We start from the raw sequence: 144,179 nt of genomic DNA on the forward strand, positions 1-144,179 counted from the left end.
AGCCTGGATCTCACAGAGGTTGCCCTTTAATTGATCTGGGGGAGCAGCCCGGGTGTGTAAGTTAAAATTCTCCAGGTGACACTAACAAGCAGCCTGGGCAGAGAATCTATATTATGACTCATGCAATCACATGATAGTCAGAATTGTGCAGTATTTAACCTTATGTCTGGCTGATTTCACTTAGCATAATGTGCTCCAGGTTTGTCCATGTTGTAGCACATGACAGGGTTTCCTTTTTTATTCCTGAATAGTAATCCATTGTATATACATACCACATTTTCTTCAGCTATTCTGTCAATGAACGTTTCGATTGTTTCCGCCTCTTGATTTCACTTACAAGAGGTACCTAGAGTAGTCAAAGGCATAGCAACAGAAAGGACATGGTGGCTACCAGGGGCTGGAGGAGGCATAATGAGGAGTTATTGTTCAATGGGTACAAAGTTTCAGTTATGCAAGATAAAGTTCTAGAGAACTCCTGTACAACATTGTGCCAAGCGTTAACAACACTAACTTTGTTAGGAGGGGAGATTTCATATTATGCATTTTATCTTTTTACCATTCTAATTTTAAAAAATATAACAGGGTCAAATGGGTGGTTTGGGGAAGTAAATGCTGAAGGCTCCAGAGGGGGCAGAGGTCATAAACAGTGGGACTAAATCAGAAGGGGCTTCCTGGAGGAAGTGGTGGTGGCTGAGCTCACCTGAAGATGGGCTTCTGGGAAGAGAAGCACAGGGAGAACAGGAAAGGGTGGGACCAGCTCCTGGAGCAGCTGCCTGAGGTTTCCTGGGGGATAGATGGGAGAGGCAGGCTGCAGGGAGTTCAGGCAGTGGTCTACTCCCTTTAGCATGAGCTGCAGACATGGAAACTCCCAGAGTTGCCTCCACGGGTTAGAAGGCATGGCCTGCCTACTCCAGCCTCCCGGCTTCTGGGTTAGTTGACACAGTAATCAGAGTACCAATTATAGGGAGGATGACTCAGCCTCAAGTTGCAGTCTCAGTCTTGCTCGGCTTGTTTTCTGGCAAAGGAGGGTGAGCGAGCCAGTGGGCAAAATGGGGCAAAATGTATCAACTTGCCAGATTTTGCCTGTAGCTCAGTTGGTCCCAAATCTAGCCTAGATTTTTGTCTCGTTGGTATGTGGGAAAAGTCTTGTAATTTGCTGGTGGGAGAAAAGGAGTTTTCTGAGAAAACAGATTTCTGGACCACATCCCAGACTCATTGAGTGGGACCCTCCAGGGGTGGGGCCCAGGAATCTGCCATTTTCACAAGCTCTCCAGGAACTTGGACTGAAGGATGTAAGTGGATGTAAATTGGGACTATTTCATGGGGTGCTTAACCCTGTAAGCTAGGCCAGGCAGCCTGAGTTTTGAGGTGGTGATGGCCCAACCTACTCGAGCTTTCTTTCCTCTCTGCTGGCTCTCATCTTTGTCTCACTGCATATCATAGACTCAGAGTGGACCTCAGAAGTGTTTTGAAAATACAATGACCTAACTTCAATTAATTCAGCCCCAAATGATACATTTTGATAAATTTCTCCTACACATGGTCCACAGGTTTTCAAAATACCTATTAATCACATTGGTGTGGATGTTGATTGCTTTCTCTGGCAGTCTAATATTCAGTCCCCTTGCTCTGGTAACAAAACCCCAAATTTTGTTTGGCAAGTGTGTGTTTCTCTCCTAGCCTCTCTCCTAAGGCAGTGAGGACAGGTAATGCTTGAGCAGCTGCATCTTATCGAGTCTCCATCAGCCTGTGTCCCTTTGATTGCCTCTTTGTCTTTCTTAGCCTTTTACTAGTCTGTGCCAAAATTCTCGCGGCCACCCTGCGGTTTTAGTTTTGGTCCATTCAACAACTCTAAAGGTTCTTTATGTCTGCATGGTGCTACAATGTTTTGAAAAACTGCATCCTGTGTTTATTTTTCAAAGGGAGAGGGGAAGAGCCGAGGTGGGGGGAGTAAAGTGACTCATTTCTATGCTATTCATTTTGCCACGTTCAACTTAGCCCATCAGAAAAGCTTTACATTTCATCACAGACAACATAGATTAAGTTGCTTCCATAGTCTGAGTTTTCAGTCCTCCCACTTGCGTTGGATTTCCCGCCCAAACTAATTGCCTTTGTCTACATCATTCCATTCCAATGTGATGAAAGGGTGGGTGAATGAGTGAAGTGAGGAGGGCATGATTGCCTAATGATAAAATAAATCCACCTGCAAGGCTTTTGTTTCTAGGTGAAGCCAATGCTCTGGAATTGGGAACAGTCAAGAAAGAGTTTCTGACTCTTAAATTTAGAAAAGCCAACTAACTTCTAAGGCAATTCCAGTTACAACTTGTGAGTGAATCAAGGAGAGAATCAAAATCAGCTGAGAACCAGTGTGGACGTCTGGGAGGAAAGAACCATGTTGTACCTAAATATTAGTAAATGATTGTCTACACAGGCACATTTCAAACATGTGATTTAATGGTACTGTAAAAATCAATCTGCTTCAACACCAAAAAAGGACAAAAAACAGGTTTAATTTCTATTTCAATGTGAAGAAGAGGCATGACTGCCACCTGGTGGCCATTGCCCAAATCATTTGGTTGGGTCTTTAGGAATGAAGCTGTTAACTCTGAGTGTAGAAAGTTAAAATGCACACATTCTAAAGCCATCAGCATTTGGCCATTGACCTAGGCTGTATACATTTCTACATTCAATTAAAATCTTGATTATAAACCAAAATAATTTGGTTTGGTCAGGTAAAACAATTTTTTCTCCTTCTTTAAATCAGATATTCCTAAAGAAGAGAAATGATGCCAGTGATTCCTTTTATGGTCAGTCTACATTTTCTTCTGCCATGTTACTTATCCTGGAGAAGAAGGGTGCATGCATTTATTCTGCTCTCCTTAGTGGCCTTGGGACAGAATAACTGGACCCTAGGGTCTGGGCCTCATATATGCGTTGGAAGTTCCCTGGAAGTTATTTATTTTTCCCTGCCCCTGGATCATCTGCACCACCCAATCCCAGCCCTTGTCATCTTGCTCTAACCATGGCAATAGACTTGTAACTTGTCACCCTGGTACCATTCTGCCCCATTACCCAGACCCCATTCACCAGTCTGTTTTCTACAAAGCAACCAGAGTGATCTCAACCTCCAGTCTGGTTGCGTCTCCCATCTGTATTGAAAGCTTCAATGGCTCTCCATTACTCCCAAGATAATGACCAAACTTCTTTTTTTTTTTTAATATTTTATTGATTATGTTACTACAGTTGTCCCATTCCCCCCCCTTTATTACCTTCCACTTAGCACCCCCCTCTCCCATTAGCATTCCAGCCCCCCCTTAGTTCATGTCCATGGGTTGTACATATAAGTTCTTTGGCTTCTCCATTTTCTACACTATTCCTAACCTCCCCCAGCTATTTTGTACCTACTATTTATGCTTCTTATTCGCTGTATCTTCTCCCCCATTTCTCCCCTCCCCTTCCCCGCTGATAACCCTCCATGTGATCTCTATTTGTGTGATTCTGTTCCTGTTTTAGTTGTTTGCTTAGTTTGTTTTTATTTTTTTTTTTAGGTTTGGTTGTTGATAGTTGTGAGTTTCTTGTCATTTTACTATTCATATTTTTAATCTTCTTTTTCTTAGATAAGTTCCTTTAACATTTCATATAATAAAGGCTTGGTAATGATGAACTCCTTTAACTTGACCTTATTCTGGGGGCACTTTATCTGCCCTTCCACTCTAAATGATAGCTTTGCTGGACAGAGTAAACTTGGATATAGGTCCTTGCTTTTCATCACTTCAAACTTCTTTCCGGCCCCTTCTTGCTTGCAACATTTCTTTTGAGAAATCAGCTGACAGTCTTATCAGAACTCCTTTGTAGGTAACTGTCTCCTTTTGTCTTGCTGCTTTTAAGATTCTCTCTTTATCTTTAATCTTGGCTAATGTACTTTTGATGTGTCTTGGTGTGTTCCTCTTTGGGCCCAATTTATTGGGATTCTCCGAGCTTCCTGGACTTAGATATCTATTTTCTTCACCAGACTGGGGACATTTTCTTTTATTATTTGTTCAAATAAGTTTTCAATTTCTTGTTCTTCCTCTTTTCCTTCTTGTATCCCTGTGATTCTGATACTGGAACATTTAAAGTTGTCCCAGATGTTCCTAAACATTTTTTTTGAATTCTTGTTTCTTCATTCTGTTCTGGTTGAATGTTTATTTCTTCCTTCTGCTGCAAACCATTGAATTGAGTTCTGGTTTCCTTCCCATCACTGTTGGTTCCGTGTATATCTTGCTTTATTTCACTTTTCATAGTCTTCATTTTTTTCTCTGTTTTGTGACCATAATCAACCAGTTCTGTGAGCATCCTGATTACCAGTGTTTTGAACTCTGCATCCAATAGGTTGACCATCTCTTCATCGCTTAGTTGTATTTTTTCTGGAGCTTATATCTGTTCTTTCATTTAGACCATATTTTCTTTTCTTGGCACACCTGTTTCATAGTAAGGGGCGAAGTCTTAGGTATTTGCCACAGTGGGGCAACTCACGTCACTGCATTGTGGTACTACACATGGGGGAGGAGTCCAGGAGGGAACAAGCCTGCTTACTCAGCTCTCCTCTGGCTTTCAGTCACTTCCTCCACTACCCACAAGAAAATTGGGCCCTTCTGGTACTGACTCCCCATGGGGGTGGGCTTGTGTACATTCTAGGACCCTATGGGTCTCTCCAAAGAACTCTCCTGTGAGTCTGGGAGGTTCTCCTGTTGCCTTAATCCCCACAGGTTTTTTTAGTCAGAGGTTTTGAGGCTTTACTTCCTTGCTCTGGAACATTGGGTTGTGTGGTCTGTCTCACTCCCCAGTTGTTCCTCCCAATTTATCTGCATGCAAATGTGGGACTGCCATTCCACCAGCCACTGCCTTGCTACAAGTTCTCTCCACCCCAGCTGCCTCTCTCCACCCCTTCTACCAGTCTGGATGAATGCTTCTTCTTTAACTCCTTGGTTGTCAGGCTTCCAGACAATTCGATTTTCTCTCAGTTCTGGTTGGTTTTTGTTTTTAAATTTGTTGTCCATCTTTTGGTTGTATGAGGAGGCACAGTGTACCTACTTATGCCTCCATCTTGGCTGGAAGTCCAAACTTCTTAACATAAACATCAGTCTAGTAGTGTCCCAGGTGCTGTTGCTGCCTATAAATAAGCCCCAAACTTAGAGGTTTAAATAACTTTTTATCTTTCTCAAGGTTTTCCAAGGCAGGAATCTGGGTAGGGCTTAGCTGAAGTGTTTGCTCCACAGGGTGCCGCTGAGTGTTTAAACCCAGGATAAGCTTTGAAGATGGCTTCCTCTTACTTCACTGGCACTGATAAATAGTTTATCTGCCCCCTAAACCTTCAACCCAGATTTTAAAATAATGGGAAATTGTTCCTTTCAAAGAAACCTGAGAAAACTATCCTAGTGTACGTATAACTGGGAATGAATACACTATACTTATGTAAAGCTATCCATATTAATCTTAGTAAATATTAAACTTAGCTTGTTACTCTAACCTGATTTTTGTCTCAAAAGTACAGTTTATATGTTAAAAGTTTCTTTTCTAAGCATACTTTACTAGAACCAATAGGTTCATTTCCCATGTAAACCTAAGAAACACCCTGACCTTGGAATCCTGCTAAACTGAAAAAAAAACAGACAACCACCTCAAGGACACTGACCATAAAGATCCATATGGGCACCAGCAAGGACACTGCCTGCCTGTCCACAATCCTCCCTGTGATCTCTTTGTTCTGCTTTCCCTCTCCCCCTCCTAATAAAAATCTCTGCCTGCACCAAACGTTAAGTTGTGGTGAAACCATGATTCAGTATCTCCCAGCTAGTAATCAAAGTTATATATTCTGTAATAAATCAAAGTATATAATCAAGTCTGTGCTTTCACCTCTGGCCGAGTTCTTGTTGCATTGTGAGAAATGCTGACACCGGCAATAAACCACAGGTGTGCAGGGAAGGGGCCGAATGCTAATGCCAACAGTACAACTACAGATAACATTGGAAAGAAGGAAATAAACCTGAATGGGAGCTGCCAACTCCCTTTCAATCCCCTCCCCTTCCTCCCCTTCCTCCTTTCAAGAGAAACTGCACATAAGCACTTCCCCTGGGAAGTTTCCCCTTCCTGAATTCCCACCAACTCCCTATAAGAATCATGACTGGACTAGAGATGTTAAGATGGGTTTTTGAGGACAGGAATCCCCCCGCCCATCTTCTCAAGATGTTAGCACTTGAATAAACCACTTTCCTTCTTACCAGCACCTGTCTCATGAGCTCAGCTTTCATTATGGCAGGCAGCTGGACTTGGGTTCATTTCATATGAATTAATATTTCATTGTCTCTATAGAATGGTCTCTCTTGTTGACCAGTGATATAACTGAACCCAAGTTCCTATGCCTGATGTGCAGTAAGACCAATCCCTAAAGCACTGAGCATGCAACAAGGAAAGAGTTTATCTTGATAGGCAGCCAAATTAGGAGACAGGGAGAAAACTCAAATCTGTCTCCTTGATGGGGAAAAGATGAGGGGTTGTAAGTCTCTCTAACCAAGGTGATTTAAACCATCTGTTCTTAGGTGTATTTGGTTAGGGAGAACAGTCTTGTATTAACTGACCGTTAATTGCTCAGCCGATCAACCATTTACTCATTCTACTTGTCAGGGAATTTTCCTAGTTTCTTACTAACTTGCCTCAGTGAGAGTTTGAAATTTAACTAACTTTTGTCCTTTTCACCATCTAAATAGCTAGATCTGTTGAAATCTCCTACCATCTGTTGTAATGCCTATGAGTTTGGATGATTTAATTCCAGCAGTTAGGGCTATTCACCTCCACATAGTTGCACCACTCATAGTTTCCACTGAGGGGGAGGAAAAACTTTTCCCTCTTAGGTTCTGTGAATGAATGGAGCCTGTGAATTTTACAAAGGAAAGATTCACAGGAGAAAAGGAATACAAATTTTACTATTTTTACAAGCACAGGGGTTTAAGAGAAATGAGTGAAGCCCCATGGAAGGGGTGGGACTTGAGGGCTTAAACAAAAGGTTATAGATTATGAAAAAGTGAGAAGAGAAAGGGAAGAGATTTGGGGGCCCTAGAGGTGGTGAAGGGCACTAGGAGATGCATAGTAAATAAAGGCTGTTTAGTAGGGTTTGTTATGCAGATTCATCTCTATGTCACCTCAGGTCCTCCTGGTACAAGAGAGAGATACACTTTTACAAACAGAAATTTAAGTTACCTTTACAAATTTATATCAGTTTTATGCATCGATTTTAGGCAGAGATGGGGAGGGTGGGGAGCTCTTCCTGCTCCTTTTGTTTTTCAGTTGCCCTCAGCGCAACATAATCCTAATGCCAAAGCACATTTTGGGATGGCATGTTCTGATCCCCCATGAACACTGATGAGGAACCAAGTAGCGGCACCTGCCATGCACACACACAACCCCCTGCCCCCGCCACAGCACATAACACTCTCATGAGACTGAAAAATAGAAACTGTGGCTTTGTCTACATTATAGGGCTCCCCCCCGCAAGTTTAATTTTCTCCCTCCTTTGGATTTGTGGCAATGGGAAATTAAAAGTGTTAGTCTATTTTCAAGCTTTTGTCACTTCAGCTGCTATCAGCCAGTTCAAGATAAGGCCTCGATCTGATCTCCTCATGTTTAGCACAACTTCCTGAGGGAAGACCCCTTAGGTGAGTAAGGGGGCCTTCGCATCTTCCTTATTGTTGGTAAAGGGAATCAGTTTTGCTGTCTTGAAACTACCATTTTGGGATATTGATTTTAAACTGTCTGTTAACCAGCAAGACTTAGAAAGAACCTTCAACCCTCCCCCCTTTCCTGCCCAAGAGAGTCAAACAGAGAATCTTCTTCAGAAAAAAAAATCTTAGAACGTTGCCTTGAAACCAGAAAAGTTGGCATTTGTGCTGCCTATCACCTACCAGACCCAGTAAGCAGAGGCAGGGATTGAATCTTTATGGCGCTTTATTCAGATGGCCAGAGATCTGAGAAGATGGGGGGTTATGTTCTCTAAAAGACTGTCTTAAATTCCATTTTAAACTGACCCTTTTTATAAAAAGAAAAAAGTGTAGGTTGGGGGACTGGAATTCATTGAAAAGTCTTAATCAGATAAAAAGCTGCAGCATTCTTTCATCTGTGCCCTGGGTGGTGGTCTTTATCTGTGTCCTGGGAGGTGGACATCTCACCCATCTCATGTACTCACATCTGAGTACAATGGCTCAGATACCATCCCGATGTCTTGCAGGCCTCCCAAGGCACAGAGGTGGAACTGCTTACAGTCTCCTGGAGTCAAGGTGGGTCATACCTTCGGGTCCTGAAACATCTTTTTACATACATTGATGTACTAAGCTTAACAGCCATTACCTGAAACTAAAATTTTCCCAACATTTGAGTTCCCCATCATTCCCCCACTGTTAAACTGTCTTCTTTCTATGAGATCAGTTTCATGTGGAACTGATTTTGTTGAAAAATGTTGAAAACAAAAACAGTGTTTTGTTTCATTTTGTTGTTGAGCCCATATCTTAGCACTGATATGTGCTCAATCCTAGGTAGGGGGTTAGGGATACATTTAATTGCAGATCTGCCTAAGTGGCACAGTGTATGCAACAATAAGCTATGATAAAGCACGAAACATCTTTTTAGCACAATTGACAAAAGTTGCACTCTCTCCAGCTGGGGATACGTTAGTGACTTTTTAAGAAAAGCATTTCCCTTTCCTTTAGAATTACCACAGGCCCCCAAATATAAATATCAGAGTAGGTTATTTTCTCACTGATATGCTTAAATGAAGCATAATTTCAAAGGCTTTCCAGGGGAGTACAAACACCTATAAGACATGTAGTGAAAGTTTGTTCAACATAAGTTCCTCCTGCAAGATAAAATTCAGCGATGTTTAGAACCTTTTTTCTAAATATATCCAAATATTTTTATCTTATCTGAAAGGAACAAGTTCTCTACAACATAGGATTTAAACAAAAGTGAAAACCATATAAGTCATTGTTTTTTAAAGATGATTTTTAGGTCTTCTTGAGGTTCAGCAGTCCATTGTTCCTCTAGTGCCTTCTTTACTTGGGTGTGATGAATCCAAGGTTTTATTTCTGCCAAATTTATCATGGTGAGGAGTATGTCCCAAGGGTCAGTCCACTTTTCTTCTAGTTGGCTTTCTGGAAGTGCTGTTGTCCAAGTCTTGAGTGGCACCTTATCTTCAGGTTCAAAGGAATGTAGTGAACCTCTAGGGGAGAAGTCTCTAATACAAGCAAGGTCATTAATCACAGCTAAGGTCTGACTTAAATGTATACATTTTCTTTACCTTCACTTCTTAATCTATACACATATCTCCCTCTGCAATCATAGCCTGAAATGGTCACCTGTACACAACTTCATAGGACTCAGTTGAATCCTACTTTGATGAGCTACTCTCCTCCTGAGCAGGAAAACAGGCAGAGCTGGATCCCAACGGGGTGATGAGTTTCTTGACACAGCTTGGCTATATTTTTCTTCAAGGTCTGATTCATCTTCTCTACCTTCCCAGAAGCCTGAGGTCTCCATACCATGTGGAGTTTCTACTTGATTCCTAAAAAGGTACTAACCTGCTGTGTAATTTCTCAAGCAAAAGCAGGTCCATTGTCACTCTGGATGCAACTGATTAGGCCAAAGTGAGGAATTATTTCTTTCAGTAAGTCTTTCACTACCTTGAGGATTTCTCCATTATGGTAGGATTAGGCTTCTACCCATCCTGAAAACGTGCCAACAAATACTAGCAAATATTTCCATACTTGGACGCTTGGTATCTGGTTAAAGTCTATTTGCTAGGCTTCAAATGGGCACTATCCTTGGTATTGTTTCCCTTCTTTTTTATGGTGGGGATCTGTCTTGGGGTTGTTCTTCTGGCACACAACACATCTAGCAATTATTCTTCATATGGCTTTGGAAATTCCAGGACCTGTGAGCCACAGTTTAATATGCATGGTTAATGAGTCTCTTTCATAGTGTGTGGCCTCATGCAAATGGCTCATGACAGGCTCTACTAAATGTTCACTTTCTCTAGGTCTGCAGTTGAATATTCAGGGTCAAATTGTGACAAGTCTAGAACAGGTGCCAAAGGCATTATAAACATTCCTTTAGCAGCCTCTTTAGCTGCTGGATCAGCCAGATTTGTTCCTCTGGTCCCTTCAGTGACCTTCTGATGCCCTGGGCAGTGCGTAATTGCCACCTGTAAAGGTGCCTGAACAGCCTCTAATAATTAAAAAATTTCTTTTGCATACTTATTCTCCTTTTTATTGGAGCTTTACAGTTCTTTTTCCTTCTAGATGGAATTATGTACATGCAAAATTAGGAGCGAGTACCCTGAGTTGGTGTACACATCCACTCTTTTTGTGTGACAATTCCAGTGCCCTCGTCAGTATAATCAGTTCAGCTTTCTGAGCAGAGGTTTCCAGCAGCAAGGCCTCGGCTTCCACCACTTTTTCAAGAGTCACAACTGCATACCCAGGCTTTCTGCTTCCTTTGTCCATATAATTGCATGTAGAGTTCATTCGTTTATATAGAGTTCAGTCTGCCTCTTCTAGAGGATGGTCATGTAAATCAATTCTGCTAGAATACACTTCATCAGTTATCTCAGCACAGTCATGATTGGCACATCTGAGTCAGGCTCTGGGAGAAGAGAGGCGGGATTTAACTTACAGTTTTGAGGGAGAAGTTGGGATTGTTGAGAAGGATGGTTTGGTACCTGCCCCTTCTTCCAGCAGTGAGCCACAAATTTCCGTTTCACTCCAGGGGGCTCAACACTTTCTGGGGTGCGTAAATAGTGATAGGCTGTCCCAAGGAAAACTTTTCAGCTTCCTGTAAGAGCTGCTGCAGAAAGAGGCTGGCCACCTCTGGACAGTGTGATCTAGTTTCCTTGACAAGTAAGCGATGGGTTGCAAAATGTCACTAAGCATTTGGGTGAGGAACCTGGGGCAAAGCCCTGCCTTTCATGAACTATAACTGATGAGAGGGCTCTAGCAGGTTTGGAAGCTCCAAGGCTAATGTAGAAGCCACGTGTGCCTTGAGGGACTCAAAAGCTGGGGTGCATTCCATCGTCCATTCTAAAAGGATATGCTCTGGTCTTTTCAGGGTTTTTCCAGTTTAACAGATCTGATGTAGAAAATGGAGTATGTGCCCCATAATATCCAGTGGGCTGGCCCTCTGGCCCTACTCACACTGGAAATTTCCACAAAGGGTATTGCCCTGCCCTAGTAGGGGCCTTTTCTCCACAAAATTTGATCCCCTGCTGGGTTTGAGATAGTGCAACCGGTCCAGGCTCACTTTCCCCAGTTCCCTCAGCCAAGTAAGGAGGAAGATCCCCCAGGGCTGGAGGGGCTGTGGGAACTCTGACCACGCTCACAGCAGTCATAATATCTAGATTTTCCTGGGCCCTCTCCTCTGAGCTTCTGCTCGCTTTCACAGTCAAATTCCCTTTTTTCTGGACCATTAATCTGTTTCCCTTTAATGCCCCATCCTAACTATGTAACCCTATGAAAGTTTCTAGGTAAGACATTTTTGTCTCATTTCCCCCAACTTTGACCAAAACAACTCTAGTTAACAGTATGATACAGTAGTTTAAAGACCCATTCAGCAGGCAGCACTCTCCTGAGTCTAGATTACACAATACGTGAGCCAAACAACATTACAATAAAAGCACTTTCTTTTTAGTCATAGGTTTATAAGCATAGGTTGACCAATGAGCTAAAACTTTCCCCAAAGGGCTCTTTCCTGGAATGGAGACTTTCCCCCATATTCTACCAGACAGAGGTCTGAATGTCACAAAAACCAGAAGGCACTTTAATTAAACAAGAAGACACCTTTTTTTTTTTTTTTTTTTTTTTTAACCAGACAGAGTTCTGTAAACCAGAAGGCACCTTAATTCCTGACAATGTAAGTCATTACCGACCTGGGATTGTAACCTGAACCAGAAAGCATGGTGATTCAGTCAAGTGTGAAGACGACAGGAAGTGCTGAGAGTTGGAAGAGGAGGGTCCCCAACTGAAATCACTTCGCAGCTGCTGGGGGGTCTCCAAATCCACACACCAGGGCCCCTCAGTCCAGGCAGGCAATGGGACTCTTGTCAAATACCCGGACTTACCAGAGAGCCCCAAAGTGTGTCCCAGTGGAGTCAAAAAATATGCAACTGGAAAAGCTGGTGTTCGTGCTGCTTGGTCACCTACCAGGCCCAATAAGCAGAGACATGGATTGAATCTTCAGGGGCGCTTTATTCAGATGGTCAGTGATCTTAGAAGATGCTGGGTTTGTACCCTAACAAACCATCTTAAATTCCATTTAATTTCTTAAAAGATTTAAATTTTTTTTATTTTAAAATAATCTCAAATTTAAGAGAATGTCCACAAAATAATACAAGAATTTTTTATCCAGAACTATTTGAGAGTAAGTTGTTGACATAATGACCCATTATCCTATAATATTTTGGGTCAACAAGGAAAGACATTCTCTTATGTAAGTACAGTATAACCATCATAATTAAAATTTAACAGGGCTAAGGTGTGATGGATCAGTTGCAGAATAATGCCAGGGAATGTTTTCTTTGATACTCCATGTTACAAATACTGCATTCTCTTTATTGTTATTATTACTACCAATTACAGTTTTATAAATGTTTTTGATACATAGTTTTATAACCTTTTAAAATCATATTCTTATAAACATATATTTCAAGTCATTTTTTATTATTGTTCAAGTACAGTTGTCTCCACTTTCCCCCCAACATTCTCCCCACCTGAGCCATCCCCACTCCTGACCCTTGATCCTATCCCTCCTTTAGTTTTGTCCATGTGTCCTTTATACATGTTCCTAAAAACCCTTATCTCCCCATTATCCCCTCCCACCTGCCCTCTGGTTACTGTAAGGTTGTTTTTAATTTCAGTGTCTGGTTATATTTTGCTTGCCTGTTTGTTTTATTGATTAGATTCTACTTATAGGTGAGATCATATGGTATTTGTTTTTCACCACCTGGCTTATTTCACTTAGCATAATGCTCTCCAGATCTATGTAAGCCATTCCAAAGGGTAGGAGCTCTGTCTTTCTTTCTGCTGTGTAGTATTCCATTGTGTAAATGTACCACAGATTTTTGATCCATTCATTTACTGATGGGCAATTAGGTTGCTTCCAGCACTTGGCTATTTTAAGTTGTGCTGCTATGAGCATTAGGGTGCATAGGTTCTTCTGAATTGGTGTTTCAGGGTTCTTAGGGTATAATCCCAGCAGTGAAATTGCTGGGTCAAAAGGCAGTTCCATTTTTAGTTTTCTGAGGAAACTCCATACTATTTTCCACAGTGGCTGTACCAGTCTGCGTTTCTACCAACAACGCACTAGGGTTCCCTTTTCTCTACATCCTCTCCAACACTTGTTGTTTGTTGATTTATGATGGCCATTCTGATTGTGTGAAGTGGTATCTCATTGTAGTTTTAATTTGCATCTCTCTGATGGCTAGTGATGCTGAGCATCCTTTCATATATCTCTGGGCCTTCCATATGCTCCCCCTGGAGAAGTGTCTGTTCAGGCCCTTTTCCCATTTTTTAATAGGATTGTTTGTCTTCCTGGAGTGGAGTCATGTGAGTTCTTATATATTTTGGTGATCATACCCTTGTCTGAGGTACCACTGGCAAATAAGTTTTCCCATGCAGTTGGTCCTCTTTTCATTTTAATGCTGTTTTCTTTAGCTGTGAAGAAGCTTTTTAATTTGATGAGATCCCATTTGTTTATTCTCTCCTTTATGTCCCTTGCTCTGGGGGACATACCAATGAAAATATTGGTGAGTGGAATATCTGAAATTTCCCTGCCTATGTTCTCCTGAAGAATTTTTATGGTGTCACAACTTATATTTAAGTCTGTAATCCACCTTGAATTTATTTTGGTGTATGGCATAAGTTGATGATCAAGTTTCACTTTTTTGCATGTAGCTGTCCAGATTTCCCAACACCATTTGTTGTAGAGGGTATTTTTATGCCATTTTATGCTTCTTCCTCCTTTGTCAAATATTAATTGACCATAGAGACTTGGGGTTATTTCTGGGCTCTCTGTTTTATTCCAATGGTCTATGTGTCTATTCCTATCCCAGTACCAGGCTGTTTTGGTTACAGTGGCCTTGAAATACAGTTTGATATCAGGTATTGTGACCCTTCCTACTTTGTTGTTCTTTCTCAAAATTGCTGCAGCTATTCGGGGTCATTTATGGCTCCATATAAATTTTTGAAGTGTTTGTTCTATATCTGTGAAGTACTCCATTGGTACTTTAATAGGTATTGCATCGAAACTATAAACTGCTTTGGGTAGTATGGACATTTTGATAATATTAATTCATCTAATCCATGAACACAGTGTATGCTTCCATTTGTATCTTCCTTAATTTCTCTCTTTAGTGTCGTGCAGTTTTCTGAGTACAGGTCTTTTACCTCCTTGGTTAGGTTTATTTCTAGGTATTTTATTTTTCTTGTTGCTATATCAAATGGGATTTTTTTTCCTGATTTCTGTTTCTGATATTTTATTGTTGGTATACAAAAATGCCTTTGATTTCTCAATAATGACTTTGTATCCTGCTGTTCTGAAGAAAATTACTTATTAGGTCACGTAGTTTTTTGGTGGAGTCTATAGGATTTTCTATGTACACTATCGTGTCATCTGCAAACAATGACAGTTATGTTTCCTCTTTTCTAACTTGGATGCTTTTTATTTCCTTTTCTTGTGTGATTGCTGTGGCTAGAACTTCCAATACTATGTTGAATAGAAGTGGTGAAAGTGGACAACCTTGTCTTGTTCCTGATCTTAGTAGGAAAGGTTTCAGTTTTTGCCCATTGAGTATGATGTTGGCTGTAGGTCTCTTGTATATGGTCTTTATTATGTTAAGGAAAAGAGGGATAATAATAGAGGAATAATAGAGGAATGCTCCCTCTATTCCTGCTTTGCTGAGCATTTCTATCATAAATGGGTGCTGTACCTTATCAAATGCTTTTTCGACATCTATTGATATGATCATGTGATTTTTGTCTTTCCTTTTGTTTATGTGATGTATTACATTTATTTATTTGTGAATATTGTACCAACCTTTCATCCCTGGGATGAATTCTACTTGATCATGGTGAATGATCTCTTTAACATATTGCTGGATGCAGTTTGCCAATATTTTGTTGAGGATTTCAGTATCCATGTTCATGAGTGATATTGACCTGTAGTTTTCTTTCTCTGTTGTGTCTTTATCTGGTTTTGAGATCAGAATGATGTTAGCTTCATAAAAAGAGTTTGGTAGTCTTCCGTCTTCTTGAATTTTTTTTGGAATAGCTACTCCAAAATGTTTTGGACAAATTAGCTATTCCTTAAATGTTTTCATAAAATTCTCTTGTGAGATCATCCAGTCCAGGGCTTTTGTGTGCCCTGTTTCAATTTTATCATCTGTTATTGGTCTGCTAAGGATTTCTGCTGCTTCTTACATTCAGTTTTGGGAGATTACATTTTTCAAGAAATTTGTCCATTTCACCTGGGCTTTCAAATTTATTGTCATATAGTTCTTTGTAGTAATTTCTTACAATCTTCTTGATTTCTGTGGTATCAGTTGTAATGTCTCTTATTTCATTTCTAATTTTATTTGGGTCCTGTCTCTTTTTTTCTTGATGAGTCTGCTTAAAGGCTTGTCGATTTTGTTTATCTTTTCAAAGGACCAGATCTTGGATTTATTGATCTTTAGAACTGTTCCTTTAGTCTTTATGTTGTTTAATTCTGCTCTGATCTTGGTTATTTCCTTTCTTCTACTTGCTCTGGGCTGTCTTTGTTGTTGTTCCTTCAGTCTTTGTAGATGTAGGGTTAGGTTGTTTATTTGAAATGTTTGTTTCTTTTTTAGGTAGGCCTGTATCACTATGAACTTCCCTCTCAGGACTGCCTTTGCTGTATCTCATAAGTTTTGGACTGTTTTGAGTTCATTTTCATGTGTTTCCAGATACTTTTTGATTTCTTCCTTGACTCTCTTCTTAATCCATTCATTGTCTAATAGCATGCTATTCAATCTCCATGAATTTGAGTGTTTTTGAGTTTTTCCCTTGAGGTTGGTTTCTAGTTTCAGTTCCCTTGAGAAAATGCTTGATATGATTTCATTTTTCTTGAGTTTGTCGAGGCTTGTTTTATGTCCTGTCATGTAGTCCATCTTTGAAAAAGTTCCATGTGTATTTGAAAAGAATGTGTGTTTTGCTTTTTTGGGATGAAAGGTTTTATATATATCAGTTAAGTCTATTTGATCTAGAACCTTGTTGAATGCCACAATATCTTTGTTAATATTTGTTTGGAAGATCTATCTATTTTTTGACAATGGTGTGTTAAAATCCCCTACTATAATTGTTTTGCTGTCGATATGTTTGACAGCCACACAAATGAAATCCTCCAAGATTTTCCTTATGTATTCAGGTGCTCTATGCTGGATGCATATGTTTATAATGTTTTTCTCACCTTGATGGATTCTTCCCTTGAGTATTATGAAGTGTCCTTCTGGGTCTCTTTTTATAACCCTTGTTTTTAAGTCTGTTTTTTCTGATATGAGTATTGCTACCTCAGCTTTTTTTTTTTTTTTTCCCGTCCATTTGCTTGGAATATTTTTTTCCAACCCTTCACTTTTAGTCTGGTAAATCTTTTGTTCTTAGGTGACTCTCTTGTAGGAAGCATATGTGTGGGTCCTGTTTTTTTTTATTCATTCAGCTACTCTGTGTCTTTTGATCAGAGCATTTAATACATGAACATTTAAGGTTATTATTGGTAGGTATTTATTTTCCCCCTTTGTACCTGTGTTCCTGTCTCTCTCACTCTTTTCCTTCCTCTTCTTATAGTAGTCCCACTAGCATATCTTGTAGTGCTTGTTTGGTGGAGATGTATTCCTTCAGCCTTCTTTGTCTGGGAAACTCCTCATTTCACTTTCCATTTTAGTTGAGAGCCTTGCTGGGTACAGTAATCTTGGTTGCAGGCCTTTGTTTTTCATTACCTGGCCATTATCTCCTGGATTGGTGTGTTTCTGTTGAGGAATCAGCTGCTAGCCTTATCAGAGCCCCTTTGTATGGTTACTCTGTCTCTGTTCATTTGATTACTGGCCCAGCTGGAAGAACTTAGAAGGTGGAAGAAAAAGCACTCATTGTTTTTGGCCCCCACAGTAGGTAAAGCCACCTCCCAGCCCATGTGTCAAGGAGCACTCAGGAGGAGCCACCTCCATGTCATAATGGGTAAGGACCCGGTGTCATTGTTTTGAACAAATGGCTGTCTCCAGTGGCTGTATTAGTTTTCCTAGGGCTGTTGTAACAAATTTTCACAAACTCAGTGGCTTAAAACAACAGAAATGTTCTTTCTCACAGTTCCAGAGGCTAGAAGTCATACCGGCAAGACTGTCTGTGTTCCCTCCGAAGGTTCTATGGGAGGATCTTCTCTCACCTCTACCAGCTTCTAGTGGCTACCATGTTCTTTGGCTTGTGGCTGCATCACTCCAGTCTCTGCCTCTATTTTCATACTGGGAATGTGTTCACATGTGATTTTTAAAATAATTTTCTTCTATGTCCATGGCCTCCTCTGAGTGACGTGCCATCTTCTACTAACCCTCTTGCTCCAGTAAATTAGCAGTTGCCCAGGAAACATGGTATTTTTAATTCCCCATCCCTTAGCAAAGTTGTTTATTATTATTATTATTAATTTTCTGTCTCATGCTGCCAAGGGAAATGGCATTCTTTTATGGAGTTCCATGTATGGGAGGATATGGTCTAGTTGTAAAATTTATTGGGGTCGAAATAGAAGGCTGCTCTCAGGTTTCCAATGTCTCATCTCCACTTGTCCCTCTGTGAATAAAGGTCTTGTCCTCATCAGGCTCAGAAATAGGGCCAGTGTCCTGATATTTTGTGCCATTGGTTCAGTCCATGTCTGTCTTTGGCACCATCTGGCTAGCTGTGTTCCCAGCTCTGTGCTGCCTGGCTGTGTACCAAAACCTGCATTGGTCTACCACAGGCCCCAGGTGGCTGCTAGGACCACATGGCTGCTATGGAGAGAAAATGCGCAAGCAGATGGCCAGCATGTGTTACCAAGTGACACACACACACACACACACACACACACACACACACACACACAGAGTGGGTGGGGGAGAGGGAAAAATATAGATATTGAGATTCTTTGTTAAAGTGTGATTATGTTATCTTGGGTTTGGGAGGACCAGGCTCTCCTTCAAACTAAACAATCAACTTCCTGGTCTATGGCCATACCACCCTGAATGTGCCCGATCTCGTCTGATCTTGGAAGCTAAGCATGGTCAGGCCTGGTTAGTACCTGGACGGGAGACCAATCAACTTCCCAAGCTTTTTCAGGCTGGCACTAGATCCTCCCACTCAATAATCCATTTTTTAGATCTTCTGGGTTTCTATGTCCCTTATCCAATCCAATCCTTCTCTCATGCTACTGACAGGCCTTTACAGTCACCGTGTTGGCTCCTACCGTACATGCTTTACAGTAGAAGCATCTCCCCCTGTAGTGTGCCATCTTGACTTCTACAGGCATACACCCAGCAGAGAAATTTTCCCTGCTGTTTTTATTCCTTCTCACCAATGACTGGTGATGATGGTATTCCTGCTCACCTGGGGGATTAGGTCTGGAGGGTGGAGGATGCCCTGAGTGTATGGAGCTGTAGCTTCCTAGCAGATTACGCTTCTTAATGTCTTATTGCCTTTGCTTCCTTCTCTGATTAATATCTATCCACATACACTAACATTATCATTCACTAATAAGGACTTGCTTTGTCCTCAATATGTTATCTTATTAATTCCTTATGATGACCCTATTGGTGGCAAAACAGCATCAGAATGTTACCAGTGATTGGTACTTGACTGAGTTCTGGCTAAGTAAGAATTTAGAACCAAGGCTCAAACTATAAGAGAAAGTTTATCCAGAAAGTCACAGAGGTTGAAGAAATGAGCCATGAAGAAGTAAGCCAGCTGAGTTGTGTGGGCTCATGGAACAAGTTACAGAGGCAAGAGAAAGGCTGTTGGAGCTTATAAGAAAAGAGAGGCAAGAAAAATGCCCCTGGGGGAAGAAGGTGGGAAAAGGTGTAGGCATGCTCCACAGAGTGCTGTGCTGGGTCCCCCATCCTACGAGCTTTTAATGGCAGGGATTTTTACGGGTGGTCCCAGGGAAGAACATCAGCTTTCCAGGTGCGTTCTTTCAGGATTGCTGATTGGTCAGCACCAGGGGGCTCCTTTTAATCCCTTGAAGGGGGTTAATTGCTTTCTTCTTCCAGCAGACGTATTGGGACCTGTCTTGTCATCCCCTGTCCTTGTATGGAAGTCAGATGGGACTGTTCTCCAACTCCCTTGTTTTTCTCTAAGCAGGGGGAATCTACCACATGATTGGGTACATGCCAGGGGAGAAAAGGTCAGGGGGAAGACCTACCCTGTATGACAGCAGATAATCTAGGGGAGGAAAAGGTGCCTCAGGAGTGAGGTCTTAATACTTATTTTTAATACATGCTCTCCTAGTTCTGCCCTTTGCTAGGTATCTGTTGCAAGGTACCTGCCCTATTGTCCTGCTCTGCTCATGCCTGCCTGACTATCCACCATAGTCCTATCTCTATCAGGGTTCTTGGTCTCACACAGTAGAACCACTTAAGAAAGAGAAGGGGAGGGAGGGAGGCTATTAGAAAATGTAGGAGTCAACAAAAAAAGGCACAGAAAGATGAAATAGGTTGCCCAAATTACAGTTAATAAGTGTTAGAAGTGGCTTTCAGACACTGTTTGTGAAGTTCATACTGATTACAGAGGATTGAGTCCCTGTTGGGGACTCCAGCCCAAAGCCAAGAGGGTGCTTGGTTTCATGCAAGAAAGAATTCAAGAACAAGCTGGGGCCCTGGCTGGGTAACTGAGTTGGTTAGAGCGTCATCCCAATATGCCTAGATTGTAGGTTTGATCTCAGTCAGGGCACATACAAGAAGCAACCAAGTGAATGCATAAATATAAACAAGTAGAACAATAAATTGATGCTTCCCTCTCTCCTCCTTCCTCTCTCTGTCTAAACATCATTTCTAAAAAAGTAAACAGTGACAACAGAAAATGAGTCTGGGAGTGAAGTGAGGTAGCACATTTATTGAGCAAAGTGGACAAGTAAGAAAAGCCACTCCAGAGTCGTGGTCTTGCCTGACCAGTAAAGAGAGAGACCCTACCCCAACCATTTGTAGAGAATGAGCTTATATCTGTTTGTAGTTTCTATTTAAAAAATTACTGATATGAAGAAATAGAAAGTGGAAAAATGTTGAGGTCATTTGTTTCATTATTTTTAGAGAGAGAGGGAGAGAAGCATGGATGTAAGAGAGAAACATCTATTGGTTGCCTTCTGTACTTGCCAGAACTGAGAATTGGACCCACAGCCTAGGTATGTGCCCTGACTGGGGATCGAACCCTCAACCTTTTGTTTACGGGACAATGCTCCAACTGAGCCACACCAACCAGGGCAACTTTAAATTTTAAAAGGTATATTTTGTGGTCTATTTTATTTTGTGGTATTAGTAAACATTTATGGTATGAACAAGCTATTGATACTAATCTTTACAAGAACTTTGTAAATTCCTTGTGATTTCATTTCATTAACCAAGTTCCATACCTGGCGGCACGTAACAGGTTCTAACACGGCTTTACTTTGGTCTATTTGTTTAGTTCTCATGCCTCTCCCCTATATTAATACTCTGTGAGAACAATGTATGAAACATGTTACTTTGGTGGGTCAGTTGAACAAGCTAGTGCTCTAGTCAAATCTCCAGAGTGAGGACACCACAAAGTCTCAGTGATGGAGCCACTGAAGCTATAGAACACGGAATTTATTATATGGGTAGACTTGGCCCAATGTGACAGAGCAAATGGCTGTGCAACCTGTTCCGAGTCTAGTACTGAGCCTGGAATCACCAGAGATCAGGTAGGTGGTGGTGGTGAAGAATGGATTAACAGCAAGTACACACAAATTGGAAGTGCTTCTGTGTATCATGACATCCACCCTTGAAGCCATGGGAATCATGGGACTGTAGGAAAAGCACAGAGCAACACACGTATGTGCCCTGTACTTGGACAGGTGGAAGGAGGCTCTTGCTGAAGCTGCAGGATCTGGAGGTCCATGGTGCAGCTGTTCAAGTACTCCCAGCTGTCATATTCTGATGTCCTGTACCACCTTCAGAACATAACACACAACTGTTATTTTGCCTCTGCTTCTGAATTTCATGCAATATCTTGTGGCCAACACTAATCTTTAGCTAGCCAGAGGACATCTTGGGAAAGGTAGTTTCTAGCTTAGTGACGATGGACACAATACAAAGCTACCTACACCTGCCTTGAGTGTCAAGGGCAGCACAGTACACCCCTCACTGATCAAAAATGCTGGATGTTGGCTTTCTTGTTCCCTTTGCAGTTTCCATGTCTGCCTGGGAGAAGCCAATCAGATGTGTGTTGTTTTCATCCTGAGCCACATAGCAGCAATGACAGTGGTGAATTCTTCCTGTTCTACTTGTCCAGTCTCCATGAGGCAGTAAGTGTAGTGTGGTGTATATAGCAGAAACACAGGACCACGGTGCTGGGATTGAATGGGCTGGGTCTGTGACTTTTGTAAGCCATCTAAGCTCATTTAGCCTTCTTCTCCATCTTTAAAATCAACAAATGTCTTAACATATTACTTGGTAGAATATAAAGTGCATAAACTGTCCTAGGTTTGAAACTTCATGGATTTGTTGCAAACTATTTTTTTTTCCCTGTTCTCCAAGCCCAAGTCTCTCCGTTACCTGGTGATTCCATGAACTACCCCATAGCCTTTTTTTCCCATTTAGCTCATCACTCATCAGAGTTTGGTTCTGTTGCTTAAAGGAGGCATAGATTTCCCAATAAAAGTACATAGTGTTTCACAGGGTGGGTTAGTGTTTGCTCTCTGTACTATGTACCAGATCTTACATACTCTCTCTCTTGGTGTCATTAATAGATAAGTGGAGAATCTGGCCCTTCCAAAAGTCAAGAAACATTGCTTTTTGAGCTACCAGCCCTAAGATACTTGCCATCAGCTTTCCTCCATCATCCATAAAAACTCTTTTGCTGAAGGCTGTGTCTATCAACACTGCCTATTTGCTGGTTGGGGATGTAGTTTCACTTTGGTGATGCGCACCAACTTCTTGTATACAGTATTAAGTTTTTTTGCTCAGTGAGTGAATGTTAGTCTACATCAACCCAAGGGTACAATCCTCCCCCAAGTGAAGCCCTTGTCCTGTGCTTCAGGATGCCCTCCACTGCTCTGAGCCCAGAATGGGACCTCACAGAGGGCAGATCATCTCACCAAACTCAGTTCAGAATCTGGCTCTTTCCGTCATATTTTAGAAGGAAAAGGCACAGAGACTGAACAGTAACAGCTTTATTTATCACTGAAGATGTTAAGGCATTTACAAAATGCCAAGGAAAACTATTTCCTTTCCATTTAAAAAAAAGCTCAGCACCTCTGAGGCCTATTCTTTCACCACGTAAGATGAAAGAATACCTCTTTAGAACAGGCTGTCTTTCACACGGTTTTGTTTTTTCACCATCCCACAGATTTGTCCAGTTGGGCCCTGACCTACTATACTTATCAACTGTGTCCACTTGCTGAGTTCACTGGGCTGCTTGTGCTAGCCACAGCTTCGCCTCAGTGCTCCTTCAGGCACGGGTATGCACAGCGCACTTCTATTAGAGTCATTTAGTCTTATGTTCTTTCTTCAACTAATAATGGCAGCCAGAAAATGAGCAAGGGGTAGCATTAGGGAATTAGCAAATTAAAGCCTTAAATCTAAGGCAGATAATTCCATTTTCCTCAACTGAAATAGCAGGCTGGATAATGCTTTTTATAAAGAGACTGTGTGTTTTGTGTACAAAACATACAATGCATAACTAATTTTATTTTATATATAAGAATAGAAATGGATTTAGGGAAAACTTCCATGCTTTTCTCCAAATGATTGATATCATGACAACAAAAAAGGAGGTAGGTACACAAATAGCCCTTAGAATTTGAACAGAACAGGAAGACATTTATTTTCATAAAATCTTGGTGGAGATGCGTCCAAGGGATGATCTGTCCTCAGTGAAGAGCTGATTTTTCCTGTACTTATACTGACAACAAGCAGATCACCAAAAGTTGACTATTAATAGGAAAAAAAGGTGGCTGCTTGTATCCTAAGGCTTCTGATAGCAGCAGCAGCTCCACAGTGATCAAAAGTATTACACACAGTACAGCTTAGCAACATGGATCCTGTGCATATTTTGGAATATATCCATGGGAAGTACTTACTGAGTAAGAAATTCATGACAACAGAGTCCACTACAACATAGGGAAGATGACTGTCCCGATACAAAGGGTTCACAATCTTAATTGGCCCTGTAAGATAGTGAATAGTGTTAGAATAATATTGTAAACAAATATAAAACAAAACAATGTGGTACAATATATAATTATTAAAGTCTGTTCTTTTAGGTAAGAGTTTCAGAAAACCCAGGGATGGATTTTATATCACAAAATGGTCCATATCGTCCAAAAATGTCCTTTGATTGGACAGTAAAATAATATTTGTTGGAAGCTAAAAATTGTGATAAAGTACAGGCCATGGGGAGTGGTAAAGCTTTAATTTCTCCAATTTTCTTCCAAATCAACTTATTAGTAGGGTTCTCATGGCACAGGAAAAGGTGGTAGCTTTCCACTGGAGCACACTTGGGATTGATTTTGGTGATGTTCCAAGTCAGGGCAATGCCCTTGGGTCTCAGCACCCGTTTCACTTTGAGCTCAGGCTTCTGGGGAGGTAGTGTGTCTCGAATTTTTTCTATCAGTTCAGGCAGTAGTGGTGGTGGTGCTGGGAGGGGTGGCAGATGCTCAAAGGACTCAAGAACCTAAAACAGATTTATAAAAAGTTTAGTGAGCTGAACTGGTGGGCTCTAATTATTTTAAAGTAGTCAACTGCAGTTCTACAACATATTGTTTCCTCAATCCATTTATCAAAATCATACTGGGTTGGTCAAAAAGTTCATTTCATTTTTTTCTGTAAGATGGCTTTAGTAGCGCTTAGTTATCTTTAACTTCACAGTTAACTTCATTGAACTATCTTTAACGTTCAAACCATTAACTTCAATGGTTTGAAACAGTTTTGTTAAATTGTATTGTGACAGCTGTTATATAATGTGCATTAAAAGAAAAATTAAAAATGATCAAAATTGGTGAATTTTTGTGTAGCCATTTTAATATTGAAGATGGAAGAAAATGTGCAACATTTTTGGCATTTTATGCTTTATTATTTCAAGAAAGGGAAAAATGCAACTGAAATGCAAAAAAAGATGTGTGTGGTGTATGGAGAAGGTTCTGTGACTGATCCAATGTGTCAAACTTGGTTTGTGAAGTTTCGTGTTGGCGATTTCTCACTGGATGGTGCTGCACAGTTGGGCAGATGACAATGATCAAATCAAGACATTACTTGAAAGCAGTCAATATTACACACCATGCGGGAAATAGCTGATATACTCAGAATATCCACATCAATAAAGTGTTTGGTGAAGATGAAATATATGCTTTTATTTTATGGAAAAAAACTAAAAAAACTTTATAGCCAACCCAATGAGAACAAAGAGATGTTTCAAGAATATGTAAGGCTGAACCCTATCTTTTCAAGCTTAGGCTTCTTTTGCAGTTAAGCAGCGTAATTTCTACATTCTGGAATATCACTAAATTCATAATGGATTAGGGCCCAGACATTCTGGATAATATTTCATCTTCTATCTCATTTCTAAACTGTGTTCCCCAAAACTTGCTAATTTACACAAAAAGTGAATGCCCATTTCCCTCCATTTCATCAAAACGGCTGTTACTTCTCAATTTTTTCCAATTTGCTGAGTAAAAAATTGTATTTTTTTTTCATTTCTGTAGCTTCTGGAAAATTTGATTAAGTTATTTTAATTGTTTAAGTAGACTCACAATAGCAATTTCAAAAACCACATTAAAGTGCTTTTTAAGCTAAAATGTGACCAAAGTATTTCTTCATGAGTAAAATGGGCACTTCCATTTCCACTCAATTTGGAATGACCATCCCTTACAGAGCATTTACTATCAGTACCTGGGCTGCATTTTGTGCAACTGCGGTTGTCTCTTTTGAGATTGAAACAGATTTCATAGGTGAATCCAGCATGGATAGTGAATTTTCTGTGAAGAAACAAGGTTTAAGAAGTGAAATTTATCTGCAGTAATCAATCTCTTAGCCTTTTAGCAAAGAATAGTTTATATTGTGTGTGCTAATTAAATTATAAATTTAGTTCAGTGTGTGAACTAAAATTATAAAGCTGTAAAGATAAACTTTTGATAGAAGTTCAAGATACAGAGTTGGCAAATATAGAGAATTTTCCTTTAATGTGACAAATTCCCTACTTAAGGTAAATATTTAAGTAATTATGTAACTTGGAACCAGGAAAAATTATACATGGGAGAGGGCTCTCTCTCTGCTCAGTGGTCTTAGAGGTGGATTCTGCTCTGGAGGCCAACAAGGACATTTGCAAACACAGAGCTATTTACAATCCTGTTTAAATATGTGACACAGTCCTGGGCATTTAAGCTAAAAATCATGCAGGCTTGGGTTGAAGGACTCTTTCCTGTTGAGGTGTATGTTCGTCTTGAGGGAATCAGATTGATGGGAATTGTGGACAGGGGAAGGAGGAGGACAGAAGGGACAGTGGAAGAAAGAGAGATGGCGAGAGGAAGAAAGAAAAGGGGGAATATGTGTGTGAGAGGAAGAGAAACAGAGTTCAGTAGGTACAAGAATGGTCTGAGCCCTGGTTGGTGTGGCTCTATGGATTGAGTGCGAGCCTGCAAACCAAATGGTTGCCAGTTCAATTCCCAGTCAGGGCGCATGCCTGGACTGCACGCCAGGGCCCCAGTAGGGGGAGTGCGAGAGTCAACCACACATGACTGTTTCCCTCTTTCTCCCTCCTTTCCCCTTTCTCTAAAAGTAAATAAGTAAGTAAATAAAACCTTAAAAAAAAAAAAAGAATGGTTTGAAAACAACTAGGGAGAGTATATATGGGGATGGTAAGTAAAGGGGCTTCATGTTGGAGAGGTGTAGGGCTGGATAGAATGCTGATTTCTAACCATTTCAAAAATTTGAACATTTCTAATAAGCAATAAAAACCATTTGAGATCTATTGTGACAGCAGTGATATAACTGTTTAATATACTTTATGAAGCTCCCCAAATGAAATATTTTATTTGTATTTTTCTTTTGACAGACAAGGATAATTAAGAGTCTGCACTGTGATTCTAATTTAATTTATTAATCACTTTACTGGTGTTAAAAACTCTTTTTGGAAGAGGTAGTGACTAGTTATAAGAGTCTGTACAGCCTTTTTAAACTGATTTAATTAATTAGAACTAGATTTGTGAAATCATAATCTGTAGGTTAAACATTACACAAATAACTTTTAAAATTTCTGACACAGAAAGAGCTGACACAAATAACTTAAAATTACAAGCATACAGTTTCATACAAAAATTCTAAGTCAATTCCCAATCAGGGCACATGCCTGGGTTGCAAGCCAGTTCCTAGCAGGGGACTCACGAGAAGCAACCATACATTGATATTTCTCTCCTTCCCTTCCTCTCTAAAGATAAATAAATAAAATCTTTAAAAAACCTAACAAATATGACTTTCCATAACATTCCTTCTACCAGCAGTTTGTAGAAATAAAGCTAGAAAAGTTTTCAGGGTCTAAGTCATTAAGGATTTGTATATCTTATTATTAAGGAGTTTAGATTTTTATACTGAAGATAAAAACATTAACTAGATTTATATATGAGAAATAATATTTTAGTGGCAGCTTGGAAGATTCATTAAAAACAGTAAGTTAGGGCAAAAATATTAGCTAATAAGTTACGGCAATATAGGAGGCTAAAGGTGCTAAAATTCTGAAATAAGGAGACAGAACCAACAGGCTTGAAAACTGACTAGACAGTGGAATGAGGCAGATCTGAGAGCCAAGAGTGACTCTTACACTTCTGGCTTGAGAAACGGGGTGAGTTGGTGATAATATGCATCAAGACTGGGAATATGGGAAATGGTCCAAGTGTGTCCTGACTCTTAGTCAGAACTGGACACTATAAGATAGACTCACGACTGCATGAGTTAGCATCATGAATTAGCATGATTTATCTTTCCAAACTGAAGTCCCCAAATAAAAGGTATGACTTACTTTGTTAAGCAAATTAATCTGCATTCTTACTTTTTATTTTACTCTATCTCAGATCCTATATCATGTAGCTTGGAAACAATTGAGTACTCATTAAAAAGTAACTGATTCTGGTCAAAATGGTGATATAGGCAGACACGGCTCCCTCTTTGCACCACCACATAAATATTGCAACTAACATAGAATAACCATCAATCAGGAATATCAGAAACTGAATTGAATGAACATCCAACAACTATGGAATTGAAGAAATGACACCCATCCAGATTGGTGGGAGGAGCATGGATGCAGAATGGGCTGGTTTCACACCCACATGAATAAAAATTCAGGAGAGATATCTTGGAAGTAGGAGTCCCAGACTTACACGAGGTCCTCCAGCCCAGGATTCTGGTGTGCCAGGAAAATAAGTACCCACAACTTCTGGCTGAGAAAACCAGTGGGGATTGTCAGTGGAGGAGACTGCGGGAACCCACAAATGGACTCACCTATTCAGCCTTGCTCCCTCTGGGCTCCATTACCAAGGTGGCAGCTTGAAGGGCACCAGTAGTAGACTGAGAAAGGCTAAAGTGTTTGGCATACAGGCCACTGTTCCTTTGCTGAGCCCTCCATCAACCTGGCTAACACTGTGTGACCCACCTTGGAGATCCACAGAGGCTCTACCCTACTCAACTTATGGGTGTACCCAAGTTGCTTTTCCATAGAAATAGCTGGTCTTGGCTCCTAAATCGTATCAAACAAGCAACACTGGTTTCAGTGAACCTTAAAGGCAGCTAGATTAGTGTCACAGCTTGGCTTCACCTGGGAATCTCTAAGACAAGCACAAATAGCAGCCATCCCAGATTACTTTACAGGGTGCCCTGGGGAAAACACAGGTTGGGGCTGACCTTGGGCTGCACCACTTGGGAAACCCCAGAGCCTGCACACCCAGTGGACAGCTACAGACCATGTCAGAGCACCAGCGCCCTGCCCCTGAACAGCTGATCCTCCATGGAGGGCAGAGGGTGGTGGTCAGCGGTTACAGCCAGTCTTTGCAGCTGACTTGCCTGGGTAAATCCCTTCTATTGATCTGCCAACAGCAACTGAGGCTCAAGGACAAGAGGGTATACTCAGCCCACATGAAGGGTACACCTTGAGTACTCAACTTCAGTGATAGGGAGGCTGTGCCACTGGATGGACCTTACCAGGACACCTACTACATTAGGCCACATTACTAAGATATGGAGGCAAAGCAGCTTTAGAAACACAGGGAGGCTGCTAACTGAGGAGACAAAGATCCATAAAAAAGAACAAATCAGAAACAAAGGATATACTAATTGTGCCCTAGCTGGTGTGGCTCAGTGATTTGAGTGCTGGCCTATAAACCAAAGGGTCGCTGGTTTGATTCCCAGTCAGGGCACATGCCTGGGTTGCAAGCCAAGTCCCCAGTAGGGGACATGTGAGAGGCAACCACACATTAATGTTTCTCTCCTTCTCTTTCTCCCTCCCTTTCCCTCTATAAATAAATAAATGAAATCTTTTAAATAAAAGAAATGAAGGATACACTAATTGAAATAATGAGCAATTTACAGGGAAACAACAGTAGCTGAGAATCTAATCAATGATTTGGAACATAGGCAACAAAAACACAACCATGCAGAACAACAACAAGAAAACAGATCCCCCCAAATGAGGATAGTATAAACAATATCTGGAATAACTAAAGAGGTCCAACATTCATCCCAGTGGGGTGACATAAGGGGGAAAAAAAGTAAGAAATTAGAAATCAATCTAAAAAATTATAAAAGAAAACTTCCTTAAATTGGTGAAAGAAATAGACATGCAAGTCTAGGAAGTGCAGGGAATCCAATTATGATGGATGGGAAGATGCCCACTCCAGGATACAACATAATTAAATTGCCAAAGGTTAAAGGTAACAAGAGACTCTCACAAGCAAGAGAAAAGAACTTAGTTACCGGGAGGTTGCCAGATGGGAGTGGAGAGGGGCAGAATGGGTCAAGATATAAGGAGATCAAGTATAGGTAGTTATAGAGTAGCCACGGGGATGTGAAATACAGTGTAGGAAATAGGGTAGCCACAGAACTTATATCCATGACCCATTGACATGAACAATGTGGAGGGGATTTCCTGAGTGGGGGGTACAATGGGGGAAAAACCAGGATGACTGTAAGAGCATAATCAATAAAATATAATTTAAAAAAAGAAAAAAAGAAATGAATTAATTCATAATGAACTCCAGTTTATTTTCCTTTTCAATTATAATTTATCGATTATGCTATTACAGTGTTTCCAATTTTTCCCTCTTTGCCCCCCTCCACCCAGCACTGCCCATACCATTGTTCATCTCTATGGGTCATGTGTTTAAGTTCTTTGGCTACTCCATTTCCTACACTGTACTTTACATCCCCATGGCTATTCTGTAACTACCTATTTGTACTTCTTAATCCCCTCAGCTCTTCACCCATTCTCCCACAACCCACCTCCCATCTGTTCCCCATATCCATGATTGTGTCATTTCCTGTTGTTTGTTTTTTAGATTTAATTGTTGATAGATTTGTATTTTTCCCATGTTATAGTTCATAGTTCTGATCTTCTTTTTCTTAAATAAGTCCCTTTAACATTTCATATAATAATGGTTTGGTGATGATGAACCCTTTAGTTTTTTTCTTGTCTGGTAAGCTCTTTATCTGCCTTTTGATTCTAAATGATATCTTTTTGGGGGTAGAACAATCTTGGCTGTAGGACTCTGCTTTTCATGACTTTGAATATTTCTTGCCAATCCTTTCTAGCCTGCAAAGTTTTCTTTTGAGAAATCAGCTGACAGTCTTATGGAAATTCCACTGTAAGTAACTGTTTTTCTCTTCCTGCTTTTAAGATTCTCTCTTTACCTTTAACTGTTGGTAATTTAATTATGATGTGTTTTGGAGTAGGCCTCTTTGCATCCATCTTATTACCTGCATGTCTACTTCCTTCACCATTTTAGGCAAGTTTTCTTTTACTATTTTTTTCAAATAGATTTCTAATCTCTTGCTCTTTCTCTTCTGCTTCTACAGCCCCTATGATGGGAATGTTGGATCTCTTAAAAGTTGTTCCAGAGATTGTTTATACTATCCTCATTTTAGGGGGTTCTGTTTTCTTGTTGTTTGGCATGGTTGTTCTTTTGTTCCTTATGTTCCAAATCACTGATTTGATTTTTGGCTTCATTCACTCTACTGTGTTTCCCTGTAAATTGCTCATTATTTCAATTAGTGAATCCTTTTTTCCTGATTGGATCTTTTTTATGCCGTTGAGGTCCTCACTAAGTTCCTTGAGCATCCTTATAAACAGTGTTTTGAACTCTGCATCTGATAGATTGCTTATATCCCATTTATTTAGCTCTTTTTTTGGAGTTTTGATCTTTCTTTCATTTGGGCCATGTTTCTTTGTCTCCTCGTTTGGGCAGCCTCCCTGTGTGTTTTTCTACATATTCAGTACAGCTCTTATGACTCTGTGTCTTGGTAGCATGGCTTAGCATAGTAGGTGTCCTGTAGGGTGCAGTGGCACAGCGTCTCCTATCACCCAAGCCGAGCACTTGAGGTGTACCCTTTGTGTGGGCTGAGTACACCCACCTCTTGTAGGTGAGCCTTGACTGCCCTTGGCGGATCAATGGAACGTATTTACCCAAGCTAGTCAGCTCCAAGGACTGGCCGTGACCACTGACCACCAACCTCTACATTCCATGGATGATCACCTGTGCGGGGGCAGAGGAGTGGTGCTCTGATGTGGTCTGTAGCTGTCCACTGGGGGTGCTGGCCCCAGGGTTATCCAGGTGGTGCAGGCAAAGGTCAGCCCCAACCTGTTTTCTGCCTGGAGCCAACCTGCATGAGCTATAAAGTAATCTGGGATGGCTGCTACTTGTGCTGGGCTTGGAGATTCCCAAGTGAAGCCAAGCTGTGAATTCAGGCTGGCTGCTGCTAGTGCCAGACCTATGGTCTGTTAGCAAGTGGTATGGGTGCTGTGGTGTCATTGAGGCTGGCTGTTGCTTGTTTGAGAACATTTAAAAAGACATAAAGCATGAGCCAAAACCAGCCATTCAAACAGAAAAGTCATGGTTAACAGTTTGGGTAGACCTGTAAGTTTTGTGGGATGAAGTCTCAGGGGATCTCCAGGGCGGGGAAAACAGTGTTAGCCAGGTTGACGGAATCTCAGATACAGGACCCGCCTATTGGCTCTGTAGCTTTGCTGGGGGAGGGCTCCGAAAAGGGACAGTGGCTCTGCCCACATTTCTGTCTGGGAGAAAGCTGTCTCCCTGTTCCCCCTTTGAAACCAGACATTTCACTTCCTTCCTGTATGCCAGTGGTGCCTTTCAAGCTGCTACAGAGGTGCTGGAGCTCAAAGGGAGTGAGTTTGAGTAAATTCATTTGTGGATTCTTTAAGGGGAACTGCTTGGAACTCCAGCAGAAGTTTCTTCCACTGACTCAATCCCTGCTGGTTTTTGCAGTGAAAAATTATGGGAACTTATCTTCCTGGCACTGGAACCCTGGGCTGGGGGGCCTGCTGTGGGGCAGGGACTCCTCACTCCTGAGATATCCCTCCTGAATTTTTATCCACCACACGTGGATGTGGGACCAGCCTGTTCTATATCTCCACCCCTTGATGGATACAGTTTAATTCCGTAATTGTCAGACTTCTGTTCAACTTTTATGAAATAATAATAAAAATTTTATTTAATAAAGAATAAATTTTATTTATTAAAAATAACAGTTTATTAAAATAAATAAAATCTGAAAAAAATTCCCCTTTGAAAAATTAAGGTCTTTTTTGAATTTTGTTTATTTATTTTTAGAGAGGGTACGGGGGAGAGAAAGAGGAAGGAAAAGCAATGTGTAGTGCCCCTCATGCACCCCCTACTGGGGACCTGGCCTGCAACCCAGACATGTGCCCTGACTGGGAACTGAAGCAGCAACTTTTGGCTTCACAGTCTGGTGCTCAACCCACTGAGCTACACCAGCCAGGGCTCCACTCAATTTCTGATGGTTTTAAGTGATGGTTGTTTTATATTTTAGTTGTAATTTTAATGTGGTTATGTGAGGTAAGCCATGTTTACCTATGCAGTCATCTTGACAGGAAGATTCTCCAATTCACTTTTTAAATCTTCATTTTTAAATCAGAAATTGAAGGGTTTTAAAATCTAGCATGAGATATGTTGAGATTCTAATGGTTACAACTTTTGTTGGATCCACAGCTGAAAAAGGAAAAGGAACTGGACTATATACTCCCTATATTAACCTCCATTTTGAAAATATTACATAATTTGCTCATGCTAATAAGTAGAACTCAAACACTTCATGAAAAAGTACCATAAACATTCAAGTATAAAGAGATGAAACTGTATAACTGACTACCAGCCCTCCAAGTCTGTGCTTTATTTCTTCTTGTTTAAATCTGAGAAATAGGGCACTGCTGTCACTCTCTCTACACTTCCATGATATGCCTGTGAACCCCAAGAAGGAATTCATCTACTGAGATGGACTCAGTCTCCCTCCATATAGTTAAGTGGTCCTAACTTCAAAATTAAAAATCTAGCTCTTTACTGACACGGGCCTCTAAGACTCACAAGCTGAACTCTTGGTTTCCCCTGTGTGTTTATGCTGCTGCCTGTGGCAACCACTGCAGAGAAGTTCTTTGTTCTGTTATTGCCAAGTTATCATCCAACCAATCAACTATGACCTGTCCCAACCAATCAGAACTGTACAAAAATCTACCCTTATTTAAATGTATACTGCCCCCACAGGGGTGGCTGGGGTGGGAGGAAAAGGCAGATAACTGTATTTGAAAAACAATAAAATACAAAAAATGCAAAAAAAAAGGTATACCAAACAATCCAAATTGTACAATTTGGAAACCTCATTTATATGAAGCAAATTAAAATGGGAACTAAGGATGGGAAGTTTTCCACAAAAGAAATTTGCCTCTTCTTTGTCTCAGGAGAACCCACTTTGTTTATAATTGAGGCCTGTTTTCCAGGTTTGCAAACTGTTATTTAAATAAAGTCTCTCCTATTTTGCTCCAGTGCCTTTTGTTGGATTTGTTTACATGCTCTAGCATCATCTCACAACTACCATTGTTATGATTAAGGAAATAAACTTGTGTGTCACGGGTAAAAAAAAAAGAGAGAGATTCACAATAGCCTTAAACAATCTAGGTATCTTTCAATGAGTGAATGGATAAACTACTATACATAAACAGCTGTACATCCATATCATGGAATACTACTCAGCAATAAAAAGCAATACTACTAATACACCCAACAACTTAGATGACCCTCACAGGGAATTATGCTAAATGAAAGAAGCCAATCTCAGAAGGATACATACTATAGCATCATATTTATATAACATCAGCAATTAACATAATTATAAATGTAAACAGATTCATGGCTGTCCTGGTTAAGAGACTGAGGGCAGAAAGCAGGTGTGCCTATACAACGGTAAGCATGAGGGAATCCTATAGTGAGAGCACAGTTGTGTAATGTGATTGTTCTGACAAATAAATGAATCTATACATGTGATTAAATTGCATACAGCTATAAAAGACACACACAAACAAACTTAATAAAAACAGGCCAAACACATTTTTGAGTTGTTATCCTTCCCTCTTTAAAAGACAAATCCTTTCTTTACCTGTGTTGGAGTTTGATAGGCCTTCTTTTGTCAGATCAATCACAGAATCAAGTTTCTTTTTCTCGACAGCCTGAAAAGTTAGATTAAAAAAATAAGATTTTTGCCTCAATAACAAAAATGGTTTTAAAAAATAAAACTCATCATTTTAAATTACTATACAGAAGCTAGAGACTGAACATTTTTAAAGTTTTTATGGTTTAATTTAACTCTCCTGTGACAAAGAAACTCTTGAAATACTGTATAGTTTCTGAGAATATGACTAGGCAGAATCCAAATAAATTAATTTGGTATGCATGACTGTAAAATATGTTTATCATTAAGCTGTTTGCTTTTTAACATTTAAGCTAGACTGGCACCTGGTTATACCAACTAGTCAGACATTAATATCTCAGAGAAAAAATCTCCCAAAGAATGAATAACAAAGCTTAACCGTCCAACATGCAGCAAACTAAAGTTCCTAGAACTAACATATTCAAATAAACAACATTCAAAGACAATATGTATTACCTACCATAATAACTTTAGTATCAGCATTAGGTGAATTATTAGAATTTCCTGATGTAACTTTTCCAGAACCTGAAAGAAAATTATTAAAATATGAACATTTGACAAGTTTATTAAAATATTAAATATTTATGGACTTCATTATATATAAATACTGAAACACAATAATGGAATGCTAATTATGAATTTATTGTACAATCATAAAAAGTAACTCAATTGACTTTACCTATTCTGAAGACTGACAAGTACAAAAACAAGATCTAACTTTGGTTCAAAAGATGTTATCCTTCTGTAACTTTGCAACTGTATTAGTAACTCTTGAAAAGCTATCTATAAATAGGATTTGAAGAAATAAACTTGGAAATGTACACATTTTCTATTCAATATCTTTAGATTAGGCTATCTGAGATGGCTAAGCATTCTTTATAGAACCACTAAGAAAGCCTCAGATTAATGTTCCTTAAGCTATGTTATTCACAATCTTTAAAAATGATTTTTCTTTTATTGATTCCAGAAAGAGGGGAAGAAATGCAAAAAGAGAGGGAAAGAAACATTGATGTGAGAGAGAAATATCAATTGGTTGCCTCTTCCATGTGCCCCCACCAGGTACTGAACCCACACCTGGGCATGTACCCTAACTGGAAATCGAATCTATAGCATCTCAGTTTGAGGGACAACACTCGACCAACTGAGTCACACTGGTCAGGGCTATATTCATAATCTTAACTGCCCATACCAAAGGACAATTAAGTAGCTATATAAGCACAGGCAAAGATTTCTGAAATTAAGATGCAAATACTCTAATATGTCACAAAAAATGAAAAGGAAATGGAGAACTGTGAATGAGAAATTATGGGCCAACAAAAGAGTTATTTTGATGGGTAGGAGCTCCTTCTTTCTTTCTGCTGTATAGTGTTCCATTGTGTAAATGTACTAGTTTACTAGTTTTTTGACCCACTCATTTACTGATGGACACTTAGCTTGCTTCCAACATTTGGCTATTGCAAACTGTGCTTCTATAAACATTGGGGTGCATAGGTTCTTTTGATTTGATATTTCAGGGTTCTTAGGGTATAATCCCAGCAGTGGAATTGCTGGGTCAAAAGGCAGTTCCATTTTTAGTTTTTTCAGGAAATTCCATGCTGTTTTCCACATTGGTTGCACCAGTCTGCATTCCCACCAAAATGCACTAGGGTTCCCCTTTCTCCACAACCTCTCCAGCACTTGATGTTTGTTGATTTGGATATGATGGCCATTCTGACCGATGTGCAGTCGTATCTCATGGATGGAACTGGAGAGCATTACGCTAAATGAAATAAGCCAGGTGGTGAAAGACAAATACCATATGATCTCACCTATAAGTGGAACCAAATTAACAAAACAAACAAGGTAGCAAAATATAAACAGACATTGAAATAAAGAATAGACTGACAGTAACCAGAGGGGAGTGGGGAAGGGAATAATGAGGGAAAGAAGGGGAAAGGTCATCAAGGAACATGTATAAAGGACCCATGGACAAAGCCAAAGGGGGGTAGGACTAAAGGTGGGGTGTGGGAGATGAGAGTGGGTAGGGTGTGGAGGAGGGGATGGGGAAAATGGAGATAACTGTATTTGAAAAACAATAAAATAAATAAAAAATTAACAAAAAGAAGAGTTATTTTGAGAGGAAACTTACTGGAAATTTAAGGTTAAAGATTTTTTACATAAATGTAACAAGACAGAAACCGTAAAGAGCAACAGTAGTATTATAAAAACACCAAAAGTTAAAAAAGTAATCAAAGATACTGAGGAATAGCCAAACTGTAAACCTTAGGTAGACTATAAGATAACTTAATAGTCAAGGCAAAAAACAAACCACCAACACAGGCCAGAGCAAACAAGTAAAAATAATGTATATGAAAGATAAGTAGTTTTTTTTAATAACTTACAAAGCCGTTAAACAGACAGTACAAAAACAAAAGGCTATAAATTGATAAATACAAGTTTAAAAAGAAACCTCAATTATATTAACAGGTCAGTTATTTACTTAAGTAATATAAATCAAATATAACTTAAATTATTTTTGAGAGAATTTTATTGAAAGATAATATTCAGCTAAACAAATGCTTAATTGAAGCTCTCTAATTTGCTAGACTATATTTTAATCAACTTAAGATACCTGTTAGATTTGATGTAATTGGTGTTGTGAAACTAGGGCTTTCCACAGAAATCAATATAACATCATCGTTACTAAAATGACAAAAAAATTAAAAATGAAAATGAACTAAACATGCATTATTAGGCTTAAACATACAATCAATGGTTAGAATTCTTCTTACATAACCTTTTTTACAACTGATATACTTTAATCTCATAATTGTGTGTGAGGGTATGGGAGTGATAAAACCAAGTACCCAAGAAACCCCATGTATTACCAATTAATTATATGACCAAAAGTTCATGACATCCATTAACAATGGACCTTGAAAACTTAGTATAGATCCACTTACAGTGAGTCCAAATACATCATCTATAAGTATACAATATACACAGTGTGGGAAATATAAAGTCACTATAGCACATATACTTGCCTTCATGAAAATGAACATTTAAATGAATAAAAACTTTTAAAGATACTCTGGCTTACAGATATAGGACTGTAACAAAGCTATTAAAAATTAACTCTGCAACTGCATTTTATCACTATGGTAGCAATATTTACCACACATTTACTAAACTGAGGCACTGATGGTAAATGATGCTTATAGTTACAGAATATCCTGAGTCAGAAGACTTATCTTTGGCTTCTATTTGACCCTGATACCACTTCTATAAGCTGACATTTAAATCAGAATTTTTTGTTAAGATCTTGACAAATTTCATTAAGCCCATAAAATTGCTAGATGAATTTTCTATACCGCTTCCTTACAGATGTTTTTAATTTTTAGTTTTTGTATTTAAATCTATAATTCATTTCAAACTATTTTTGTATATGATATGAGATGAGTTGAGATTCACTTTCCCCCTCTGGTTAATTATTGAATTAACCAGTCTTGTTGGGAAGACTATCTTTTCATTATTAAATTACTTTGGCATCTTTCTTAAAAACCAGTAAGCTATATGTATACTTTCTAAGCTGTCCATTGATTTACATGTCTATTCTTCTGTCTACATCATTGTCTTTGTTATTATAGCTTGAAAGTAAGTCTTAAAGCTCAAGTAGTTTATGTCTTCGAACTTTGTTTTTCTTTCATAACATTGTCTTCATTTTCTAGGTCTTTTCCATATCACATAAGTTTTCAATCAGATTGTTAGAATCTACAAAAAAATGCTGCCAGGATTTTGACTGAGATTGCATTAAATGCAAAGAACAATGCAGGAAAAGTGACATTAATAATTAATTTGGATTTATGAATATAGCTTATCTCTATACATTTAGGATCTTTAGTTTCTCCCAGCAAAATTTTGTACTTTAATAAGAAGTAATACTTTAGAGTAGTTTTAGGTTTATAAATTTAGTGTAAAGTACAGAGAGTTTCCTTTACCCTGTTCCCTATTTTCTTTCCACCACCCCAAGTATCAAAATCCTGTACCAAAATGGTATGCTTGTTACAACTTATGAACCTACACTGACACATTATCACCCAAAGTCCACAGTTTACAGTAAGGTTCACTCTTAATGTACATGTACATGGTTTTGACAAATGTATGACATGCACCCAGCATTTTGATACCATATGGGATAGTTTCTCTGCCCTAAAGAATTCCATGATCTGCCTATTCATTTCTCTCTAGTAAAAGCATTACTGGCAACAACTGATCTTTTTATTGTCTGTTACTTTTGTCTTTTCTAGAGGGTTTTAGGCTGGAATCATATAGTATATAACCTTCTCAAATTGGCTTCTTTTACTTAGTTAATATGTATTTGTTTCCTTCATGTGTTTTCAAAGTTTGATAGCTCATTTTTCTTTTTTTTTTAAGCACTGTTAATATTCCATTGTCTGAACATACCACAGGTTATTTATCAGTTTACCTGCTTAAGGACATCTTGGTTGCTTCTAAGTTTTGGTAATTATGAATAAAATTTTATATGATTCCACTTTTTCTCCTTTTTTAACATATCAATTATACTTCTTTTCCTGGTGATTGCCTTAGAGTGTGTGATCCACATATACAACTAATTCAAGTCCACTTTCATATATAACGTTATACTGTTTTAGAAACAGACCTTTGGTAATGTAGTGGTAAGATATGGGGGGAGGGGAAGCATTCTATTAGTCCTATAATTAGGTCTCAGTTTTTTAGTTAGTCTGAGCCCCTGGAATGTGAACTTGACTAGTGCTTCTCAGGAGCTTTCCTTCCCAGGCTCCTCCTCAGTGAGACAGTTTGGCTAGAGCGGCTTAGAGTTGGGTATTTTCCTTCCTCCACGTCAAAAGCTACAGGGAGCAGGAGTTAGGTATTTCCTTTCCCTTAGGTAGGTTAAATTCTGACAACAGTTTCTCTCAAGGGCAGCCTTGTTAAGAGACAGCTCTCCTGGTGTATTTCAGAAGGTTCCTTTCACCTTCCTCCTGCTGGAAACATGAGATTTCCCTCCAATATTCACTGTGAGGCCCTGGCAGAGCTTCTGGAGGTAAAACTCACAAAACTATGGGTGTTCCCCTGTAACTGTCCCCCTACCTCCAGAGTTTTAAATTTTCATATCTCCACATTAGTTCCCATGGAGATTTCTGCTTGTGAGTTTCTGTTCCAATTCCAGCAGGTTGTGATTCTCAGTTTCTACCTGTTTGTCTCTCCAACTTTGGGGTCAGTAGTTTGCTCTGTGACCCTATACTCTCTGATGGAGCTAAGAGTTGTTATTTTCAGTTTGTTCAGCTTTCTAATTACTGTTAAAATAGTTATGACTCCTTACATGCTGGACTGGAAATCTGAAGCCTACTTTGTAGTTTTGAAGTTAGGTCTTACATATATTTTGGCAACTTTATCCCTATGTATATAATTCTTTGATATTATTGTCAATGGTACCGATTTAAAATATGAAATTCCTACTGCTTGTTGCCTGTACATAGAAATACTAGAGAAACAGTACAATACACACAAATACTATATATTATAGAGTATAATACACACATCTCCTATATAGAAACAGAAAATTTTATACTCATCCATATACATTTAATTTCCAGCCCTTTCATTACTTTTATCCGCATAGATCTAAATTTCCATTTGGTATAATTTTCCTTCTGCCTAAAGAACCACCTTTAATATTTCATTTAAAATATGTATTTTAAATTTTTATTTACTTTTTGAATGGAAAGGAGGGAGAAAATGACAAAGAAACACTGATGTGGGAGATGAGAAACACCAACCAATTGCCTCTTACACGCCCCTCCTCCACCTCTAACTGGTACCCTGACCAGGAATTGAACTGCGACATTTTGGTTTAGAAGCTGATGCTCAATCCACTGAGCCACACCAGCTAGAGCTCCTTTAAGACATCTTGTTAGTGTGGGTCTGCTGCTGATGGATTCTTTTCACTTTTTTTTTTAGTGTGAAAAATCCTTTGTTCCTCTATAGGTCTGGAATATATTTTCACCAAGTGTAAAAATTTGAACAGTTTTCTTTCAATGCTTTAGTGATATCTTCCAGTTTGCATAGTTTGCAGCGAGGTCTTCTGATGTTCTTATTTTTTTTTATCCTTTCTGCATAATGTGTCTTTTCTCTCTGGATGCTTTTAAGATTTTCTTGTTACCACTGACTTCCAGCAATAGATTATAATGTGGTTTTCCTTTACACTTTTTGTGCTTCAATTTGTTAATTTCTTTTTATATTTATGGATTTAGAATTTTCACCAAATGTGGAAAAATTTTAAGACATTATATTTTTCTGATCCGATTGCCCCCTGCCTAGTGATTAGTGATATTTCAACTATATATATATTAGACTGTTTGATAGTGTTTCATAGCTCTCTGATGCTATGTTCATTTTTTTGTTAGTCTTTTTCTCCTCCTGCTTTTGTTTGAATAGTTTCTAGTGCTATTTCACTGATTTTTAAAAAGTTAGTTATTCTGTTGTTGGTCTTACCCAATGTACTTTTCACTTTATTGTCTTTTTCAACTCTGAAGTTCAATTTAGGTCTTTTCCCCTGCATACCTCCTATTTCTTTCATCATGTTAACATTTCCCACTATACTGATGAACACAAAGAACATACTGATGATAGCTGCTTTACACTGTTGTCTGCTAAGTTTCCACACTTGTTTTAATCATTTCCATTTTCTCCTTGTTATGGGTTATTTGCTACTTTGCATATTAGTTTTTTGATTAGATGCTTGGCATTGTAATATTTACACTGTTGGATGATGTTTCATCCCTTCAAAGAGTGTTAGACTTTGTTTTAGCATGCAGATGAATTAATTATTCAGAATTTGTGTGATTCCTTGGGTAAGTCCACTGTTGTCTTTAGTCCAGGACTAATTTAACCCCATTATAGCTATACTCAGTTAAAGACTCTGCCTGCTGTTCCATGACATTACATGGGACATCACAGCCAGTGGGAAAGCAAAATACCTGACCTCTGTAAAACTGCCAAGAAATGTTTGGCCTTCTTCTTTTCAATGGTTATTTCTCCAGCCTCTTGTAGTTTCATATTTTCCTGGAATCCATGGAGGGCTATGTCTTAAGAACCAGAATGAGAGATAGAAGATGGCAGCAAGGTAGGTGGGAGTAGAGCCCAGTTCTCCCTGTGCCCAGCTGGAACACCTAGCTGATCTGAGGAACAGAGTGAACAGCCAATGGAATCACAGCTTATCTGAAGTTTGGAGGCCAAAAATTGTAGAGAACACTGAAAAGCAGACAGTGAGGAGACTGTGTTGGGATGCTAAGGTCCCTGGGATCTGTGTGGGGAACTAGGCTGCTGGGGCCCCACACCTGGTGCCTGCTGCACCAGGAGGAGACTTGGAGGAGTTAGATCACCAGCTCCCTCCCCTACAAGAGAAGGGAGGACAGCCCAGCACCAGGAAGGACCTGGATGCTCAAAGTCCCTGAGAGGAATAGAGACAAAGTGGGAGACACAGAGGCTGTGTACATCAGCTGGGACTGTGGATGCTAGCTAGGTCATTACCAGAGAAATTGGGGAAATGAGTGATACCTGGAGAAGGGAGAAGAATTGGGCTGTGGTGGACACTGACCCAGATAGTCTATGAAGAGCCTGACAGCGCTTGTTGAGAACAGTGGGCTTAAATGAGAGGCTTTCACTAAAAAAAAAAAAAAAAAAAGAAAAGGATTGCAGCTGCTTTGTAAGGAACACTTACCTAGCAGCTGGCTCACACCACTCACCCTGAGAGTGATTGGAGCTGCTTGCCCAGTGGTGGGCTCCAGCTGCAATGGGCTCCTCACCAATAGCAAAGAGGAAGCACACTGCATGGACCTGGGTGCAACTGGTGGATTAAAGGTGCAGGCCTGGCACAGATGGACAGTGGGGAAACAGCATCTCACAAAGGACCTGGGCTACAGGCTGGGAAACTGAATATTGTGGCCCAGACCTGGCCTCCATCCTCCCAAAACCACAGAAATGGAGAAAAGTGAAGCCCAGCCCAGCTCTTCCTGTGGCATCCAGGAAGATGAGCAAAACTTTGCTCAATGGGGTAAGTTAGCAGGGGGCTTAGTTTTATCTCCCCCATCCTCTCTCTCTTTCTTCCCCTAAGTAAGACAGTAAGACTTTGACTTGTGAAAGGACCAGAACAGATGCAAAGAGGAAGCACAAAGCTAACCCCCAAAACTGAGAAACTGAGAAAAATTTTACTTTGCTACCCCATAAAACTGGCATTTTATTGTTTATTTGAATTATTATTTTTTATTATTTTTACTTCTCATTACTATTTTTTTATTTCTCTTCCTTCTGTTTACTTTTCTTCCTTTTTCTTTCTGTTTAATTGCATTGTTTGACTGATTTTCCTTGTTTTTTCTTTCATATTGTATTTTAACTTTCCTTCTTTCACTTCACTCGTGTTCCAAAACACACTACTCTTGATCGTGTACTTTCTATTCTTGTTATCCAAATCATATATTTCTTGTCATATTATTGTTGTTCCAGTACTATTGTAAATAATTGTTCCTTATGACTGTAAACACTGCACAGCACCCCCATGGATCTTAGCCCATTTCACTTTATTCCTGAGCTTCATCATTGTTGTGGTTAAACTCTATTCCCTCACACATTACACCTACTTTCTATCCTTTACTCTCACTGTAAAGGATATCCTTTACATCTAACCTTGCACAAGTGTTCTGTTTTCTGGATTCAGCTCCCCTCTAACAATCTAACAATCTTCCTCTCCTCTATAAGTCTTTCTCTCTTTAATCTTTTATAAAAAGTGACTGGTTAGGTGAAATTTCATGGTTAACACTATACTTATCCACAGATCTCCTATTTCTTCTCTACTTGTTGGAACTTTAAATTCCATAGAATAGTCTCCCACTGTCTTAATCCATTTTGCCTACCTCTTGCCACTGATCACATACATGAATAGGTGAGAGCTGATATTCACAGGTATACTATGAATATCAGTATACCTAATGGAGGAGAGAACCCACTAACAAAGGAACCACTGAAAGGTAAAAATACAAATACAACAGGAGAGCCCACACAAACAGTAGAAAGGGCAACCCTAGAGCATCCGGACAAAGAGATCAGAGAGACCACACCACTGAATTCCACAGAATTCCTACCATAGAAGTTCACCCTACAATGACAGCTAGCAAAGTGGAACACCAGGAAGCACAGAAACAAACAAAAACAGTCACCTGAAGTGGGAGGACAAAAATAAACCTGCAATCAAAGGAATGGAAGATTCTCTACTAAAAGAGCTAAATGAAATGGAGGTAAGTAAACTATCAGATATAGAAATCAAAAGAATGGTTATAAGGATGCTTGAGGAACTCACAGACAACTACAGAGAACTGAGTGAGAACTACAAAACATGAAAAAGAAAATAGAAACCATAATCAAAAACCAGGAAGAAATGAACAATGAAATTTCGGAAATAAAAAGCACACTTGAAGAAATTACAAACAGGCTGGATGAAGCAGAAGATTAAATTTGTGAGCTGGAAGACAAAGTGTAAAGAAACACCCATGTGTAGCAGCTGCACAAAAAAAAAAGGCTCAAAAAATGTGAAGATAGCTTAAGGGAATTCCAAGATAACATGAAACACAATAACATTCAAATACTAGGGATACCAGAAGGAGAAGAAAAGGAATAAGGGTTAGAAACCTCATTGAAAAATAATGACAAAATTTTCAGAACCTAGAGAGGGAAAAAATGCTTGCAAGTTCAGGAAGCACAGACAGTCCCAATCAAGATGAACATGAAGAAATCTACTCCAAGACATATCATAATTAAACTGCCAAGTATTAAAGATGAAGGGAGAATCTTAAAAGCAACAAGGGAGAAACAAGAACTAACATACAAAGGGGCTCTGATAAGGCTAGCAGCTGATTCTTCAACAGAAACACACCAATCCAGGAGATAATGGCCAAGTAATGAAAAACAAAGGCCTGCAACCAAGATTACTGTACCCAGCAAGGCTCTCAACTAAAATGGAAAGTGAAATGAGGAGTTTCCCAGACAAAGAAGGCTGAAGGAATACATCTCCACCAAACAAGCACTACAAGATATGCGAATGGGACTACCATAGAAGAGGAAGGAAAAGAGTGAGAGAGACAGGAACACAGGTACAAAGGGGGAAAATAAATAAATACCTACCAATAATAACCTTAAATGTTAATGGATTATGCTCCAATCAAAAGACACAGAATAGCTGAATGGATAAGAAAATATGACCCACACGTAGGCTGCCTACAAAAAAGCCACCTAAGAACAAAAGACTTACATAGACTGAGAGTGAAGGGTTAGAAAAAATATTCCAAGCAAATGGACAGAAAAAAAAAAAAGCCAAGGTAGCAATACTCATCATATTAGACAAAACAGACTTGAAAATAAGGGCCATAAAAAGAGACCCAGAAGGACACTTCATAATACTCAAGGGAAGAATCCATCATAGTGGGAAAAACATTATAAACATATATGTACCCAACATAAAGCACCCGAATATATAAGGAAAATCTTGGAGGACTTCAAAAAAACATATTGACAGCAACACAATTATAGCAGGGGATTTTAATACACCACTGTCAAAAATGGACAAATCTTCCAAACAAAATATCAACAAGATATTGTGCCATTGAACAAGGTCCTAGATCAAATGGACCTAACTGATATATATATAGAACCTTTCATCCCAAAGAAGCAAAATACACATTCTTTTCAAATACACATGGAACTTTTTCAAAGATAAACCACATGATAGGACATAAAACAAGCCTTAACAAACTCAAGAAAAATGAAATCATAACAAGCATTTTCTCCAACCACAAGGGACTGAAACTAGAAACCAACCTCAAGGGAAGAACTCAAAAACACTCAAATTCATGGAGATTGAATAGCATGCTATTAGACAATGAATGGATTAAGAATAGAGTCAAGGAAGAAATAAAAAAGTATCTGGAAACACATGAAAATGAACTCAAAACAGTCCAAAACTTATGGGACACAGCAAAGGCAGTCCTGACAGGGAAGTTCTTAACAATACAGGTTTATCTAAAAAAGACAGAAACATTTCAAATAAACAACCTAACCCTACATCTACAAGGACTGAAGGAACAACAACAAAGACAGCCCAGAGCAAGTACAAGAAAGGAAATAACCAAGATCAGAGCAGAATTAAACAACATAAAGACTAAAGGAACAATTCTAAGAATCAATAAATCCAGTAGCTGGTTCTTTGAAAAGATAAACAAAATCAACAAGCCTTTAAGGAGATTCATCAAGAAAAAAAAGAGAGGACCCAAATAAAATCAGAAATGAAAGAAGAGATTACAACTGATACCACAGAAATCAAGAAGATTGTAAGAAATTACTACAAAGAACTATATGACAATAAATTTGAAAACCCAGGTGCAATGGACAAATTTCTTGAAAAATGTAATCTCCCAAAACTGAATGTAAGAAGCAGCAGAAATCCTGAGCAGACCACTAACAGATGATAAAATTGAAACAGGGCACACAAAAGCCCTGGATTGGATGATTTCACAGAAGAATTTTACAAAAACATTTAAGGAATAGCTAATTAGTCCAAAATATTTTGGAGTAGCTATTGCAAAAAAATCCAAGAAGACAGAAGACTCCCAAACTCTTTTTTATGAAGCCAGCATCATTCTGATCCCAAAACCAGATAAAGACACAACAGAGAAAGAAAACTACAGGTCAACATCGCTGATGAACAAAGACACTAAATCCTCAACAAAATATTGGCAAACTGCATCCAGCAATATGTTAAAGAGATCATTCACCATGATCAAGTAGGATTCATCCCAGGGATGAAAGGATGGTACAATATTCACAAATCAATAAATGTAATAAATACATCACATAAACAAAAGGAAAGACAAAAACCACATGATCATATCAATAGATGTGGAAAAAGCATTTGATAAGGTACAGCACCCATTTATGATAGAAATGCTCAGCAAAGCAGGAATAGAGGGAGCATTCCTCTATTATTATCCCTCTATTCCTTAACATAATAAAGACCACATACAAGAGATCTACAGCCACCATCATACTCAATGGGCAAAAACTAAAATCTTTTCCACTAAGATCAGGAACAAGACAAGGTTGTCCACTTTCACCACTTCTATTCAACATAGTATTGGAAGTTCTAGCCACAGCAATCACACAAGAAAAGGAAATAAAAGGCATCCAAGTTAGAAAGGAGGAAACATAACTGTCATTGTTTGCAGATGACACAATAGTGTACATAGAAAATCCTATAGACTCCACCAAAAAACTACGTGACCTAATAAGTAATTTTCTTCAGAACAGCAGGATACAAAGTCATTATTGAGAAATCAAAGGCATTTTTGTATACCAACAATAAAATATCAGAAACAGAAATCAGGAAAAAAAAATCCCATTTGATATAGCAACAAGAAAAATAAAATACCTAGGAATAAACCTAACCAAGGAGGTAAAAGACCTGTACTCAGAAAACTGCACGACACTAAAGAGAGAAATTAAGGAAGATACAAATGGAAGCATACACTGTGTTCATGGATTAGAAGAATTAACATCATCAAAATGTCCATACTACCCAAAGCAGTTTATAGTTTCAATGCAATACCTACTAAAGTATCAATGGAGTACTTCACAGATATAGAACAAACACTTCAAAAATTTATATGGAACCACATACGACCCGGAATAGCAGCTGCACTTTTGAGAAAGAACGACAAAGTAGGAGGGATCACAATACCTGATATCAAACTGTATTACAAAGCCACTGTAATCAAAACAGCCTGGTACTGGTGTAAGAACAGACACAGAGATCGACGGCACAGAATAGAGAGCCCAGAAATATGGTCCCAAGAGAGCCCCAAGTCTCTATGGTCAATTAATGTTTGACAAAGAGGGCAGCAGAATAAAATGGAGTAAAAATAGCCTCTTCAGCAAATGGTGTTGGGAGAGTTGGACAGTTACATGCAAAAAATGAAACTTGATCACCAACTTCCACCATATGCAAAAATAAACTCAAGATGGATAAAAGACTTAATTAAATATAAGTCATGACACCATAAAAGTCTTTTGGGAGAACATACAAGGAAAATATCAGATATTCTACACAGCAATATTTTCATTGGTATGTCCTCTAGGCCTACAGCAAGGGACATAAAGGAAAGAATAAACAAATGGGATCTCACCAAGTTAAACAGCTTCGGCATGGCTAAAGAAAACAGCATTAAAATGAAAAGAGAACCAAGCATATGGGAAAACAGATTTGCAAATGATACCTCAGACAAGGGTTTGATCTCCCAAATATATAAAGAACTCACATGACTCCACTCCAGGAAGACAAAAACCCAATAAAAAAATGGGCAAAGGACTTGAAGAGACACTTCTTTAAGGAGAACATACAAAGGGTCCAGAGATATATGAAAAGATGCTAAGCTTCACAAGCCATCAGAGAGATGCAAACTAAAACCACAATGAGATACCTCTTCACATTGGTGAGAATGGCCATCATAAACAAATAAACAAACAACAAGTGTTGAAAAGGGTGTGGAGTAAAGGGAACCCTAGTGAATTACTGGTGGGACTGCAGACTGGTGCAGCCACCATGGAAATTCCATACTGGAATTTCCTCAGAAAACTAAAACTGGAACTGCCTTTTGACTCGGCAGTTCCACTGTTAGGATTATATCTAAGAATCCTGAAACACCAATTCATAAGGACCTATGCACCCCAATGTTCACAGCAGCACAATTTACAATAGTCAAGTGCTGGAAGCAATGTAAGTGCTTATCAGTAAATGAATGGATCAAAAAACAATGGTACATTTACACAATGGAATTCTATGTGGCAGAAAAAAAGAAGGCGCTCCTACCCTTTGCAATAGCCTTGGATGAAACTGAAGAGCATTATGTTAAGGGAAATAAGCCAGGTGGTGAAAAACAAATACCATGTGATCTCACCATTAAGTGGCACCTAATCAACAAAACAAACAAGCGAGCAAAATGTAACCAGAGATATAGAAATTAACAACAGAAAGTAACAGGGGAGGTGTGAGGGGATAAGGGAAAAGAGTGAAGGAACAACTTATAAAGGATGCATGGACAAAATCAAAGGAGGGTAGAATCTGGGCAGGGAGGTGAGGATGGCTGGGGTCAGGGGGAGAAATGACGGGGAAAAGGCAGACAAATGTACTTGAACAACAATAAAATAAAAAGAAAATGAAAAAAAAAAGGAATCAGAATGTACAAGAAATAGAAAGATATTATCAAAATCAAAACAAGCACCGATTTATAATTCCCTGAGTAGATTACATGATCAAGCCCTACTTTATTTGCCAGAAAAAAGAAAAATCTTGTCTCACCAATTTTCCAGAAATTATCAAGTATGGCAACAGAAAAAAATCAAATGACCAGAAACCAACAGAATACCAACAGAAACAGATGCATAAATGATCCAGATACTGAAGTTATAATACAATGGAATTACACTATGATTAATAGTTTTAAGAATATTGAGGAAAGATAGAGAACATAGTTAAAACAAATGGAATATTCATCAGAAAAGTAGAATCTATGAAAAAGAGTATACTGAAATTAAGAAGAGTCAATTTATATAAAAACACTCTTACAGAAGTGGGAAGATTTGGGTTGAGAAAAATATATTTACAGTTAATGTATCTGATAAAAATGTGAAAAGAAAGGCATCTCAAAAAAAAAGTGCAAGTCTTAGAGAAACTTTATAAAAGAAAATATCCAATGGCTAATAAACATAAACATGTGCTCAACTTCATTATTAGAAGGAAATACAAATTAAAAACAATATGTGATGTTATAAACATACCAGTGTGGCTAAAATGAAACAAGCAGATAATACCAACTGTTGGCAAAAATATAAAGTAACAAAAACCTTATGTTCTTTCATTGAGAGCACAACGTGGTACGACTTCTTTGGTCAAGTGGTAGCATCTATAAAATCTGAAAATACACACAGTCTACTGGCCTACCAATTCCACTTCTGGGCAGTTACCCAAGAGAAATACAGTTGTAAGTACATTCACCAAAAGACATGTCAAAGAATGTTCATAGAAGGGCTATTCATAATCTCCCCCATAACAAATCCAAATGCCTCTCAAAAGTTGTAAATGGGTAAACTGCAGTGAATTCATATTATGGACATTATATAGCAGTCATAAAAAACAAATTATTGCCATTGAGCAATCGCCTAGATGAATTTCATAACATATAGTGAGCAAAAGAGGCAAGACAGCAGAGTTCATGTAGTATGATTCCATTTATATAAAGGTGAAGAGCAAACATAAACAACTTACGGTGTGAGAAGTCAGAATGGTGGTTACTTAGTTGGTGTGGTAGGTGTGGGCCTGGTGACTGCGAGTGTGGTATAACCCAGACTGGATAGTGGTGGTGTTGTTTTTAATCTGGGTGGTAGTTCACATGTTATTTGGATTTGTCAAAATTCACCAAGCTATACACTTACTGTTTGAGTAGTTTTCAGTAGGTATTCTATGTTAATTAACTTTCATAACAATTGTGTGTCCCCTGGCCAGGTTGCTCAGTCAATTAGAGTGTTGTCTCAATATGCCAAGGTTGCTAATTTGATCTCTGGTCAGGGCACATACAAGAAGCAACCAATGAATGCATAAATAAGTAGAACAACAAATTAATGTCTCTCTCCCCTTCAAATCAAGAAATAAAAAAATAAAAAAACAATTGTGTGTGTGAATAAAGCTGTTAATCTATATTCTGAAGAATCTATCTATAAATCTGGAATCTATTCAGAATTCTATAAGCATTTCAAAATACATAACTTTCATGAAACTGTTCCACTGACTGGTGCCAATAATAGCTCTTTTTTAAATGAACCGTATCTGGGAGGGAAACTAAGGACACTAATGATTTTCATGGTCATCTGGACGCACTTAACATATTTTCTATTTGTATTTTACCTTGGAGAAAAGTTTCTGTATCTAAAATTAGTAATTAAAATTCTCTAGCTAGTATAATAATATAGAAGATTAAGAACATGGGTTCTAAAGACAAAATTGCCTGCGTCTACATTTCTGGCTCTTTCGTTTACTAGCTAAAAATCTACCTTGGTTTCCTCATCTGTAAAAGAGGGATAAGTTTATTATTAAGACTAAATAAATGCTATTAAAGAATCAACAGGAAAGAACACATGCAAAACAGAAAATCTCTTAAGATACTGTGGCTGGTAACTACTTTTTTTCCTTTGTATCTCTGTAAACATTTCTTCATGAGAAATTCAATGCAGGACTTAATTTTTAGGCAATATTGATGTTTCAATCAATCAACATCAGTGAAGTTAGACCTTAATGCTTACTTTTGATCTTTGGACATGACAGCATGACATAAAAATATTTTCTTCCTATTTAAGCCACGTTCTTTCTTTATCAAATAGATGTTCTGGTCCATAAGTTTTCTCTTCTATGAGATTCTTCTGCTCAGCTGTTACTGCCTTCCTTTCACATTCTAAAAAGAAAAATGCCTGAACTTCTAAATCCAATCATTACTATACATACAAAGTTAGCAATAACACTAATTCCTTTAGCGCTTGGGCTATCAGACAAAACAATTAGACCTGGCTTTCTCTAGATTTATAATGATATGTGAACAAAGTTTCTTTTTTTTGTAAAAAAAAAAATCTTCCTTTGTTTCTTAAATATTTTCCAAAAGAACATAAATTGCTATGTAGAATTGCTATAATGTAGTCCCACCCACTTGAAAAATTTGAAAAACTCTATTAAAATTTTTAAGAAAAAATTAAAATAAGTGTTTGAAGAGATCAGAAAGCTGTGGTGGAAGCCAGGAACTAAGATCCCAGGGAAGATGAGGGTATAGAGATGTAGACAAGACATTTGCCAGTAGTGTTTCTCTTAAGGCATTTGTCAAGCCATTCGGGAATACTAAGAAGCCAAGCAGAAAGTGGCTGAAATTACAGTAAAATGTACTGGGGAGATAAACATTGGAATACAAGACCAGCAATAGAGGGGGAGCCATAAGAAACACCACAGGTGTCTTGGTCGAACTCTTGAAGGGTAACACCCTATAAATAGGGGAAAAAACTGAATAGACTGAACCTTATAAAGACTGCAAATCAGCCTCAGTTTTGCTCAATTCCCTAGTGGATTGAAATGCTGTATGTTTGATCTACCGCTATACAATAGTTTATCCCAAAATATAGTGGCTTAAAAAAATAAACATTTATAGTTTCAAGGTTTCTGTGGGTAAAGAAGTAGGAAGCAGTATAGTTGGAGGGTTTTGACTATGGATCGTTCATGGGTTGCAGTCAGGATAATGACTTAGCAGGGGCTATACTCATGTGAAGGCATGACTGGGGCTGGAGGTCTGCTTCCAAAACGGCTTACTCACATGGCTGTTGGCAGGGTGCCTCACCACGTGGAACTCTGCATAGCTTGCTCAATGTTCTCAAGTATCCTATGTTTTTGCCATGCTATCATGGCAATTCCCTTGCCCCAGAGCAAATAATCCAAGAGAAAGCAAAGAAGGTATGATGTCTTTTATGATCTAATTACATACTGTCACTTTTATTATATTCTATCTTCTGTCACTAAGCATAGACCAAGAAAGATAATTAGGCTACATCTTTTTAAAGAGAGAAGTATTAAAGTATATATAGGCATGTTTTAAAACCATCAAGAAAGGCTGTGTCCCTTACTGCCTGCCAGAATATGGGGTGAACCCACTGTGATGGAAGGAAACATCATTTAGGGCCTCTACAATTTTCAATACACAATGTCCAAGATTCAAATTTAAAAAAATGTTTTATCGATTACGCCATTACAGTTGTCCCATCCGTACCTCTTCATCCCCCTCCACCCTGCACACCCCCTCTCACCCACCTTCCCCCCTTTAGTTCATGTCCATGTGTCTCAAGTTCTTTAGCTGCTATATTTCCCACTGGACTCCTACCCTCCCACTATTTTCTCCCCACCATGCTACTTATTCTCTGCACCTTCTCCCCTTCTCCTCCTCCCACTCCCCTGTTGCTAACCTTCCATATGATCTCCATTTCTGTGGCTCCGCTCGTTTTAGGTGTCCACTTAGTCTGTTTTTGTTTTAAGGTGTGGTTGTTAATAACTGTGAGTCTGCTGTCCTTTCACTGTTCATATTTTTTACCTTCTTTTTCTTAGATAAGTCCCTTTAACATTTCATATAATAAGGACTTGGTGATGATGAACTCCTTGAATTTGATCTTATCTGAGAAGCACTTTATCTGCCCTTCCATTCTAAATGAAAGTTTTGCTGGATAGAGCAATCTCGGAGTAGGTCTTTGGATTTCATGACTTGGAATACCTCTTTCCAGCTCCTTCTTGCCTGTAAGGTCTCTTTTGAGAAATCCGCTGACAGTCTGATGGGAACTCCCTTATAGGTGACTGTCCCCTTCTCTCTTGCTGCTTCTAGGATTCTCTCCTTCATTTGAATCTTGGCTAATGTAATGATGATGTGCCTTGGTGTGTTCCTTCTTGGGTCCAACTTCTTTGGGACTCTCTGAGCTTCCTGGACTTCCTGGAAGTCTATTTCCTTTGCCAGATTGGGGAAATTCTCCTTTATTATTTGTTCCAATATGTTTTCCACTGGTGGCTGTTCCTCTTCCCCTTCTGGTACCCCTATAATTCAGATGTTGGAACGTTTAAAGATGTCCTGCAAGTTCCTACGCCTCTCCTCATTTTTAAAAAATTTTTGTTTCTTCATTCTTTTCTGTTTGTTTCTTTCTTCCTTCTGGTCCACTCCATTGATTTGAGTCCCAGTTTTCTTTCCATCACTGTTAGATCCTTGTGCATTTTCCTTTATTTCACTTAGTTTACCCTTCATTTTTTTCATCTAATTTCTGACCCAAATCAACCAGTTCTGTGATTCAAATTTTTTAAAAAGCAGGTACAATAAGAAACAGGAAAAAGGTAAAAAACTGCAAATAGAAATAGAGCTCAAAGTAACCCAAAGTCCTGAGAAATGGATCAGAAAATAAGTGATAAAATGTTTAACAAAGGAATGACAGAATGAAGAATTTCACTAGAGAATTTGAATCTATAAAAAGGAATCCAGTGGAACTCAATGCATAGGCTTAACAGCTACTTGGATCTAACTAAAGAGAGGATTAATAAACTGGAAAAGAGGCTAGTAGAAAATACTCTGACCACAACATGAAGAACAGAAAAGGTGGAGTGTACAGAGAAGCATGTAATTAGAATATCAAGGACTTCCACCAAAATGGAGGCATAGCTGGAGACGCCGTTCTTTCTCACACAACCAAGTTTAGAGACAACAAAATATTAGCAACAGAAAACACAGCCAGAACACAGAAAACTGAACTTTTCGGAAGTCTGATAACAACAAATTCTTCAGCCTGACCGGTAAGAGGGATGAAGCCAGCAGCTGGTGGAGCGGGGTTGCACAGGAAAACTTGGTCAGACGGACTCAGGTGCATGGATCCCAGGCGTGGGGTTGCAACGGGCAGACCCAGTGAGCGACTCAGTGAGTGACCCAGTGAGCAACCAGCGTACCCAGCGAGGGTGCAGGGCGGCAGGTTGACTGTGGTCATGCATTCGTGTGCAGATAGACCAGCGAGGGAGTGGGCAGTGAGATGGGACCGAGTGGGTCCCAGGGACGGGAGGCAGCAGAGAGGGCCATCATTTCCCTGCTCTGACCCCGCCACCACATACAGCGTCACAACCCAGTGACCTGGAGGCCCCGCCCCGCACCCAGGGCTCTGCTCCTCACACTTAATGGGTGCGAACAGACCAAAAATGGCTCAAGAAGAACTCAAAGCCCCAGAGCCCATAAATCTAAGTGACAAAGAAATAGCAAAACTTTCAATGCACAGTTCAAAACACTGGTGATCAGGATCCTCACAGAACTGGTTGATTTTGGTCACAGATTAGAGGAACATGTGAAGGCTAAACTAATTGAAATGAATGGCAATGCACAGGAAACCAATAGTAATGGAAAAGAAACTGGGACTCAAATCAATGGAGTGGACCAGAAGGAGGAAAAAAATGACCAACCAGAAAAGAATGAAGAAACAAGAATTCAAAAAAATGAGGAGAGACTTAGGAATCTCCAGGACATCTTTAAATGCTCCAACATCCAAATTATAGGGGTACCAGAAGGAGGAAAGGAACAGCCACCAGTGGAAAACTTATTTGAACAAATAATAAAGAAGAATTTCTCCAATCTGGCAAAGGAAACAGACTTCCAGGAAATCCAGGAAGCTCAGAGAGTCCCAAAGAAGTTGGACCCAAGAAGGAACACACCAAGGCACATCATCATTACATTAGCCAAGATTCAAATGAAAGAGAGAATCCTAGAAGCAGCAAGAGAGAAGGGGACAGTCACCTATAAAGGAGTTCCCATCAGACTGTCAGCGGATTTCTCAAAAGAGACCTTACAGGCAAGAAGGGGCTGGAAAGAAGTATTCCAAGTCATGAAATCCAAAGACCTACAACCAAGATTGCTCTATCCAGCAAAACTTTCATTTAGAATGGAAGGGCAGATAAAGTGCTTCTCAGATAAGATCAAATTCAAGGAGTTCATCATCACCAAGCCCTTATTATATGAAATGTTAAAGGGACTTATCTAAGAAAAAGAAGATAAAAAATATAAACAGTGAAAGGACAGCAAACTCACAGTTATTAACAACATCTAAAACAAAAGCAAGCTAAAAGGACAGCTAGATCAGGAGCAGAACCATAGAAATGAAGATCTCATGGAGGGTCAGCAACAGGGGAGTGGGAGGAGAAGGGGGGAAAAGGTACAGAAAATAAGTAGCATAGATGGTAGGCAGAAAATAGATAGGGGGAGGGCAAGAATAGTATGGGAAATATAGAATCTAAAGAACTTGAGACACATGGTCATAAACTAAAGGGGGGGAATAGTAGGGGTGGGAGGGTGCAGGGTGGAGGGGAATGAAGGGGGGAATAGAACAACTGTAATGGCATAATCAATAAAATAAAAATTAAAAAAAAAAGAATATCAAGAGGGGAGAAAAGATAGAATGGTGCAGAAGCAGTATCTGAAGAGATAATGGCTAACAATTTTCCAAAGACGATGAAAGATATCAAGCCACAGAAACAAGGACTATGAGCCCAAACCAGGATAAATTAAAAAGCAAAACAAAACAGCCCCTAACTAGCATCATACTGATGAAAAGCAAAGAATATCTCAAAAGAAGCTAAAGAAATACACACGATCGTCAAAGAAGCAACAGAAGACTGATGTCTAACTTTTGAAAAGAAATTATAGAAGTCAGAAGACAACATATTGACACTAAAAGTGTTGAAAAAGAGTAACTGTCAATCTACAATTCAATATTCATGTTAAAATATCCTGTAAACTGAAGACAAAAATGAAGTATTTCCAGACAAATAACCTACAGAACTTAACCTGAGAAGACCTAAAACAAGAAATAATGAATGGAGTTCTTCAGGCAGAAGCAAAATTATCCCAGATGAAAATACAGGAAGAAATGAAAAAGAATGGAAATGGTAAATATTTGGGTAACTCAAAGTGACTAATGATTGTACAAAAAAGTGATGTTATTTTGTGGGATTTAAAATAATGTAAAAACAAAATGCATGAAAATACAAAAGATGTCGGGGGTGTAAATGGAGTTAAAATGTTGTAAGGTCAAACACTGCCTACAAAATGGTAAAAGCAGAAATTAATATTATACTCTAATATTAGAATCAAGAGTCCATATCATAATCTTTAAAATAACTTCTAAGGGAACAATGAAAGATGTTTACTTAACAAGGTAATGGGGAAAAGAAAAAGAAGATCCACAAGAATTCTAAAATAGACAGACGTATACATGGACAAAGGACCATAAAAATAGATGGGATGAATAGAAAACAAGTAGTAAGACTGTAGTCATGAACTCACATATATCAGTAAGACCGTATAAAACACACATAATTTAAAATTTCTAGTTTGTAGATAATTATTTTCAAATTAAAAATACATGTTCAGTTTAATAATAAAACTAGGACCCACATAGCCACCACACATTTTAAATTATTGGCACTTCAGAAATTTGTGTGCCTTATCCTGTATTATAAATCTCCTCCGAAATCAGCCATTTTAGTATTAATTTTCTTGTTTCCTTTGTGAATTCCTAAGTTATATACATATATATTTTTCCCCTTTTTCCTGGCTATTTTTGAACTTCATTGGAATGGAATCATACTCTTCTTTCAGGTCTGCTTTTCAATGCTTTGTGGGAATTACTCATATTGTTGTACGTGATTGCACTTCCTCCACTTTCATTAACATACAGAATCCCACTATTATGGACCTGCTGCAATTTTTCTTTTCAATTGTAGATGGACATTTTTTTCCTTCCAGTGTTTGGCTTTAAAAATGCTCCTAATAAACATTCCTGTACATATATCTTATTGCACATGTGCACTTATCTTTAGCTGGGGTATATATCAAGGGGTGGGGCTACTAGGTACAAGGATATTCAGATCTTTACACTTCTAGATAAAGCCTTATTTTTTTCTAAAATACTACATCAATTTACTCACCCAACAACAAAATATTCAATAAAACCAATTCCCTTTATTTCAAAACCACACCAATACCTGGTGTGGTTTTATTTTAGGATGTTTTACTTTTCCTTACCTGTTATGAAATAGTAATCTCGCTGTGGTTTTAATTTGCATTTCCCTGATTACTAATGAAGATGAGCACCTTTTCATATATTTATTGGCCATTTGACTTCCTCTTTTGTGAAGCAGATGTAGAAGTCTTTTGCCCATTTTTCTTTTGTATTATTTGGTTTTACTCATTGATATTTGAAGTTCTTTATAAACACTGTGGGACTAGTCCACTACAGGTTATGTGTGCTGCGATTATCTTCTCCCACTCGATGGCCTGTCTTCTCACTATCTTTACTGTGCCTTTTGGGAAAAGAAGTTTCTAATTTTAATGTAGTAAAACTGATCATTTGTTTCTTTTATTGCAAGGGTATTTGCATCTTAAGAAATCTTTCCTTATCTGAAGTTCATGACAATAATTTATCTTACCATCTAAAAGCTTCCGAATTTTCCTTTAGAGAATTCTTTAATCCATGAGACTGATTTTTATGTATAGCCTGGCACTGGGATACAATTTCATATTTCACCCAAAATGAATAGCAAATTAACCACCATTTACTGAAAGTCAATTATTTCCTAAATGATCTGCCAAACCATCTCCATCACATATCACAACATATCACAAATACATTCATGTATAGCTTCCTGGACTCTGCTACACTTCTCTACTTGGCAATATCACATTATGCTGTACTTGCCAATATAACATTATCCTAATTACTGCATTTTTTAAAATGTTCTGACCTCTGATGGCAAATTCCTTCCATTTTCTTTCTCTACTTAAAGAATATCTTGGCCTTTTAAACTATTACATTTACATATACACTTAAAAATCAAATCAGCTTGTCAGTTCCATAAAACTACACACTGAAAAACTGACTGAAATGGTACTCTATAAATTAAACAAAAGTAGCCCTGGCTGGTGTGGCTCAGTGTACTGACAGCTGGCCTGAGAACCAAAGGTTCGCTGGTTCAATTCCCAGTCAGTGCACATGCCTAAGTTGCAGGCCAGGTCCCCACTAAGGGGCATGTGAGAGGCATCCACACATCAATGTTTCTCTCCCTTTCTCCTTTCCTTCCCTTCTCTCTAAAAATAAATAAATAAATAAATAAATAAATAAATAAATAAATAATTTTAAAAAGGATGGAAACAATTTAAGTGTCTAAAATAGAGGGTTTGACATCCACACAATGGAACACTATGGCCTGTAAAAAATATTACGTAGATCCCAATGTGTGGATCCCCAATCACCTAAGAATAGTAGAAATACTGTTCTTTCTTTTTGAGTCCTTTTATTTTAGTTTTCTGTAATTTTTTTTCTTTTTGCATTAGACAAGATACTCAGTATAACAGTAAAATGTTAAAGTGGTGACAGTAGGCATCCCTTTATTTTGTATCCTAAAGGGAATATTTCCAATATTTCAACATCAGATTTGTTTTAGGGTTTTTGTAGATGGTGTCACCCCCCACTCCTCTAGTTTCCAAAGGCTTTATGCTTTAGAAAAGATCAATCCTATTGCTTCCAAGTCAATGGAATGAAGAGCTGTGTCCAAGGACACATCCAAGTGGAGCCAGAGGGGACTGATGCTATGTCTACGTCTTATTCATAAATCCAGTCAAAAGCACAAGACAGGTAGTCAATCAGTTCTTGGGATTAAACCATTGGCACTTTTTACTCAATCACTGCCATGAATGACATTCCTGTCTACTTGAATGCAAAAGTCTCTGCAAATGATGTCTGGCTTAAAATCTGCTGGATTGGTCTCCCCAAGCATCATTCTCCCCTTCTTTATCATATTCAGCCTCTGACCATCACGACCACAAGCCCTGAGCTCATGTACTTCACCAGACTGGGATAGAATGGGCAGTCTTTCAGGTCAATGTAGTGCTGCCTTAGGAGTTCCTCAGAAGCTGAAGTAACTTCATAGCCATGAGGTGGGTTCTGCTTGAAGCACTTGATTTCACCTACCAGGCTGCACCATTTGCTCCACATTGACCATGGCCCAAATAGTGGACCAGCAGCATCTGTGCTGGGCTGCTGAGCCAGACCAGAGCCCGTGCAGAGACCTACAAGGACCACTAGAGCCAGGAGTTGCCCACCAAGGAGCTGTAGGTGGTCTTTTTTTTTTAAGATTTTATTTATTTGTTTATTTATAGAGGCTAGGGAAGGAAGAAAGAGAAGAAAAAAATATCTCTTGGTTGCCTCTTGCACATGTGGCTCTCAGTACCCACAACCCAGGCATGTGCCCTAACTGGGAACTGAAGCTGTGACCTTTTGGTTTACAGGCTGGTGCTCAATCTACTGTGCCACACCAACCAGGGCATGGTGTTTATCCTACATTTTATTGGAAGCTGATGATTCTTCTCCTGGCAAATTATTTTTTTGTTGTTGAACCAATCTTGCAGCATTTCTTGGATAAACTTGGCTTTTGTGGATTGCTGATCTTGATTCACATGTATCTTATTTAGGACACCTGCATTTATTTCACAGATAAAAGAAGACTGAAAATGGACTGTAATTTTCCATTTCTGTAAAATTTTTAAATTTTCATATTGGTGTATCACAGTTATACTAGATTTTAGTATCTGATTTCATACAATGAACTGAAGAACATTCCCTCTTTTTTTTTCATTCTTTTGAATACAATAAGTAGTCATGTAATATTGTCAATAGGTACTGTGATTTTAAGGGAAGAAATTATTAAAAAATCAAATCAATTTTACCATAGGCTCATTGATGTAAACAAGAATTAAATTCTTACAGCATCTCATTGACATTAGAAGGAAAGAAGTTTAAACAAAATGACATTATTCAAGCACCCGCTACAGTTTGTTTAAAACTGCCTGTGTTTCTTCCCAACTTTATAAAACTCACCACTGAACTCTTCGTCAGAGTCAAATTACACACTTGTGACTCCTATTCTCACACTCACCATGGGCTGAGTGCTGCCTGAAACAGTTAAATTGTTTCAGGTTAAACAGTTCATAAATTGTAGGTTCTTTATTCAGTTTGGTGAATCTAAGGTGGATAGTTCATATCATAGAGATAAGCCATTGATAAATTTGGTCTATTAGTCAGTAGATGCTATTTTAATGGTGTTGTCTTCACTTTTTCACTTGTCATCAGTATTTTTCATTTTTGTCTCTTTATGAGTTTTAGCACATGCATCAATAACTGGAAACAATCAAGACTCAAGGAAATGTGACTCCTCTTCACCAAATAAATAAATGCCTTCTTTATAGCAGCTTCCTGGATTAAAACTAAAATATGGACTTCAATATCATGATATATGAAGTTTTTTCCCCCAAAGAAAAAGTCAAAACTGTATGTATATTCCCAAACATCAAGAATCTACTGCAAATGGTGTAGATAAGGGAAGTCCAATCTTTTGGTGTCTCTGGGCCACACATTAAATACAAACACTAACAAAAACTGATGAGCAAAGAAAAGGTCCGTGCATAATTTTCGTGGTATCTGCCACCACAGATAAGCAAAAATGTCCTCACATAATAACCCTAACTATGCAGTGGTCCTTTTTGATAATCTTTTAAAATTGGCAAGCAGGTCCCAAGTTTGTGATCACTAATATAGAAAATATACATATCTAAGTAATATCATTGATTTAAAAAACTTTTCTATTATAAAAGTAAAAGGAAAACATAAAATTAGTGAAATGTTTGACACTGAATTTGAGAAACTACTGCATCAATATCTGGCTTGTCAGAAGTAGCTGCAATTCTCAGTGAATTCTCAAGGTACCAGATATTTTGGCTTCAATTTTACTCTTAATGTCTTTCATTCTTGAAAATAGTTGCCAAATAGCGATGACATGAATAAGGCGTGATTGTGAAGCAAGGGATATTTGTCTCTGAAAGATAGGACCTATAAAAGTCCATTAAAGAGACACAATCAAATTTTTACATTGAATGTCAGATTTCAGCTCTATGCGTTCCATTTGAAAACTGGCAAGCAACATATTTATGTCGACTGAAAATGGAGTCACAAATATAGCAAAATATTATTTTCCCAGAGATCTTGAAATCTGTTTTCAAATTCTTGTATCAAATCAAAAAGCAAGGCTGCATATTTTTTTGCTGTTCACAGGACTGTGTTTAGCCAATGTTTAACCAGCAAAATATATAAAATAGTCATAATTTCAGTCTCATTTGGAACACTCTTATGGTTTGAAACATGGTACTGATAAGATTTCCACCTTGAAAATGCATGCTTAACTCGTTTAAATGGGCAGTTAAATCCACTAAAAATGGAAAGTCTGTACCAATTTTCATCGTGAAGTTCAGGCACAATTTGTTTTTTGATACCATAAATGACTTTATAACATGTCACAAATCAAAAAATCTTTTCAACATCTAGCTTTGACTTAGCCATCATACTTCTGAAAAGTAAATGATGTCACCATAGTCAGCATTGATACTTCTATGGAATTCCTGAAGTGGTAATGATTCATCCTTTGGCTCTTATGAAATTCAGTCTTGATGATGATTTGCATGATGTTATCCATTTTTAAAACTTTTCATAGTACATAAATTTTCTTGATGTGCTATGTAATGATACTTTATCGAATATGAGTTTTGGGTGGCAACTGCATCATCTTCTATTAATTTTACAAGTCCCTCTCTTTTACCTACCATGGCTAGGCCACCATCAGCAACTCTACCAGGTATGTTGACAATGGACAAAGAAAATCACTTTAACATATTTTTAATTGCTTCATATAAATCTCTTGATTTAGTTGTATCTTTTAATGGTATTAAAGAAGCCATTTCTCCAGTGACGTTATATTCATCAACATCTCTAATAAAAATGGTAGGTTAAGTTGTAGCTGTAGCATCAGTGCTATCATCTGTCACCAAAGCATAAAATTTAAAATTAGCAACTTTACTCTCCAAACTTCTTTCAACAGATTTTCTAATTTCTTCAAATTTGCCTGGCTATAATCTGGTGAGACAAACTGATTTTAGAAATATCCATCCTTTTTTCAGGGCAAATTATATCTGCCACACTTTCTATACATTACTCAATAAACTTACTATCAATAAGTGGTTTTGATTTTTTTTGCTATTAAATATGCTATCACATAACTAGTTTTACAATGGAGTCCACCTGAGTTGTATCTTCTTAAGAAATTTTTAACACAGACTTTCTTCAGTTCCACCATTCTGTCCTTACGACACAAACCTTCATATGCATTGAATCTGGCAGCATGTTTTTGCATACAATGCCTTTTGGAATTATAGTCTTTGAAAACTTGCACCAAATTCCCCACAAATTAAGCAGAGTGCCTTACTATTTGCCTCAACAAAAAAGTAGTCATTTGCAATTTTTCTTTTTGGGGGTTCTTCTTTCTTTTGAGACCTTATAGATAGATGTTAGGCTGGGATTAAAAATATAATAGATAAGAGACTTTATTTGCTTTTATTATGAAAATTAATTGACAGGAAAATAAAAAGCAAGGGTTGGGCCCTTCCACGGCCCTCTTGGGTGCTGATGCAGGGTGAAGCAGATGGCTGCTTCTAAAGTGTGGCGGGTGATGTGTGAGATGCGGCTGAGGTGTGGAAGTACCTTTAATAATCAAATAAGAACGCTTACCTGACTTCTAAATAACATTATATTCCTGATACTGCAACAGTAATTGAAATATTACTGATAATTGCTGCCTTGATAAGTCACCACGAGCACATGTATGTCTGATGACGTCAATTCTGTCTGTGCTTAGAAGATAACACACTGGAAGCTGAACACTGGCACAAAACTGAAGCCACTCATGCATACAAATAGTGAGAGTATATGTCCATTTATTTTACATGACATTGCAACATGTAATTACTAAAAAAACTCAAAATATTTTAAGTAAATTTATGATTGTATGTTGGGCCATATCCACAGCCATCTGGGGCCACATGTGGCCTTGAGCAGAGGGCTGGACACCCCTGGTGTAGACTAATATGACTTCTCCTTTGTTTTAGTCATTCTTGAGTAAGCACAGTTATTCAGAGGAAAGGGTATGTTCCTCAAACAATGACCATCATTTAATTCACTTAATTTGGTTATATATTTTCCTCTTTTTAAAAGCTGAAGTATTAATTAACATATAAAAACAATACCACAGGACATTTTAAGAAATGAATTTTAAGAGTAAGTAAATAATACTATAAAGCTTCAAACTGTTGAGAATCACTATTGAAGAGAAAATAATTTATTAAAGTGCACCCCCACATCCTTGAAAATTAATCCAGGCCAGGAACACCAATCATGTTGCTTTGTTAAACTAAACTTCTTCTTCCCTATAAGCCCAAAATCTTTTAAACTGCATCAGAGATAAAGTGTCTCAGCTGCTTTGTGACTCAATAATGCAAATAATTTAACCTGTTCCCTGTAATTTGAAGTTATGATACTACTTAGGCACTTTTTCCTTAGTCTTACTCCTTTATGTAATTTTTTAAAAATCACTGTTTCATGCAGCCTTGACTTTTCCATGTGCAGAACTAGAAATTAGAGGAGTGCTCCAGTTGATCACTCCAGTCACCATACCAAAGGTGGAAAGCATCACAATAAAAACCTGACACATAACCAATTCAAAATTTTATTTATTTAGTACTGTGAAAACAAAAATAAAAGCTTTGAAGAACCAACTCTAGTAGTTCATAATAAAATAGTGTTCATATACATATGAAGCTTTAAGCTATTTTATACTTAACTGACAAAAGGGTATGTGTTTGTAAGAAAATATTTAGATAAGTAAGTGTATTTTTGTGGAAATGCTTACCTTTCAGAAACAGCCTCATCATGATCCTGTGACAAATCAATCTTTTCACTTGCTTTTTCTGAAGGGTTAGAAGGTGCAGAGTTCACAGAAGTCCTTCTTTTATCTGGACTATTAATGGACTCTGGATTCTTATCCAAATTTAAAGTCTCTGAATTTGCAATCTGTTAATTGGGTAAGGTAAAAGCATTGGAGGAAAGGGTTACTAATTTTGTTCTTTCACACAAAATTAAAGATAGGTAAACTTTAACTTAGAAAATGTTCTTCAAATAGTCTTGCATACAGATGGCAAAACATATATTAAATTATATGTATTTCAACAGCTGATGACCATGACTGCTTTTAAAAAATACTTCAGAGAAATATAAATAATGATAGTACAGCTTGAATTAAAGGAAGGAAAAACAAAACACCTAGGTCAGTTATTTTCAACCAGTGTGCCACAAGAAAATTTAAAAGATGCAGTATGAGTGGAGGGGAGCAAAGGGGAAAAGAATGTGACAACTCTAATAGTACAAACAATAAAACATTAAGAGTTCCAGCAAAGATGGAGGAGTGGGTAGATACACTTAGCCTTCTCACACAACCAAAAGAAGGAAACGACCAATGTAAAACAAAAAACAACCAGAATTGCCAGAAAATTGAACTGTATGGAAGTCTGACAACCAGGGAGTTAAAGAAGAAACATTCATCCAGATTGATAGGGGGGACAGAGACAGGCAACCAGGGAGGAGAGGATGTGTGGCAAGGCTGCCGCTGGCGGACTGGGCAGTCCCCCATTTGCGTGCAGATAAACTAGGAGGAGCAACTGGGGAGTGAGAGAGTCTGTGCAAACCAGGGTTCAAGCTTGGACAAAATGAAGCCTCAGAACCTCTGGCTGTAAAAACCTGTGCAAGTTGGGGCAGTGGGAGAAACTGCCAATCTCTTGAAAACAGAGCAAGAGCTAAGCAAGTGGCATTGTTTCCTCTCTGACCCCTCACCCACATACCGTGCCATAATGCAGGGAAGTGGGCTGTCCTGCCTTGCAAATACCTAAGGCTCTGCCCCTTACAATGTAACAGGTGCATGGACAAATTGAAGAGACTAAGAAATATGGCCCAAATGAAAAAACAGATCAAAACCATAAAAAGAACTAAGCAACCCACAGAGATAGCCAGAGTTCACAACACTAACAATCACAGAAATGATTGACTATGGCTGAAAAATAAAAGAAGAGTGAAGGCTATACAAAGTGAAATAAAGAAAAATATACAGGGAACCAACAGTAAAGGGAAGAAACTGGGATTAAAATCAATAATTTGGAACAAAAGGAAGAAATAAACATTCAACCATAACAGAAGAAGAATTTTTTTATAAAAATGAGGAAAGGCTTAGGAACCTCTGGGACAACTCTAAATGTTGCAACATCCAAATCATAGGGGTGCCAGAAGGAAAAGAGGAAGAGTAAGAAATTGAAAACTCATTTGAAAAAATAATGAACGAGAACTTCCCCTCTCTGATGAAGGAACTAGACATGCAAGTCAGGACACTCAGAGTCCCAAAGAAGTTGGATACAAGGAGGAACACACCAAGGCACATCGTAAGTACATCAGCCAAGATTATAGATAAGGAAAGAATCTTAAAAGCAGCAAGAGAAGAAGTTACCTACAAAGGAGTTCCCATAAGACTGTCAGCTGATTTCTCAAAAGAAACATTGCAGGCAAGAAGGGGCTGGAAAGAAGTATTCCAGTCATGAAAGGCAAGGACCTACATCCAAGACTGCTCTAGCCAGCAAAGCTTTCATTTAGAATGGAAGGGCAGATAAAGTGCTTCCCAGATAAGGTCAAGGTAAAGGAATTCATCATCACCAAGCCCTTATTATATGAAATGTTAAAGGGACTTATCTAAGAAAAAGAAGATCAAAACTATGGACAGTAAAATGACAACAAACTCACAACTATCAACAACTAAACCTAAAAAACAGAAACAAAAACAAACTGAGCACATAACTATAACAGGAACAGAATCACAGAAATGGAGATCACATGGGGGATATATCAGCAAGCTGGGGGAAGGGGAAGAATTGTGGGAAGGTACAGGGAATAAGAAGCACAGTAGTAGGTACAAAACAGAGAGGGGAAGATAAAGAATAGTATAGGAAATGGAGAAGTCAAAGAACTTATATGTACAACCCATGGACATGAACAAAAGGGGGAAAATGCTGGAAGAATAGTGATACTGGGTGGAGGGGAATTATGGGGAGGTTATGTGTGCCATGAGGTAAAAAAGGTTGAAAATCACTGACCTAAGTATTTAGACACATTTTATTCCTATTAAACTAAGTTTTAAGAACTAATAAACACTAGGATTTAACAAAGAAACTTTTTGACTTTTGTTCACTTTTAATAATGAGTGAAGACCATACATACAGAATATTTCAAGTTGCTCTTCTAGTCAATGAGTTTTGTTTAAAACTTAGAGCTGAAACCTATAGCCCATGCTTTGGTTGAAAACTTGCAGTATTCAAACTATGTATATATTAATCAATACAAAAGGATCAATTGATTGTCCAACTCATGGACTATCCTAATGGGTAACATGAATAAAAATGCAGATACAAAAGGCAGAATTCTGAAACACTGTATTACACGTGCAGATTTTATATGTAGAAATAAGTTCAGACAATGGAAAGTAACTGCAAAAAGCACTGGTATTCTATTAATTCCAGGACAACGTGGCACAGACTCACTTTACCCTACTCCTCCCTTCAAAGCACAACTAAATGCTTTAGAAATAATTCAGTAGATAATCATAAAATGCCTCTGAAAAGTGGAAAGAAAAGGGCAGACTGCCTGGGGACCTCAAGATTGAGGAGTAACACCACAGAATTACCTGAGTTTTCTTCTTATTATTTAGATATCCTGCAATGTATGCCAGAAAGGCCAGGGACCTGTCCTACTCCTGAACCCTACTCCTGAACCCCCGAGCGGTGTTGGCTGGACCCCCACTGCACACCTGCAAAATCAGCAGCCAGATTCACCGCAGCAATAGTGTCAGCTAGGTTCCCACTGACACATGTGGTAGCATGGGCTCTAACTGGCTGCAGTAGAAATGTTATCAAAAGCCAGCCAGGATAGAGGGGAAGAAGGGGCGTGGGGAATGGGACAATTGTAATGGCATAATCAATAAATTTTTTTTTTTAAATCTAGCCAGGAACTAAACCCCAGAACTCCACACCTAAAAGAGCAGTGGGCGAAATCCACTGCAATGTCAGTAGGGCCATCTTCTCTTACTTGCTACAAACGACAGTGGGCATGGACTACTGAGGCATCAGCAGTGTCCCTGCACCATATCTGGGGCAGCTGCAGGCCTAATTTACTGTAGTGGCAGTGGCCACAGGCCAACATTTCCTAAACTTCCCAACCAACATCAATGGGAAACCCAGGCAGGACTTGCAGGGATGGTATAGGAGAGCCAGTGGAGCCAGCAAAATGAAGTCAACTAGGAGAGCACTGCAAAAATTTAGAAGAGTAAACTGTCATTGAACTATAACTCACATAAGGAGTCCAGGATGTACACTTTAAATCTAAACAGGGTAACTGAGTGCTGAAAGAAAGTCAAATGCCTAATCTCTTCGAAGAGGTCTCTGTGTAACTGAATGCTCTGACCTTTTGATTTTTCTAAGGCACTAGGCAAAAGCTTGTCCTGATACACTATTGGCTTTCTCTCCAGATCATGTTTTAGGATCTTCTGCAATCTGAATAAGTAGTATCAGAATTTTCCAAATCAAGTCCTCCTGGATCCTTTTGGCTAAACAGTACCTCCTTCAATTTACCTCTTCCCTGTCAGATTTTACTATAAGCAGCAAGAAACCAAGCCAAACCTTCCATACTTTGCTCAAGAATCTGTTAGCCTAATACAAATCCAAGTTCATCACTTACAAGTCCTGTTTCCATATCACTGTAGGACACAATTCAGCTAAGCTTCCTGCCAATATGTAGCAAGAATCCTCTTTCCCCATTTCCTTTTGAGTCCTTATCAACTGTGATTTTAAATGTTCATATTTCACTAAGTCTTTTTATGAAGATTTATATACTCTCTTTGACTATATAGGTTTTCTCTAAGGTGCTCCTCATTTCCTTTCTGAGCCCTCACTTGCAGTGTTTAACATCTATGTTTCTACTAAGAGTCTGCTCAAGGAAGTTCAGGATTTTAAAAAACCATGCTCCTTAATATTCTTCCAGCCTCTACCCATCAACCCATTCCAAATCCACTTGACATTTTTAGCTATTTGTTATAGCAGCATCCCACATGCCCTGGTACCACACTCTGTATTAGTTTCCTGAGGCCACTGTAACAAATTATCACACACTGGGTAGTTTAAAACAAATGTATTCCATCATAGTTCTGGAGGCTGGATATTTGAAATCAGTTTCACTAAGCCAAGATCAAGTTGTTTGCAGGGCTGCATCCTTTCTGGAGACTTCAGGGAAGAATCTGTTTCCTTTTCCCAGGTTCTAGAAGCTGCCAGCATTCTTTGGCACATAGTCCCTTCCTCCATTTTCAATGCAACCATTCCAACTTCTGTTTCTATTGTCTCATCTCTTTCTTCTGCTGTGACCTTCTTATGTACTCTTATGAGTACCGAGCCCTCAGAATATCTCTCCATCTCTATGGTCCTTTTATCATATAAAGTATGATAGTCACACATTCTGAGAATTAGATCATGGACATCTTTCCATGGCCATTATTCACCACTCTCAATCGCCTTGGCACAATTAACTTGAAAGTGACATTTACACAACATTACACCTAGCATTCTTTTTAAGTATACGTGAAACATTCACCAAGGAAACTATACCTGGGACTACAAAAATAAGTATCAGTTAATGTTCAAGTTTGAAATTTTACATAGTATGTTCTCAGACTAAAATGCAATTGGATATCAGTAAAAACAACATACCTAGAGAAGCACCAAGTGTTTGGAAATTAAACACACACTTCTAAATAGTCAAAGAACATTACCCATAAGGGAAATCAGAAATTATTTTGAACTGATAGAAAACAAAAATACAATTTATCAAATATATCATCTTCTGCACTGAGAAGATGCTGAGAAGATACAAGAAAAAGCAGTGCTTAGAAGGAAATTTATAGCTTTAAACATTTTCTAGTAAAAAAAGGTAAAAACTGATGGTCTTTCTCAAGAAGCTGGAAAAAGATTATATCCAATGTAAGAGAAAGAAACTAATAAAAAATAGAAAAGATACAAGTGATAGAGAGTTAATAAGATTTTTTAATTCCTAGCAAGACTGATTAAGAAAAAACGGCTTATAAGTATCAGAAATGAAAGAGAATATATCACTACAGACCTACAAATATTAACAAGACAAGGGAATTTAATTTTATCAATAGTTTTATGCTAAAATATTCAACAACTTAGATAAAATGAACAAATTCCTTCCAAAAACAGTTTACAAAACTGATGCAAAATTAAATAAAAAATCTGAATTGCCTTACACCTATTAACTGAATTTTGAAGAGAAAGTTTTCCTATAAAGAAAGCTCAGAGGTGGAAACTATCAAACATTTAGGAAGTAAAAAAAATCTTACACACTTTGAAAAAACAGGGGAAGGAATACCTCCCAATTCATTTATTGAGAAGAGCACAAATATGATACCAAAATGAATAAAGACACTACAAGAAAAAAGAAATCCAGTGAAGGTACACTGAAGATTACATCTGAATTTTATATAAGAATATAAACAGACACTAAACTCTACTTAATTAGATCTATGTTAAAATGTTTTATGTGTAAATTGCCAAGTGTATTTTGATACAAAATATATTTGTACTTAACGTATCATATATAAAGATGGCTTAACGGATGACTAGATTGACAGATAATGAGAAAAACAAATATATGGTTAAAGTATATTAATCATATACTAAAGGTAGAATTTCGTAGCTGAGTATACAAGGGTTCACTGTAAAACTATTTCAACTTTGCTGTACATGTATCACCATGATAAAATGGTGGGAAGGTGGATAATCTCGGCAATCAGAAATCCCCTCTCTACTTTATTAAAGTAATACATGTGGCATTTACTTTTGGTTACCTAAGGGTATCTGCCTCAAAGATAAAGTTATAGGAACATTCTAAGTATCAATTTATTATCTTTTAATCCCTCTGAGTTTGGAAACACATTCATTCTTTATAATCCAACAACTATAATGTGGGCTAAAAAAGTTAGTAAAATTCCTATGTGTTTATACCAACCTTACAGTCTGTATTACTGGGTAACATGTTTGGATCCAAACAATTCCTTTGAGATAATACCTTTGTAATACGCCTTTGAAGTTTTGCTACTTTTGCCTAGAAAAGAAAAACAAGTAAATATGTGACCAGAGTACTAAAAATATAGAGAGATGGAGAGAAAACTATTTTCCAAAGCAGTTTTGAGAGACTTAAGCATACACCCAAATAAATCAGAAATTCTTATATAAGCCAAAGATTTAAATCCTACTGCTGAATGGATAAAGATGTAGTATATGTACAATGGAATAGTATGAAGCCATTAAAAAAGATAAAATATGGTTATTGTGTCAACATGGATGAACCTTCAGGGTGTCATGGCTAAGTGAAATACGTCAGACAGGAAAGACCAAAACTGTATTAATCTCACGCAGACAAAAAACAAACAAAACAAAAAAACACTCTTATCTATGGGCAACGGATTGGTGGTTACAAGAGGGGAAGGGTAGGTTGGAGGAGGGTGAAATGGGTAAACGGGGTCAAGGTATGGAGATGGATGGAAACTAGACTTTTGGTGGTTAAATGCACTACAAATATACAGATACTGAATTATAATGTTGTACATCTGAAACTTTATATGTTATAAACCAATGTTAACTCAATGAAAAAAATAATGTTTGATGCTAGTATGACATTCTAGAATGGAAAATAAAAGCACCAAACTTCTAATTGATCCATAATAAAATTGATGTTGGTAGAAACACCAATCAGCAAGTAACCCTGAAACACACACACACACACACACACACACACACACACACACCCCAGACCTTGAAACTGCTTCTATAAGCTCTAATACAGAATATATTTTGAATGAAAAGAAAGATCCCTGCCTATATATTAAGCCTGTCAATTGATACAGAATAGCTGACATTTCTAAAAGTATTTGTCAAAGGCAAATATTGCTGTGATATAATCAATTCTGTACCTATAGAAATTTGGTACATCAGCCTTATGGCCAGGGATATTTGGGTCTGTTTTACTGTTTTCCTTTCCTAACATATAAAATATTACCAAATTTTACTTTTTAAAAGGACTCGAGTGAAATCAAATGAAATTAGAAACTTACGATGAGTTCATCAGCTATCGCTTCATGTTTATTCCTGCACTGTATCTTCCCAATGCGTTCGGTCAATTCTCTCAGTTTGTTATCAAATAATTTGTAATTTATACTATAGCTCTCCTGTTGAACCAAATGTCTGACCTAGAATTTTAAAATAAAAACCAAAACACCCCACGTTTCAAATTTAAAAGCAATTTTATTCTCTACTGCTTAAAAATAGCTTTGTTCTCTTTTGGATTTTCTGTAAACAATATACCTATACATTTATATTTATATTACTATACCAGTAAGTTTTATAAAATTTGAATATCAAATTTAGCAAAACACACCTAGTAAATCTATTCTCCTAGAGCTTATTTTAGTTTCCTATAGTTTCAGTTGAATTCCACAGTACACATTAAAGGGCAATAAAAGCCTATATCCCATTTACATTTTTTAATGACCATAACCTAAACCTACTATTCCATTGAACTCCATTTACCTGAAAAACAGAGCCAATGAAAATGGTTAATTGGTCTCTAATAGAGATCTAGCAAATTATGCAAGTTTGACCTTTGACCCTGCCATGAACAGTTATACGACCTCTGGGAAGTCACAACATCTCTGAGCTTCATTTTCCTTCTTCACAAATGGGTAGGTGATACAATATTGAATGAGAGATGCTCATAGGATTTTTATAAGAACATTATAGACAACATTCAGAAGAGCTCCAAAAGATAAAAAACACTGAACTGATATGAAAGGAAATAAATATACAAGATCACCTTTATAAATACAGTTTTATAGGGGGGTGACTTATTGTTAAAATTGCAGGGACAATTATGTGGTGTTATGTTATCTAGCATAATGCATGCTATTCTAAGAGATCATGATAGCTATAACATGAAATACTGATTCATTTCATTACCTGGCTGTTTTTTAGCAAACAGACTGGTGTATTTTCAAGAAGCATATCTAATCTCAGTGCTCAATGATATGAACAGCTCTGATTATAGATTCATTCAGAAACATCTACTGTAGTTATTTGGTCAGTGTGTATGGTTTTGTAAGCAACTTTTGTAACAGAGAAGGTAGACTATCATACAATGACAAAACCTGTCATAATACATTTAAAGTATTTAATACCTATATTTACAACTTTATCCTATTACCTTATTTTTCAGTATATAAGATGCACTCCCCCATTTGGGAGGAATAATGGTTGTTAATGCTGCTGTTGAGTTCTGTTTACATTTACATTGGTGAAATATTATGTTATTAAATATTTTACCATATATTTTGCTTCAAAAATTTTTTTTTCAAAAATTTTCCCTATTTTCCTCCTCTAAAACCTAAGTGCATTTTATGGTCCAAAAAATATGGTATTTGCTTCTTGGTGCTCAAAACTGAAAAACAAAGTTTCCACCTTAAACTCTTATATACTGACATCACCTGGATAATTAAGTCATATATTCAGTAATTTTGATTATTCCCAAGGATTTTCCTTTTCATTTTCAATTGCTCTTGTTCTTTAACAGTATTTCTACTTATTTCTTCTGTAATGTTTCATTAAGATTTTTTTCAACAGTTTCTCAACATTAGACATGATTGTCATTACTTTCACAACTCTTAAAATACTTAATTAAATTAATAAGGGCTTAAAATATGTGTTATATAAATAATTGCTTAAAACACATACTATTTTCACTGACAGTCATTGTCTGTCACCCATGTATGGTTTTTATGGATTACTGCATGCTTGCAAGTTTACTAGCTGGGGTCAATATGTGAAGTTCATACACAGAAGAACCTTGGAGAAAGATCTGTTTTGAATATGGGAATACTGTTTTGATGACAAGCAAAAGCCACACAGTGTTTGTCAAACTTCCCTGGTGAGGAAGAACCACAGGGTTACTTGTTATAATCACAAATCCCTAGTCCCTCTCCTGGATTTACTAAACAGAATTTCCTAGAAAGGGGGCTGAAAAGTTATATAATTAACAAGTATTACTAGTGATTCTTATCAGTTAAGTTTGAGAAAAGAGCAGCTTAAAACAACAGTCTTCAACTATTTCTTGAGTGAGCCCAAGAAACCACAATTTAAAAAAGTACTCCTGGTAATTCAGATGGAGGCAGACTGATAGCTTGATTATTTTGGATTAAATGCCACCAAGGGGTAATTATTCTTGGTTAGGTTGACATTTGTTCTCATTTAGTGGTGGTGTTCCTTATACAGAAGGCAGACACAATAACCTCCACCAAATACCTCCTGAATGTCTTCTGCCAATAGTAATGTGTCCAAATTATAAAATCAGATGGAAGTCCTAGGTCCAATTTGGAGACGACAAAGTGGCCTAAAGAATGGTATAAGACTGGCAGTTATATATCCCCAATATGCCTCAACTTTCTAAAATGGTGGGTACAGTAACAAACTTGTATATTAAACTAAAAACCCCTCTACTTCGGTAATTTAATCAGAACCAACTAGGCAAAGATCCTTAAGAAATCTCAAAAGAAGAGTCATGGGCTCCAGGACTCTCTCAGCAGGGAAGAACAACATCAGAATGGGAGACCCTATTCCACTGGGACTCAATCGAGAAAAAACCATGTAGGTTATTTAATTTAGATGCATTTTAGAAACTTTACTGTTTGGACAGGAATCAAAACATCAAATGAGGGTAAGCTAGCCTAGTAATTTAGAGATAGGTAAAAAGATAGGAATTAGCTAAAACTCAAGTTGTCTCTGAAGATTGTGCAAGAAACTTCCAGGTAGGGGATGGATGGAAGTAGAGTGGGAAGATAAATTACATTTCTAAACATCACTGGGAAGGACTATTTTCTGTGCCAACTTCGACCAACTATTTTGTGAGGAAGATAATAATGAATGAAAACCCTGATTTTCCATGCCATTGAAATGAACACTTCCAAGGATTACTTTGTAATTATGTGTCCATATTTCTGAATTCAGTCACCAATCACTGGGAATAAGCCACAGCAATAACTGCCAACCTTTTGCTTAAACTACATCCAATTTACCATAATTATGCCCTCTTCCCTGCAAACAACAGAATATTTACATATATTTTATTAGTGTCTCTTTGGTCTTCCTGAAGAGAGTAGGAAGTAGAAAGGGAAAACTGCTGACTTATCCGTTAAGCTGGTTTTGCATGAGTCTTTCAAAAGACTTCCAGGTATTATGTGAATACATATTTTTATAATACTATGGAACTGTAATGGCTGTTTTAAAAAACAGTAGTGCTCTTGTTTCTCAAGCAGTTAGCAGGATAGTCTGAATTGGGACTTTTTTTGTTCCATTACAGCCGTCAAGGCATTAATTTACTACTTAATGACTTTAGTTGTAGCATTCTAGTGGTAAATATGCACAGTAAAATAGGAAAAAATGATGATTGAAACAGGACCTACTAAAATTGAATCTCATTACACTTAAGCTAAGCGTTGATCAGACATGTATAAAAATTGTAATACAATGAGATGATATGGGAGAAAAATGAAAAGCAAAATGTACATTTAATGATACTATAAAGCAAAATGTCAGCTAATAACAGCATATCTGTGTAAACTTGGAAATTAGGGCAAGGAAACCAGAATGTAACAGGACTTTGCAATGAACTTTTGGGTTGTCTGAGTCTAGGAAATAGTGATCAGTTGTGATAATGTCTACAAACAGCTATAGATGCAGACCAAAGAACCCTATTACCAGTACAAAATATATTTTTCAGCAAAGCTCAAGGTCATGCAGTGTCTGATTCAAAAAGAGATTTAAGCCCCTTCTCTTTCTACCAGAACACCCTACCTTGATTACTCTGCATTGGATCATTCTCAAGAAACTAGCAATATTTTGGAAATGTAAATAATTATCTTCCCCTAATAGCTCCATCTGCTAATTCAGTTTTAATATACCAGGTTTGCATCAAGTGAAAGTCATCTGTACTAAGTCATGGAGATTAATTAAATTTTACCATTTTTAACTAATCAAACGTAAAAGTTTCTAACACAAATATTTAAGTACCAATATTTTACCTGTTCCACCAATTCTGTTTGCTTTTCCAGAGCTACACAAATATTTTCATTAATTTGCTCTGAAGTTTTCATGCGCTTAACATTTTCTTTGTTTTCTGAAAACATCCTCTTCTTTTGATTATGGCCTTGGGGAGATGAAGAGATCAGAGATAAAAATATTCCTTCTAATGAAGGAAACAGGAAAATTCTCTAATTTAGGAACCCTCTAAGCAAATGAAAAAACTAATGTGATCATGGCAGCAGTTTTTAGAAAATGCAATTGTATAAAAAATTGTAACAATCTTTTTCTTTTTTTTTGATGAATATCCTAGATAGAGTTCTGGTCTCAGATACACTTTCCCTCCAACCTTATTTAATACACATGTATCACCTATTTAATACTGACAAAAATCGAATAAACTATCATTTAATCCTCCATATTTTATAGTTACTTAAGTGGTCACAATATCTATAAACAGTTACTTAAGCAGTCCTACATATTTTTCACAGGTGACCCTATTTTGAAGCAATTTTACATTCATCTTGTTCAATGATCATTCTGCAACCTAGACAAAAACACAAGATTTATCCTATAAAATCAGTTTTTTTCATTTTCATTAAACTACAAAAACACCCTACTTCTAATAAAATGTACTTTAGGTTTTTTAATGATTTCATGACCCTAAAGCTTCACTGGTTAATTATTTGATGTGTTTCACCCTACACACACACGTATGTACACGTGTATGTATTCTTACTATATATCAGGTCAAACTTGGCATATGATTTACAGGTCAATTCTATGGAAAATAAAGTGGGTTCACAAACACTTAAAAAAACCCACACTTTCTTTCAACTAACCTATTAATCTAATAAATAAAACCTCAAAATAAAAAAGGATATAGATGAAATAAACAAAATAAATGCCATGAACTACCTTTTGATTTTTTTTGCACTCTCATGGAAAAGTGACTGATTTCTTCTTTGACAGAATTTACTTCCCTTTGGACCTAGAAGATACCGTTTCCCCACCCCACCAAGAATGGTTCGGAAACAAGATACTCAAATATTATTGTCACTGTCTACTTTTTTCCCTATATAGGGTGGAGAAAAAGTACATTTACAGTTGTGAGTATGCAAAACACAGTTTACTCTTATACATCATTTATTGATTATTGTTATTTTCCATGCAAAAACTATAAACCTATTTTTTCCCCACCCTGAATGCACTGTTTCTACATCTGAGACTATAAAATCCCCTCAAAGAGTAATTATTTTGATTTGCACAAAAGGTGTACAAGTATACACTTACTGTTACTCCTATCTGTGTCAAGTGACGACAGCCGTGTTGAGTCTGTATTTTCACAATCTGAAATGCTGGAATGACAGGCTCTACAGGATTCTTCACCTTTCAAACTGTCAGCAGTACAGTTACTAGAAATTATTGAATTCACCACCATATGTGTTTTATCAATAGGGACAAAATGGGTGTCTGAACTTACAGTCAATATGTCATTTTGCCTTTTATAATGTGTTTGTAATTGGGAAACCATCTTATCAATTCTCTTATCATCCAAGGAATTGATTACTGTAGACTCTGGCATTTGAACTATACCACTCAATACACTGCGTGGATCACTAGTGGATTTCAGATTACAATCCACTTTGTGCTGTTCAAAAGAGGATCTTGTTACATTTGCCTGATATTCAAAATGGTTTTCAGAAGTGTTTTGTGAATCTTTTGCATCTTGTGTAGTCAGTTTCCTGTGAGATTCTATTGGTTTGCTTGGCTTTTGGTAAAGGCATACAACTTGTTCTTCAATGTACTGCAATCTTGTTTCCAAACCAAATTCTAGTGGTTTTACTACATTGTGAGAAACTACATTACTTTTCTGCGAGCATATTGAATTTTTGGTAGAGTCCAACGAGGGAGCATCACTTTCAGAATGTCTACACTTGTTATTTATGACACCAATACTTGAATTCTGATTATCACTTGACACATTATTCCCAACTGTTGCTGTTTTCAGTGCTTCAACATTCTTTGACTTATTGAGGATCTCTCTTTGCTTCCGGCAACTGGCAGGCATTGTTTTTTTTGCTTTTAATATCTTCCGTTTACTTCTATCTGGACTTGCCATCTTTCACATCCTAGAATTTAAGATAGCATATTTAAATGCATTTCTCCAGAAGACTAAAGCTAACATTTATTTATAATATTAAAACAATGTTGACTTCAAATAGAATAAAATATATACGAACAAATTTAACCAAGACCTATACTTGGAAAATTATAAGACACTGAAGAAAGGAATTGAAGAAGATACAAGTAAGTGGAAGCATATACCAAATTCATAGATAGGAAAAACTGACATCATTAAAATGTCCATACTTCCCAAAGAGATCTATAGATTCAGTGCAATTTCTATCAAAATGCCAAAGACATATCTCACAGAAACAGAACAAATATTCCTAAAATTTATATGGGAGTACGAAAGACCCTGAATACCAACAGCAATCCTGAGAAAGGAGAACAAAGCTGGAGGAATCATGCTATCTAATATCAAACTATACTATAAGCCTATAGTAATCAAAACAACAGGATACTGATATAAAAACTAAACAGATTTCCAGACAAGATGGAGACATCGATAAAAACACTCTGCTTCCTTGCACAACCAAAAGAAGGATAACCAATTTAAAAACAATACACAGCCCTGGCAGGTGTAGCTCAGTGGACTGAACACGGGCCTGTAAACCAAAGGGTTACTGGTTCGATTCCCAGTCAGGGCACGTGCCTAGCTTGCAGGCCAGGACCTCAGTGGGGGGCACCCAAGAGGCAACCACACACTGATCTTTCTTTCCCTCTCTTTCTCCCTCCCTTTACCTCTAAAAATAAATAAATAAATAAATAAAATCTTAAAAAAAAAAAAAACAGCCATAACTGACAGAAAATCAAACTGCATGTAACTCCAACAACCAAGGAGTTAAAGAAACATTCATTAAAGAAACATTCATCCAGATTGGTAGGAGGGTGGAGATGGCAGTGGGGAGGAGAGGACCCACAAAACCTCTAGCTGTAAAACTGTGGGGATTGTGAAGGCAGGAGAAATTCCCAGTCTCACAAGAGAGTCTGTTGGAAAGTAGGGCTAGAGCGAAGCGAGCCAGCGGCATTGTTCCCACTTTGATGCCTCCCCCACAGACAGTGCCACAATGCAGCAAAGAGGATTGCCCTGCCCTGGTTCTAAGGCTGTGCCTCCTTACAACATAACAGGTGTGCAGAGACAAAGAAATACCACCTAAATTAAAGAACAGATGAAAACTCCAGAAAAACAACTAAGCAACAAGGAGACAGCCAAGCTATCTGATACAGAGTTCAAAACACTGATAATCAGGACAATCACAGAACTGATTGAGCTCAGTTGCAAAATGAAGAAAGAAATAAAGGCTACACAAAGGAAATAAAGGAAAACATAAAAGAAACCAACAGTGAAGGGAAGGAAACTGGAGCTCAAATTAACAATTTAGAACAAAAGGAAGAAATGGAACAGAATGAAAGAACAAGAATTCAAAAAAAAAAAATGAGGAGAGGCTGAGGAATTTCTGGGACAACTTTAAACATTCCAACATCCAGGGGTGCCAGAAGGAAAAGAGGAAGAGCAAGAAATTGAAAACTTACTTGAAAAAATAATAAAGGAGAACTTTTGCAATCTGGCAAAGGAAATAGACTTCCAGGAAGTCCAGGGCACTTAGAGTCTTCCAAAGAAGTTGGATACAAGGAGGAACACACCAATTTAAATCATCATTAAATTACCTGAGATTAAAGATAAGCAATTTTAAAAGCAGCAAGAGGAAAGGAGATAGTTACCTACAAAGGAGTTCCCATAAGGCTATCAACTGATTTCTCAAAATAAACCTTACAGGCAAGAAGGGGCTGGAAAGAAGTATTCCAAGTCATGAAAGGCAAGGACCTACATCCAAGATTACTCTATCTAACAAAGCTATCATTTAGCATGGAAGCGCAGATAAAAGTGCTTGGCATAACACCAGAAACTTGGAGGAAAGCCAGGTCAATGATAGCAGTGTAGCAGCTCCCTCCCCTCCCAGGGCAGTGAATTCCCAGAATCAAACGCCAGGAGAGACTTAAACGGGTAAAGTCACTGTGGGGGAGGGTGGGTAATGAAAAGACAGCAAGCACACCCACTGCTGATTTGTACCCAAACTAGAGCAAGCAGAGGTCGCAGGCTGGCTAGTTCCAGAGTGGGGGGGATCCTGGTGGCAACTGGAGCTGGGAGAAGAGGTGAGCTTCGACTGGCTGAGACTGAGATAGACTCTGGACTTGTCAGTGAGTTGGAAAGTGTGGAAAGCCAGGCAGTGGCATGGAGCAGCAGCAGCAACAACAAAGACATTTTTCCAAAGGGGAACTGAGGTGCACTGGGCAAGGATCTTGCAGGCACAGCTGCCCGGTCAACAAAGGACTGTGGGTGAGATTTGCTCCCACTCAGTGCCCCTCACAGATTGATCAATGGGGTGCAAAGTGAGGTGGTTTATCAGCAACAGCATGGCGTAGCTGGGTAGAGAGTGTGGGCCAAAAAATGCTAGGAGGGCCTAGGCTGGAAACTGGGTACTTGTGATTGTTGTAGCCCAGACTGAGTACCCCCATCCTCGACAAACCACCCGAGAGGGAAAACAGAGCCCAACCCCCAATGCCTACAGGAGCCAGGAAATCTACAAAACTGGCTGGGAAGGCTTAACCAGCTGGGGGGCTTTTCCTTTTCTTTCCTTTTTTTTTTGCAAGAGTAGGATAGTAAGAACTGGACCTGAGAGAAATCAGAGACAAATCCAGAAGGAAGTGAGAAGGTAAACACCAACAGCTGAGACAAATTTCACCTTGCTCTTCCTAAGAATATCTTGCATGTTTTTAATTTCTCTTCTTTTCCTTTTAGTTATTTTTGTTTTTTTCTCTTTCATATTGATTTTAATTTTTCTTCTTTCACTTCACTCATATTCCAAATAACTTACTACTCTTAGGTCTTTTACTTTTTATTCTTTTCATTCATATTATAATTTTTTTATATTATTGTTATTCCAAATAACACAAAGCATCCTTCCCTGGTCTTAATCCATTTTGCCATCTTCATGAGCTTTATTATAGTTGTTGTAAACTTTATTTTTTCTCATTAAATGCTATGTTGCTGTCACTTACACTCACTATTTCTCTTCCATCTAACCTCCCATAAGCACTCTTCCTTCTCAAGTCAGCTCACATTCTTTTTTTCCCTCTTATAAGAGGGAAAATATTTTCCACCTTTTATAAACAGTTGCTAGTTGGACAAAATACCATGGTTATTGCTGTACTTCTCCAACAGAACTCCTATTTGTTCAGTATTCCTTTGTACTTGAAATCCTACAGATTAATCTCCATTTTACACCATTTTGCCTTCCCCTGCCCCAATCAGTTGAGTGAGGAATTTTATTTTATTTTCCCCCCTTTCTCAACCTGGGCTTTATTCCTTATGTCAGGCCCAGAATTAGATAAAAGTAGCCAAGAGGAACCCGAGGCAGGCTCTAGACTGACTCAGCGAGGAAGATAGAAAGTACAGAAAGTACAAAGAGTGCTGAACAAGATAACCGCCTTGTGCATGACCTTGTCTTTGCAGAAAAGTATCCATTGGTGCAAGCAGAGAACATAGCCATGTGTGTTCTCTCGAGATAGCCAATTGCTAACAGCTACATCTGCTTCTGTATTTGCTTGCTTGCTCACCCCAATAAAAACCCTAGGCTGTAAGCGCCAGGCACGACGACTCTCATTTGCAGCCTCTTAGCACCGTGTCTCCGGACACCTCGAGAGTTCGCCCCTGGGCAGGTAAAGCTTTGGCCAATAAAGTTCCATCTTAAACTCCTGAAAGCTTCTGACCATTTGTTGCTGGTGTTGGTGGATGCCACATTTACTCTTATTAGTTTGCTTCCCTGATACTCTCAAAATCATTTTTCTTTACAGTAGACATCTCATATTCACTTTGTGTTTTTGCACAATATTCTTATTTCCAGTCCACCCCTATTACACTTGATTAAGTGATTGTTGTTATTGACCCTGTTGTGGTTTTTCTGCAATTTTGATTCTGTTGGTCTAATAACTTTTCAGTTTTACTTCAAACCTCACAGTATACTCCTCCCTTTTTTTTAATCCATTGTCCCCTTCATCCTTTTGTGTTTTACTTGTGTTTTAAATTTTCTTCTCTAACTTTTTTCACCGTGGTTCTATACCTAGTCTTATCAATTCTCCTGCCTCTTACCACTTGATAATGTTTTCCCCTCTTTTAGTCATCTCATATTCCATTTCTCATAGCTTGTAACATCTGTAATCTCTCTTCACCTTTATCAATCTCTGCTCAATTGCGGTTGAGATTGCTGATGTGGCACGGGGTTCTTTTTGCTGGCATAAGATTGGTTGTCTGGTAATACTGCTTTGTTAACCAACACCTGTACAACAGTAAACCCACTGGAAGGGAGAACCCGCCAACAAAGAAGCCACCAACAATTAAACCCAAGTATAACGAGCCCACAGAAACAGAAGCACAACTTATAGAGTGTTTAGACAAGGAGATCAAAGAGACTGCACTACTGAGTCCAACAGAACTCTTACCACATAAGTCCACCCCATGAAAACAGGCAGGCAAAACAGAGCAGCCTGAGATACAGAAACAAACAAAAACAATCACCTAAAATGAGGAGACGAAGAAAGAAACTGCAATAGAAAGGAATGGAATAATCCCCAGTAGAAGACATAAATAAAATTGAGGCAAGCAATCTATTAGATATAGACTCCAAAAAAATGCCTATAAGGCTAATTCAAGGAACTCAGTGACAATTATAAGGAACTGAGTGGGAACTATAATAGCATGGAAACTATAAACAAAAACCATGAAGAAATGAAAAATACAATATATGAAATAAAAAATACACTAGAGGAATTACCAGCAGGCTGGATGAAGCAGAGGACTGAATTAGTAAGCTGAAAGACAAGGTAGGAAGAAATACCCAGGTAGAGCAACAGCATGAAAGACTCAAGATGTATGAGAATAGCTTAAGGGAACTCTAGGACAACATGAAACTAAGCAACATTTGAATCATAGGAATACCAGAAGGAGACGAAAAGGAGCAAGTGATAGAAAACCTGTTTAAAAAAATGACAGAAAACTTTCTGAACTTGGAGAGGTAAAAAAGCATGCAAGTTCAGGAAGCACAGAGAGTCTCAATCAAGATGATCCCAAAGAGGCCAACTCCAAGATATATCATAATTAAAATTCCAAATTTTAAAGACAAAGAGAGAATCTTAAAAGCTGAAAGACAGAAACAGGCAGTAACATACAAGGGAGCTCTGATAAGGTTATCAGCTGATTTTTCAACACAAACACTACAAATCAGAAGGGAATGGCAAGAAATATTCCAAGTAATGAAAAACAAAGGCCTGCAATCAAGACTACTCTATCCGGCAAGGCTGTCATTCAAAACAGTAGGCAAAATAAGGAGTTTTCCAAATGAGAGATAGTTAAAAGAATATACCTCCAAACCAGCATTGCAAGACATGCCAAAGGGACTGCTGTAAGATGAAAGTTTAGAGTGAGAGAGGGGAACACAGACAGAATATGAAAAGTTGTAGTGGGTAAGTACCTTTCGGTAGTAACATTAAACATAAATGGATTAAATGCTCCGATCAAAAGACACAGGGTAGTTGAATGGATAAGAAAGCATGACCTGCAAATATGCTGTCTTTAAGAGACCTACCTCAGAACAAAAGACCTACACTAACTGAAAGTGAAGGTTGGGAAAAAAATATTCCAAGCAAATGAACTGGGAAAAGAAAACCCAAGGTAGCAATACTTATATCAGACAAAATAGATTTCAAAACAAAGGCCATGAAAAAAAAAAAAAGAAGTCCACTTCATAATTCTAAAGGGAAGCATTCATCAGGAAGCTATAAACATTGTGAACAGATAACACCAAACATATGAGCAACCTTATATGAACATATAAGGAAAATCTTGGAAAACTTCAAGAAAGATATAGATAGCAACACACTTATAGTAGATTTTAACACCACACTGTCACAACAATGGACAGATTTCCAAACAAAGAATCAACAAGGCCATTGTGGCACTGAATGATATATTAGACCAAATGGGTTTAACAGGACCTTTCACTCCAAAGAAGCAAAATACACATTCTTTTCAAGTGCACAAGGAACATTTTCAAAGCTAGACCACATGACAGGACAAAGACTCAAAAATTTCAAGAAAACTGAAATCACATAAAGCATTTTTTCAGATCATAATGGCTTGAAACTTGAAATCAACCTCAAGGGAAAAACTCAAAAACAGTCAAATCCATGGAGCCTGAGTAACATGTTATTAAACAATGAATGAGTTAACAATTAGATCAAGTAGGAAATCAAATAGTTTCTGGTAACAAATAAAAATGAACACACAACAGCCCCAAACTTATGGGACACAGCACAGGCAGTCTTGAGAGGGAGGTTCACAGCAATACAGGCCTACCTAAAAAAGTAGAAACATTTCAGATAAACAACCTGACCCTATATCTATGAAATCTAGAGGAACAACAAACAAAACACAGAATGAGTAGAAAGAAGGAAATAATCCAGATCAGAGCAGAATTAAATGATACAGTGACTAAAAAAGCAATCCAAAAGATCAATAAATCCTGGTTGTTTGAAAAGATAAATAAAATCAACAAGCCAGACTCATAAAAAGAAAAGAGATGACCCAAATAAATAAAATCAGAAACAAAATAGGCAAAATTACAACCAACACCACAAAAATATGAAGGATCGTAAGAAATTACTCTGAACAAATATATGCCAGGAAATTTGACAATCTGGGTAAAAGCTAGAAACATATACTCCTCCAAAACTGAGTCAAGAAGAAGCAGAAAGTTTGAATACATCAGTATCAGCTAGTGAAATTGAAGCAGTAATAAAAAAATTCCCAGCACACAGAAGTCTTGGGCTAGACAATTCACAGAATTTTAGCAAACATTTAGAAAAGAGCTAACCCTGATTCTTCTCAAACTATTTCAAAAAATTCAATTAGAGGGAAGGCTCCCAAATTCTTCTTATGAGGTCAGTATTATCCTAATTCTAAAACCAGATAAAAACATAACAAAGAAAGAAAACTATAGCCCACCAGCCTCAGCAATTTTGAGAAAGAAGAACAAAGTATGAGGGATCACAATACCTGATATCAAACTATATTTCAAGGCTACTGTAATCAAAACAGTCTGGTACTAGCATAGAACAAGATATGTAGACCACTGGAACAGTATAGAGAGCCCACTAATAAATTCATGTCAGTATGGTAAGATAATATTTGACAAAGGAGGCAGGAACAATATGGAGTAAAAATAGCCTCTTCAATAAATAGTACTGGGACAATACATGCCAAAAATAAATAGTGCTGGACAAATACATGCCAAAAAATAAAACTAAACCACCAACTTACACTATACACCAAAATAAACTCAAAATGGACAAAGAACTTAAATATATGGCACAACGCCACAAAAATCTTAGAGGAAAACATAGGCAGGAAAATTTCAGATATCCCACACAGCAGTATTTTCACTGATACATCCCCTAGGGCAAGGGATATAAGAAAAATAATAAACAAATGGGGCTACTTCACTAAAAAGCTTCCACACAGCAAAGTAAAACATCAACAGAATGGAAAGGGAACCAACAATATGGGAAAACATATTTGCCAATGATATTTTGAACAAAGGTTTGATCTCCAAAATATATACAGAATGCACACAACTCTACTCCAGGAAGACAAACAATCTAATTAAAAAATGGGCAAAAGGCCTGAGCACACACTTCTCTAAGGAAGACATACAGAGGGTCTAGAGACAAATGAAAAAATGCTCAACACCACTAGCCACTAGAGAGATGCAAATTAAAACCACAATGAGATACCACTTCATACTAGTCAGAATGGCCATCATTAATAAATCAAGTGCTAATGAGGTGTGGAGAAAAGGGAACCCTAGTACACTGGTGGTGGGAATGAAGGCTGGAAAACAGTAAGGAACTTCCTCAGAAAACTAAAGATGGAACTGCCTTTTGACTCAGCAATACCACTGTTGGTATTATACCCTAAGAATTCTGAAACACTAATTCAAAAGAACCTATGCACCCCGATGTTCATAGCAGCATTACTTACAATAGCCAAGTGCCAGAAACAGCCTAAGTGTCCATCAGTAAATGAGTGGATAAAAAAAACTGATACATCCTGGCTGGTGTAGCTCAGTGGATAGAGCTCAGGCCTGTGAATCAGAGGATCGAGGTTCGATTCCCAGTCAGGGCACATGCCTGGGTTGCAGACTGCTCCCCTGCAGGCCAGTTTCCAGCAGGGGACACATGAGCAGCAACCATACATTGATGCTTCTCTCCCTCTCCCCTTCCCCTCTATAAATAAATAAATAAAATCTTTAAAAAAATTGATACACTTATACAATGGAATACTGCACAGCAGAAAGAAGAAATTCCTACCTTTCATGACAGCATGGATAGAACTAGAGAGCATTATACTAAGTGAAATAAAGTGATGAAAAACAAATAGAGTATGATCTCAACTATAAGTGGAACCTAATTAACAAAACAAACAGATGAGCAAAACAGAACCAGAGACTTGGAAATAAAGAACAAACTGACAGTGACCAGAGAAGACAGGGGAGAGGGATAATGGTGGAAATAAGTAGAAGGGGCAAGCAAATGAACATGAATAAAAGGCTCATATGCACTGATAATGAGGGAGGATTGACGAGTGGAGCTGGGGGTGGAGTTGGGGTGAGCAAAGGGGAAAAAGGCAGGACAACTGTAACTGAGTAACAATAAATAAATGAACCCAAATAAATTAAATGGACACAACTAATCTATCCAGAGCTCTAAACACTAGGTTATAAGGATGTGGAAGAAACATAGGAAGAACCTCAAAAGCCTAAAAAACATCCAGTCAGCCCTGGTTGGTGTGGCTCAGTGGATTGAACATTGGCCTGGGAATCAAAAGGTCACTGGTTTGAATCCATTCTTGAAGGCACATGGCTGGGTTGTGGGCCAGGTCCCAAGTTGGGGGCCTGTGTTGGGAAGCAATTGATGTTTTTCTCACATATCAATTTTCCTCTGTCTTTCCCCTTCCCTGAAAATAAATAAAATCTTTAAAATAAATCGAATCAGAAACAAAGGATACACTAATTAAAATAAAGAACAATTTACAGGGAAACAACAGCAGAGTGGATAAAGCTGAGAATCATATCAATGACTTGGAACATAAGAAAGCAAAAAGCAACCATACAGAACAAGAAGAAGAAAGAATCCAAAAAATGAGGACAGGGTAAGCAGCCTCTGGGACAACTTTAAGCATTCCAACTCACAACCCAGAGGTCCCAAAGTAGAGAAAGAGCAAGAAATTGGAATCTATTTGAAAAAATAATGAAAGAAAACTTTCCTGATTTGGTGAAGGAATTAGACATGCAAGTCCAGGAAGCATAAGAGAGTCCCAAACAAGATGAATGCAAAGAAGCCCACTCTAAGACACATCATAATTAAAATTCTAAACATTAAAAAGAGAATCTTAAAAACAGCAAGAAAAAAGAAGACAGATACCTACAAAGGAGTTCACCTAGGACTGTCAGCTGATTTCTCAAAAGACACCCTGCAGGCAAGAAGGGGCTGGAAAGAAGTATTCCAAGTCATGAAATCCAAAGACCTACAACCAAGATTGCTCTATCCAGCAAAGCTTTCATTTAGAATGGAAGGGCAGATAAAGTGCTTCTCAGATAAGATCAAGTTCAAGGAGTTCATCATCACCAAGCCCTTATTATATGAAATGTTAAAGGGACTTATCTAAGAAAAAGAAAATAAAAAATATGAACAGTGAAAGGACAGCAAACTCACAGTCATTAACAACCACACCTAAAACAAAAGCAAATTAAGAGGACAGCTAGATCAGGAGCAGAATCACAGAAATAAAGATCACATGACGGGTTAGCAACAGGGGAGTGGGAGAAGGAGAAAGGGGGAGAAGGTACAGAAAATAAGTAGCATAGACTGTAGATAGAAAGTAGATAGAGACTTCTGCCAAGATGGAGGCATAGGTGGAGACGCCGTGCTTCCTCACACAACCACGTTTAGAGACAACTGAATATTAGCAACAGAAAACACAGTCAGAACACAGAAAATTGAACTTTTCAGAAGTCTGATAACAACAAATTCTTCAGCCTGACCGGTAAGAGGGGCGAAACCAGCAGCTGGCAGAGCGGGGTTGCACAGGAAAACTCGGTCAGACGGACTCAGGCACGTGGAATCCGGAATCCAGGAGGCTCAGCGACCTCGGGGAAACAGTGAGGGAGCAGGGCTGCAGGTTGACTGTGGTCTCGCATTTGTTCATGGATAGACAAGCGAGGGAGTGGGCGATTGGACAGGAGCCATCAGGCCCCAGTGACGAGCGGCAGCAGAGGGCGCCACCATTTCCTCGCTCTGACCCCACCTCCACATACAGCGTCATAACCCAGCGACCTAAGTGGCCCTGCCCTGGTGAACAACCTAAGACTCTGCTCCTCACCCAGCGGCGTGAAACAGCAGAGGGGGCCCACATTTCCCCGCTCTGACCACACCCCCACATACAGCATCACAACCCAGTGACCTGGGAGTCCAAGGCTCTGCTCCTTGTACTTAAGGGCGCGAACAGAACAAAAATGGCTCAAGAAGATCTCAAAGCCCCAGAGCCTATAAATCTAAGCGATGAAGAAATAGCAAAACTCTCAGACGCACAGTTTAAAACACTGGTCATCAGGATCCTCACAGAACTGGTTGATTATAACCACAAATTAGAGAAACATATGAAGGCGAAACTAAATGAAATGAATGGAATTTCACAGGAAACCAACAGCAATGAAAAGGAAACTGGGACTCAAATCAATGGAGTGGACCAAAAGAAAGCAAATAATGGCCAAACAGAAAAGAGTGAAGAAGCAAGAATTCAAAGAAATGAGGAGAGGCTTAGGAACCTCCAGGACATCTTTAAACGCTCCAACATCCGAATTATAGGGGTGCCAGAAGGGGGAAAGGAACAGCCACCAGTGGAAAACTTATTCGAACAAATAATAAAGGAGAATTTCCCCAATCTGGCAAAGGAAACAGACTTCCAGGAAATCCAGGAAGCTCAGAGAATCCCAAAGAAGTTGGACCCAAGAAGGAACACACCAAGGCACATCATCATTACATTAGCCAAGATTCAAATGAAGGAGAGAATCCTAGAAGCAGCAAAAGATAAGGGGACAGTCACCTACAAAGGAGTTCACCTAGGACTGTCAGCTGATTTCTCAAAAGAGACCTTACAGGCAAGAAGGGGCTGGAAAGAGGTATTCCAAGTCATGAAATCCAAAGACCTACAACCAAGATTGCTCTATCCCGCAAAACTTTCACTTGGAATGGAAGGACAGATAAAGTGCTTCTCGGATAAGATCAAATTCAAGGAGTTCATCATCACCAAGCCCTTATTATATGAAATGCTAAAGGGACTTATCTAAGAAAAAGAAGATAAAAAAGATGAACAGTGAAAGGACAGCAAACTCACAGTTATTAACAACCATACCTAAAACAAAAGCAAACTAAGAGGACAGCTAGATTAGGAGTGGAAACATAGAAACAAAGATCTCAAGGAGGGTTAGCAACAGGGGAGTGGGAGAAGGAGAAGGGGGGAGAAGGTACAGAAAATAAGTAGCATAGACAGTAGATAGAAAATAGATGGGGGGGCAAGAATAGTATGGGAAATATAGAATCTAAAGAACTTGAGACACATGGTCATAAACTAAAGGGGGGGTAATGGTGGGGACAGCGGGGTAGGGTGGAGGGGAATGCAGGGGGGAATAGAACAACTGTAATGGCATAATCAATAAGAAAATAAAGTAGACAGGGGGAAGGTAAGAATAGTGGGGGAAGAACTTGAGACACATGGTCATAAACTAAAGGGGGGATGGTGGGGAGGAGTGTGCAGGGTGGAGGGGAATGAAGGGCGGAATAGAACAACTGTAATGGCATAATCAATAAAATATATTTAAAATAAATAAACAAATAAATAAAAGATCGTTATTGGTTATGATAAGACAATAAAAAAAGAAATTTTGCAGGCTAGTAGAGATTTGCAAGAAATATTCAGAGACTTCCCATCAAGATGGAGGCATACGTAAACACAGCTTTCTTCCTTGTGCTCCCACAGTGAAAATTACAACCAGACTACAAAACAAGTATCACCCAGAATCATCAGAAAATCTAGCTGTATGGAAGTCTGACATCCAAGGTATTAACGAAGCCACATTCATCCATACAGGTAGAAGGGGCAGAGATGTTGAGACCTGGAGCCCCAGAACTGGCAGTATCACACCCATGTGTGGTGGATAAAAATCAGGAGGTACCTCTAGGGAGTAAGGAATCCCAGTCTTACACCAAAACATCCAGCCCTGGGAACCACTGCCAGGAAGATAAGTTCCCACAACTCCTGGCTATAAAAACCAGTGGGCATTGTGGTGAAAAAGAAACTGCGGAATTCTAAGGAGTCTCCTCTTAAAGGGCCTGCAAGGAACTTAAGACTTACGCTGACTCACTCCCTCTGGGCTCAGTACCAGGATAGCAGCTGGAAGAGTACTAGCAGTAAACAGGAAGAAACTGAAGTCTCTGGCCTCAGGGGGAGTACCAGTGGATAGCATCCTCCTGGACCAAACTCTAAAGGCCAGGCAACAGCACTGTCCCCTTTCTAAGCCCTCCCCCAAATACAGCCACAGCACACATTGATGCCATACTGGAGACTCCATCAACCTGGGTTACAAGGGTTGCCATGTCCTGGTGGTTACTTATAGCTCTGCCCCATCTCACTTACCAGTGCACTTTTTCACAATAGTCCAAGCTACTAAAACAGGAAGTCAAAGAAGCTCTAGCTAATATATAGAAACAAACACAGGAAGGCTACAAAAATGAGAAGACAGAGAAATATAGCCCAAATGAGAGATCAGAACAAAAATGCAGAAAAAGAACTAAAAAAAATGGAGAAGAGCGATCTATCTGTTGCAGAGTTCAAAACACTGGTTATTAGGATGCTCAAGGAACTTAGTGAGGACCTCGACAGCATAAAAAAGAACAAGGCAGAAATGAAGGTTACACTAAATAAGATAAAGAAAAACGTACAGGGAACCAACAATGGAGTGGATGAAGCCAAGAATCAAATCAATGACTTGGAACGTGAGAAAGAAAAAAAAAATTAATCAGAATAGCAACAAGAAAGAGAATCCAATAAAACCCAAGGACAGACTAAGGAGCCTCTGGGACAACTTCAAACAAACCAAAACTCAAATTATAGGGGTGTCAGGAGAAGAGAAAGAGCAAGAAATTGAACACTTATTTGAAAAAAAAAAAAAAAAAAAACAATGAAAGAAAACTCCCCCAATTTGGTGAAGGAACTAGACATACATATCCAGGAAGCACAGAGTCTCTCAATTATGATGGATGCAAACAGGCCCACTCCAAGAGACATCACAATTAAAATGTCAAAGGTTCAAGATAAAGAGGGAATCTTAAAAGCAGCTAGAGAAAACCAGATAGTTACCTAAAAGGAGACCTCATAAGACTGTCAGCTGATTTCTCAAAAGAAACTCTGCAGGCTAGAATGAACTGGCAAGAAGTATTAAAAATGACGCAGAGCTAGGACCTGTATCCTAAATTAGTCTACCCAGCAAAGCTATCATTTAGAATTGAAGGGCAGATAAAGTGCTTCCCAGACAAGGTAAAACTAAAGAAGTTCATTATCACCAAGCTATCATTATACATAATGTTAAAGGGACTGGGCTGTGGGCTCCGTTCCTGGTTGTGGGTGTGGGAGAGGTGACCAACTGATGTGACGTTTCTGTCACACACCAGTGTTTCTCTCCCTCTCTTTCTACCTCCTATCCCTGTCTCTAAAAATAAATAAATAAATAAATAAAATATTTTAAAAAAAAGAAAAAGATCAAAACGATGAACATTAAAATGGTAATGAATTCACAACTGTCAACAACTGAATTTAAAAAACAAACTAAGCAAACCATCAGAACAGAAACAGAATAACTGATATAGAGATATTTTGGAAGGCCATCAGTTGGAAGTGGGAAGGGTGAGTTTTGGGTAAAAGCTGCAGGGATTTTGAAGTACAAATTGGTAGGTACAGAATAGACGGGGGAATGTTAAAAAACAGTATAGGAAATGGAGTAACCAAGGAACTTACATGCATGCCCCATGGATATAAGGGGTGGCCTGCTAGAGAGGATTGCTAGATTGCTGAAAGGAACAGGAAGGTACCCTGTGGAAGGGGTCAAAGGGAGAAAAAACTTGGACACCTGTAATAGCATAGTCAATAAAATATATTTTAAAAAATAAGAGTACAAAACAATAATCATAAAAATAGCAAGAAAAAATAAATTAGTTACATACAGTGGAGCTACCATAATATAATTAGCTAATTTTTCAAAAGAAACTAGTTAGGCAATGAGGAAAGAGCACAAAATATTAACAGTGATAAAAACAAAGACTTACCACCAATATAACTCTACCCAGTAAAACTATATTTAGAAATGAAGAATAGATAAAGTTGCCCAGACAAGAATAAGCTAAAGAAGTTCATCACCAATAAACAAGTATTACAAGAAACGTTAAAGGGGTTTCTTTAAATAAATAAGGAAAGATCAAAAGTATGAATGAGAAAATACAGCAAAGAAAAGAGTTCTCACTGACAAACATCTAGTAATTGCAGTAGATCACCGAACTATAAAGCTAATACAAAGTTTAAAAGGCAAAAAAAGTAGGAGACTCATGCAAATTCTAGTAAATTAAGGGCTACACACAAAGACAGGTACAAAAGAAGTAAAAAATGATTAAAACATACAAATGAAAGGGGTGAGTAAAAATTATAGTGATTTTAGAATGTGTTCAAACTTAAGTGACAAGCAGCTTAAAATAAATGGCTATTAACAACTTGCTATGTACAAACTATATGGTAGCCACAAACCAAAAATCTGCAAGGGATATACAAGTAATAAAGAGAGAAGAATCCAAGTGCAGCACCCTAAAGTCATCAACATACAAGAGAATGAAGAAAGAAACTGAAAACTATAAAAACATTTAGAGGCAATTAATAAAAATAGCAATAACTACAGACCTATAAATAATTACTTCAAATGTAAATGGACTAAATGTTCCAATTAAGAAACACACAGTGGCTGTATGGATAAAAACACAAGGCCTGTACATATGCTATCTACAAAGAGGTCCACTTTAGATCAAAAGACAGACTGAAAATAAAGGGGTGAAAAATAGTATTTGTGCAAATAAAAAAACAAGAACAACCAAAAAAATTGGGTGGCAATACTTAGATGAGATAGACTATTAAAACAAAGGCTGTAATAAGAGTTAAAGAAGGGCATTTCATAATGAGAAAATGATCAATCCAAGAAAAGGACATAATTCTCATAAACATCTATGAGCACCGAAGTAAATAGAGCAAATATTGACAGGTATAAAAAGAGATTGCTGCCCTGACTGATATGGTTCAGTGGACTGAGTGCAAGCCTGTGGAATTGTGAGGTTTCAGGTTCGATTCCTAGTCAGGGCACATGCCTGCCGTTGTGGGCCAGGCCCTCAGCTGGGGGTATGTGAAAGGCAATTGATCGATGTTTTTCTCGCACACGATGTTTTTCTCGCACATATCTCTCTCCCTTTCTCCCTCCTTTCCCGTCTCTCTAAAAAGAAATAAATATTTTTTTTTAAAAAAGAGACTGCCATCAATAGATAGATGCAGATAGAAAATTCAGCAAGGAAACAGCAGCCTTATATGACAAATTAGACCAGATTGATTTAATTGATATTATTAGGGCCATTCATCACAAAGCAGCAGAATATACATTGTTTACAAGTACACACAAAAGATTTTCTAGGATAAACCACATGAGCTAAAATTGTATCAAGCATCTCCTCTGACCACAATGTTACAAAACTAGAAATCAATTACATGAAAAAAACAAGAACACACAAACACATGGAAGCTAAATAACTTGATGCTGAGCAATAAATGGGTTAATACCAAGATCAAGAAAGAAATCAAAAGATCCTTGAGACAAATTACAATGAAAACACAACAACCCAAAAATTTATGGGAAACAGCAAGAGGTACTAGAGGAAAATGCATAACAGTACAGGCCTACCTAAAAAAAACAGTAAAAATATCAAATAAACAACCTAATCTTTACACCTAAAGGAATTAGAAAAGAAGAAAACAAATATGAGAGTGAAAATAAGGTGTAAGAAAACAACAAAAGTTCAATGATACCAAGAGCTGATTCTTTGAAAAGTAAACAAAATACATAATCTTTAACCAGACTCATCAAGAAAAAGGGAAGACCTAATAAATAAAATCAGGAATAAGAAGGGGGTGATAACTGCCACTAGAAAAATACAAAGGATTATAAGAAAATACTATGACCAATTCTATGCCAACAAAAATAAACAAAATGAAAGAAATGAGTAAATTTCTAGAAAAATATAATCTTCCAAGGCTGAATCAAGAGAAAATCTGAAATCAATAACTATTAAAGAAACTAAATCAGCATGGAAAGAATCCCCTACAAACAAAACTCCTGAAACTGATGGCCTCATAGGTGAATCTTACCAAACATTCAAATAATTAACACCTATCTTTCTCAAACTATTTAAAAAAAACTGAAGTGGAGAAAAGACTCTCAAGCTTAATTTATGATGCAAGCATTTCCCTGATTCCAAAACCAGACAATGACATTACAAAAAAAATTGCTAGCTAATATCCCTGATGAAGATAGATGCAAAAATCCTATACAGAATATTAGCAAACTGAATTCAACAATATGTACATTAACAGGATCACACACCATGATCAAGTGGGATTTATTTCTGGGATGCAAAGCTGATTCAATGTCTACAAATCAACTAGTGTAATACACCAAATAAGCAAAATAAAGGAGAAAAATCATTATGATCTTATCAACAGATGTAGAAAAAGCATCTGACAAAGTCCAGCATACATTTATGATAAAAACTCTCATCAAAGAGGAAACATACCTCAATATAATAAAGGTCATATACGGCAAACCACAGCAAACATCATACTCAACAGTGAAAAGCTAAAAGCTTTTTATTTATCATCAGAAACTATAAAAGAGGTCCACTTTTATCACTTTTATTTAACATGGTCTTGGAAGTTCTTGTCACAGCAATCAGACAAGAAAAGGCATCCAAATTGGAAAAAAACCCAAAAACTGTAATTTGCAGATTACCATGATACTATATAGCTAGAACCCTAAAGACTCCACCCAAAAGACTAATAACTGAATTCAGTAAAGTAAAAAGACACAAAATTAATATTCAGAAATCATTTACACTTTTGTATACCAATAAAGGACCATCAGAAACAAAAATTAAGAAAAGTAATTCCATTTACAACTGCATCAAAAAGAATAAAATACCTAAAGATATATTTAACCAAGGAGGTAAAGAACTGTACTTCAAAAACTGTTCAGATATTGAAGGAGAAAAATTAAAGACAATAATAAATAGAAGGATATGCCATGCTCATGGCTAGGAAGAATTAGCAAAGTTAAAATGTTCATATTACCCAAAGAAATCTACAGGGTCATTGCAATCCCTATCAAAATTCCAATGGCCTTTTTTCACAGAACTAGAACATATAATCCTAATGTCTGTAAGAAACCACAAAAGACCTTGAATAGCCAAAGCAATATTTAGAAAGAAGAACAAAGTTGGAGGTATCATACTATCACTATAAGACTACAGTAGTCAAAACAGCATGGTACTAGCATAAAAACAGATCAATAAACAAAATAGTGTCCAGAAATAAACCCACACCTCTATGACCAATTAGTCTATGACAAAGGAGGCAAAATATATACTGTAATGGGGTAAACACATTTTTTCAATAAATAATGTTCAAAAAGCTGGACATATACAAAACGATGAAACTGAATCACCTTTTTATACCATATACAGAGAATAAACACAAAATGGATTAAAAACTGAAATGTAAAACATGAATACATAAAACTCCTAGATGAAACATAGGCAAAAAACTCTGACATCAATCTTAGTAATATGCTTTTGAATATGTCTCCTTGGACAAGCAAAAGAAAAGATAAACCAACAGGACTACATCAAAGAGGTGTTGCACAGTGAATAAAACTATCAACAAAACTAAAAGACAACCTACTAAATAGAAGATACCTGCCCATGATACATTCAATAAGGGGCTAATATCCAAAATCTATACCAAACTCAATCAACCTAACACCAAAAAAAGAAAAATCAAACACTGATTAAATTTTGGCAGAGCACCTAAATAGAGGTTTTTCCAATAAGGACATACATTTGTCAAAAGACATATGAAAAGTGCTCAACTTCATTAATTTGAGAGGACTAATTCTAAAATATATATGGCACCCTTATTTTCACTGAAGCATTGTTTATAACAGCCAAGATATAGAAGCAACCTAGGTGCCCATTGACAAAGAGATAAAGATGTGGTACATCTACATAATAGAATATTACTCAACCAAAAAAAAAAAAAAAAAGAAAGTCTTCCCATTTCTAACAACACAGATGAACCTAGAGGGTACTTTGCTAAGTGAAATAAGTTGGAAATAAATACTGTATAATTTCACTCATATATGGAAATCTAAAAAAAGTATAAGGATAAACAAAACAACAACAAACTCATAGATACAAAGAACAAATTGATGGTTGGCAGATGGTAGGGCTTGGGAGGTTAGGTAAAAAAGGTGAAAGTATTAAAAAGTATAAATTGCCAGTTATAAAAAGAGGCACAGGAAACAGAGTCAATATTTTAATAATACTTTATAAAATCAGATGGGTACTGAACTTATCAGGTGATCACTTTGCTAAGTTATGTAACTGTTTAATCACTATATTATATACCTGACACAAATATAATATTGTTCCACTGTAGTTGAAAAATAAAAATTAAGAAAACAAACTTATACCACCAAATTACAAGGCAATCAAAGGAATTACATAAACAAAAAAAAAAGAAGAATAATGAAACATGACAAACCAGTTACCTAACACAGTAAAGACACTTATTAAACTCAAAGTCAAGGATGGAATCTAGGATCTTTTAAGACACAAATAATACAATCAAAACTACGTAAATATTTTTCATTTATCATTATGTATTTTGTTACTTCAAGCTTTTGGTTACTATGTTCTTTTTTATTTAATATATCATTTGATTGGGAATAGCTTCAGGATTTTGAGACCTGAAGGTTTGAGGTGACTATATCAGAACAAGAAATCACAACAAATTTAAAATTTAAAAATGTCATGTACACATAAACATCACAAAATCCAACATAGAATTCTACTTTTTCTTATATGACTGCGTATTTGATGGCCTCTTCATGATTAGAACTTTTGTAGTATTTGCCACAGGAAAAAATGAATACACTAAGTCTTTCCTCTAGTATGGTTAATTTTTTAAAAATTGATCATCGAGATGTACAAAAAATTAGCTTCATGTAAGGACATACTTCTTGTTTGTAATGCTACAGCTCTGTGCCCTATAAACATAAAAATTATTTTAAGGGCAGAATTCCTAAAAAAAAGAAAACAAATATGGTGAATTTCCAATTGAATATGTTATTGAATATATTTCTAACAAGAGGAAAATCTGCTTTTCACTGGAAATCTATGAAAAACTAAATCCTTTAATTGTAAATATCAGGTAATTGGATTTCCCCCCTATTTCCAGGTGACATTAACGTCAATCCTTGACTTCTCCACCACTCACATATTCCAGGTGTCAGGCAGTGTAGACTATGTTCCTATCACAATCAGGCTAATAAGCAAATATTACCTGTGACTATGACCATGAATGTATGAAGTAGATCTCCAATCAAGAAATGCCTGAAGTCACTGTGCTGCCAGGTGACAAGTGACTTTTCTTTCATCAAAGAAAAACCAAGATGAAGAAAAGAGTAGTCTCAAATTAACTAAGTTAAAATATCTTACTTTTAAAAATCTCACAGAAACAACTAACCATATGAACACATTGCTATGGTTCTTCTCAGGGATTTTGGGGAAAAACCCCCGAACTACTGAAAAACCCTAAAACATTGAGGCAAATATGACTTTATATTTGATACATAAAAAAGCATGCAAAATTCATTAATCAAAGTATATTTTAAATAAAATACTATTTTTGAACAACCTACCATTCAATCAAATACTACCAGTAATTTGCACTTATGAGGTGGGGTCCCAAAAACCCCAGAAGTATCTCCTGGGGGGCGAGGCCCTTTTGTTACTGGCTTGGGCCGCTAGGTGAGTGTTCTAGGAATTCATCTGGATAGGTATACCAGCTGACATTATTGTGAGGGAAGCTGTGTTCAAGTTCATTCATTATTTTTTAAGACAACACATTTGCCTATTTCACAATGGGTGATTTATGAGTGCACCTGCCCACACCACCCTGAGTGTTCAGCAGTTTTTGACCAAAAACGACATGACTTCTGTGCCCCACCCTCTGTTTTCACCTGATCTCACCCCAAGAGACTTATTTTGTTTCCCCAAATGAAAAAAGTCATCAAATGGGAACGTTTTGCTAATGTGGAAGAGGTGAACCAAAAAAACAGCCCAAGCAATAAAATGCAACAAAAACAAGTTCAAAAACTGTTTTGAGCAGTGGAAAAAAGTCTCAATGGGTGTACTGGATCAAATTGCAAGTACTTTGAAGATGACTGAAGTTTAAACATGTAAGAATAAACACACTATTTTTTAAAAATAAATTCCGGGCTTTCTTGGATCCCCCCCTTGTATGCCTGTTTCCCCATTACCTGCTCCCATCCCGTTTTCACCATCATAGTTGTATTTTTAAACTGAGTTTAGTTTCATTGCTGTTTGTAAATTATATAAATGTCAGGTAAACTATACACAGCTTAAGTTGTTTTTGAGCAAACTACAGTTTTTCAATACTTGTTTTGTCACTCATACATAGTTCATTCACTACATTGTGCACAGCAAAAATTCCTTTACTTTCATGGTATAGTAAGACAGTGGAATCTTAGTTCTCAACTTAATTCATTCTGGAGCGCTGTTTGTGAGAAGAGATTTGTTTGAAAACCCAATCTTTTTTTTTTCACTAAAAATAATGTAAATTGAATAAATTCTGTTCCCTGCTTTAAACTTTCTTATACACAGTACCTGTTTAATATATTGTTTAATGTATAAACACTTTAAAAATGAAATGTAAATAAAAATTTAACAAAAAGTAAATAAAATATATGGTTAAAAAATAGAAATTTGTGTATATACTAGAACTTTCCTTTGATTTTGAGTGCTACTGTTAAGCGAATATGGAGAAGAGGGAACGTTATTGCTTGGAAAGGGAGTCCATCCATAAAAAAACATCAGGGAGCTTCTTTGGGATTATTTCTTTCTTTTGTCTCTTTGCTCCTCTAGAATTTGCTTCAGGATCATTGGGCCTGTGTCTCACTACCAACCTGTCCAATGATATTGGCTTTTGTCTGTTTTAACACTTGTCAGAAGTGAAACTGCACTGTCATTGAACAAGAAATCACATGATTTGTAGCTTCTTTGTCAAAGTGATATTTCTCAGTAAGGCTTTGCATTTCTTCCATTTACCAAGCAATTCCCTTGATTAATGAAATAGGAATAACCTCCCCTCCCTCTTTTTCTACCTCTTCAATTATAAATCAAACAAATTAAGTTTGAGAACCAAAATTCCACTATCTCAGCACGAAATGGGTTATCAGGTTGAAAACTGAATTGTTCAAGATGGGAGGCATTTGATAAGCAAGGTTATACTCTCTAGAGCCACCTATGTTGTTACAAATGGCACTATTTTATCTTTTTCTGTGGGTGAGTAATAAATTTCATTGCATATTTGTAATCCAATCATCTGTCAAAGGACACAGGTTGTTTCCCTCTTTGGCTATTATGAATAATGCTGAGATGAACATAGACTACTTATACCTCTCAGATATAACTGTTTTCAAATTTTGGGGGCAGATACTCTGAAGAGATTACTGGGTCATATGGTAGCTCTATTGTTAATTTTTTGAGGAATCTCCAACTATTTTCCATAGTGGCTGTACCAATTTACATTCACACCAGTGGTGTGTAAGGGTTCCCTCTTCTCCACATCCTCTCCAATGCTTGTTATTTCCTGTCTTATACTTTCAGCCATTCTAACAGGTGTGTAGTGGTATCTCAACTGGTTTTGATTTGCAATTTCCTTACAAATACTGATGTTGAACATCTTCTTATATACCTGTTGCCTATCTGTATGTCTTCTTTAGAAAAATGTCTATTCAAGGCCTCTTTTTTTTCTAAGTATATCTATGTTTATTTTTTTAAATTTATTTAGTTGTTGTTCAAGTAGTTTTCTGTCTTTTATTCCCACCCCAGCTCACCCCCCCACTGCTCCCCCACCTCCCTCCCATTTCCACCCCCTTAGCTGTTGTCCATGTGTTCTTTATACTAGTTCATGTAAATCCTTCCCCTTTTCCCCTGAAATTCCCTCTCCTTTACCCTCTGGTCACTGTCAGCCTGTTCTCTATTTCAGTGTCTTTGGTTATATTGTGCTTGCTTGTTTGTTTTTTTGTTTAGCTTCCTGTTAAAGGTGAGATCATGTGGTATTTGTCTTTCAGCACCTGGCCTATTTCACTCAGCATAATGCTTTCCAGTTCCATCCATATTGTTGCAAAAGGTAGTAGCTCCTTCTTTCTTTCTGCTGCATAGAATTCCATTGTGCATATGTACCAGTTTTTGGATCCATTCATTTACTGATGGGCACCTAGGTTGCTTCCAACTCTTGGCTATTGTAAATTGTGCTGCTATAAGCACTGGGGTGCATAGGTTCTTTTGGATTGGTGTTTCAGGGTTCTTAGGATATAATCCTAGCAGTGGAATTGCTGGGTCAAAAGGCAGATCCATTTTTAGTTTTCTGAGAAAATTCCATATTGTTTTCCATAGTGGTTGTACCAGTCTGCAATCCCACCAACAATGAATTAGGGTCCCCTTTTTTGCACAACCTCTCCAACACTTGTTGTTTGTTGCTTTGTTTATGATGGCCATTCTGACCGGTGTAAAGTGGTATCACATTGTAGTTTTAATCTGCATCCCTCTGATAGCTAATGATACTGGATCTTCTGTATGTCTGTTCAAGACCTCTATTTTTTAATCAGACTGTTTGTATTTTTGTTGTGCTAGATGTATTCTTTATATATTCTGGATATTAGCCCCTTGTTAGAGTTATCATTTGTAAATATCTTCTCCTATTATGTTGGTTGCCCTTTTTCTTTTGCTAATGGTTTCTTTTTCTGTGTAGGAGTTTTTTAGTTTGATAAAGTCCCATTCAATTACTTTTTATTTCCCTTGCTGTTGGGGTCAAGTTCACAAAAACCCCTATGAGACCAAACTCCATAAGTTTAGTGCCTGTGTTTTCTTCCAAGTATTTATTGTTTCACACCTTACGTCCAAGTCTTTAATCCATTTTTAGTTATTTTTTGCATGGTATCAGACACCAGTCTTATTTCATTCTTTTGCATGTGGTTTTCTAGATTTCCTAATACCATTTATCAAAAAGACTATTTTCTCTCCATTGTGTTTTTGGCTCCTTTGCTGAAAATTAGTTGCCCATGTATGGGCTCAAAATCTGTTCCACTGGTGTTTTTTGCCAATTCCATAGTGTTTTGATTATTGTAGCTTTGCAACATGGTTTGAAATTGGGGCTGTGGTATTTCTTGTTGGAGCCCAAGAGGACTGTGAGGGGTCGAGAATAGGGTCTAGCACCGCGGGCGTGGTGACTGGGCCTGGTTTCCGGCCTTGGGACTATCTTGGGTTGTGACTGTTCTCTGACCCCTTGAGAAACTAGCCGCCTTTCCTTTCCCATCAACTCATATCTTTGGCCTGTGCGTCATGTACCCGGAAGGTATGTTAGCCTGAGAACATCCTGAGTCTAAGGGAAGAGATAAACTTTGTAGGTCAAGGAAGTGAGCTACGTGCCAGAAGGCTTCTCCTTTGTTCTCTATGTACTCAAGATTGTATTTAAGCCTGAAGACTGCGCAATAAACTTGCCTTCTGCCAGCAGAGAATTTGGTCCTCTCCTTTATTCAGTCCCTCGCTCAGCCTCACGACCACCCTTGCTGCAGCAGGCTGCGGCAATTTCTGGCTTTCTTTTTCCTCAGGATTGCTTTGGCTATTTGGGATCTTTGTCATTCCATTGAAATTTGGAGATTTTTTTGTTCCATTTCTGTGGAAAATGCCATTAGGATTTTGATGGGAAGTGTATTAAACCTGTATATTGTTTTAGGTAATATGGCCATTTAACTATGTGAATTCTTTAATCCATGAATATCTTTTCATTTCTTTGTATGCACAATTTCTTTCAATAATGTCATGTAGTATTCAAAGTATAAGACTTCACCTATTTGTTGAGTTTACTTCTAGGCATATTATCCTTTTTGTTGAAATTATAAATGGGATTTTTTTCTTCATTTCTTTCTGATATTCCATTGTTTGTTAGGAAAATAATGGATTTTTGTACATTGATTTTGTATCCTGAAACTTTAACATATCTGTTTATTATTTCTAAGTCTTTCAGTGGAGTCTTTAGGTTTTCTATAAATATAATATCACCAACAAATATGGTGCCTTCACTTCTAGTATGGGTGCCTGTTATTTTTCTTGCCTGATCACTCTGGCTAGAACATTCATTACTATGGTAAATAATAGTGCTGAGAGTAGGCATACTAGTCTTGTTCCTGATTGTAAGCATTTCTTGAGTGGATTTGTTGGAGAGCAAAATGGTATACAAATGTTCCAATTTTCAAGATAGCCACATTATTTTCCAATACAGTTGTACCAATTTACACACCTATTAACAATGTGTAAGAGACCACTATTCTAGATACATCCTCCTTAGTCCTTAGTACTGTAGATTTTTTACCAATCTACTTGGATATAGATGTTTATCTCACTGTCATAATTTGAATTTCCCTAATTAACACCATCTTTTAAAATTTACTGGCTATATAGGTTTCCTTGTCTACAAAATTCCTCATTGTATCTTGCTCATTTTTTCTATTGGGTGGTCTCTTCTCATTTAGTTTTTATAGGACTTAATATATTGTATTTAACTGGTCTTGTCAATCCTTCATTATATGAGTTAAAAGTACCTTCACTGGTTATGTGGTTTGACTCTGCTCCTCATTTTTAAAAAATCCTCAGTCAAGGATATCTTTATTGACTTTAGAGAGAAGAATGGGTAGTAGTGAGGAAAAAACACGGATGTGAGAGAGGAACATTGACCAGTTGCCTCCTGTATGCACCCCAACTGGGAATCAAGCCCACAACCTATTAGTGAATGGGATGCTTCTCCAAGCAAATGGACCACTCAGCCCGGGTGAAATGCAGGTATTAAAAAAAAAAAGTCCTCACCTGAGGATGTGTTTCATTTTAGAAGAAGACAAAGTGAGACAGAAAAGGGGGAGGGAAGGAGAGAGGTAGATATCGATGAAACAAACACTGATCAGTTGCCTCCCTTAAGTGCCCTGACTTGGGGATTGAACCCTCAATCTAGGTATGTGCTCTGACCAGAGATCGAATCCACAGCCTTTTAGTGTATTGGAAAATGCTCCAACTAACTTAGCTACCCAGACAGGGCCTAATTTTAATATAAACAAATTTATCCTTTTTTTCTTTTATACCTAAAGCTTAATCTCTTATCTTTAAGAAAACCTCCTCAACCCCATAGATGTGAAATAGTGAGGCCTACTGGTGGTAGAAAAACCTTCTGGTCCAGGCTCTCTGAGAGCATAGAGCTGTACCACAGCAGTACAATGATAAAAATGTGTAACAGGAATGCAGATGCCAGAAAGAATATACATAGGTTTTACCATGGAGATATTTAAGGTTTGGTTCTAGGTACCCACAATAAAGTGAGTGACATAAATTCTTTGGTTTCCTAGTGCATAAAAAAGTTATGTTTACTCTATAATGCAGTCTATTAAGTATGTGATAGTATTATTAGCTTTAAAAATATTTATCTTAATTAACAAACACTTTGATATGAAAAAATGCTAACCATCCTTTGAGCCTTCAGCAAGTCATATCCTTTTGGGGGGGGGGTGCTGGATCTCGCCTCAGTATTGATGGCTGCAGAATTACCAGGGTGGTGGTTGCTGAAGGGTGCCATGGCCATATCAATTTCTTAAAATAAGACAATTGAGTATGCTGCTTTGATTAATTCTTCCTTTTATGACTTATTTCTCTATGTGATGCTGTTTCATAGCATTCTACCCACAGAAGAACTTCTTTCAAAACTGCAGTCAATCCTCTGAAACCCCACTGCTGCTTTATTAACTAAGTTTATGTACTATTCTAAATCCTTTATTGTGACTTCAACAATCTTCACAGTATAGTTATAAGGAACAGATTCCATCTCAAGAAACCACTTTCTCTGCTAATCCAAAAGAACTCCTCATCCATTAAGGTTTTATCATGAGATTGTAGCAATCCAGTCATATGTTTAGGCTCCTTTCTAATCCTAGTTCCCTTCTATTTCCACCACATCTACAGTTACTTCTTCAACTGGAGTCTTGAGCCCCTCAAAGTCAACCATGAGGGTTGGAATAAACGCTTCCAAACTCCTGTTAATGTTTATAATTTGATCTACAATTATAGATGTTCATAATGGCACCCTAAATGGTAAATACTTCCCAGAAGGTTTTCAATTTACTTTGTCCAGCTCTATTATAGGAATCATTACCTATCGCAGTAATAGTTTTATGAAATGTATATTTTAAATAATAAGGCCTGAAAGTCTAAATTATTCTTCATCTGTGGACTAAAGAATGAATACTGTATTGGCAACATGAAAACAACATTAATCTTGCTGAATATGTCTATTGGAGTTCCTGGCTAACCTAATGCATTTTCAATAAGCAGTAATATTTTCAAAGAAATCTTTTTTTCTGAGTGGGTCTCAACAGTGGGCTTAATATATTTAGTACACTGTGTTGTAATCAGATATGTTGTCATCCAGTCTTTGTTGTTCTGCATATAAAGCACAGGCAAGATATATTTAACATAATTCTTAAGGGTCCTAGGATTTTCAAAATGGTAAGTAAGCACTGCCTTCAACTTAAAATTCACCAGCAGCATTTAGGCTCTAACAAGAGAGTGAACCTGTCCTTTGAAGCCTTGAAATCCAGTCATTGACTTTTCTCTAGCTATGAAAGTCTCTGATGGCATCTTCTTCCAATATAACATGGTTACATCTATACTGAAAATCTGTTGTTTAGTGTACTGACTTTCATTAATTATCATGGCTAGATCTGGAAAGCTTGCTGCACCTTCAACATCGGTACCTGCTGTTCCACCTTGTACCTTTATGTTATGGAGATGGCTTCTTTCCTTATACTTCAAAACCAACCTCTGGTAGCTTCAAGCTTTCCTTCTGCAGCCTCCTCACCTCTCTCAGAATTGAAGAGCATTGAATTCTTGCTCTGAATTTCTCTTTGGCTTTGGGGAATGTTGTGGCTGGTTCAATGTTCTATCCAGACCACTAAAACTTTCTCTATATCACCAAAATGCTGTTCTGCTTTCTTATCACTCATGTGTTCATTGGAGTAGCACTTAATTTCCTTCAAGCAAGAAACCTGGCTTTCAGCATATCTTGGCTTTTGATATGCCTTCTTCACCAAGCTTAATCATTTCTAGGTTATGATTTAGAGTGAGAGCCACACAACTTTTCCTTCACGAGAGCACTTTGAGGCCATTGCAGTGTTGTTAACTGGCCTAATTTCAGTATTGTTATGCCTCAGGAAATAGGGAAGACTGAACAGAGGGAGAGAGACAAGAGAATAGCTAGTCAGTGGAGAAATCACAATGTAACTGAACACAGGTCCAACTGCTTGCCAGAATGAAAGCCAAATTCATGAGACAGGTGCTGGTGAAAAGGAAAGTGGTTTTTTACATGCAAGCAATTTGAGAATCTGGGGGGGATTCATGTCTCAAAGTCCATCTCAACATCTCAGTGCAAGCAGAGGTTTTTATAAGAAGGGAAAGGGGAAGCAGATCAAAGGGAGGGGTTGAAAACTTCTCCACATGTAGACTAGCACAGTCCATTCTGATAAGGATCTTAAAATTGGTCAAGCAATGGTCTGGTTTTTGTCATCCTGGTTTTATGGTTGAAGGTAATCTTCCAGAGCTAGGACGACTGAAGGTCAGAGTCTGTATATTTTTAAGTTAGTCGCTAGGAACATGCTGTTCATCTACAAACTACATATCAGCCAAAATCAGTATTTAGAGAAGCAATGTCAGAAGAATGGTGGGATGGATTTCAAAATACTCACTGGAAGGACACACATTTATCGATTAAGTTTGCCATCTTACATGGGTGTAGTTCATGGTGCCCCCAAACAATTATAATAGCAACATCAAAGGTCACAGATCACTATAACAAATATAATGATGAAAAAGTTTGAAGTATGATGAGAGCTACCAAAATATGACAGATACAAAGTAAGCAAATGTTGGAAAATGGTGCTGATAGAGTTCTTTGATGGAGGGTTTCCACAAACCTTCACAACAAAGCAAAACATAACAATATGAGGGATGCCTGTAATAGGAATACTTGCTCAGAGTGAATTATTCCTAAAGGTTATAAACAGTATGAGATAATTGGTCAGAACAGTTTGCAACTTGCTAGTTGATAAAAGCAAGCTTAGGAGAGGTACTTCACCTGGAAAACCTCTGTATTAAAATACCTGGAAAAAACAAGTAAAACTACCAGTAAAAGGTTCTGGGAAGCTATTGGTAACTGCCTAGGTGAAGGAATAGTTCACATGTTGGAGAGAGACTGAGTAATTAATGTAATTAATTACTAGGAGGGGAAAAAAGCTACAACTTAGTCTATTGTGGGATTCTTGGCATCATCAGAACTGCTCTTCAACCAGCTTGAATCCTTTGCTGTCAAATAAACCATATTTCACAGAAATTGTATAAATCATAGTACTGTCCTGTGACACAAGGTTGGAAAGATAAGCCATCTATATTTTCTCAAATTTTAAAGATTTGCCATTTATAATTCAAGTACTTATTCCATCTAAATTGATTTTACCATATGTTGAAAGAAATCTAATTTCACTTTCCCTCAGATATATAATTTTTAGTATCCTGTTAATATTAACCTACTTTATCCTTTTCATCATATTTTGTTTAATGATATAAGTCCAGCTGAATATATTACTGTCCATTTCAAAATTTTGTTTCAGATGTCTCTTTTAACACTTCTTGGAAACAACTAAAAATATCTTTTAACAGAATTTGAACCAATTACATTTATTGTTAAGTGGCATATTAAGGCTTTACTTTACATTCGGTTTTATGCCTTCTGACTTTTACAACTTGTTGCTTTTTGCTTTATTTTTTGTTACTTATGTTATCTCACATTACTTTAATATGAAAACATCCTTTCATTTTATAAGGTCTACATATGCTTTACAATCCCATGAATTCCAATATATTTAAAAATTTTCTAAAAGCATTCTTCAGCCAACATTTCACTAACCATTGAGGTCAGAGTGAAAATATTGAGTATTCCTTATCTAAAAAAATTTTCCTTCCTCTCATCATTACCCCCTTTAGTATATTTTTTCATTGAATTTAGAATTTTGTATCCCAGATTTTATCTTATTTTTACATTATATTTACTTTCAAGAACTTTGGGTATTTATAGTACATTCTGCTATAAAACCAAATACAGCTACTATGAATAATGCTACTATTAACAACGATGTATATATTTTTGAGTGGACCTATGTTTTTATTTCCCTTAAATATATGCCTAAGTGTGGAATTGCTGAGTCATATGGTAACCCAATATTTAACCTTTGGAGGAACAGTCAGATTGTTTTCTAGAGTCTGTACCAATTTACACTCACACCAGGAGTGTATATGGAATCCATTTTTTAACACCTCTTCATCAACATTATCTTCTTTAGTATTGCCATCTTGGTGCAAGTGATGTGGTACCTCATTGTCACTTTGATTTGCATATAACTCATGGCTAACAGTGTTGGGTATCTTTACATGTGCTTATTGGCCACTTGTATATCTTCTTTGGAGAAATGTCTACATAAATCACTTGGCCACTTTATTCATTTACTTATTTAAATATGGAACACTTCATGAATTTGCTTGTCATCCTTGTGTAGCAGCCATGCTAATCTTCTCTGTATCGTTCCAATTTTAGTATATGTGCTGTTGAAGTGAGCACTCATTTGCCCAGTTTAAAATAGGTTTTTTTTTAGTTTACTTGTAATTTATGAGTTTTAAATACACACACACACACACACACACACACACACACAGAGTGGAACCTCAGTTTTCTAACAAAATTGTTGGAGAAGGAATTTGTTCAAAAACCTAATCTCCTTTGTCACCGGGGAGATGTGTGCCTGGTCACACAAGTTTCAACATGAAAAGAGTGTTGGATGAAGAATCAAAAACAAGTTTTGTTGGACAACCAAGACATTTTTTCCATAACAACTTGGTTGAAAATTGAATTGTTCCAGAACTGAGATGTTTAAGCCAAGATCTGAGTATATTCTGCATTGAAGTCCCTAATCTGATATGGTTTGTATACTTTTCCTTTTATAAATTTTTTAAAAGATTTTATTTATTTATCTTTAGAGAGGAAGGGAAGAAGAGAAGGAGAGAAATATCAATGTATGGTTGCCTCTTGTGAGTCCCCTGCTGGGAACTGGTCTGCAACCCAGGCATGTGCCCTGACTGAGAATCGAACTGCGATCGTGTGGTTCGTAGGCCCGCACTCTATCCACTGAACTACACCAGGCAGGGCATGGTTTGTATACTTTTAATCCCATTTGGTGGGTGTCTTTTTGATTTCTTGATGGTACTCTTTTGCATGTGGACATACAGTTTTCCCAGCACCATTTAAAAAGGACATTCCTTCCCTCCTGCTGAATTGTTTTTGGAAACTTGTTAAAAACCACTATAAATGTGAAGGTTTATGTCTGCACTCTCAATTTCATCACACTGATACACAGATCTGTTCTTATACCAGTACTGTAACAGAGTGATCAGGCCAAATTGCTGGAAGGCATAGAGCAGGTAGAAAACCCCAAGGTGCAGTTGAAAATTAAAAGTGGCTTGCCCTCCCTGTAAAGGGAGCAGCCACCAAAGGAGAGACATTACCCAAGGCAGCAGGGAAGCTTGTGACTCTGCAGAAGGGAGCTTGTACAAACCATGCATGACTGGACACTTTGCTTCCTTACAGAACATGATGGACAGAAGAGGCAAAGGCAAACATGGCCAACACTGGCTCTCAGTTAAAAAGCTAGACACTCCCATTGGCTTCTGGAACACATGGGATTCTGAGAGAGAGCTTTTAAACAAAAGATAGACAGAAGCTCACTCTCTTGGTCTCTTGGCCTTTTGGTTTCTTGGGTTCTTTCTTGTATTGCCTTGCATGGGCAGGAGTGGCAGATGGCAGGGACTGCTTGGGTCTTAGGCCCTGCATGGTTGAAAGCCAAACCCCAGAGGCAGGCCCCATGCTGGGATGTGTGCCTTGCTGGGCTCCAGACCTCAGAACACTATGGCCCACTGTGGCCTGGCATATGGGTCAGTGATGGCTTCCACTCTCTTGCCCTAAAAACAGCACACAGACATGAGCTGAGAAGTTCCTCACAAATGAAGCTCCCCCTACATGATCATAGAAGTGAGCTGGCAGCATATCCCAGACCCTGAGAGAGAAAGAACTGCTGTAAGGCAATAGCAACTCTGACACCAAAGAGAGGGCCTAAAGCTAAAGAAATGTAGACCCATTCAAATAACAACCTTGGACTACAAATAATTAATGAGAAACTTCTAAACATGGATTTTGACATTAATCTTCCTGGGGTTAACTTTTTTCCTGTGCTTTGCAAAAAAGGTCAGCTCAGTTGAAATGAAGCAGAAATACTCACAGGCCCCTCAAATTAAAAACCCTATTAATAAAAATCATTTTCCCTCTGCACAAATCTTCATGTTATGAATATATATGACAATAAGCAACAGGACCCCATGCTGCCTGATTACAGTACCACATTCTTGATTACTGTAGTTTTCTGGTAAGTTTTGAATTCAGGATATATAAATTCTCCAGCTTTGTCCTTTTTGAGGATTGTTTTGCTATTCTGAGTTTCTTGAATATTCATGTAAACTTTAAGGTCAGATTAACAATTTCTTCAAAAAAGCCAGATGGAACTTTGAAAAGAATTGTGCTGAATTTGTAGATCAATTTAAGGAGCATTGCTATCTTAATTGAACCAAGCATTCTGATCCATGAATATGGGATGTCTTCCCATTTTTTGAGATCTTTACTTTCTTTTAATATTTTAGTTTTTAGAATTTAAATTTTGAACTTTCTGATGATTTTATAAATAAAACTTTGTTAATTTCATATTTAGTCTATTCATCACAACTATATAAAAATACAGTAGGATGCTGAATATTGATCTTGTGTCCTGCAATATTGTTGACCTTGTTTCTAACCTGTAAATAGGGGTTTTTTTTTGTAGACTCCTTAGGATCTTCTACATGCAAAATCATGTTATCTGTCAATAGTCTTATATTTTCCTTCCCAATCTTAGTGATTTCTATTTTAAATGCTTAAAATAATTGTCCTTTTTAATGCAGAATTTAAATGGTAAGAGTAGTTCATTGTTGTCTTATTCTTGATTTAGGGGAAAATTTTCAGTCTTAAACTATTATGTATGGTATTAGTTGTAAAATTTTTACAAATGTCCGTTATCAGCTTAATAAATTTCCAAATTATACCTGCTTTCTTGAATGTTTTTATTATGAAGGAACACTGAATTTTAACAGAAAATGCTTTTTCACCATCTACTAACACAACCATATGGCTTTGTTCTCTGTTATATTGATATGGTACATTATAGCAAAGTATTTTTGGATGTAAAACCAACCTTGCATTCCTGGGATAAATCCCACCTGATCATAATGTATAATTCTTTATATTGCTGGATTGGATTTGCTAATATTTTGTTGATTTTTTATCTACTTTGACGAGGTATTATTCTCTAGTTTTCTTTCCTTGTTATGTCATTGTCTGATTTTATCACGATAATACTGGCCTCACAATGATTAGAAAAGTGTTCCTTCCTATTCTTCATTTTCTTGGGAGAATTTGTGGAGCTGATACCTTTAAATGTATGGTAGCATTCAACAATAAAGTCATCTGACATGAGGCTTTTCTTTGTGTTCTAATCCAGTCTCTACTTGTTATGGGACTGTTCAGATTTTCTGTTTCTTGTTCACTTTTCTACATTTGGGTCTTTAGGAATTTGTTTATTCCCTCTATTTAACTTATCATATGAGTGAATTGTTCTAGTTGTTCTATAGTATTCTCTCACAATCTTTTTAACTTCTGGAAGGTCAGTGGTAATGCTCCCTCTTTCATTCCTGATTTGACTAATACAAGTGTTTTTAATGGTCAGTCTAAGTAGATGTTTCTCTCATTTTAGTTTGACTATTTTTTCTTTCTTGATTTCCACTCTAATCTTTATTATTTCCTCAATTTTGACTTTGGTTTAGTTTGTTCTTCTTTTTGTATAAGGTTAAAAGCTTGGTTGACGAGATATTTTTAAATGTAGGACTGATGACTACAATTTCCTTCTAAAAACTATTTAATGCACCATGAAATTCTGTTATGCCCTATTTTCATTCATCTCAAAGTATTCTGTAACTTCCCTTTTGATTTCTTCTTTGAATGATTGGTTATTTAAAATTGTGTTAATTTCTAGAGTTGTGATTTTCTCCAATTTATCCTGGTATTGAATTCTAATTTCATTCCATTGTAGCCAGAGAATGTACTTTGTTATGATTTCAATCCTTTTAGATTTGTTGGTTTGTTTTACGGATTAGCATAAGGTCTATATTACAGAGTGTTCTAGGTACATTTGATAAGAACGTTGTATTGTGCTGTTTGTTTTCTTAGGTCTATGTGGTTAATAGTGTTACTCAAGTCTTTTCTTAGTGATCGTCTGCCTAGTTTGCTATCTACAAGGGGGGACCCCTCAAAACCCAGAATTATCTTCTGGAGAGCTTGTAGTACAGGCTTACCCTGCTACTACACAGTAGCAGGGTGAATGTTCTAGGAACATCTGGATCAGTGTATGAGCTGGCATTGTCAGAGGCTGTGTTTGGGTTCAGTTATTTTTCTTTAACATTCTTTCAATGCATTTGTCCATTTCACAATCAGTGATTTATGAACACACCTGCCCAGACCATGCTGAGTCTTCAGCAGTTTTTTTTTACCAAAATCAGCATAACTCTTATGCTCTGCCCTGATTATATTAATCCAACCTTAACCCGAGTGATTTTTTTTTCCCTCCAAATGAAAAAAGTCCTCAAAGGGAAAAGTTTTGCTGATGTGGAAAAGGTGAAACAAAAAAGTAAACAAACAAAAAAATGGCAGAAGCACTAAAAAGGTATAAAAATCGGTGAATTTGAAATTCTTCCGAGCAGTGGAGAAATGTCTTGATGGGTATATGGCATCAAATGGCAAATACTTTGAAGGTGACTGAAGTTTAAACATGTAAGAATATAAAATTTTTTGTAAATGAGCAAAGCTATATTGAAGTCTCCAACTATTATTTTTGACATGTCTAGCTTTCCCTTCAATTCTTGTGAATATGATTTGCTTCATATATATTGGTACTGTCACTAGGTGAAACTATGTTTATAATTGTTATAGCTAACCAAGGAACTGACTTTTTTATTATAAAATGTCCCTCTTTACCTCTTGGAATATTTTTGTTTTGCTTATTTTGCCTGAAATCAAGTAGAGCCACCCTAGCTTTCTTATGATTATTATTTTCATGGTGTATCTTTTTCAATCCTTTTACTTTCAACATATTTATATCTTTCAAGCTAATGTATAGCTTCTGTAGATAGCATATATTTGGAGGTTGTTTTACTTCTAGTCTGACGATGTCTGCTATGTGACTAGATTGTTTATTCCACTCACACTTAACATTCATATTGATAGTTGTAATTGTTGGCCTTTCAGTTTTTGTTTTATGTCTCATGTCTTTTGCACCACTATTCCGTTCTTGTCTTATGTATTACTTTCTTTAAATGCCTTGTAAATTCTATCATTTTAAATTTAGGGCTTTTTTGCCTATTATATAAAGATATGGTCAGTGCTTTTTTATTGATCACATCTAAACCACTTCATTAAATTCACTTAAGTCAAATACAGATTCTTTTGACCTTTCTATGTAGATGCCATTATTTTTTCCTCTCACTAATCCTCATTTTTTTCTTGTCTTATTGCATTGGTTAGAATCTTCAGTTGATATACATCGGTATGATGTTAATGGAAATCCTTCTCTTGCTACCAATCTTGGATAGGGTGTGGGGTTTCACTGCCTTACCACTAAATGATTTTTGCTATACTTTAAAAATAGACACTCTTGCCCCAGCTGGTGTGGCCCAGTGGTTGGGCATTGTCTCACAAACCAAAAGGTGGTTGGTTCAACTCTTGATTGGAGCACATGCCTGGGTTGCAGGTTTGATCCTCAGTCAGGATGTGTTTAGAAGGCAGCCAATTGATGTTTCCCTCTCACATTGATGTTTATCTTCCTCTCTTTCTCCCTTCCTTCCCCTCTCTCTAAAAAATAAAAAAATAGCCCGGGCTGGTGTAGCTCAGTGGATTGAGCATGGGCCTGTGTAACAAAGGGTTGCCAGTTTGATTCCCAGTCAGGGCACATGCCTGGGTTGTGGGCCGGGTCCCCAGTAGGGGACACATGAGAGGCAACCACACACTGATGTTTCTCTCCCACTCTTTCTCCTTTCCTTCCCCTCTCTCTAAAAATAAATAAATAAAATATTTTACAAAATAAATAATAATACTCTTTATTGAATTAATAAATTTCTCTTCTACTCCTAAGATTTTATCATGAATCTGTTTTCAATTTTATCAAATGCCTTTTCATATACAAGGTCTGTCCAAAGGTACCCAGCTATGTAATATGAAATATAGAAACATTTATTGAAGAAGATACAAAATTAAGAATATTGTACATAGGACAATGATGTCTCAGTCCCTTTAAAGTAGGCACTTTCGGACCTCACATAGTTCTCCCAGTCACCATCAGTTGCCCCACTATGTCTTCCTGAATCTCACTGATGGTCTGAAATCTTTTCCCTTTCAAAGGTGATTTTAGTTTTGGGAAAGGCCAGAAGTCACAGGGCACCAAATCTGGGCTATAGGGGGAGTGAGTCACCTGGGTGATTTAATGCTTCACAAAAAAAACCTCTGCAGGAGATGTGATGCCTGAGTGGACACATTGTTGTGATGAAGCTGCCAATCACCAGTTGCCCATAGCTGTGGCCTTCTGAATCATCCAAATAGTTCCCATGGAGGTATGTACATGCTTAACAAAAAATATGATGCAGACCTCATGCTGTACTCATTTAGTCATTTGGAATGTGATGGCCACATAGTACACAGGCTAACTCAATGGTGTCTACCATTCTCACTGACTAATACAGTTATCGTTGTTCATGCACGTACATTCTAGTTCACTCTCGTTGGCTGCCAGATTACATGGATATGGCACAAACTGTTCTCATATTAACAATGGTTGGACTTTTTCAGGAAAGACCTCGTATATTTAGTTGATTATATACAGTTATGCTCTGTGTAATGACATTTTGGATAGCAGACTGCAAAAATGATGCTGGTCCCATAAGATTATAATGGAGCTGAAAAATTTCTATCACTTAACGACAATGTAGTTGTCATAACATCACAGCACAAGACATTACTCATGCGTCTGTGGTGATGATGATGTAAAGAACCCTTCTGTGCTGCCAGTGTAACACATACAATTAAAAGTGTAACACATACAATAGAAGTGTAACACATACAATTATGTACAACATACAGTACTTGATAATACTACCACTAAATGACTATGTTAGCAGTTCATGTATTTACTATACTATACTTTTAAACATTATTTTAGAGTTTAATCTTTCTACTTAAAAAAAAAAGGTTTTATATAAAATAGTATGATGTGGTCCACTGGCAGCAACCTCATATATCTAGTGGTTACTTCATCTCTTCATTGCATCATTAATTTCTCTTGTGTTTCATTTAATCTCATGTTGTTTCGTGCACCCCTAAAAGCATACAAAATCTACTCCTAAGGTTGCCAGTAGGAGGCTACATTCAGTGTTTGGTCTAGAAACAAAATTTAAAGTAAGGACTAAGAAGTTGGAAAATCGGTCATGGTTATTGCTTGCCCCTCAGGTATGTCCCATTCCACCAAAGATATGATCTTGAACAGTAAGAACAGTGATGGCAGTTGTTAAAGGATCTGCTTCATTGAAGACAATGAAACAAAAATTTCAGAAGGGCCTACATAAGACAGGGAGAAACTTCTAGTGACCTGAATTAAAGATGAGACACAGAAGTATATCACACTTAGCACCACAATAATCGTGGCTAAAGCAAAAAGTCTGCAATGTTGCAAGAAAAGGCTGGACCCATCTACGATGCTGAACTTACTGCTATCTTTGTGTGGTTTAAACAATTCAAGAATCATTATTCATTACATTGTTAGAGGAAATTGGCAGTTATTTTAAAACATAGCACAGCACCCAGAGAATAACTTGTTTGTTTTTGATTCTTGCTTTTGTAAGCTACTTCCTGCTTTTGCGCCAGAAGTAACAATCCAAGTGATGGACCGCCCCTTGCTCTATAAAAGCAACTGCTCCCCTGCTGCTCAGGGCCCAGGATTTGGAGATTGCCTCCTCTGGGTCTGCATGTGTAAATAAAGGAACAACATCACTTCCTCCAGTGTTGTTCTTCCCATAACAACATAACGTGTAAATGTGTACTGAATTTGTAAGTGCTGATGTGAAAGGAGCTGAAAAATATTTGGAAACTTTAGATAAGCTGATTATGAAGGAAAATCACTTGCCACAGCAAATGTTCATTATAGATGAAACTTCTCTATTCTGGAAATGGATGCCTGAAAGGATTGTCATCTACAGGAAGGCCAACTCAGTGTCAAATTTCAAGGCTTTTAAGGAATGGAAAAACAGTTCTGCCTAGGAATAATGCTGCATGCTACAAATTTAAACCCTTTATGTACTGCCAGTGAGAATCCCAGCCCTTCAGGCATATCAGTAAGAACGTACTGCCAGGGTGTGACAGGAGCAATAAGAAGTCATGGATGACCCAGCTCCTCTTGCAAGACGCCCCATTTTGCATCTTGAATTGAACAACTGCTATGCCAGCAAAATAGAATAAGTACTTTTTGGAGAATAAAAGAGCTTTTAAGATTTTTTTTATTATTGATCCACAATTGGTGGTGGATGGGTTTTCCTCATTATGAAATGTCTGTATCTCTAATTACAAACACAATAAAGGGCAATTCTTATGAGATTTTTTTAAAAACTCCACCAAACCCATTTTTTTTTACCATTACTTTTCTTAAAAAGTAAAAACTTAACCAAAGAAATCTTGACTCTAAGGTAGATTGTATTAACGTCTTCAAGGAAACAGCTCAGAGCCAGTATTTGAACCCATGATCTTCACACTCAAATCTCATAACACAAGTACAAATCAGATAAGGTATTGAGAGAAAAGGTTTAGCTTAAGGGGTATGTAGTGGTCAACAAAGTGACAAAACTTGACCAATTTGAGCCAGAAGACAATCTCATAATGAACACAATCTTATCTTTACAGTGGTCCAAAACCAGTGGACTATTGCCTTTAAAATTTTTTTATCTATGTAATAGCATAAAATAAAGCAGTATAAAATGCTCATAATGAAATAAAGTAGTTGTGTGCCAGCACGCCTTAATGCCTAATTGCAATCACATGTAAATAATTAAAATAACTTGTTTTAACTCTCATTCATACTTATATTTCTTGAGTTACAAATTTTAGCCATTATCAAGTTCCTACGAAGTTGAGAATTTAGCTCTTTTCTACACCCTGTACTCCTATCCACATCTGTGTAGTTAAATCAATACTTAAGTTGTTATTGGCAAAAACAATATAACCAAATTATATTATATATCTCTATATAACCAAATTATCATGACTTTCATAAAAATGTAGTTTGTTTTTCTTGAAGGTATCAAAATATATCTCCTAATTTCCTATAAATCTGTTCTTCACTCTTTTTCAAATTCATCAGAACTGCCATATATCAACATCTGCCCATTTTCCCCCAACCTTCAACATCAGGTTTAAAGATCACTTCAAGAAAGGTTTCATGCAAGAGAACTACTTCCTTATCCTAATTTCCCATCACAAGTTTATATACATTTTAGTCATGAGCTTTGAAAAAAGAGATGTGCTTACTTTTATATCCTAAGTGAAATGTCTTTCATATAGCTTTACTGAATGTGGCTTAAATGAATACTCAACATAAAAAATGAACCTCTGCAAAGCCCTCCAAGGGTTATTCTTTCCTTATTAAAGAATATGAAAAAAAGGCCTCAGCAACTTTTGCTGGAGCCATCCCATGAGCTATCTGATGTCAGATGCACTGTACACAGTAGAGATTCAAAGGTATACTTATGTACCACATTTAGTAGATACATATAATGCCTCTATATATGAAGTATATCCAGAAAGTACCCAGTCCTGTAATATGAAAAAGACATTTACTGAAGAAGATACAAGATACAAGAAACGTTGTGCATAGGCCAACAATGCCTCAGTCCCCTTCAAAGTAGGCCTTACACAATTTTCCCAGGATCATTAGTAACTGCAGCATGATTTTCCTTCTGCTCTGGTAGCAGAAGCCATAGAACAAACTTTGCTATGATATGTTTCATGCGAAGAACTGCATCAAAATCTAGGACACAATTGTTTTTGGAATCCTCAGACCAGTTTCTAGTTATCACACTGTTAGTTGCCAATCTTTGTTGATTGAAGCCTGTACACTTTCAACATTCTCAGGTGCTTTGCTTGTTGTAGACCTTCCAGAATGTAGATCACTTTCAACAGATTCTTAACCATCTTTGAAGCATTTGAGTCACACTTTTTTGTGCTGCACTCATTGCATCATCACCGGAAGGCTTCTGAATCATCCAAATAGTTTCCATGGAGGCATGTTCAAGCGTAACACACAATTTAATGCGATTTGTCGCTCTACTTGCTCAGTTATTTTGACTGCAATGGCCACACAGTACACATGCTCCCTCAATGGTGTCTACTGCCCCCATCAACTAGTACAATGAAGTTGTCATTGTTCATGCATACACATTCCAGGGCACTGTTCTTGGCTGCCAGGTTACATTGATGTTGCACAAACTGTTGTCATTATATTAACAATGGCTGGACTTTTTCTGGACATACTGCATAATTAATGATTAAGTTTAAAAAGCTCTGTATAAAAGCATCCCATAATCTTTACAAATTTAAAAATTCAAATTTCAACAAATTTCAAAAATTCAAAAGCAGTTCAAAAATTCAAATTATATGCAATGATCTGCCCTACCCAGAGAATGCTGGTTATTACTCCTAGCTATTGCCTGACTACAATCTTTCTGTTCTACTTAAAATGTAAAGCTAAAGAGGGATAAGAAGTTACCTGAATCTATAATGATGCACTTTAAAGACAGAGGTTAAAATTTAATAAAGCATCAAGAATAGCCCTGGTTGGTGTGGCTCAGTGGATTGAGTGCTGGCCTGTGAACAAAAGGGTCACCGGTTTAATTCCCAGTTAGGGCACATGCCTGGGTTGTGGGCCAGGTCCCCAGTTGAGGGTACACAAAAGGCAATCACACACTGATATTTCTCTTTCTCCTTCCCTCAACCTCTCTCAAATAAATAAATCTTTTAAAAAAAGAACAGAATAGTTATTTAAACAATGTAAGAATGTGAGACAATTAAAGAACATGGCCCTCTGTATTTTTTTTTCTCCTCACTCGAGGACATTTTTCACTGATTTTAGAGAGAGGGGAAGAGAGAGTGAGACTGTTGGATGCCTGCAACCTGAGCATGTACCTTGTCCAGGAATCAAACCTGTGACCTTTGGAGCTTCAAGACAATGCTTCAACCAACTGAGCCACACCAGCCAGGGCTTTGTGGTTTTATATCTCATTTTGGGTTGGTCAAAAGTCTGTTAAGTTTTTTTCCATAAAATAAAGATACATTTTTCATTTTCACCAATAACTTTATTGATTTGGATATTTTAAGTATATCAGCTCTCTCCTGTTATCGGCTTCTTGTGGGTAGAGTCTAGGTGTGCTGCTAAACATCTTACAATGTGTAAGACAGCCCCACAGCAAAGAATTATTTGGCCAAAATGTCAATAGTACCAAGAAAATTAACAAACTACTTTTGATACAGTTGATCAGTCACAGCACCACCTCCATACACTGCACAAATCTTTTTTTGCATTTCAGTTGCATTTTCACCTTTCTTGAAATAAATACATCAAAAAGTTTAATATTTTCTTCCATCTTCAATATTAAAATGGCTGTACAAAAATTCACCAATTTTGATTTTTAAAACAATGTACAATGATACGCCAGCTGCCACAATACAATCTAACAAAATTGTTCCAAATGAAGTTAAAGACAACTAAGCATTACAACAGCTGTTGTACAGAGAAAACATAACGGAATTTTGGCCAACCCAATATAATCTCAATTTCATGAGAACTAATACTCTTGTGCATTTAAAGTTACAAAATTTATTTTTATTTTTAACAACTACCATTATATTACTTAACATTTGTTCACATCAAATGAAATATGTATATACACACTCACTGTAAGAGATCTACCTGATATGAACAGGCAAAGGTACAGGAATGGTGCAATATTTTCATACCAGAATTAAACATATTAAATAGCAGGAAAGTACAGTGGAATTGAAGGTTGAGGTTTAATACAGCGGTCAATAAGGTAAGACTGTGTGTTAAGTAGATTAATTTGATTAAGGTCTGCTTCAGCATTTGTAAAAAACGAAGGAGAAACTAAGGTGGCATAAATCACAAAAAGCTGAATTCAATGTAATCAGGCCTTCATTCAGATGCTTAATTTTTGCATTTCAATAGTTTTCCTGTGATATAAATTATCTATTTTGAATGTTCTTTCCCTTTTGTTTTGCAAATAGTTACGTTGCAGGTCATTTACTGGCTACAAGTGAATACATGACAGAATCACAATGAAAAGCATATTAAATCCCAAAATAGAAAAATCAGTCTGTTTAAGTGGATATGATGTAAATCTTCTAATGAATCATTCAGTACAATGATCTTTTTCTACATCCTGATCACATCTAAGTTTTCAGCAGTGAAAATTAGCTTGTCAGGAACTAGAACACAGGCTCTCACCAGGCACCCAATCTGCTGGCGCCTTACCTTGGACTTGCCAGCCTACAGAACTACAAGAGATTTCTTGTGTTTAAGCTCCTCCCACCGCCCCCCCAAGAAACTCGACCAAACAACAACAATGACAAAAAACTAGCTTATTCTAAAACAACCCAGCTGTCTAAGCTTACATTAGAAACTTCATCCTCAACATACTAACACAGAAAAGTGGAAGTCAGTTTTCCATGTATAGCAAGATTTTCGACAAAGCAAAAGAATAGCTTCCTTTGTACCGGACACATTCTTGAACTTGCCAAAATTGGGGAAAGTGGGTGGGGAAGGGACAATAAGGAAACAGTCTCTGATTCCCCCCCCCCCCCAATTTACAAATATGAACCTCTATGATAAAGACCATCCTTGTACTCGGCTTTCATTGTTAAATTATAGCATCCCTACACTGGGCGACTCAACAGGTGCACATTACATGGTTGTGCTCCAGGTTCTTTCATTAACTAAGGCACTTTTGGCATATTGCTCATAATTTTATTATTTCTCCTGATATTCTTGCACCTAGTTCCTAACAACATATATCAAGGGACGCCTCCTTGCCACCTGGTGAAGTCCAGCCAACTGTTCTGGCACCAGATTATTCACCTGACTGCGTAAAACACATCAAGTAAACTGGATAAGCGATTACAGAAACTGGGGCTGGGGACTACATTTCATCCATTAGCACGAAAAAGTAGTCCGGTGTATTCCGGCATAAGCCGGTGCAGCCCAAAGCTTTACCGACTCGGCGAGTAAAAAAACCTAGGGCAATGTCCCTAGGCAGCCTCCACTCCCACGACGGACTGCTACACACACCATTACCACTACCTCTACCACGTAACCCGAGACTCTCCCGGAAAGCGATGTAGACGAATCCTTTAGCCCTTCGCGGGCGTCTTCCTGACCAGCTCCGAGCCCCAGCACCTCCACAGACGCCTTTCGGCCAGCCCCGCCACAAACTACCTCAGCTGGCGCGGCGCGCCGAGGGATCCCAGCCCGAGCCTCAGAGATGCTCCCGGCCCCAGAGAAACAGCTGAGCTGTCTAAACGCTGCTCCCCCAGGGCTCACGTCCGCCCCCAACGTACCTACAGCGGTGCCACACCGCGCCAGCAGCCTCTTCACAACTGTTCCCAAGTTCCAACGCCGCGCACTGTAACGCTCCCAAGGGGGCTGGGCTGAGGTAAATCTCCCTGACTCCACCCCTATGGTCTCCAGGCCAATGGCAGCAAGAACGTGCGACAGCACAGCCAATCAGAGATGACCCGGCGGAGTGGCTGAAGAGAAAGGCTACTGAGAGGTGAAAGTTGGCTGAGGAGAGTTCTGGTACCTGAAGATTTTTCCCGTCAGTCTTTGGTCCTAACTGCCCTGTAGCGCGACCAAGTGCCAGAGCGAGCCCTGTGAGTGATTTAAACGACGATTTGTAAAGTTTTCCGAAAATCATTCGTAAAATTTTATTTACAAAACCGCCAGCAGGCTGAAGCTTACCAATTCGAATTTTCAAATTTTTAAAGTATTGCCTTAAATATCATTTATGTTGATTAAAGAGTTTTTAGACAACTTATTAAACTTTGCGACTCATTTGAGTGGTCTTGGCCTAGTTGTGTTGTCTGCAGTTTCCTCAGTTGCTCCAGAGACCTGCTGCCCTAGGCCGAATCAGATTTTATGAGACCCGCCCTGCTGCCAGGTTCATCACTCCCTTGGTGATTATTGTGCTTCAAGTAGGTGCAGGAATTCAGTCAACTAGTGAGATAAAGCCCTTATCCTCCTGGAAGGTAGAGCTACTGTCATTGTACTAGTAATTCCTGGCTAGAGAAGAATGAGATGGAACTAGGCAATCTAGAAGTCTTGATCATGAAGAGAATAATAACATACTCTAACCCAGTGGGTTGCCAAAATATGGTCTGGGGATCTGCAAGCTCAATACGATGTTCATAAATGTAGGAAGATACTTGCCATTTTTATTCTCAGAGTCTCAGGCTTGTTCAATAGAACTTTCCAGAGTGTGAGAATCTAGGTGTCTCATATCAAACACTGAGGAAATTGGTGAAAATGTAAAACAATGCCAATCATTACACAAATTTTTTGTTTAGGAAAACAACAATCCTGAATATTTTTGAAGGGGATACATAGGGTTGCTGAGAGAGAAGTGTTGTGGGAGGACGTAGGCGGCAACTACCTTTTGTAACAGAAAGCAAGGTCCAGCTATGTGCTACTTTGAAAACGAATACTGGAGAGGCAGGTGCTGATGTAAAGGAAAGTGATTTTATTCAAGTGCTGGTCACCCGGAAGATGAGGGACTCTCATCTTAAAGCCCATCTTAACATCTCAGTTCAGGCAGGGGTTTTATTTATTTATTTATTTACTTTCTTTTTAATATATTTTTTATTTTATTGATTATGCCATTACATTTGTTCTATTTTCCCCCTTCATTCCCCTCCACCCTGCACACCCCTCCCCCACTATTCCCCCCTTTAGTTCATGAACATGTGTCTCAAGTTCTTTAGATTCTATATTTCCCCTACTATTCTTACACTCCCCCCTATCCATTTTTTATCTACCGTCTATGCTACTTACTTTCTGTACCTTCTCCCCCCTTCTCCTTCTCCCATTCCCCTGTTGCTAATCCTCCACGTGATCTTCATTTCTATGGTTCACTCCTGATCTAGCTGTCCTCTTAATTTGCTTTTGTTTTAGGTGTGGTTGTTGATAACTGTGAGTTCGCTGTCCTTTCACTGTTTATCTTTTTTATCTTCTTTTTCTTAGGTAAGTCCCTTTAACATTTCATATAATAAGGGCTTGGTGATGATGAACTCATTGAACTTGATCTTATCTGAGAAGCACTTTATCTGTCCTTCCATTCTAAATGAAAGCTTTGCTGGATAGAGCAATCTTGGTTGTAGGTCTTTGGTTTTCATGACTTGGAATACTTCTTTCCAGCCCCTTCTTGCCTGTAAGGTCTCTTTTGAGAAATCAGCTGACAATCTGATGGGAACTCCTTTGTAGGTGACAGTCCCCTTATCTCTTGCTGCTTCTAGGATTCTCTCCTTCATTTTAATCTTGGCTAATGTAATGATGATGTGCCTTGGTGTGTTCCTTCTTGGGTCCAACTTCTTTGGGACTCTCTGAGCTTCCTAGATTTCCTGGAAGTCTACTTCCTTTGCCAGAATGGGAAAGTTCTCTTTTATTATTTGTTCAAATAAGGTTTCCACTCATAACTGTTCTTCTTCCCCTTCTGGTACCTCTATAATTTGGATGTTGGAGCAGTTAAAGATGTCCTGGAGGTTCCTAAGCTTCTCCTCATTTTTCTGAATTCTTGTTTCTTCATATTTTTCTGTTTGGTCATTTTTTCCTTCCTTCTGGTCTACTCCTTTGATTTGAGTCCCAGTTTCCTTTCCATTACTATTGGTTTCCTGTGCATTACCATTCATTGCAATTAGTTTAGCCTTTATATATTCCTCTAATTTGTGACTAAAATCAACCAGTTCTGTGAGCATCCTGATCACTAGTGTTTTGAACTGTGCATCTGATAGTTTGGCTATTTCTTCGTCACTTAGATTTATTGGCTCTGGGGCTCTGAATTGTTCTTGAGCCATGTTTTGATCTGTTTGTGCCTGTTACGTATGAGGAGAGGCGCCTTAGGCATTCACCAGGGCGGGGCCACCCAGGTCCCTGGTTTGTGACACTGTATGCGGGGGCAGGGTCAGAGAGGGAGCAATGGCGGTCCTCTACACTTGCCCAGTTCGCCTTACCGCTCACCCCCTGCCTGTTTATCTGAGCACAATGTGCGAGCCTGCTGTCCTGCGCCACGCGGTCTCAATGCTCACCTCTTCACTGGTTTATCTGCCTGCAAATGCTGCGCCTCAGACAGCCAGCTGTGCCTCTTCCCGGTGTAGCTAGCCCACACCTGGGATCCGCGCCCTCTGCTGCCTTTGCACCGCCCAGGTCGGGGGATCTTCCCTGCCTGACCCACTCCGCTGCTGGCTTAGCCCCTCTCACCAGTTTAGCTGAGCATTTTGTTGTTTTTGGACTCTGTATTGTCCATTTTCTGTGTGGTTTGATTGCGTTTATTATTGTTAAATCTTTATTGTTTTTAGGTTTGTTTGTGTGAGGACCCAAAGTGTTTCCGTCTATACCTCCATCTTGGTGGAAATCCTAGGCAGGGGGTTTAATAAGAAGGGAGAGGAAGGAGGAGAACAAAGAGATAAGGGGGAGAGGCTGTGGACATGTTGGCTGTGTCCTCGGTGGTCTGGACATGGATATTTAATGTCAGCATCCTGGAACTGGTCAGTGTCAGCCAAATTCCTGCAGTTGGGCAATCTGCGTCACCTGAAGTTGTGGTCAGAGCCATTTCTTCTACAGGCAGGAACTGGAATTGCTGGCGTTTGCAATATGCTTACAAAGAAACTGTTAGTGTGTGAGTTCTTTTTATCAATTTGTTAGTACATCTTATTTTAATTCCATTTTATGGTAAGTCTTCCATTTCAGAGTAGTATAAAGTTTTTATTTCCTATTACAGTTTGACCCTTGAGCAACAGGGGTTTCAATTGACTACAGTTCAATTGACCCACACACTTCAAACTGGAGTTGTTCAAGGGTAAACTCCCTTGTTGAGAATGCACATGTGCTAAGGGCTAATTATAGTTATATGTGAATTTTCTACTGCACAGGAAGTAGGTACCCCAACCCCTGAGTTGTTCAAGGGTCAACTCTAAGTTGGAGCCAGGAATTTGAACTAAATTAATTCAATAGTAAGTAGCTTTTAGAAATCTTGTGTCTATTTAGAGTATTAGGGTATCTTGTATGTCCTAGTAATAATTAATATTTACCAGGCATTGTGTTAACCAAGTTCATTGCATGCAATATTTTAAATTTATTCTCACATTTGAAGTTGAACAATATTTATGGAAGCCATACTAGGTCACTGAGCTATGTGATCTTGGGCAAATTAGGTCACCCCTGAGAGTCACAGTGCCTTATCTTGAAAAATGGGAATAACAACAATATGTGATTTATTGAGTATTGCACTTCATTTAAATGAACTTTGTAACACAGTACACAAAGTACCACAAAGTCAATTTGCTATTTGATTTTTCTTAAAGAAAGACATGGCTAACAGAGATAACATCTTATATACATGTTTTCAGGCTTATGGTAGATGTTATTATTAAAGTTGATAAAGCTAAGTAACATGAATGCTCTTGAGCAAATCTAGTCTTTTATGTTGGAATATTTCTTGTTTATGGTTTTCTTCAAATGAGGCACAAGCCTAGTACAACTAGGTAGAATTTTTACTCCTGTGATTTGTCCCCTGGTATTCCTCTTACTGCTATGTTTTTTTTTTTTAACTTTTTTTTATTGATTATGCCATTACATTTGCTCTATTCCCCCCATTCCCCTCCACCCTGCATACCCCTCCCCCACCATTTCCCCCTTTAGTTCATGAACACGTGTCTCAAATTCTTTAGATTCTGTATTTCCCCTGCTTTCTTACCCCTCCCCCTATCTATTTTCTATCTACTGTCTATGCTACTTATTTTCTGTACCTTCTCCCCCTTCCCCTCCTCCCACTCCCCCTGTTGCTAACCCTCCATGAGATCTTCATTTCAATGGTTCTGCTCCTGATCTAGCTTCTGTCCTCTTAATTTGCTTTTGTTTTAGGTGTGGTTCTTAATAACTGTGAGTTTGCTGTCCTTTCACTGTTCATCTTTTTTATCTTCTTTTTCTTAGATAAGTCCCTTTAACATTTCATATAATAAAGGCTTGGTGCTGATGAACTCCTTGAATTTGGTCTTATCTGAGAAGCACCTTATCTGTCCTTCCATTCTAAATGAAAACTTTGCTGGGTAGAGCAATCTTGGTTGTAGATCTTTGGTTTTCATGACTTGGAATACCTCTTTCCAGCCCCTTCTTGCCTGTAAGGTCTCTTTTGAGAAATCAGCTGACAGTCTGATGGGAACTCCTTTATAGGTGACTGTCCCCTTAGCTCTTGCTGCTTCTAGGATTCTCTCCTTCATTTTAATTTTGGCTAATGTAATGATGATGTGCCTTGGTGTGTCCCTTCTTGGGTCCAACTTTTTTGGGACTCTCTGAGCTTCCTGGATTTCTTGGAAGTCTATTTTCTTTGCCAGATTGGGGAAATTCTCCTTTATTATTTGTTCAAATAAGTTTTCCACTGGTGGCTGTGCCTTTCCCCCTTCTGGTACCCCTATAATTCGAATGTTGGAACGTTTAAAGATGTCCTGGAGGTTCCTAAGCTTCTCTTCATTTTTCTGAATTCTTATTTCTTCATTCTTTTCTGTTTGATCATTTTTTTCTTCCTTCTGGGCCACTCCCTTGGTTTGAGTCCCAATTTTCTTTCCATTACTATTGGTTTCCTGTGTATTTCCCTTCATTTCAATTAGTTTAGCTTCCATATGTTTCTCTAATTTGTGACTATAATCAACCAGTTCTGTAAGGATCCTGATAACCAGTGTTTTGAACTGTGCATCTGAAAGACTGGCTATTTCTTCATTGCTTAGATCTATTGGTTCTGGGGCTCTGAGTTATCCTAGAGCCATTTTTGGTCTATTCGTGCTGTTAAGTAAGCAGAGCAGAGCGGAGCCTTAGTTGTTTACCAGGACGGGGAGACCCAGGTCGCTGGTTTGTGACGCTGTGTGTGGGGGCGTGGTCAGAGAGGGAGCAATGGCGGTCCTCTCTCCCAGCCCAGCCCGTCCAGTCACACTACACGCCTTGGGCTTGTTTATCCGATCGGAATTGTGCGAGCCTGCTGCCCCGAGCAGGCTTCCCTTCTCACTGGTTTCTCCGCACGCAGATGCGCGACCAACCGACCGACCGCAGACAGCCTGCCGCGCCTCTTCCCTGTGCGCTCCCGTAGCTAGCTCGCTCTCAATCAGCGCTTTAGGCTGCTTGCGTGCTCACCGCGCACCACCCGGGAATTTTTTCTTGCTAACCTGTTCTGCTGCTGGCTTCGCTCCTCATACCGGTCCAGCTGAGTATCTAGTTGTCCTTTGGACTCCGTATTGTCGATTTTCCATGTGGCTTGGTTGTGACTGCTGTTAAAAATAGTTGTTCTTAGGTTTGGTTGTGCACAGAGGCAAGGTGGTTCCTCCACCTACGTCTCCATCTTGGCAGAAGTCTATTACTGCTATGTTGCATTACATGGCAAAAAGACTTGGCAGATGTAATTAAGGTCACTAACTAGCTGGCTTTAAGATAGAGGGCTTAGTCTGGATTTTGCAGGTGAATTCAGTGTAATCACATGAACCCCTAAATGTAAAATATAAGTCACGGAGATGCAGCAGAATGGAACTTCATAGAGATTTGAAGCATGGGAAGGACTCAACCCATGGGTGCTGGCTTAAAGACAGAAGAACCCACATAGAAACCACACTAATGAAATGAATTCAGCCCACAACCTGAGCAAGCCTGGAAGCAGATTCTTACCAAATGTTTTTGCAGGCTGACACCTTGATTCCAGCTTTGTGACACCCTAAACAGAGTCCCTAGCTGAGTCCACTGGGCTTCTGATTAGTAGAATTACTGCCAGATAATAGCGGGTGTTGTTTTAAGTCATTTTGTTGGTGTTTACTGCAACAATAGAAAACTAATACAAGCATTCTTCTCATACTCTTAGCTCCCCCTAAGGCAGTGCTGGAATCCAGGGAACTACATTTCCCAGAGGCCCTTATGGCCAGTGTTCTGGATTCATTTACATTTTGCCAAATGGGATATATATCCTAAGATTTGGAAAATGGAAGAAAGACAAATTATTGTTCTGTGTTTTGTTTTGTTTTTGCTTGAATTTTGGCTTGCTTTCCTACTGGTCTCTGCCTCAGTAATATAAGACATCTGTGACAATCATCAGTGGTTTTCTGCACTTTTCTGGCTTCTGAGTAGCAGTAGTAGCAGCAGCAATAGCAATTTCTTATTCTCTGGAGCACAGAAGCAGTGGTACAAATGACAAGTAATGTGATAGTAGCTCCTCTAGTCCTTTAAAGACTTTTAAGCGCCTAATGCTTTGTACTAAATATTAATGCTTGAAATATCTGGAGTGGTTTCTATTTTCATGATTGTGCCCTAAGTGTTAGATGTCCATGCTTCAGTTTCCCCGTTTGTAATGTAAAATTACCAATAATGACTTATACATGTTACTGAACCTAGAATAGGTTAGCCTCTTGTTGAGTCAAGAATGAGAGAGTATAGCCCTCACAGGCATGTCTCAGTTGGTTGAGTGTTGTCCAGCAAAGTGAAGGGTTGCTGGTTCGATTCCCAGTTCAGAGCATGTGCCTGTGTTGCAGGTCCAGTCTCAGTTTGGGGGCATGCAAGAGGCAACCTATCAATGTTTCTCTCCTTCTCTTTCTCCCTCCCTTCCTCTCTCTCTAAAAATAAATAAAATAAAAACTAAAAAAAAAAAAAGAATTGGAGAGTACACCAAAGGTAGTTACTTGTCAAGAGAGATCGTTGGTGCCAATCCAACATCAACAGAAATTCTCAATTTTTGGTGCAATCAAGAAGGAAACTTTATTCAGTGCAAACAGCTCAGTTGTAATACAACACAGCTGCAGAACAACTCAATAGTGTTATAGCTCAATTAAGAAGCAGCACAGCCCTGGCTGGTGTGGCTCAGGGGATTGAGTGCTGGTCTGGGAACCAAAATGTATGTCACTTGTTTGATTCCTGGTAAGGACATATGCCTGGGTTGTGGGCCAGATTCCTGGTTGGGGGTGTGTAAGAGGCAACCAATCAATGTTTCTCAAATAAATAAATAAAATCTTAAGAAGAATCAGTGCAGCCCTGGCTGGTGTATCTCAGTGGATTGAGTGCGGGCCTGCGAACTACACGATCGCGGTTCGATTCCCAGTCAGGGCACATGCCTACGTTGCAGGCAAGTTCCCAGCAGGGGACTCATGAGAGGCAACCATACATTGATATTTCTCTCCTTCTCTCCTTCCCTTCCTCTATAAAGATAAATAAATAAAATATTAAAATAAAAAAAAAGAAGAAGCAGTGCAGCATGCTAGACTGCTCTGCTCTTACAAGACACATTTGGGTTTTTCAGTTCCAGTCAGGCACCCTTCAGTGGAAAAGCAGTCTACAAAACAGGGAGGGGGAAGCTGCCTTGTAGATAGAGAGAAGTCCCTGCCCCTAGTCCCTGATTGGTCTGTCTTCATGCAAATGAGGACTCTACACCCTCACAGTCAAAGTAGAGTTACTTTAATCAATAGGTGAAGATGTTGATGGGGGATATAGATGCATAGCTCCAATTTGATGGAGAAAGCCTCAGTTCTGCTGGTTGAAATACAATTCCAGGAACTCCTTTATAAGGGCTGGCTCAGATGACAGGAACGCAGTGCAAGAAGGCAGCTCAGTGCAGCACCAGTCAGCTTATTGTACACTTCTCCCTGAAGCACAGCTTGGGTGAGAGTCCCCTGTTTAGAAATAGCTGCTAGGGTCTCTTTTTAAATTTGAGGCCAGTTAGCCACCAGGAGCCCTTTTTGGTAGGTATCCTCTTTCTCAGGGTCTACACCACACAAAGTAAGATTTGTTTGAAGCAAATAAGGAGCCCATGGGTAATAATTTCCAAAGCCATGGATCTCCAAAACTGGAATGCCTCTGTGCTTTTATCCTGTCAAATTAATACATGTTCATGATGGAAATTTTTGTCATAGCATTATAGTATGTAAGGGGTGGTATTGGGTTGGTGCAGGTGCAGAAGCAGGTCATGCTTCTTCATGTATCACATGTTCAGCAAATAGCATCCACGTTGCTCCCAGAAGCAAGGATTTTACTATTATAATGAACTCTCAGCCACCTTAAGTTCATAGGGGCTGCCTTAACCAGTTTGAGCCAGTTTTCTTTTTGGCTTCCTTTAGTGGTTTCTGCAGGGGCTATCTAGGGGCCCAATCATTTACTGGAAAATATGCTGACAGAGCAGTTAACAGAACATTTAGTGACTTTTTCAAAGTTAGTTTGGCATAACATATAGTAAAAAGTAATCTCTTAGAATTCTTGTGTGGATTAAATTACAGGGGTAAAATCTATGTAAAGTGTTTTGTAGACTGTTACACACAATAAGTGGTCAATAAATGTTTGTTGCTGTTTTTTCCTATAGAGCTATTCATATGATTACCAAAAGGCCATTTTATGCTGCCTCACCCTAACCTATCATCAACATTTGTACCTCGAAAACATACACATTTGAACAACAATGAAATAATTTAAAAAAAAAGAAAATGTACATGTTGTCACTGTTAATTGGGGAATTTTAGCAGCCACAGACTATTTTATAACACAATGTGGGGTTAATGCTGGACATGACCCTTCTACCACCCATGCCAGAAGGCTGGCCAGCTGGGCATTGGCAGGAAAGAATGTGTATTGCTGTGGGAATGAAATGTGGTTCCCTCCTTGTCTCCCTTGGGGATCCATTTCTTGTCTGGTGACTGCTTTTTGACTCTTTCCTTCTGCACATGCACACTGATGTGATATAGCTTTGGGCCACATGTAAGTTTGTGTAACTTGGATTCATGCCACCTTTGTCTGGGACTCCTTATAAGGAGCCTCGGACTGGAGGAGATGTGGTCCTGCTTTGCCAATCTGCCACCATTGATACTTCCTGTAATGTGAGTGATAAAGGCTATGTCTGCTCCATCAGGTCCTCCTTGTGGTTTTCTCAATTTATCTGAATGAGTAGTCAAGATCTCCAGGCTCAACCTCCTGTGTTACACGTAAGAATTCAATATAATATGTTTACTTTATACCATTTGTTACTGGATCTTTTTCAGAAGCCATATGAGAAATTCGTAAATACAGTAAATGTAAAGAACAAAAACACTTTTTTGATAAATTTCTGGAAAAGTACCCCCTGCCTGGCTTACCACTGTCCCTTGTAGCCCCCCCATCTCCAACCTCTCCAGAGGCTATATTATTATTGACATTGCATCAAAATTTTTGAATTTGCATTTGTTGCTCCAGCTATATGGAAAAGTCTTTTTCCCACTTTTTCACCTGGCTAATGTTTATTCACATTTTAAGTCAAGTGGTTTCACCTTTACCTACAGCATAATGCTCATTATATTATACCATGTTTTTTTAAAAATATATTTTATTATTATGCCATTACAGTTGCTCTATTTCCCCCTTCATTCCCCTCCACCCTGCACATGCCCTCCCCCACCTTTCCCCCCTTTAGTTTATGACCATGTGTCTCAAGTTCTTTAGATTCTATATTTCACCTACTATTCTTACACTCCCCCCTATCCATTTTCTACCTACTGTCTATGCTAGATATTTTCTGTACCTTCTCCCCCTTCTCCTTCTCCCACTCCCCTGTTGCTAACCCTCCACGTGATCTTCATTTCTATGGTTCTGCTCCTGATCTAGCTGTCCTCTTAGTTTGTTTTGTTTTAGGTATGGTTCTTAGTAACTGTGAGTTTGCTGTTCTTTCACTGTTTATCTTTTTTATCTTCTTTTTCTTAGGTAAGTCCCTTTAACATTTCATATAATAAGGGCTTGGTGATGATGAACTCATTGAACTTGACCTTATCTGAGAAGCGCTTTATCTGTCCTTCCATTCTAAATGAAAGCTTTGCTGGATAGAGCAATCTTGGATGTAGGCCCTTGCCTTTCATGACTTCAGATACTTCTTTCCAGTCCCTTCTTGCCTGCAAGGTTTCTTTTGAGCTATCGGCTGATACTCCTTTGCAGGTAACTCTCTCCTTTCCTCTTGCTTCTTTGAGGATTCTGTCTTTATCTTTATACTTTTGGGTAACTTAATGATGATGTGCCTTGGTGTGTTCCTGTTTCGATCCAACTTCTCTGGGACTCCCTGGGCTTCCTGGACTTCCCAGAAGGCTATTTCCTTCGCCAGATTGGGGAAGTTTTCCTTCATTATTTATTTCAATAAGTTTTCAATTTTTTGCTGTTGTTCTTCTTCTGGCACCTGTATAATTTTGACATTGGAGTGTTTAAAGTTGTCCCAGAGGTTCCTAAGTCTTTGTTCATTTTTTTTTTTTTAATTCTCATTTCTTCATTCTGTCTGGTTGGGTGTTCCTTTTGTTCCAAACCGTTGATTCGAGTCCTGGTTTTCTTCCTGTCACTGTTGGTCCCCTGAATATTTTGCTTTATTTCATTTTGGGTATCTTTCACTTTTCAACCAAGCTCAATCGATTCTGTGAGCATTTTGATTACCAGGGCTTTAAATTCTCTATCAGATAGGTTGGTAATCTCCTCATCGCTTAGTTCTCTTTCTGAAGTTTTGCTCTGTTCTTTCATTTGGGCCCTATTTCTTTGTCTTGGGGCACTTTTTAAGTTGTAAGGGCAGGGGGACCTTAGGTATACACCGGGGCAAGGCAACCCTCCTTGCTGTGCTGTGGGGGAGGGGCCAGAGAGGGAACAGTGAAGCTTGCCTGCTTGGCTCTAGCACACTTTCTAACTGGGAGTTTCTCCCACTACAGCAACCACTGTAGTCCACAGTAAGCTCTGAGTCTCAGTTTTCCATTCCATCAGTGCAGTCTGCCACCTTGTGCAGTCTGCCGCCTTGTCAAAGTTCTGTCTGTCCGCCATCTTACCAGTCTGGTTGTTCTAGTTGACTGTTTCTTTAATTTCTTGGTTGTTGGAGTTCCATGCAGCTTGATTTTCTGGCCCTTCTGGTTGTTTATTGATTTTAGATTGGTTGTTATCCTTCTTTTGGTTGTGCAAGAAAGCAAAGGGTTTCTACCTATGCCTTCAGCTTGGCCGGAATTCTGTGCTGGTTAAATTTTATGAGTCAGTTTGGCAAGGCTATGATGCCCAGTTGTTTGGTCATATACTCTTCTAGATGCTTCTGTGAAGGTTTTGTATATGTGATAACAGTTACAAATCAGTTGAATTTAAGTAAAGGCAGTGTGTAAAGATGAAATTTATGATACCAACAGAATTCAGGGGGAGGGAAGGAGCTATATAAGAGAAGTTTCAGTATACTATTTAAGTGAAGATGGCATTAATACAAAATAGAGTGTTATAAGTTTAAGAGTTTAATTATAATTCCCTAGGGTAACCACTAAGAAAAGAACTTAAACTTTTCACAAAAAGGAAATGAGAAAGAATGAAAAATGGTGCATATTTTTAAAAAATCACAAACACAAAAGAAGTAATGGAAAATTGAGGAATAAGGGATAAAAAGAGAAAAATAGCAAAATAACAGAAATAAGGCCTATCTCATCAGTAACTACTTTTAATGTAAATGGATTAAACTCTGCTACTAAAAGTAGAGACAGAATGCAGAATAGATTTAAAAAATGATCCCCCCATGTGCTATGAGAGACTCACTTTAGATCCAAAGACATGAGTAGGTTGAAAATAAGCAGATAAAAATAGATATTAGACAAAAATAGATTTTTAGTCAAAAAAGGTTGCAAAAGTCAAAGAAGGGCATTGTATATTGGTAAAAGGGTCAATTCATTAAGAATATATAATTGTACAGAGAAATCTAATCAGATCACTGGGGAGTAGTAAGGAATGGCCATGGGAGGAGGTTGCCAGAGGCAATGGTAAGCAGTCTAGGACAGGACTGGCTGAGAAGCTGAATGCTCTGGACTGCGTGGAATAAAAAGAAGGCAGAGGCTGGCTCTCTGGCTCTCTCTGGCTCTCTCTGGCTCTCTCTGGTTCTCTTCAACTCTCTTCCTTGAGGATGTCTGGATGATCATGCTGTAGCTGCCTGTGTTTTCCAATGGATGATATTTGGATGGGAAGAAACTTCAGGCACAGACTAGGGCTGGCCTGGCCTGGCCTGGTTTTTCTTCTTTGGGTGTTCTAGAGGGGATGAGCTCTGGGCCAGAAGCCTGCCATTCTTCCAAAATTGTGTAGCTTTTGTATCTCATATTGTTTTAGAAATAAGATAATTAAAACTAACAGGGGGAATGATAGAACTCAGGTGTTAGAGTTCTAAGTGATTAAAGCTATAACTAAGGAGTTAAAGAGTTTAGCCTTAGTGATAGGCTTAAGTGACTAATATGTGTGGAAAGCTGTTATTCCAAAATTGTGAAACTTTTGAATAAAGACTCCATTTCTTTATCACCAAACCTCAGGCTTTGAAATTTTGCCTAGAGAGTGGCACAGGCAGCAAGTCTCCAATCCCTGTTTACTAACATGCTCACACCTAACAACAGTGCTAAAAAATATACAAAGAAAAAATGCACAGTATTAGGGGAGAAACAGACAATTCTACAACAATCATTGGAGATTTTAATACCCCATTTTCAACAATACAGAGAACAACTAAAGAGAAGATCAATAAGGAAGAACCTGAACAACAGTAAAAATAAAGCAGACCGAATAGATGTATACAGGACATTCCATACCAAAATATCCTAAATAAACATTTTTCTCAAGTGTACATGGAACAATTCTGTGGGATAGGCTATATATTAGGCTACAGTACAAGTTTAAAAACATTTTGAGAGACTGAAATTACATAAAGTATCTACCCTGGCCACAATGGAAGAAAATTAGAAATCAATAACAGAAACAAAACTGGAAAATTCCACATGTGTGGAACTTAACCAGCGTGTTATAGACAAGTCAATGGGCCAAAGAAGACAGCACGAGGGAAACGGGAAAATACTTTGAGACAGATGAAAATGAAAACAATATATCAAAACTTATGGGATGCAGTGAAAACAGTACTCCAAGACAAGTCTGTAACGTAAATTCCTACATTAAAAGACAAGAAAGATGTCAAATAAATAACCAAAATTCATACCTTAAGGAACTAGAGAAGTTCCTAAACCAAACCAAAAGCCAAAAGAAGGAAGAAAATAATAAAAATTGAAGAGAGATTGATGAAACAGACAACAGAAAATCAACAGAACAAAAAAGTAGTTATTTTGAAGGATCAATAATATTGACAAATCTTTGGCTAGCATGGCCAAGGGAAAAATAAAGATTGACATTACTAAAATCAGGGAAAACTGTGGTGATGTTACTATTGCTCTTACAGAAATAAAAAAGGATTATTAGAGAACACTATGAAAAATTATACACCAACAAATTAGGTAACCTAGATGAAACAGAAAACGTAACAGAAGCCTACAAACTACCAAAACTAACCCAAGACAGAAAATTTGAATAAGCCTATAAGAAGTTAAAAAAATCAGTAATCAAAAACTACTCAACAAAGAAAAGTCTAGGGCCAGATAGCTTCAATGATGAAGTCTACCACTTATTTAAAGAAGAAGTACCACCATTCTTCTCAAACTATTCAAAGAATAGAACATGATATTAGTTCCTTGGACACTAACCCTTGATCCCTTTAAGTGAATGGTTAAGAATGAGATGAGTTGGTTTGTGCTGGTCACCAACTGATAAGCATAAAGAAATGTAAATGTTTTGGGTAAGATGGAGGCGTAGGTGGAAGCACTGCACCTTCTCACACAACCAAGTTTAAAAACAACAAAGTTTTAGCAACAAAAACGCAGCCAAACCACAGAAAATTGAACTACACGGAAGTCTGACAACAATGAACCCTTCAGCAGAGCAGGGTCAGGCAGGAAAGATCCACCAGACTGACCCAGGTGTGCAACCCAGGCGCGCAACCCATGTGCGTGGATCCCAGGGTGGACCTGTAGGTGGATCCCAGGTGTGGAGTAGCGGGCGGACCCACTGAGGGCACAAGGCAGTGGACTCACTGAGGGCTAACCACAGTCACACATTCGAGCGCAGATAAACCGGTGAAGGAGCAAATCAGTGAGACAGACCAGCACAGGCCCCAGTGGTGGAAAGTGGCAGAGGGGACCGCCATTGTTCCTCTCTGACCCTGCCCCCACATACAACATCACAAACCAGGGAACTGGGTGGCCCCGCCCTGGTGAACACCTCCTCCTACGTAACAGGCACAAACAGATCAAAACATGGCTCAAGAACAACTCAAAGCCCCAGAGCCAATAAATCAAAGCGACAAAGAAATAGCCAAACTTTCAGATGCACAGTCCAAAACACTAGTGATCAGGATCCTCACAGGACTGGTTGATTTTAGTCACACATTAGAGGAACATATGAAGGCTAAACTAAGTGAAATGAAGGGAAATGCACAGGAAACCAATAGTAATGGAAAGGAAACTGGGACTCAAATCAAAGAAGTGGACCAGAAGGAAGAAAAAAATGACCAAAAAGGATGAAGAAACAGGAATTCAAAAAAATGAGGAGAGGCTTAGGAACCTCCAGGGCATCTTTAAATACTCCAACATCTGAATTATAGGAGTACCAGAAGGGGAAGAGAAACAGCCAGGAGTGGAAAACTTATTTGAACAAATAATAAAGGAGAACTTCCCCAATCTGGCAAAGGAAATAGACTCCAGGAAATCCAGGAAGCTTGGGTCCAAAGAAGTTGGACCCAAGAAGGAACACACCAAGGCACATCATCATTACATTAGCCAAGATTCAAATGAAAGAGAGAATCCTAGAAGCAGCAAGAGATAAGGGGACAGTCACCTACAAAGGAGTTCCCATCAGACTGTCAGTGGATTTTTCAAAAGAGACCTTACAGGCAAGAAGGGGCTGGAAAGAAGTATTCCAAGTCATGAAATCCAAAGACCTACATTCAAAATTGCTCTATCCAGCAAAGCTTTCATTTGGAATGGAAGGACAGCTAAAGTGCTTCTCAGGTAAGGTTAAATTCAAGGAGTTCGTCGGCACCAAGCCCTTATTATATGAAATGTTAAAGGGACTTATCTAAGAAAAAGAAGATAAAAAATATGAACAGTGAAAGGACAGTAAACTCACAGTTACTAAGAACCACACCTAAAGCAAAAACAAACTAAGAGGATGGCTAGATCAGGAGCAGAACCATAGAAATGAAGATCACATGGAGGGTTAGCAACAGGAGAGTGGGAGAAGAAGGGGGGAGAAGGTATAGAAAATAAGTAGCATAGACAGTAGGTAGAAAATGGATAGGGGGGAGGGCAAGAATAGTAGGTGAAATATAGAATCTAAAGAACTTGAGACACATGGTCATAAACTAAAGGGGGGCATAGTGGGGGAGGGCTGTGCAGGGTGAGGGGAATGAAGGGGGGAATAGAACTGTAATGGCATAATCAATAAAATATATTAAAAAAAGAAAGGTAAATGTTTTGTGTTGTGCTGTATTGATTTCCTATGAGCTTATCGAAATATCTCTTAATTCATTCTAAGCCAGAATTACTCTGATACAAAAGTCAGATAAAAATATGACAAGAGAAGAAAGCTACAGGCCAATTTTCCTTATTAATATAAGTGCAAAAATCCTTAACAAATATGAGCAAACCAAATCTAGCATCATATAAAAGGGGTATACACCATAATCAATTGGCATTTATCCCAGGAATGCACACATGGTTCAACATAAGAAAATCAATGACTATAATACATCACATTTAGAAGAGTGAAGAAAAAGCAAACAACTATATCATTACCTTGATATAGAAAAGGCTTGTGACAAAATCCATAATCCTCTCATCTTCAAAACCATTAAATACTACAGGAATGGAAGGAACATCCTCAATATGGAAAAGGCTATTTATATAATAATCCCCAGAGAGATCTCTCTCACTTTTTCTGCCATGTAAGGACACAGCAAAAGATAGCCGTCTATTAACCAGGTACCAGGCCTTCACCAGACACCAAATCTGCCAGCACCTTGATCTTGGACTTTCTGTTATCCAGCATTGTGAGTAAATAGCTGATGAAAGCTATTAGGAACATGAGATTGTCTTCCTTAATGTTTTCTAACCAAATCTGTGGGTATGAAGCATATGTATTTCAAGTCTAATCTTGACAAAAGATGATCTGTTTAGCAACTAAAATGAAAAGAGCTTATATACATTTAGAATAAACTCATCCTGTCAACTCTGAAATTATTCCATTCTTATCAAAGGTTTAGTTTTTTCAGGATTCACAAGATGCGGGTATTAGAGTTAGGAATAGTGATGTGTTTACAGAATATAAGGTGTCTGTGATGGCCAAGTTAATGGGAACATCCTCAGGGTGATAATTATGTAAACAAGTAAAGGTAACAAATTCTGGCTCCCTGGACTTCGTCAGCTGTTGTATGGCTATTAATCAGAAGACCCAGCTAGAGTGAGGATTCTGCCAGGCTATAGATGCTTTAATCCTTCTTAATTTGAGAGTCTTTATAAATTTATGTCCTCTCCCTAAAAAGAAGACTTAGGTTATATGCCTTCATGTTTACCATGTGCTATCATAACTCACTGGTTTCCAATATGTTGATGGGAAATCAATACAGTACAACCCAAAATGTTTACATTTCTTTATGCTTATCAGTTGGTAACCAGCACAAACCAACTCAGCACATTTCTGACCATTTACTTAAAGGGGTTCAAAGTTAGTCCCTAAGGCACTTACATCAGAAATATACTTCAGACCTAAGGCCCAGTTCTGCATAGATTATTTCAAAGTTCGTACTAAAGTGAGACTTTGCTTTTATATTTTTTTCATTGTAGTAGTTCAAGTTCAATTCATTCCAAATCTTTTTTTTTTTACTTTTAAAATTAACTGCATGGATGTAAAAATTAAATGAAATATGCACATCATTTTTTTAAAAATCCTCACCCAAGTATGTGTTTTTTAAATTGGTTTTAGAGAGAGAGGTTGGGGGGGAGAGAAAGAAATATTAGTGTGAAAAACAGATGTTGATCACTTGCCTCCTGTATACACCCCAAATGGGGACTGAACCCTCAACCAAGGTATGTATCTTGACTGATGATCAAACCCACAACCTTTTTTTTTTTTTTCATATGGACGGCACTTCAACCAACTGAGCCACCTGACCAGGGCAAAATGTACACATTTTAAGTGTACAGTGAGTTCTGAGAAGTGTAAAAAACACCACAGGCAAGATCACCTCCCAAAATTTCCTGTGCTCTTTGCAGTCTCCCCAATCTCTGGTGTCCTGCCCCAAGGACCCACAATCTGCTTTCAATCAAATTATATTAATTGTGCCTGTTCTAGTATTTCATATAAATTAAATTGTACAGCATATACTCTTTTATATCTTATTCAATATAATATTTTGAGATTCATCCATGTTGCTGTATGTTTAGTAGGGTATTTTTTCTTTTTTTTTTCTAATTTTAATGGGGAGTGGCATTTTATTGTGCAGATGAACCATACTTTATTTATCGATTCACCTGCTGATGGGCATTTTAGGTTGTTTCCAGTTTTGTTGTGTGAAAAAGGTGCTCTAAACAGCTGTATACAAGTCTTTCAGGGAACATATGTTTCTTTTCCACCTGGGAGTGGAATTGCTAGGTCATATTATGAGTATATTTTTAACTTCAAGGGCCTGTGAAAGTTTTTGGTAAGGACCAGAAAGTAAATATTTTATGTTTTGTAGGCCAGATGGTGTCTGTTACAACTACTCAAATCAGCTATTGTAGTGTGAAAGCAGCTATGGCAATATATAATTGAATGAACATGACTGTGTCCCAGTATAATTTTATTTACAAAAACAGGTCAGATTTAATTCACAGTCCATAGTATGCTGAACTCTGGCAACCAGGGTTGCAAAAATTCACTTCTTTGTTTTTCTTTACCAGTTTTATAGCTATAGCTTTTATATTTAGACCCAGGTTAATTTTGAGTTAATTTTTATAGATGATGTGAAGTTCAGATCAAGATTCATTTTTTTGTTCATATTGTTTCTCTTCTTGTTTTAGTAACATTTGTTGAAAAGCCTTACTTTCCCTCTTTAAACTACTTTTAACATCTTTATCAAAAAGTAGTTGACAATGTACAAGTATAGATCTATTTCTGGACTCCCTATTTGTTTGTGTTGACTTATATGTTTCCTCATGCCACTGTCCCTGGTTTTGCTTGGGATTTATAGTAGACCTGAAATTTAGAGTGCTCCAGTCCTCCATCTTCTTCTTTTTAAAAATTGTTTTGCCTATTCTAGGTCCTCCTCATTTTCGTGTAAAGAATTCACTTGTCACTTTATATTTTTAAAAAGTAGTGATTTTTTATTTTGATTGTATTGACTATATAAACAAATATTGTGAGAACTGATATCCTAACAACACACTGAGTCTTCCAATTCATGACTAATTAACATATTGACATATATTATGTATTTATCATATGTATATTGATGGGCTTCAGAGCAGGCCACCCCAGAATATACCACTTCAGCCAGGGGGTTATTTTGAACTGAAGACAATTAAGACCCAAAGACTACAGAAGAGCTTTTTACCTGCTTAACTGCCTAAGAGCAATTATAGAGGGATTCCTGTACCAGGAATCCTGTACCAGAATTAAATTCTGACTTAATTTTTTAAGTTAGAATTTCTGCATGGTATGGTAAACTTTTACCAAACATTTACTCTTCCCGTCTTCCTATAAATTGTCTTTCTCCCCTTTGAAGTCCCACATTTTAACTCACAATGGCATATAAACTCAATCACCTGACTGTTCAGGAGTCTCTCATGTCTTTGTGCAACTCCCATACGTACAAAATTAAATTTGTTTTTCTCCTGTTAATCTGTTTGATGTCAATTTAATTATCAGGCCAGCCAAAGAACCTAGAAAAAAAAGTTTTCCTCCCCTGCTCCGCCTCAAAAATATTTTTAAAATATGTAACTAGACCAAAAAAGATACTAATTTCAGTTATGATGTAGCAGGAAACCTGCCTAGACAAGCCCAGACAAGTCAGAAGGACACGGTCCATTTGGTGAGCCACTAAGATAAGGAAGGGTAAGCAACTAAGTAACTAAGAAGTAAGAACAAAAGAACATTGTATGACCCTATCAGCAGCCCTGCTTTCTTGCTTCTGTAAACCTGCTTCTGCCATGTAGGCTTAGTAAAATTGCTTCTGCATGCCACACTATATAAATAAGCCCTTGCTCAAGCTTGGGGCCCAGAATTTGGAGACAACCTTCTCTGGGTCCTTGGGTGTAAATAAAGTTCCACTTTGTACACCCAAAAGTGGCTGAGTTGTTTTCTGTAACAATGAAAGAGCTCAATTTAATTTGAATGATTCAGAGACAAGTAGCTATATTAGAAAAAAAGGGGATAATTGCTTCTGTCATTCCAACTAAAAAATTCATTATCGCAAGAAAAAAATTTTTTGATAATGTGTTCTTAACAGCTGAGTTTTATAAAGGTAATTGGAGAAAGAAGAATATGAATCTTCATGTTCATCTATATCATGAGAACACCTTCATCCAAACATTGTTTTTTGTTCATTGTGAATTATAATCTGTTTTGTTTTTTAAAAATAAAAGTATATATTTGTAACTTTTTCCACCAAAAAAGGCAAGAAACAATGACCAATCTAATGGCCATAGATTCATTCCCTCAGTGTTCAGTCTACATATTGTTTTTCAGAAGCTCTGGTTTCTTAGAGAAATAACTGATTTCAGGTCTGAGCAGGAAACATCCCACATTCTTGAGGAAGGAAATTAAATATTGCCTCTTAAGTAGAAGAATATTCTAGAATTTGTGGGCATATTTTAAGCCCACCACAAATTCATTAAGATTTTAATTTTTTAAAAGATATCCAATTATTTTCTTTATGTAACTTTATGAAACACAAACCATATAGAAGCATATTTTATATAGTAAAAGTTGAAATCCCCTCTTCACAATTAAACTTACCACATCTCCAATCTAACCTTTCTGGAATGATTTTAGACTTTTTCATATTTACACACATGCACACATACACCTACACATATACACATACAAATTTAGAGTTTTAATCATCACATGAATGGGCTCATCCTACTATACTGTTTATCAATTGGAACATGACATGTCTTGAAGCTCTTTCCACCAGTATAGAGCTAGCTCAATCTTCTTAAAAACTGCACTATATTACATTGGGTTGATGTACAAAAAATTATTACTGGACAACATGTATAACTGGAGGACATGTCCCCTACGTTTTTATTATAAACATTGTCGCAATGGGTATCTTCTCAATCTCATTCTCCTATTTCTATAAATTAAAAGACCTAGGACTAAAAAATGCTTAATTAAATGGTATCTATATTAATTTTGACAATAATTGCCAAATGATGGGCTCATGGGGAAGTTGTTCTGAAAGGGAAGTTGTTTCAGGAAGAAAGGACAGACATTTATCAGTTAGGATGTTTTGCAAAGAACAGAAAACAACCCAAATTAGTTCATAGGCAAGGGGAAGGTATTTATTAAGAGAGAAAAAGTAGCCCAGGCCAGGTAGCTCAGTTGCTTAGAGTGTTGTCCTGGAATGCCAAGATTGCAGGTTCAGTCCCCAGTTGGGGCAAATACAGGAATCAACCAATGAATGCATAAATAGGTGGGAAAATAAATTGATGTTTCCCTTTCTTCCTAAAATCTATAAATGAAAAAAAAAATTTAAAGAGAGGAAAAAATGCAGCCAGGCTTTGGTGACATAAGGGAATTTGGAACTGAAAAGCCACCAGGATTGTTTTCTATCTGTGCTTTTCTCTATAGTCCAATTTTCTCAGCTTTCCCATCCTTACAGCAGATAGAAGATGACTACCTCAAAGCTTCCATATTTATACTCCTGTCCAAGAGACTCACTTAAACTAACTGGAACTCCAGAGTTAAGAGAGAGAGAGAGAGAGAGAAAGAGACCTCCTTGACTTAGGGTCTGGTGAACGCAAGTTGACCATTCCAGGGGAGTGGTCCTGAAGTATAAACATGGCACCTCCCACTGCCAGGACATATCCTTTTACTCTTTTTAAAACATTAGAATTAATGGTTACTATTTTCAAAGAAAGCACATCATTTTAATTTTGTGGGAGAAAGAGACATTACTGCACTGAGAACCAAGAAAGACCAGATTAAATGAATTAAAACTTAAATTAAGTAGTATTTAAATTAGCAATTGCAAAATAGTGTTTCCTTTAACCTACCTAATGCAGTGACTAAGATCTTGTGGATTCAGCGTAACTGCAAAATGAGAGGTGGAAACCCAAAGTTATTTAGTGCAAACAACTAAAACTGATCCTGTTAGCTTTGCTGCAATTTAAAAAAGAAAAAAACAAATGTTACTGGTTTCTGGCAGATAGAGCAGTAAGAAGTTAGTCCTTTGCTTAGCTGCCCTAGTAAGAGCCAGGCCACAGGGCCTTAGATGACTACAGCCCACCAGCTGGCCCAGGCCCTGAGGTAGCAGCAAACTCTCCACCCCCAAAACCTGATAGGCATGGTCACCTCTGTGAGCCCCAGACTGGGCCCCACAGGCCATCCTGTCTGGGTTGGGCTACAGTGAAACCCCTGCCAGGTCATGAAGGACAGAACCTATTTGGGCAGAGAGCATGGTGGGATGAGAACAATGGGGCCACATAAGGGTCACTGAGGGTGGAGTAGGCAGATTGTGAAGTTGGTCACCATAGCATTAGGCCAAGGAGGTATGTGGATCTAGGACCTGTGGTGACCACTGCATCTCAATAAGATGGAACAACCCTTCATCCAGACAAATGGACAGGGACCTTCAGGGCCCCAAAATAAAAAGAACCCTGAGACAATGATGGTTGGAACTGTTGGCATCCCTCAGGTGAAATAGGTGCCTGGAACTCTGGAAGCTAGAAATGGCAGAATAATGATCATATTGCAATGGGCCAATAGGAAGTGCCTACAACCCCTGGGGAAAATTTTGTGGTCATGTTTTAGAAGGCCCATGAATATAATATGGAAGAGCTGCTCTCCGTTTGCCCCAACCTTTTAAAAGAAAACTTCTGCTACATCTAAGACTTTTAGAAAATGTTGCCCACTTGTGATAGAGTTAGAAAATTGCATGACTTGTAAATGAACATTTGAAAAAAATTGTGGAAAAGATATAGAAAAGATAGAATCCCAGAAAACTCATTCTAGAAAGACTTTTGATGTGGAATTTTTAAATCACCTCTAGAAGCAACACCAGGTTGGACACATGTCTATGTATGTTCTGAGGGTTAGGGAACATGGGGTCGAAGGTCACTGGGAAGAAGAAAAGAAGTTTCTATGCCAGACTGGTCATATTTACAATAAATTTTCATATTAAAACCATTTTTTGTATGTGCATTTTATTCTTCACTATATATAATTGACAATGCTGACTACTTTTTGGAAATACGTAGTCTTTTTAGATGTTCTGAAGTGCCTGATAACATGCTCAAAGTAACAGTAGTAAAATAACACATTTTATAAATATCTTTTTATTCAAATTTATAAGAAATTGTTAGTTTCAGAATAGACAAACAACTTCTTTGAATACACATGGTGTTTGTGCCCCGGTTTGGGGGAGGAGAGAAGAGAAGCAAATGCAAAGAGTTCTGTGCCAGTGTATTTATATCTGAGTTGGCCAAAACAATTGTTCAGTTTTTCCATAAGATGGCTCTAGTAGTGCTTAGTTGTCTTTAACTTAATACAAAATGATTTTGTTAGATTGTATTGTGTCATATCAGCAGGCATTTTTTAAAAAAAAACATCAAAATTGGTGAATTTTTGTGTGGCCACTTTAATATTGAAGATGGAAGAAAGTAAGCAACATTTTTGGCATATTATGCTCTATTATTTCAAGGAAGGTAAGAATGCAGAACAGAAATGCAGAAAGAAAAGATTTGTGTGGTGTATGGAGAAGATAGAGTGACTGCATGTCAAAAGTGGTTTACGAAGTTTTGTGCTGGAGATTTCTTGCTGGATGATGCGTCACAATCAGACCACTTGAGGTTGATAGTGATCAAATCAAGACATTAATTGAGACCA

General features: G+C 37.9%; 1 protein-coding gene and 1 non-coding gene across 3 annotated transcripts; both read right to left on the bottom strand.

Annotated features, from left to right (window-relative positions):
* Positions 1 to 23,023: 23,023 nt before the first annotated feature.
* Positions 23,024 to 120,604, bottom strand: ATF7IP2 (activating transcription factor 7 interacting protein 2). 2 transcript variants are annotated; one of them, XM_053672158.1, is made up of 11 exons: positions 120,545 to 120,604; positions 76,159 to 76,997; positions 74,868 to 74,992; positions 70,854 to 70,988; positions 69,749 to 69,844; positions 63,492 to 63,652; positions 36,603 to 36,673; positions 34,452 to 34,516; positions 33,941 to 34,010; positions 25,163 to 25,248; positions 23,024 to 23,948 (listed from the first exon to the last, which is right to left on the bottom strand). In XM_053672158.1, the coding sequence occupies exons 2-11, from the start codon at positions 76,985 to 76,987 to the stop codon at positions 23,535 to 23,537; spliced, it is 2,052 nt and encodes a 683-aa protein (XP_053528133.1). In that variant the 5' UTR covers positions 76,988 to 76,997; positions 120,545 to 120,604; the 3' UTR covers positions 23,024 to 23,534. The 2 variants fall into 2 exon arrangements, with proteins under 2 accessions (XP_053528133.1, XP_053528134.1); XM_053672159.1 differs by lacking the exon at positions 70,854 to 70,988.
* On the bottom strand, positions 107,205 to 107,311 carry LOC119053597 (U6 spliceosomal RNA). Its single transcript, XR_005083330.2, has one exon. It is a non-coding gene; the product is annotated as a U6 spliceosomal RNA (small nuclear RNA).
* Positions 120,605 to 144,179: the final 23,575 nt, after the last annotated feature.

This window comes from Artibeus jamaicensis, unplaced genomic scaffold (genome assembly GCF_021234435.1).
Source record: "Artibeus jamaicensis isolate MK-2021 breed Jamaican fruit bat unplaced genomic scaffold, CSHL_Jam_final contig_729, whole genome shotgun sequence".
NCBI classification, from domain to species: Eukaryota; Metazoa; Chordata; class Mammalia; order Chiroptera; family Phyllostomidae; genus Artibeus; species Artibeus jamaicensis.

Coding starts and splice junctions, on each gene's coding strand:
- ATF7IP2 (XM_053672158.1), bottom strand. CDS start 76,987: ATGGCAAGTCCAGATAGAAGTAAACGGAAGATATTAAAAGCAAAAAAA. Junction 69,845..70,853: donor CGATAGCTGATGAACTCATC/GTAAGTTTCTAA, acceptor TTTCTTTTCTAG/GCAAAAGTAGCAAAACTTCA. Junction 25,249..33,940: donor CCTATCAAACTCCAACACAG/GTAAAGAAAGGA, acceptor GTTTCTTCACAG/AAAATTCACTATCCATGCTG.